This window comes from Zalophus californianus, chromosome 10 (assembly GCF_009762305.2).
Source record: "Zalophus californianus isolate mZalCal1 chromosome 10, mZalCal1.pri.v2, whole genome shotgun sequence".
NCBI classification, from domain to species: Eukaryota; Metazoa; Chordata; class Mammalia; order Carnivora; family Otariidae; genus Zalophus; species Zalophus californianus.
In genome coordinates, this window is record NC_045604.1 from 47,744,000 (window position 1) to 47,876,637 (window position 132,638).

Sequence of the window (132,638 nt, forward strand, 5' to 3'; positions counted from 1 at the left end):
CTGGTAAAGCCAGAATGATCTTCCATATCTCTGATTTCCTACTACTGCTTCTGTAGGCAAAACTCAATGAAAACCAGCAAAGAACAATGGGAAATATGGTTTATATGCTCTAAATCTTAAGAGTACATAGCACCCTACAGATGTTTGGGTGGGGTGCTTGATGACATCAATGAAATAATCAACATAATCCACCACTGTCCATCACAATAACAGTAATGATAGTTCCACATAACAAGATCAAATTTGCCTTCCTATAATGAAGATGACTTTGTTTTCTTCTTCCTTTCTTGGAGTCAGAACTTCCAAGAGTCATCCTTTTGATATCTGGTGACGTTATTACCTTACTTACTTAGTCGCAATCCCACAGAGGTATTCTGTATCTTAAAAGCTAATCCATTCCCTTTCACAAAAGCATAAGGTCAAGGAAGAGAAAGGAGTTAAAAAAAATATGCAAATATATCTATAAAAATCAAAACGGAAAGTATACTGCCATAGTCTTCATGTAAGTTATTGATCATTAGACTGTGGTTGACATTATAATTTTTCTTCTACACACCATTATATGTTTCCTTCCTCTTCAGCCAGCATCTAAACTAGTCCAGGTCCTCTACCTGATGGGGTTAACCAAACTTCATTTCCAAATTGTCAGAATCCACAGCAACCTTATATTTAGTAGTTTGCTGATATCTTCTATTAACCTTTATTGATACACAGAGAAGCCTCAGAGAATTTTCTGCTTTCAAATATAATTTCCTTGCTCTCATCAGGTAGTAGTAAACAATAACCCTTTGGTAATTCAGTTTAATATCCCAGCCTGTGTACACAATCCACTCGTATGCCTGTTAGTTCAATGACATGAGAGGCCCAAGATAACAACAGAGTTACCATCAACTTCCAGTAAAGGGAAATATTGATTTGGTCCTGGTGAAAGTATTGTATCTTATGACCTACCTTCTAAACTAGCAGAGTACAAACTTATAAGCCTGGAGAAAGAAAATTATTAGTGGTTAAGCATCTTAACGGATGCCAATAAAGTGATAATCCAATACAATTCAAGACAAATAGTCAAAAAAGAAAATACAATAAACAAAATTCTTGCAAACACAAAAAGAAGGAAATTTCTTTAAGCAAACAAAACAGAGCTGTTGAGATACTATGCTGCCAATATGCTACAATCCCAATTTACTTGCAACAATGTTAACAGTGGTGATATTGTGATTTATAATAATATATATTTAGTCTTTGTCCCTACATCTGTCCCAGAGCTCTTAAAATGCTTGGAATTTCCTAAGTGTTGAGTGTGACAAAGTTATCTTTAGTTATGTTAATGAGGTAACTTTTAGAACACACCAAGGATAGGGTCTGGTTGCCAGAGGAAATAGCCCTAATCTTTAGAGATGGAACTTGCAGTTCCACACCACTCCCCCTGACCTCCAGGTAGGGGGAGGGGCTGGAGGTTGGCTCTATTGCCACTGATTTAAGCCTTACAAGAAATGATGAAAGGAGTTTCTCAAGTTAAAACAAAGTATCTTTCACAGTAACATGAAAACATAAAAATAACACACTGTAAGGTAAGTATAGTCAGATTCAAAGTACTCTGAAACTGTAATATGGTGGTATGTTAACCACTTAATTCTAAGATAAAGGCTGAAAGACAAAAGAAATAAAAATAGGTACAACTACAATCATTTAATGGATACAGAAAATAAAAAGAAGTAAACTGACATGAAAAACATATAATACGGGGGGGAAATAAACAGTAGAATTTTTATACACAATAGAAGCTGAATTGTCATTAGCATAAAGGAGTGTTATGTCTATAAGATGTCTGAAGCAGGCCTTATGGTAAGCACAAAGCAAAAACCCATAGTAGATATACAAAAGATAAAGAGAAGGGATTCAAAGGATACCAAGATGAAAAATCATCAATTCACAAAGGAAGACCATAAGAGAGGAAGAAAGGATTAAAGGAACCACAAAACAACCCAAAACAATTAATTAGTCCTTACCTATAAATAATTACTTTAACTCTAAATGGATTAACTCTCTAATCAAAAGGTATGGAGTGGCTGAACAGATGAAAAAAAAAACCAACAAAACCATAACTATATACTGCCTACAGGAGACCCACTTCAACTTTAAAATACACACAGAATCAAGGTGTAGGGATGGAAAAAAAATATTCTATGCAACTGAAATCCAAAAATAAGCAAGGGTATCTATACTTATATCAGATAATACAGACTTTAAGTCAAAAACACTACAAGCAACAAAACAGGTCGTCATATAATAAGAATGAGGTCAGCTCATCAAGAAGATATACAATAGCAAATAGATATGAACCCAACACTGTAGCACCCAAATATTTTAAGCATTACAAACAAACCTGAAGGGCAGTATATTCAATGTAATAATAGTAGGGAACATTAATAGTGCATTATCAACAATGGATAGATAATCCAGATTGAAAGTCAATAAGGAAACAATGGACCTAAACTACATTTTAGACCAGATGGAATTTATAAACAAACACGGAGCATTTTATCCAACAGCAGCAGAATACACATTCTTCTTAGCTCACATGCACATTCTACAGGAGAGGTCACAGGATAGAATGTAGGCTATTATTTATAATAAATCTAGAAACCTACTCACGGCCTTTCATCTGAATCTTTTTTATTTGTCTCTTATAGAGGGGGGTGGTATAAGTCTTTCAATCTTCCATATACCTTTTAAATCAGCTTATCAAGTTCCTTTTAATAACCTTGTTTATTTTTACTTGGAATTACCTTTAAACTTCATAGTTTATAAAAAAAAATTCATAGCTTTATAATGTTGTGCCTTCCTGTTCCTGAATAGTATAAAATATAAATGTATTCAGGTCTTTTTGAATGCCTCCTAATTGTCTTCTATTGTATACGTCGTGGAGGTTTTTAGTTTTTGTGAGCTCTGTCTCTTGTAGATAACATGGTTTGTTTGTTTTTTTGAGACTTTATTTACTTATTTGACACAGAGAGAGAGCACAAGCAGGAGGAGCAGCAGAGGGAGAGGGAGAAGCAGGCTCTCTGCTGAGCAGGGAGCCCAGTGCAGGGCTAGATCCCAGGACCATGGGATCATGACCTGAGCCAAAGGCAGACACTTAACCGACTGAGCCACCCAGGTGCCCCAATAACATGGTTATTATTTATTTCAGCTCGAAGAATGTTCTTCTTACCTTTGGTGATTTGAAACTTCACAAAACAATACTATATATTAGCTTAAAATTTGGAATGATCTTTATTGATGATCTTTGGCTTCCTTTGTGCTATTTTTAAATAATTTAATGTTAAGATTTTTTGAGCTTTACTGAAATGTAACAAATAACATTACATAAGTTTTCTTCTGAGAAATACCTTTTATATCAACAACTAATGTTTTTTTGGTGTTATAAGTTTATTGCTTTGTGTATGATATATAAACAACTCCTGTAGTACTATATTAAAATGGAGGTATGCCTGGGTAGCTCAGTTGGTTAAGCATCTGACTCTTGATCTCAGCTCAGGTCTTGATCTCAGGGTTGTGAGTTCAAGCCCTGTTTTGGGCTCCACAGTGGGTGTGGAGCCTACTTAAAAAAAATAAAATAAAATAAAGCATAGGTGATACTTTGGAGTATCATAAATATTACTTGTAAAAACTGATGCCCCAAAGTGTACATACAAGATGATCCCACCTTGATAAAACAAAAAAATATAAACACCTTCTAGGAATATATGCAGAGGCAAGCACAGTGTGTGTAGAAAAGCAAGGAAATAATGACCACGTGATCCTGGGTGGTGGTTACTCCAAGTGCTGGGGGGATAAGGTGATTCATGAGTCACCATAATAATCAGCTGTAGGGGTTTTTCTTGTAGGGGTTCTACCTTTCATTTTGGCTAGTTTGTTTAAGGGAGTTTACACATTATTAATAGTTATTAACTTATTTTTTTATTTTTATTGTTATGTTAATCACCATACATCACATCATTAGTTCTTGATGTAGTGTTCCATGATTCATTGTTTGTGCATAACACCCAGTGCTCCACACAGAACGTGCCCTCTTTAATACCCATCACCAGGCTAACCCATCCCCCCACCCCCTCCCCTCTAGAACCCTCAGTTTGTTTTTCAGAGTCCATCGTCTCTCATGGTTCGTCTCCCTCTCCGATTTACTCCCCTTCATTCTTCCCCTCCTGCTATCTTCTTCTTTTTTTTTCTTAACATATATTGCATTATTTTTAACTTCATATTTTTAAAGATTGGAAATCAGCCAAAGAAATGACAAAACATGATAAAAATGGTCATGAACCACAAATGACTAATCTCTGTGTAATTTTAATTTAAAACCCTGAGTTTTAATTTAAAAAAAAAGATATGGTTTTCTATTGCTATCAGATGGAGGACTAGGTGTCCTAAGAAATCTGCAATTGTGAAACACCTACCAACCAGGAAAAAAATAGTACTCATATTACTTTAAACATATAGTTGTTCTCAGAAGAAAGTAAAATCTCCAGATACCAAATATAAAAGGAAAGGTGAAAATTCTTGCCTCACATAGATTTACTCCTCATTAAAAGTTTTTCTGTGAAGGGCTGTGTGAGGCAGGGTTTGCTTTTCCTTCCCTTTCCAGGCTCTTGACTGCAACACCAAGGACAATATATTGCACGATAAAACCATGCTACTGAATACACTGAAGAGTTCTACCATGTGCATTGTTTTCTCCCTTGGCATCTAAACATAGGTGCAGCATAAATGTGCAGGGCATTTAGCTCAAAGGCCACTTTTAGAGAGTTCAGTAGTTCCTAGAAGATTCATTTTCAACTGAAATATCAGGTAAAGGTTTGTCCAAGTTTCACATTTCCCTTGCACATCTGCATATTCCCTCTCCTCTGCTATTTCTCTTGTCTAGGAATATCCTTTTAATGCCAATTCTAATACGGTCTAGGGGACTAGACTACTTAGGAATTAAGAGAAAAAGACAATCAAATGACACATCCACCCAGCTCCTCAGCAAGTACACTGACTCTAGAGCCCTCCCTATTGGTGAACTGGGGTACTTTTCATTGAAACACTGCACAGGAAGTTTTGTTGTGTTGCTGTGCATTGTTGTTGATAATGAAGGAAATTTCCCAAATATAGACTTAAATAACCTACAAAACCCAGTATGCAACAAATTATGAAAGGAATAATACACAGTGATGCATATTCTACTCATCCCTGGTATTTAATGAGGCACGACAAAGCTCATTAAATGTTTTATTTATAGTAACTTGGAAATAGAGGACTAGAAATAAAACAAAATGACAGATTTTTTAAAAACTATAATGAAGAATTTATAATTTTAATTCTAGAAATGATTTTAAATTTTCTTTTATTTTCAACATCTGCCAGTGATCTCAGAAAATGAATTAAAATCTGTTGGCATTACACTAGGAATTAAGAATATATTCTACTTTTTATTAAAAGAGATATGCTTATTACCCATAGCTAATTTTGTTAAAATATTAAACTGATGGTAACATTAATAATGTTTAGCAACTGTATTGAGATATAATTGAAATGTAGTAATATTTAAAATTACTATACATATTTAAAAATGTATGATTTATGAGGTTTGGCATGTAAATCCATAAAACCATCATCATACATGAGATTATGAGGCTATTCGTTGCTCCCCAAAGTTTCCTTGCATTATATATAAGAATCCTGGAAACATTTTGGAGTTACAACCTAGCTTTTTTGTGACATATTTTCTAGTTAAGTTTTCATGAACATACTTACATATCTCCATAATCCTTAAGTGGTCTTTCACACTGTAGAACTCAGAAAACAGAAAACATATTTTTTATTTTATACTTCGGTGAATATGTAATAATTTTTACATAAAGGTATTCTTTAGTACTAACGACACAGACTATTTCTACCAGTCAACTCAATCAAAAGTATACACATATGAAAGTAGATACATAAACGGGGATAAGCTGAGCATTCAGATCTGTTTCAACTTACCTTGTACTTGAGAACAAGAAACCCACAAGATGAGAATGACATTGATTAGTAATCACATGTCAGATATTCCCAATGGCATGTTAATACAATCTTCCAGTTGTGTTGTTTGGGGTTGCAAATCTGCTTCATTGGCAGTTATCAGGTGTGACCCTGAATTTAAGCGCATTACAATGAAGCTAGTGAATTGTTGCCATCCAGTAAATAACGAAGTTCAAAGAGCTTTGCAAAAACCCCTAAATAATTCCCGTCAGTGGTTTCACAATATCTCCTTGCATTTAATATTTGATATGTACATATTCAACTTGATGTAGAACCAGAAATAGACTGGCTCTGAAAATAATATAAAACACTGATTTTTAACAAGACAGTTCTGAAAAGTAGGTGAGGTTCTTCCCAGTCATCTGAATCATCTCTATGGTCATGGGCTTAGAAAAACAAATGATTTCTTTGAAATCACATAAGATCTTAATATCTAGTACAAAGGTTAAAGCAAAATTCTTGGTATTTATATATTCTGTAACTAATATGCTTTGGGCCACTTTTTATTTAGGGCCAAATTTATTCTGAAGCATATAATGGTTTCCCCTCTTAGGAAAAATATCATATAAATTTCTGCCTGGTTATATTTGTCAATTTTTAGGAAAACATCCTATGCTATGTTGGCAACTACACAGGTGGGTGTGGGCGACCCCAGGCCTAAAGGACTAGAGGGCCCCACTGGCAAGCTGACGGGGTGCATACTATCCATGGGTGCTCAGAGCAGATCAGTAATTGCTTGGGATGTGGAATAGACCAGGAAGAGCCAGTCACAGGCGCAGGATCAAGGGGGCACAAGGCATTTGCCTTGTTCAAAGCCCTAACCTACAAAGTGGGCATCATGTCTTCCGAAAGCAGGGCTCAAGGTCAGAGTATTGCCTTCACAGGACTGTGTTGAAAGGGCTGGCTAGGGTAGCATAAAGTCAGGGACACCTGGGTGACCTAATTTCTGGAAGTGATCAGACTTTTCAACTCCCACTTAAGGGACAGCTAGTCATGCAGGACAAAGTAGCGGTCCATTAGGAGACACCTGGGAGTCCTGGTTCCCCGTTCAGCCTGTGAGCCCATCAGGCTGCAGTTCCACATGGAGTCTGACTATCTCCCATTTGGAGCAGGCCTCTCAAAGGGATTTGGGGAAGGAGGTCTCCATCTACACCTTCAGATCTGTGGGTGGCTGCGGCAGGGCCAGAGCTCCACAGGCTCGAAGGGATGGGTCTGCCCTTGCCCAGCTTTCTGGTGTGTTCCCTGTTACTCTACCCATGCCAGCAGTGCAGATCAAGGTAGCCAAGGACCTGGCCAGGGAAAGGGTGCAGAGAGGCCAGGTCATGGGAGCGGGTTCTTGGGCTTACAGGCATCTATCTGCTTGATCCCAAGCCTTAACCTAGACAAAGGGACCTATTCCTCCTGAGGCCCGATTGGAATCATCGGACTGCCTTATGAGGGCCAGGTTAAGCAAGCTGACTGTGGCAGCCTCTGGCGGATAAGGGAAACCTGGAAGCCTCACTGGCCTGACCACTGGTACCTGGGAACCCAACCAATGGTAAGTGTACATGAGCGCTGACTGCGGCCAGTTAAGGGCTGACGTTCTAGAAGGACTTTCCCAGGGAAGGGTTCTCTCCACCCTGAGGCCAATCGAGTGCCTGGAGTGCCCCCAGCTGACCTGGGGTGGACTGGGCATGTGCCAGCCTAGCGGGTAAGGGGAGCTGGAGCCTGGGGGATGTTCAGTGGGCCTGCCTACCATTGTGGTATACGACCCCAAAGGAAGTGCTATTTTCAACCCCTATTTGAGGGATGGACAGCTGGCCAGTTGGGCAGGACAGGGTATCCCTTCAACAGCAGACACCTAGGAATCCTGGGGCCTTGTTCAGCCCAGGACCCCATCAGGCAACAAGTGTACGTGGGGACTGATGGCCACCCCCTGATAGCTGCCACCTCAGAGCAAATTTTCCACAGGTGGGCTAACTCCACACCTGGGGATGTGCAGGTAGTTCGGGCCTGGCAGGAGTTTCCCAGGCTTGGATGGCCAGGCTGCCCAAGACGGGCTTACAGGGTACCTACTGGGCATGTGCAGGCTGCAAGTTCATGGGAGCCAGGGATCTGGAACAAGGCAAGTGTCTGAGAGGCAGGGTCATGGGAGCAGACTCTTAGGGTTATGAGGCATCTGTCTAATTTCAAGGCTTAATCTACACCATGGGTATATTCCCAATTGAAGGAATCAGGTCTGCCTTGCGTAGGGGGCCCAGTAGGATGGCTGGGGTCCCCTCCAATGACATGTGGAAGCCTTGAGTACTAAAGAAGCTCCACGCTTCATCTGGCAGCCATTCCAAATGGATACAGAATTTCAACAGATTAAAGCTGCCCTTTCAGAAAGATATTGGGGGGGGTGGGGGGGGTAGGCTCCTTTCACCCTGAGGGTCTTCTGGTGGTTTGAATCTAGTAAGAGTTCCACAGGCCTGGAGTGCTCCCTGTAGGCCAAGGCCAGCTGACAGGGTATGGACTGGGCATGAGCAGGCCCTGCGGGTCAAGGTCACCAAGGACCTGGGACAGAGAAATGTCGGGCAAGGCTGATCACAGGAATGGTTTAATGGAGGTATCTGGCATCTGCCTCATTCTAAGACTTAACCTACACTAATGTGTGTATTTCCCCCTTAAGGTAGATTGAGTAATCTGGACTGCTTTGCCTGGGAGGAGGAGGAAGAAGACAGAAGGAATGGCTGAGGTTTCCTACAATAACAGACACAAAGAAGCCTTCCTTACCAGAGACTGAACACCCATCAGGCAGACCACTGCCCGTTTAAAGCAGCCTTATCAGAAAGATTTTCAGGGTGTGGGCTCTCTCCACCCTGGAGGCTAGCAGGTGTTTGGGGACAGGCTTGAGCTGCATTAGGCCTAGAGGGCCCTACTAGCCAAGGGCTGGCAGACAGCGTGTAGACCATGCATGAACGGGCCACACAGATCAAGGCAGTCAGGGACCTGGGGCGGGTGGGGACATGTAGGTAAGGCCAGGTCACAAGAGAACATTAATAGGGGTACCCGATATGTGCCTAATTCGGAGGCCTAACCTATTCAATATTTAGCCTAGCATAATACAAGGTGATTGTGATTGGAGAAATATTGGCAATAACAGCCATAATAATTACAGAATTCCTTGAGCGACAAGAACGAGAATTAGAAGTTTATAGGACACTACCTTATATTGCAGGCATGAATCCACTATGCATCTTTTATCCTATCAGTATTTCTGCTAGGTCAGGGCAGCATTTTGCCTATTGCTCACGACTGAATCCCATACTCATTGCAGCTATGGATACTCTTCTGACAGCAAAGTCAAATTAACTGCAGGAATTAAAAAGAGAATGACAACATGCATCCCTAAAATAAGACAACCTTGAATCCTTATGTTACAGTGGTCAAACACATGCTTGATAGGGCTATGCAAGCTTGTACCCCTCGGAGCTTGATAAAAATGATCTCTACTTAGAAACATAATTTGTCAAGGAAGTTTAACTGAGGGGTTTAAGAAGGTTTGATTTGATTGAATGTTCATGCTTAGATAGAAAGTGATGTAGAATCAAGGAGTAAATTATTTTTGTGAACCTAGATCTGTGCTGGGCATTAGGTCTAAGGACCTAATTAGTGTGGGAGTGATTTGAAATTACACAGTTGATTGTTTTGCATTGGTTTCAAATCCACTCAAAGATAAAAGAAAAAAAAAGTTGTTTTAATATAAGAATGAACTAAGTTGGGGCTCCTGGGTGGCTCAGTCGTTAAGCGTCTGCCTTCATCTCAAGTCATGATCCCGGGGTCCTGGGATCAAGCCCCACATCGGGCTCCCTGCTCAGCGGGAAGCCTGCTTCTCCTTCTCCCACTCCCCCTGCTTGTGTTCCTGCTCTCGCTGTCTCTCTGTCAAGTAAATAAATAAAATCTTAAAAAAAAAAAAAAAAAGAATGAATTAAGTTGTGTCAGGACATCATCATCTCCTCTGTTCTCACCCGTAAGAACTCAGTAGCTCAGCTCGTGAGGGGCCCTCCTGGGGGCTTACTAACAAAACCATATGAAGAAGCAGCTCTAGCAAGGGGCTATTTAGACTACATAGACAGACAATGCTGAGACTATATATATGATCCAAGAGTGCTGGGTCTGGGCAAGGCTACACTTCGCTGATCTAAGATAGCTCTCTGAGTCCCTGGGGCAATTAGCCTCTGCAGCCTGCAGCAGTAATGGTGACTCTTACATCTAGCAGAGAAAGCTATCCAGTCAACCCTCTCAAACATCTCCTGTCCATAAACACCGGCACCATCGTTCCCTTCCAACGTGCTCTAGAACACAGAACTCTTACCTTTGCATTAGCAGCCAGACTTCAGTTCTCAGTTGGCTAAACCATGTCTCCCAAATACCAACTCATATAGAAGTACACATTAACTACATTTGGGGTTTATTCCTTCTAGCTTCCCTGGCCTGTGACTAACCTAAGATTATTCTGGAGCATGTCATTTCTTTATTGGCTAATTAAAAGACATTATATGCTAATGGCTTATGAAATTCTCACAGTGAACCAATGTAAATACATCGTTGGCCTAGACAAATCAGTCTATGAATATTATTGCCTTCCAAAACACAACAGCCTTCAGGGAAATATGTGCACTTGCGTAGGTTGGGGCTTGGAACTAGGCTGACTTCAGGTACCCCCACTAGCCTGCTTCTGTGACCTGGCCTTGCCCAACATTTGCCCTCTTCTAGGTCCCTGAGCTGCACCACCTGCCATGAGCAGTCCACACTCTGTCAGCCACCCTTAGCCAGAGGGGATCCTCCAGGCTTGTGAAGCTAGGGCTCATCCCCAACCCTTGGCATTGTGTCAAATGTGGAGAGAGCCCACCCCTAAAAATCGTTGTGAGGCAGCCATTAAATGGGTATCAGTCCATCCCCATGTGTACTCCCCATTTGCTGGGGTCCCAGGGTCCTGTAGTAATGGAGGCCCCCAGGTGTCCCTTCTTGGAGGGTACCAAAGCCAGCCTGCCCAATCCAACCCCAGTGAGGCAGTCCAGATTCCTTCAGCATTGCCTTGAAAGGGAATATGCTTACTTGTGTAGTCAGGGCTTAGAATTAGGCAGATGCCAGGCACCCCCAACAGCCTCCCACCATGACTGGCCTCCCTGGACATTGCCCTGTCCCAGGTCCCTGGCTCCCCTGACCATTAATGCCCATGCACGTCTAGTCTGCACTTTGTCAGTTGGCCTTTGGCTGCAGGCCTGTGGAGGTTAAGGCCATTCCCAACTACCTGTTTACGCTACAGGTTAAAGAAACCACCCTCCCCCAATATCTTTGAGGCAGCAGCTTTATAATGGCAACTCTCAGCCCCCATTTGGACTGCTGCCTGATGGGATCTGCTCTCCCGGGGGTCTGCTATTGGAGATAACCTGACCAGCACCCCGGGCCCTTCCCCAGCAAGGCAGTTTGGATTTCTCCAACTCTGCTGCAGCAGGAATATGTGCACTTGTGCCAATTAATGCTTGGAAGTAGAAGGATGCCCAGTACTCCCAGTAGAATGGTCCTGTGACCCAGCCTCATCTGACATTGCCCTGCTCCAGGTCCCTGGCTACCCTAATCTGTGAAGTAAACTTGGCCCGATTATTTACATAAGTGCAGCAAAGTAGCGATTGATCCTATAGGCCTCTTTAAAGCACTGTGCACTCTGCCCCATGTCAGCTGGTCTTGAGCCTCAGGGTTGAAGTCCAGAACTTCTCAAAAATCAAGGTCCGAGGTGTCTGTGATTGGAGGATACCCCAGCCAGCCCACCTGGTCCCCTCCTGGCAAAGCAACCCAGAATCCTCCAGCTTTACCTTCAGGGGAATATGTGTATTTATGTAGGTTAGGGCTTGGAATGAAGCAGCTACCATGAACCCCCAAGAGCCCATTCCTGGACCCACCCTCTCCCATTACTTGCCCTTTTCCAGGCATCTGCTTAGCCTGACCTGCATCGCCTGCATGTGCCCATATGCCCCTGGTTTGCTGGCCTTTGACAGCTGGGGCCCTCAGAACCTGCGGAACCCAGGCCTGTCTATATACACCTGCATACATGTCAGGCTTGAAGCATCTTTTTTTTAAGATTTTATTTATTTGTTTGACAGAGAGAGAGAGTACGAGCAGGGGGAGCAGCAGGCAGAGGGGAGAAGCAGGCTCCCAGCTAAGCAGAGAGCCCAACACCGGACCCGATCCCAAGACTTTGTGAGCACTTTGTGTGCTATGGCAGGTGATGTTTTTTCCTCTCTTCACTTGAAGTTTGACCTTCGTTTGAGGGCCTTAGTTGACTTCCAAAAGGAAGCCTTGGTTGGGGCACAGATGTCAATCAAGAATCAGGGAAGACTTAGGGATTCTGCTCATAGAAGTTCTCTTGTTTCTTGGATTCTTGCTAATATGCATCTACTTTTGCTGTCGTATAGGGTAATACCTTGTTTAAGATAAAGAAAGTAAAAGCCTAGGCATGTGTCATACTAATTTGATCCCTTCATGCAGGCCTTTGGGATGTATACTTAAAAACTGGGCAACTTTTAGTCGTGACCCCATGAAAAAGATGATGATATTTTTCTGAAATACTACTCAGCCACAGTAGTCTTTAGACTCTGGAGGAAAATGGCCTAAAGATGGATCCTCGAGTCAGACTTAGAATCTTGCAACGAGATTTGTTTTGTAAACAGGATGGGATGAAATACCTTTTTCAGTTTTTTTGTGTTGTTGCATCAGAATAAGGCTGTGCAAAAGAAATATAAAATTTTAGTTCAACAAGAGGGGTGGGTGAAGGAACCTGTTTTACCTGACTCTAATGAAAAGGACTATTTATTGTTGATTCATGCACACACCCAATGCACCTCCACTTCCTCAGCTCCAGCCGCAGCCTTGGGCCCAGCTCCCCACGTTCCCCAGGGTCAAAACTAGGAATGGTCTCTCCCTCCCACATCCAGCAGTGTACTCAATAAATGAGGAAGTCATCCCATCTCAGGTAGGGTGATTTGCTTTAAGGCAAGTCCTTATAGGAAGTGTGGACATTGCTGGGCAATCAGCCGGCTTTGATTTGGCTCTACTCTCCCTTTTCATCCTTGGATTTGTTTAACTGGAAAAGATACCAGTTTACTGAGATGGAGAATTTTTTCAAGATTTTATGTATTTATTTGAGAGAGAGAAGGAGCAGGGGGGAGGAGCAGAAGGAGAGGGAGAAGCAGACTTTCCACTGAGCAGAGAACCTGATGCAGGACTCGATACCAGGACCGTGAGATCATGACCTGAGCCGAAGGCAGATGCTTAACCAACTGAGCCACCCAGACGCCCCTAGAATGGAGAACTTTTTTGCCTTTATTTTTGCTACCCATAATCCAATTTGGGCATATATTCAAGCCCTCCCAACCTCCTCACATCAGAGGAAGGTACCGTGATCTCTTAAAAGGCTCATGCTGAAGCTGATAAGATGCTTGAGGAAGCCCCTAATAATCCACTGAGAGCCACCGCAGCCTTTGCCATGCCAACAACCGACTCTAGATGGAGCCCTTAAGACGTGGGAGATAGAAACGAGCTCGACCATTGAAAGATTGCTTATTTAAAGGACTAAAGGAGGGAGTCCCAAAACAAAGAAGCATAAATAGGGTTCAGGAGATAAAGCAAAAACCTAATGAACATCTTTCAAAATTTTTGGAAGTTGTTTTTAAGGCAATACACGGACATAGACCCAGAGGCCCCTCAGAATTTAAAAATGATAAATATGACCTTTATTGGTCCAAGTGCCCCAAATATTCAAAAGAAACTACAAAAAGTAGAGAGAGCCCTAGGCATGTCTGGGTCTCATCTGGTTGAAATTGCCTTTAAAGTTTTCAAGGGCCGAGATCAAGTTCAACAAAGAAAAGGACAGAAGATGAAACAACAAGCTGTTTTGGCTGGTGGCTGTTCCTGCCCCAGGACCACCTCACTCTCCACCACAAGGAAGAGTTCCGTCTAAGGTAGGCTGTCTGGGCCCCAAGCCCCAAACCTTAGGGGACACCCCACAGTGGCACCCCACCAATGTGCCTATTGCAAACAGGAAGGACACTGGAGAAAAGAACACCCTAGCCTAAACCAAGCCCCAGGAAAAGGCAGCAACCAGCCATTCACCAGATGCCAGAGATCACTGTAGGGATCAGGAGTGAGGAAGCCCAGGAGCTCCTTTAGACCTCATTAACCCAGTCAAGATTCCCTACACAGAGCCCCACGTGCCCATGTCAGTGGGAATTAAACTCCTGGACTTTTTTTTTTTTTTTTTTTTTTTTAGAGAGAGGGTGTTGGAGGCAGAGAAAGAGGGAGATGGAGAGAGAGAATATTACGCAGGCTCCACGCCCAGCACGGAGCCCAACACAGGGCTTGATCTCATAACCCTGAGATCACAATCTGAGCCAATATCAAGAGTCAGATGCCTAACCGACTGAGCATCCCAGGCACCCCGAACTCCTGGACTTTTTGATTGATTCTGGGGCTAGCTATTTGGTACTCAACACTCAGCTTTCCAAATTGTCTGAACAGACAGTGTTAGTGACTGGAGTTTGGGGGAAAACCTTGAAAAAGTCATTTCTCCAACTCCTAGACTGTCAAATGGGAAAAATACATCTGAAACACCGTTGTTGTTTGGTTGGTTGGTTTTTTTTTTTTTTTTGTATTTGCCTCAAAGTCCTGTTCCACTGCTGGGGCAAGATTTACTGACCAGATTAAGTGCTAGAGTCACTCTTGCACCCAAATGGCTATCAAAGTTTTACCTGATCAGGCTTACGCCCTCCAAGTAGTACTGTTGCAACAGACTACAGAGACTCTGGTTGAGATCCCAGAAGAGATTCTGTGAGAGGCGTGGGCAGATGGTAGGCTGCCATGGGCAAAGACAGCAGTACTTACACATATTAAAGTCTATTCTGAGTCAAAGGTTTCAGACTTAAAACAGTACCCACTAAAGAAGCAAACTGTTACACAAGGTATTCAACCCTTGTTGGCTGTGTTCCTTGACTATGACCTCATCGGTCCTTGCTGTTCTCCACATAACACACCAGTTTTGCCAGTGCGAAAGCCAGGCACACAAGAATATTGCTTTGTCCAAGATTAAAGGGCAATTAATCAGATTGTAGAAGACATCCATCGGATGGTGCCCAATCCTTACACCCTGCTTACTACTCTGTCCAGAGATAGATTTTAGTTGGTTCACAGTTTTAGAACTTAAAGTTGCATTCTTTTTTTGCAATCCTACGAGCCCTGATCCCCAAGATTTGTTCATTTTTGAATGGGAAGACCCCAATACCAGAGTCAAGGAACAATACTGCTGGATTGTTCTTCCCCCAGGGCTTCAAGAACTCCCCCACCATCTTTGGCAAAAGTCTGGCCAAGAATTTGAGAGACCTTCAGTTGGAAGAAGGAGCTCTTCTCTAAGACGTAGGTGACATTCTGATAGCCACTAAGACTAAAGAAACTTCAGATCAAAACACAATCTTAACTCTAAACCTTCTAGCCAAGCAAGGCTACAAGGTCTCAAAAAAAAAAAAAAAATGCCCAAATCTCCCAACCATCCATCAAATAGTTGGGTTTTAACTGGTCACAGAGGCAAAGGAGTCTACTCTCTGACAGAAGGGAAGTACGAGTGTGGGTAGCAGGCCCACCACCAGAAGACAGTTACATGGATTCTTGGGCATCTGCCATATCTGGATCTCCAGCTCTGGATTAATAACCAAACCCCTTTATGAGGCTCTCAAAGGAGGAGACAGTGAATCCCTCAATTGGACTGGTGATCAAAGAAAAGTTAGTCCCGGCTCCTGCTCTGGGTCTTCTAGATATTAGGAAACCATTTGATTTGTTTCTTCATGAGAGACAAGGAATTTGTCTTGGGGTTTTAACCCAGAATCTGGACTCCACCAGGAGACCAGTTGCCTCCTTTTCAAACCAGTTGAAATACAGTGCTAAGGGATGGCCCATCTACTTGAAAGCTGGGGCTGTCACCTGTGATCTGAACTGCCAGAAAAAAGAGAAGTTCACACTGGGGTGGTCTCCCAAAGTGTGCAAACCCCACTTTGTGCTTCCCCTCTGAGAACAGAAAAGGGGTTCTTGGCTCACATCAAGAAGACTGGGCAAATATCAGGCCATCCTATTAGACAACCAAAATGTTACATTAAAGGCAGTTTCAGCTTTAGATCATGGCACATTGCTTCTAACCAGTACAGAGGAACCTATGCATGATGGTAACAAATAATTGAACAAGTTTATTCCAGCTGCCCTGACCTAACAGATGTGCTATTAGAACAGCCAGACCTCAAGTTTGTCATTGATGAGAGCAGCTTCATGGATCAAGGACAACGTAGGGCTGGATATGCCATAGTGACTCACCAAGAGATACTGGAAGCAGATGCCCTTCCACCATGTACCTCAGCACAGAAAACAAAATGTAACAAGGGCTCTTCATCGAGGTAGGAATAAAAGAGTGACTATTTTTACTGACTCCAAATACACTTGTTCAGTGTTCCATGCTCATGGGGCCGTCTGGAAAGAAAGAGGGCTATTAACTGCAGGGGCAAAGGAGATTAAACATGCCAAAGAAATCCTAGATTTGTTAGAAGCTGTTATGGAACCAAAAGAAGTGGTCATTGTCCACTGTCCCAGCTATCATTTTGCTTGGCCGCCCGAGGAAACAATCGTACAGATCAAGCCACAAATTGGCAGCTAGAACAAAGTTGCCTAAATCTCCAATGATGGCTTTAATCCCACATATAAACTTGACCAAATATCACCCAAAATATTCCCCTGATGATTTAGAAAGAGCCAATGAATGGGAATTTTGTTGGAGTCGTAATTGTTCTCAGGATGCTAATTATAAGTATACCCCAAAAGGGTGGATTTATAATAAGCAGGGAAAAGTCCTCATCCCTGAACATCTTATGGAACATGTCAAAAGTCACATTTACCAGGGCACCCATTTCAGGAGAGAGGCTACTCTCCAGTGGATTCAAAAATTCATCATAGGACCAAACATGCACAGGACTATTCAAAAGGTAATTTTAAAATATATGATATGTCCTAAAAACAACCCAAAGATGGGACCACCTTAAATTATGAAAGGGGTCTGATCTAGAGGCACTGGACCAGGAGAAGGCTGGCAGATTGACTTCAGGAGGATGCCAAGAGCAACTGGAAACTTCAGGTATTTATTAGTGTTTATAGACACTTCTACTGGCTGGGTAGAAAACTTTCCTTGCTGATCTCAAAAAGCTTCTGAAAGGAAATATTTCCCAGCTTTGGGCTACCCATGTCTATTCAAAGCGATAATAGAGGACCTCAGAGAGAAAAAAATAACCCAAAAATGTCAGGTGCCTTGAATATTCATTGGAAACTACACGCTTCTTGGTGACCAAAGCCTACTGGCAAGACAGAAAAAAATGAATCATACTCTTAAAAATACATTAGCTAAAATTTGTCAGGAAACTAATTTAATTGAGATAAGATCTTGCTAACTGTCCTGCTCTAAGGATGGCCCCTAAAAGCAGGCTCCAACTGAGCCCCTATGAATTGTTATATGAGAGGCCCTTCCCATACTTTGAGCACCATAAAGTATATAGTCTTTGAGAGCTACTCAAACTACTATACATGAGTTTGCTTCTAGCAGGTTATTATATCCTACAGATGTTCCTCTCCACCACTTGTTTCCTGGAAATCGGGTCCTATTAAAGTCCTAAAGAAACAAGCACCTAGAAGATTAACTCCACCCCCACTGCACGGGACCATATGAGGTCCGACTGGTGATGAACTCTTCTGTTGAGCTAAAAGGTGTCAAGCCATGGATCCATCACTCTTAAATAAAGCTGGTTTCTTGAGAATCGTCAGACCCACCATGCCCCATCTGTCAGAATGCCATTGGGAATGGAAACCATGCCATAGAAGAACATAACAACCCAGATCATCCCAATCTGGGTTTGTTTTGTACCCCAGACACTGATTTCTCCAAGTGGACCAATGAGGCTTTGACAGACCTCTAACTACTGTTTAAAAGGAGGGTCCCAATGGACCAAAAATATAAGTAATGAATAATATGCATGCTATCATTCTCATTACTTTGATTTAATTACTTTGGGTGTTCGTATTTAAGTACAAACATATGGCTCTTTTTCTTCTTTATCACATTTCCTTGCTGGTTCCAACTCCTTAAGCCTGGAAAAATAATTCTGTGATTAGGATTTCCCAGATTTTAGCTAATTCGGGAAATCTCTCTAGATGTTGAATTTGTCACCCAAAACCTTGTTGGTGCATTATCATAGTGACCCCATGCTAATGCCAATGGCCAAATTTTCAAATTTTCCCAACTTTACCATGACATATAACCAAAAAAGTCTATGCTAGATGCTGGGGAATGATGTAAAAGCAAAAGCAGTTAGATTCATAAAAGTTAATTTGCTGATGGGCAAAAGAAACTCATTTGTTTACTAAGATTTGGGTTATCTATATTTTGCATTTCGTTAATTGGGTACGTAATAATCAAACGTGTTTTCTGATGCTGCTCCAAAACAATCAAAGAAAGAATATTTTGGTCATGCAGAATGTACATGTTAAGGTAAGTACTGGAAAGTATTTCCAACAAAGTGCAAAGTTGTTTCATTCCTCAAGCCCCTTTCCAGCAGGTAGTAGGCAGAGCAACTGTCACCCCAATCCCTCAAAATTGAGGAATGATCAAATGATGGGAGGGACTGAAACTAACATGCCGAGTTAACAAATAGTGTTTGATTGTTTTACCTAAGAAAACTCAGGTTAATCTAATCGATTTATGAGCTTGTTTTGTAGAAGCTGACTGACCACCTATAAGCAAAGACTAGAGCAAACGAGGAAGAATTCTTGCAGTTGCACACCAAAGGGATCAAGAATGCACAAAAGTGATCTCTGTGAGGACACACCCAGAGATCTCCCTCAACTTATTATACTTACACCGCCATTTTATGAATGGCGTTCCATGAAGAGACGATTCCTCAATAGTGTGCTCAGAAAGGACACCTCCCCTTTTCCCAACATCCAATCAGCATATTCCATTCAACCTACGTACTTTGTGATATCCTTAAATGCACCCAACCCCAGCCCTTTGGGGAGGTGGATTTGAGAAATTTTTCTGCCATCTCCTTGCTTGGTGCCCTACAATTAAACCTTTTTTCTGTCACAAAACTGGTGTCAGTGTCTGGCTTTCTGCACATCAGGCAATGGAAACTTGTCTGGTAACATCTTCATACTACAATCTTTCAATAAAGCACAAAACGTGTTTACTGACAGACACAAATTTTAGCCTAAGTTTCTCTGTAATAGGGAAACCAAAAGTGGGTAAACCTATATGTTTAGTAATTAATATTTCATTATTTTATTTGGAAATGATCTAGATATTCAATGAATTTAACTCATCAACTTGGCAAAAACTTTAAAGTTCAGGATATCAAAAAAATTTGGAGGGATTTTTTTAAGTACATATACCATAAAATATAATTGTTGTTAAAAGTTTATCTACAAACTTTTATTCTACTTATATCTATCTAAAACATTTGCTCCCAACAATTATGTTTAGATCACCCACAAAAACTTTATGAGACATGAGACAAAATCAGTTACATTCTAAGTTAGTTTTGTTGACAAATTTTGTAACAGAGATAACATGAAGTTATTTAACTAGTAAGCCCCAGTAGGAGAAAAAAGTGTTATATTTAATTCTGATAACTCTAAAGACATGTCTATTTTAAACAAAGAACCTTAAATTGGCTAATGGATTATTTTTCCCATATCCTGTAAACCTGAAATATATTTAGATTAAGTTTCTTTTTTATTTTAGAGAATTTTTATGAATACTAAATGTATGTAAGCACTTAATTTTCTTTAAGCCAATGAAATAGAGCTCTTTTATAATTATGGCGATACCATCTGGAGGTAGAAAAAACCGTATCTCTAATATACATACATACAAATACAACAGATAAGCACAGAGATCTTATAGTTTCTGTTTTAAAACAATATAAAATTCGCTAGTCAGTAAATAACAGTCTGAATAAATTAAGTTTACTAGCTCAGATGGCTAAAGTCTTTTAGGGGTGCCTGGGTGGCTCAGCAGGTTAAGTGTCTGCCTTCAGCTCAGGTCATGATCTCAGGGTCCTGGCATCCGAGCCCCACATCCGGCTCCCTGCTCAGCAAGGTGTCTGCTTCTCCCTCTCCCTTTGCCCCTCCCCCCTGCTCGTGCTCTCTTTCAAAAATAAATAAATAAAATCTTTTTTTTTTTTTAATGAAGTCTTTTGGAGCACCTGGTGCCCCAAAAAAGCCTGCTTCCTTTTTTTTTTATGATTTTATTTATTTATTTGACAGAGAGAGACACACAGAGAGCAGGAACACAAGCAGGGGGAGTGGGAGAGGGAGAAGCAGGCTTCGGGGAGCCCGATGCGGGGCTCGATCCCAGGACCTGGGATCATGACCTGAGCCAAAGGCAGAGGCTTAACGACTGAGCCACCCAGGTGCCCTGGGAAGCCTGCTTCTCCCTCTCCCACTCCACCTGCTCGTGTTCCCTCTCTCGCTGTCTCTCTCTCTCTCTCAAATAAATAAATAAAATCTTTTAAAAAAAATAAAGTCTTTTACTATTTCTAGAGCAGACTTTTAAGAAATTTTATTTGCCCTTGGAAGTAATGTTAAAGAGGCTGTGCTAGAGTTTGGGCACAAGAGCCCTTTTAGCTGTTTGTATTTTAAAAAGTCCTCTTTCTTTTTTTTGTGTTCTTCAGTCTCAGGTGATTGTGGGCTGTGTTTACATTTCAAAGGTATGAAATTTATAACTTTAAGAGACAGAGAAAGAATGAAAACTTTGTTTGTTTAGTTTTGGGGTAATTATTTTTTACCTCTTTTAAGTACAAGGCCATTTGTTCTAATATCCTGGTGTTTTCTAATATCTACAAATATTTTGAGAGGAATAGGCAAGGTTTGGGGATTGGTAAAGATAGGTGGGTTTTGACTTGTTTCTAGAGTTATATTTCTGGTTTTGTAGAGATCTTCAAGACAAAAACAATAGTTTCTAATTCCCCCAGAGAACTGGATTAAAGCTTGGATATTAAGGAAATGACCTGCCTTTTTTTTTAAATTTATTTTATTTATGAAAGAGAGAGAGAGAACTTTTGTTCGAGTCATTTCTTGGCTTTCAACATTTACATGAGTAACCCGTATACTTTGAACCCAGAGACTGGGTCAGAGTGCTTTTTTAAGTCAGGATGGCTAAAGGGAAGTTAAAATAAGCAGATGGGGCCAGATTTTAAGAAGGGGAACTTACATAGGATGTGGACAGTAATATTTGTCTGAAGTCTAATTTCTGTTCTTTCCTCTTCTCGAGAGTCCCTAAGGCCAGCTGTTACACTAATAAGACAATTGAGAATGCTCTATAAAGAGTGGGGTTTGGGGGCGCCTTGGTGGCTTAGTCAGTAAGCGTCTGCCTTCACCTCGGGTCCTGATCTCAGGGTCCTGGGATTGAGCCCCACATCGGCTCCCTGCTCAGCGGAGAATCTGCTCCTCCCTCTCTCTCTGACCCTCTTCCCCACTTGTGCTCTCTCTCTCTCAGATAAAAAATTAAAAAAAAAAAAAAAGTGTTTTTTTTTTCTTTCAAATACAGCCAATTTAAAGGAGCCATCATCTGGCCATGATGAGTAGGATCATATTGATCTCAATAGTGACTCAAGCCAATAAGCCTTTTTATGGAACAACCCAGAGGCAACTTTCCAGGCTTAGCCCTTGGGTGTAGGAGGCATCCCAGGAGAGGGCCTAGATGATGCGGCCCCCATGATTCACAAGTTTACTCCCCAAAAATAGCCTAAGAAAACAAAGGCCTTTATTGTACAGGTAGTAAAAATGGGATAGTGAAAACAATGTCTCTGGTCTCCCACAAAAATGTGAGATGTCTCCAGTCAGTCGTGCTGATCTATGACACGAGGCAGGCACTCCTGCAATGGGACTTTTCCAGCACTAACAAACAATAAAGTTTAAGACCACAAAGTTCCCTTATTGGCAAGGGACCTCTTACGACTAACTCCTCAGAGAGCTGGCTGGCACAGCCAAAGGGAGCGCTGCTTATAACTGTGTGTCTCTGAACCCCAGTCTATTTGACTACCCACCAAGTTGTGCCCAGGTTAAGTCACCCTCCAGATGGCGGAGACCAGAGAGAATAGTCTCACTAGTCTCAAAGTAAAGGTTTCAGACATAAAACAAGACAAAAGGAAAACCCTCATCTGGATTTTACAGAGGGGCCCCCCGCAAATTTTGTCTAAACAGACACCGGTCCGATGAGAACCATGAGTGCACCAGTCTGTGAGGCTGGTTCGAACGGCAGGCTGATAAGGCCTATGCCTGTGTTCCTTCTCTACCATAATTCCTTTCATGACAAATGACACAGAAGACAAAAACAAACAGTGACCCTCTGTTGGAGAAAATGTGTCAAACAAAGAGCACTTTACCAAATTTACCAGAGATGCTAAGCCCAAGTAACGAATTCCACGAATATTGTCTCCTGCTAATCTACGTTTAGAAAGAGATAAAAAGGGCCCCCTTCATTCTCATTCCATTAGACCCTGCACTTAGAGAGCCAAGTAAGGACTCTTACTTTATATCGGCTGTTTGCTACCTGTCCCAGGATCTCAGCTGCAGTGGTGTCCAGCCAGGGAAGTCCATCCTGCTGACTATGCCAGCCGTTGGGGAGGAAAAATATTTTTCCATCCTTCAAGATTCTTCTAGCTGGTCTAAGAATTAAATTGACATGAGAGAGATTAACGGAAGGAAAAAAAGTTTAGTTAACTGTGCATAGAGGCCCAACATTAAAACTGAGACCCAAAGGAATGACCAAGGCAGCCAGCTTTTATGCTTTTTAGGCAAAGAAACAATAAACCAGTGAGTAATAGTTAAAAGAAAACTTATGTTTGATGGCGTCAGTCAGTAAGGAATTCTAAAAAGAATTTGATCTGAGGTAGTAAATTATTAAAAGTAACAAGGTTTATTTATACAGAATTCCCTCTCTCTGGTGATAAGGATGTCTCTTCACATCCTGGTACAGGGAAAGGTGTCCCAACCTTTCACATGGGCAGCTTATTTCCTGTGTTCAGGAGATACAGTGGAGGGAGAGGGTATCTGTGTGTTCTCCTTGCGCTGGCTATTTCTTATGTAACTTTATCTCAAAATAATATCCCAAAGGGGCATATTTGGGGGCAGACTGCCATTGGCCCCCACATGCACATTTGTGTAGGTTAGGCCTTGGAATAAGGCAGATACCATGGACCCCCAAGAGATCACTTGTGAGAACTGGGTTCTCCAGATGTGGCTCAGTTCAGGTCCCTGATTTTCCAGATCTTCAGTGGCCCACGAATGTGCAGAACCTACCTGTCAGCCAGACTTGGGCTACCTGGGTACTCCAGGGCCGTGCAGCTCAGATGCAACCCCAACCAAAGGCATAGTCTCCAATGTGGAGGGAGCCCAACCCCAAAAAACCCGTGTGAGGTGGCAGCTTTAAACTGATATGGGGTTTACCAGTAATCAAGGTTTCCAGGTATCTGTTAGTAAAAGCTACACCAGCCAACCACCCAAACCAGCCCTGGCAAGGCAAACCAGATCCCTCCAGCTCTGCTCTCAGTGGGGAATAGGTGCATTTGTGGAGATGAATGCTTGGAATTAGATGCCAAGTATTCCCAAGAGCCCCACGTTCTATGACCCAGCCTCACCCAACATTGCCCTGCTGCAGGTCCCTGGCTACCCAGACTTGCATGGTTCACGTGTGTCAAGTACGGACCCACAAGCCAGTCTTGGGAAGTCCCAGCCCTCCAAGCCTGAAGAACTCGAGTCACCCTCCAACATAATCTCAGCACAATCTCTGACATCTCCATGTCAGAGCCCACCTTCTGAAAATTGCTCCAATGTGACAGCTGCAGGTGGGCAACGGTCCTCATGTGGACTTGATCCTTGTTGGGGTTCCAGGTTTCTTCCAGAACCAGTACCCCCAGGCGTCTTCTAACAAAGGATACTTTGTCCTGCTGCCCAATCCTTCCCTGGCAGGGCAGTTGAAAAACCTCTAACAATGCCTCGAGGGGAATATTCCACAACGGATCAGTAGACCTTGAGATTAGGCCAATGTTTTACTCTCCTAAGAGCCCACTCTTGTGAACCAACCTCTCCAGACACTTACCCTGGTCTAGGTCCCCAGCTACTCTGTACATGCACAGTCCACACTCCAGCAGCTGCCCTGGGGCAGCCAGAGCCCTTCAGGCCTGTGGAGCTGAGACCCATCCCTAACCTAACGCTTTGCCTCAGCGTGGAGGAAGCCAACACCCCAAAAATCACTCTGAGGCATTGCTGAAATGCCTCAACGGCATTATCTTGCCACAACGGCAAGACAACCCAGATTCCTCCAGCTCTGCCTTTAGGGGGAATATGCACATCTATGTAGGTTTAGGCTAAGCATTAGGCAGATGCCAGGCATCACCAATAGGCCGCTCCTATGACTGGGTTTCTCCTGACACAATTTCAGTTTCCTGGCTAGTCTGACCTGCCCCAGCAGCAAACAGGCAGTCACAGGGCACACCCTGTCAGCTGGCCTTTTACTGCTGGAGCTGCCAAGCTTGTGGAGCTCAGGCAGGTCCTCAAACACCAGCATAGTCCTGTGAAAGATTTCAAAATGAGATAAGCATTGCTAAGAGAGTCATTCAAAATGGAGTCAGTAGGATATTGAGGAGGCAGAGCGTTTGCACTCTCCTGTTGCAATCCTTGGAACACCATGAACTTTTGACTTTTGTCAGTTGCAACTGGACCACTTCCCCCAACATGCTCTGTGCATAAAGCATATATTTTTGTGGATATGTTCACCAGTCTTGGGCCTATGAATGTCCTGACAGTTGGAGAGGCCTTGGTGGCACATGTTTTGGGGGGGCATTTAACATCTTTTACTATTCTCAAAATGGCTTCCTAAATCTCACTCAAGAAGAAAAAGAGCCTCATCCATAGTCGATGAGGACCCTTCTGAATATGAAGACAACAGTTGTGGCCATAGCTAAGGCTGTGACCTTCTTGTCAGATATTTCAGAGATCAGATACCGAGTCATAGGTCCGTGGCTTGGAGTAGGCACAGCAGACTTGGAAGTTATGATGAGAAGTATTACCAGAACTGTTAACAGAGTAGCTTGAACCACCCCCAGAGCCATCGGAGCCCAGAAAAGATCTTTAGGTTCCCTCGCTTGGGTAGTCCTTCACAACAGGATGGCTTTAGATTATTTACTTGCAGCCCCAGGAGGAGTCTGTGCCATACCTAATACCTCTTGCTGTACTTGGGTAAACACCTCACAACAAGTAATATGGGAAACCACTCCATTGCTCAAACTATTACCACAGGAGGTGTAATTTTAAGTTTTGTGGTATTTTTAGCTGGATTATTTTAATTTGTCCTATATGCTATTTTCAAATTTCTTGTACTGCATATTTCCTATTGCTGTACCTACTCAAAATGTCAATGATAGTTGCTCAAAGACTTGAAACCATTCATCAGATCTACCCTTTGACTAAAGGAAATGAGAAACTGATTGATGGCTAGACCTTATTTCCTCAAACCTCCTTGTTACTCAAATGTGGCCATAAGACTCTCACCTAGCACCTTGTTGAATATACTAAATATCAATCAGCTATGAAATAGCCCCCTTCCTGAGAGATATGATGGACCAAGCGGAGGCTGCCAACCACTCCAGCGATGAAATGAAACTCCACCATCATGAAATTGATCACTGATGCTTTCCTGTCTGAAAGATCTTGATCAAAAGGGGGAAATGTGAAAAAAAAAAAAAATTCCAACATGAAGTAAGCATTGTGAAGAGAGTCATCCAAACTAGAGTCTGGAAGATACCGAGAAAGCAGAGCCAATGCCCATCTCTCCTGTTCATAGGAACACCATGAACTTTTGACTTTTGTCAATTGCAACTAGATCACTTCCCAGAATGTGGCTTCTACTTTGGGCTGAAATGGAGATAATGTAACATCTGCCAGCTAAATAGCTAACCCTGTATCAGTCCGTTGAACTCCACCAGCACCATTCATAATTCTTTCAAAACAAGTTATGTAACCTTGTGGTTTCTGCCTTTATAAGGCTGCACTCCTGGGCTCACAATTTATAATTCAAATGCTGGTCAACTCTATGTCTCCCAAGATTGCAATCCCTAAGGCCCCAAATAAACACTTTGGGCTTTACAGCCTTGTGGTCTTCTTGGTCCACAGCCTTCAGGGTGGAGAGAGCCCACCCACCTAAAATCTTTCCAAGGCTTCTTAAATTGGCCATTTTCAGTTGCCATTTGGACTGACTGCCTGATAGAATCCCAAGCTTTTCCAGCAATCAATGCTCCTGAGTATTGCTTAAGAGATAGTACCCCAGTAATCTCACCCACCACTGCCCTGGCAAAGCAGGCCAGATTTCTGCATCTCTGCCTTGGGGGGAATATGTGTATTTGTGCAGGTTAAGGCTTAGAATTAGAAAGATGCCAGGTACCTCCAGGAGCTCCCTCCTGTGACCAGTCTCAGCTGACATTGTCTTTTCTCAGGACCCTGGCTGCCCTGACCTGTCTTCCCCCCACCCCCCAACCCATGCATGCGCAGTCCAGACCCTATTAGCAGGGCTTGGGCTCCAAGGAGCTCTTCAGGACCAATGAGTTTGGGCAGGACCCCAATCACCAGAATGGCATCAGGGTGTAGAGAGCCCACGCCACGAAAATATTTCTGAGTCTCCACTTGAAACTGGGGATTGCCGATCCCTAGTTGGACTGGCTGTCTGATGGTGTCCCAGGCTTCTCCAGCCATGGAGGCTTCCAAATGTCTCTTATTGGAGGGTACCCTGACCATCCTGTGTGGCCCACCCTGGCTAGACAGTTCCAGGTTCCTCCAGCTCTGCCCTCAGGGAGAATATGCGCATTTGTGTGGGATTAGTTTGGCTGCTGGAACATTTCAGGACTTTGGGGCTCAGACTGGTCCCCAACACCTGCATAGCCTCCAGGGTAGAGAGTGCCCACTCCCCCAAAAATCTTTCTGAGGTATCAGCATTAAACTGCCATTAGTCCCCAATGGACAGGCTCCCTGGTGAGATCCCAAGCTTCTCCAGCAAGCAAGACTTCCATTTGTCTGTTATAAACGGTATTTTTGAGACAGGGGAAACGGGAAGGACCCCATGAAAGAAAACCTGTTTTTTTTCCCCTTTGCTTTTTTTTTTTTTCCTGCTTCTATTCTTACTAAGACCTGCACCCCCACCCTACACATGCTTCAGTGCAAGTCTTCCTTGTATGGAACAAAGAGTTAATGATATCATTGGAGTCTTCCAGCACAATAGATAATTTCTAAGCACTGGCGCTAGACTTCTTGACGCCAAGACCCCTGGCTTCAAGGAATAAGTGACGTATGATAGACACGGGGATCTTGTCCTTGTCCAAACCACTTCCTGGATGCCTGAGAGGACACGTACACCAGACCTGAAACACAGATGAGACTCATGCTCGGGCTCCTTTCCGAGTCTCCTGGACGGGGGTCTGTATCTGCCCGCTCCATATCTTCAGTAAACTCTGCTTGCACCTCCTGCTGGCTCATGTTTGACTTCCCCCCCCCAACCAGGTCCTTGGACCCGGCCTGCTGGCATCATTTTGACCATCCCACACTTCCCACACTGGTAATGTAGTTTTCTATAGCTCTGTCTTTGGGGGAATATGCTCATTTGTGTAGGTAAGACTTGGAACTAGGCAGATTCCAGGTACCCACCCAGAGCCCTTTTTTTGTGAACTGACCTGGCCCAACATTGCCCTATCCCAGGTCCCTGGCTAGCCTGAGCTATGCAGCCTGCTTATGCGCAATATGCACCAATCAACTGGCCTCGGGCAGACCCAGTCCTCTAAACCCATATAGCGCAGGCCAGGCGCCCTGCGTAGCCTTTGGCAACTAGGGATCCCATCTCCTGAAAACTGCTCTGAGGCAGCAGCTGCAGAGAGTGACAATCAGCCCCCATGAGAACAGAACGCCTGATGGGCCTCTGCCACAATCAAGGCTCTCAGGTGTGTCTTGTAGAGGGCGACCCTGGCTAGGCCTCCCATCCAGCCCTGGCAAGGCAGTCCAGATTCTTCCTCTTTGCCTTCCACGGGAATATGGACATTTGTGGGGGCGCCTGAGTGGCTTAGATGGCTAAGCGTCTGCTTTTGGCTCAGCTCAAGATCCTGGGGTCCGGGGATCAAGCCCCGCATCGGACTGCCTTCTCAGTGGAGTTTGCTTCTCCCGCTCCCTCTGCCCCTCCCCCTCCCCCAGTTCATGCACACAAGGGCACTCTCTCTTCTCTCAAATAAATATAAATAAATAAATCTTTAAAATATATAGATGCACATTTGTGTCGGTTAAGGCTTGGAATTCAATACCAGGAAGCCCCAATCGCTCACTCCCGTAAGCTCACCTCCCCAGACACTTGCCATGCTCCAGGTTCCTGGCTCCCCTGAGGGGCATGGCTCACGCATGTGTGGTATGTATCCCATCAGCTGCCTTTGAGCAGTCGTGGGGCCCCCCAGGCCTGTGGAAGTTGGGTCTATCCCCAACCACCTTCACTGCCTGAAGAATGGAGAGAGCCCACCCATTGGCAATTGTTCTGTGTCATCAGCTGAAATGGGCAACAGACAGTCCCCAGTGGACCTAGCCCTAACCCTAACCTGATGGGGTCCTGGGCCTTCTGGTAAAATCAAGGCTCCCAGGTGTTTCTTACCGGATGATACCACAACCAGCTTGCCCAGTTTAGCCCTATCCGTAAACCAACCATTATCCTCTAATCTTTAATCCATAAAAATATGTTAGTCGATGCCTTTCCTTCCGGTATTACCTGCAGTGTCTATTTTAGCTTGTTTTGATGTCTTTAAAAATCCATAGGTCGGCTCCTGTACTGGAGATGATCTCCCACTTTCTTCTCTTTGAGGATCATAAACTAAACTTACCCTTAGCCAAGGAGCATTTACCTGAACTAAAGAGCACATTTTGCATTTGAGAAGCGGTGGCCTGAGTCACATCACAATAGGGTAGAGTTGGCAAGAAGATGTAATGCTTGCCACCATTGGTCCAGAACAATTGCAGCCTTCCCTCTCCCTGCCCCAAACTCAGCCCCGTCATTATCAACACAAAGCTCCCAGCAGCTGTTGCAGTGGATCAGATTAGAAGCGATTTAAATTTATTTCCCATCCCTGTCATAAAAGAAACAGCACGCTGATTTCCAAACACAGGCGCATTTTGCTTTTTTTCTACTTAAAAAACAAATGGGCTTTGCCAATATTAATGTCACATTTCTTGGCAGTCCCTCTTCTTCCTTATGCAACCGTGATTGCTTTTGTATGTGTTTCTTTTTTTGAGATTTTTTTTTTCTGGTGGTTTATTTTGTATCATTATATTTACAACAATTACAATGTTTAAAACATGGTAGGTACTTAAATGTTTACTTGAACATGAACTATGACTATTATTTAAATCCTCTAATGACCATTGACTATTATTTAAAACGACCTATCAAATAAACAAACACCTGCACACACATATGCATTGAATGCATATACTTTGCTACCGGCACTCACCACGACCACAGGTGGGTGCTTTTAAGAAAACCAATAAATTGTATTTGTTTCTTATGGATATTGAAGAATGTGCCTTATTCCAATTGGTTGTCTTGTTTTACCAAAAAGAAATCTTTTTCATTTTTCTCAGTCGACTGAGTCTTGATTAGTTCCAAAAAGAGCAAGTTTATAGAAGTCGCATGTGTCATTAAGGATGGGACAGGAAACTGCCCTCCTTTAGCAATAAGTCCAAGAACCAAAGAATCCTGCGAGGGTCAGGTGACACCTCTGGCCATCAGTGGAGTGACGCAGCACAGTCTCCAGGCCTGGAACCTGCTGCGCCCTCGTTCACCATTCTCTGTGTGCTCGTCCTCATTCACGAGGCTTTCTTGAATCGGAGGGAGAGACGGAGGTTGTAAGTCGGGCCCCAGGAATTGCTCCCAACCTGGGGTGTGCTGGCTGGGAATGTGTTAATCGTTAAGTGTGGACATCATTCAGTTGTGTGTCTGGATTGGGAGGGGCCGGAGTGTCTTCAGACTTTCTGCCTTAGAATGTTGTCCAACCAGAATTAACGAGCAGAATTGCCCTCGGTGCCCCCCACCCACCCTTCTCCCAGCTTTCCGGCCGCACTGTCTACACCCAACTAACAACATCGATCCGTTGACATCTTTTGTAGAATAGTTTTCTACCAAATCTGAATTCGATTTTGAAAATCCCAAAGATGCACTCCTGCAGTTTAGAAAAACAGGAACTCTCAGGAGTCAGCGTGTCTTAACATTAGAGCTTTCATTGAAATGGGCTACCGAGGATGCAATTAAAGGGGCAGTTAAGTCATTCCCGACCTCTGCAGGTGTGCGCCAACGTGATTTTTTTAACACATAAACTCACCACTAGAGGATGTTACATACTTCTCCAAATACATTGGAACAGACTGAGGCTCCATACTGTGAAAACCGATTGAGGAGGACAAAGAGGGGCTAGGAATTATTTACGTACTTTGGGAATTGTCATTTTAAGTAGTATGTAATAAAGAGGATGTCAAGTCGGAAGTTGCAATCTGGGTCGTGGAATGGTTGATACAGAAGCTGACAAAGATTCTTGACCAAACTTTAGTCAGGCTCTGCAACTTTCTCGTAGGTCCATCTATGCACTTACTTATAAAATACAGCTTGACCAAGAACCTGCTAAGTCAGTTTAACCCTAACCCCACCCCACCCCCAATATCTGATCTGGTTCCTCATCCTCCAGTGTCCCCCAGGGGATGTCTAATCCCCACAGCCTGTCTCCAGCAAGAATCCCGTTGGGTGGGTTTATCCAGAAGCCCCCTCATCCCCAATGTGTCCCTGTCCTTGCCTAAGCCCAACCTCCCTCCCCCACTGTAAAATCCCACAGCAGTGGTCCCTATGCCTAGCAGGAGGGTTCCCAATAAGGTCCACCTTACCATCCTTAACAGGTGTCACTGACGTTTTATTCTTTAACAACGTAGCTTCATCAAGCTACACAAAGAAAGGATATTAGCTACTGAGTGACCCTTAGCTACTTTGTGAAGAGGAAAGAGAGTGGGCAGATCCGGTTTTGTAGAGGTGCAGGGCACTCCTTACTGAGAAATCCTCCTACACGGTATATGATTTTTGGGGCCTGCAGAGGCCCCTATACCCACAAACACTAAAAATGAGACACTTAGATGGTCTTTTTTTTAACTTGTAGCCTGACACTTTCTAGGATCCCTAATTTTCTTTTTTTAGGACCCCTAATTTTCTAATATCAGTACAAATCAGTATTTGAGATGAGCCATCCATTCCGTAATGTCTGTTATTACCATGTTCCCTGAGATGCCATCGTAAGTTCTCGCATTAACATCCCTCTGTCATTCCAAACACATAACAATAATAGATAAAATATTTCAAGGGGATTTTAAAAACACAGAACCAGGCTCAAAAACAAAAGAAGCACCTTTGGGGCCCCTGGGTGGCTCATTCGGTTAAGCATCCTCCTCTTGGTTTCAGCTCCGGGCTGAGGTGGGGCTCTGTGCTCTGCAGGGAGTCTGCGGGAGATTCTCTCCCTCTCCCTCTGCCCTCTCCCTCGCTCCTGCGAGTCCACACACGCGCACTCTCTTTCTCTCAAATAAACAAATAAATCTTTAAAAAAAAAAAGAAGAAGAAGAAGGATTGCCTGGGTGGCTCAGTCGGTTAAGCGTCTGCCTTCCGCTCAGGTCATGATCTCAGGGTCCTGGGATTGAGCCCCGCATTGGGCTCCCTGCTCGGTGGGGAGCCTGCTTCTCCCTCTCCCTCTGCTCCTCCCCCTGCTTGTGCTCTCTGGCTCTCTCTCTGTCAAATAAATAAATAAAATCTTAAAAAAAAAAAAGAAGAAGCATCTTTGAGGATCAGAAACAGAATAAAAACAAAGTGGCAAAGCCACATGGACGCTGCATCCAGTCAGGCAGGGGCTCCTGGGCACTTGGAACAAGACTGCCCCAGGTGAGGCATGGAGTTTGGTTACATAAGCAAGATGGCTTGTTGGCAAGCCCTGCCGACTTGGTATTGTTACCTGCAAACACTCAGTAATTACTTGTTTCCAGCAGCCTTTAAAAAAAAATCTGGTTTGAAAGCCTCCGGTAAGTATGCTACAAGCCAGTTTCATAATTTCTTTCTTTTTTTTAAGATTTTGTTTATTTACCTGACAGAGAGAGGGAACACAAGCAGGAGGAGTGGGAGAGGGAGAGGCAGGCTTCCCGCGGAGCGGGAAGTGCGATGCGGGGCTCGATCCCAGGACCCTGGGATCATGGCCTGAGCCGAAGGCAGACGCTTAACGACTGAGCCACCCACGCGCCCGCAGTTTCATAATTTCTTATACTCATGTAGTTTGTCTTTGGCTGAACAAGGTGATTATGAACCTGAGCCACTATCTTTCTGCTTATAGACATAATTTTGTTACATGATGTGGGGCTATAATTACTCACCAGACACATTACTAAGCAGTGTGAACACACGTCATATGCTTCTAGTTACTAAATCCCCATGTTGGCTCTATTGTCAGGGATAATTGCATGCCACTTTGTCAATTTTCCATTCTCTATATTTCTTCAATCACATTTTCAACATATTGCTTCCTGACTAAGAGCCAGAAATTTCTCAGAAAGCAAGAAAAACAGAAGTATAGATGAATTCATGTATCTACCATGCTGTCAAAACCATTAATGGTGGTTTTCAAATGTCCCTTTGTACATGATACTGAATATTATTTAACCATGGAAGTTAGCATTTATATTGCACTTCTTTCAGACTGGGTTCTTTATTATATCTGATTCATAGATGCGCTTATATATAATTTTGGAATTATTCCCTTCCCATGAAATTTTGACATCCTATTTTTAATGCATCCTTACAAGCTGTGAAGAATTTCTAGTAGGACTCTTTTTCAAAAAATGCATGGCCTAAATGAAAATAAATATCTAAAAATTAAATGTGGTTTTAAATAATAGTACCCCAAATAATCATAGGAAGATTAGGATTAGGGTATCCAATCTCTTATCTGCTTTGTTTTATTTACCTTTTTTTCAGCTTTATCAAGATATAATTGACAAAACTGTATATATTTTAGGTGTATGAGGTGACAATTTGATATATGTATATTGTGAAAGGATTACCACAATCAAGCTAATTAACACATTCATCACCTTCCCTAGTTACCTTCTTTTTGTGGTGAGAACACTTAAGATCTACACTCAGCAAATTTCAAGTATGCAGTACAATGTTATTAACTCTAATCAATGCCCTACATTAAATCCCCAGAACTTACTCATCTTATAACTGAAAGTGTGTGCCCTTTGACCTACATCTCATTATTACTTATTTTAATAAGTGGTGCTTGTCTCAAAAAGAATATAATGATATTTTCCAAAAAAATCTCTCTTAAGATCCATATCGACTATCAATTTGATTCCCTATTAAGTGTTTTCAAGTACACAGTAATTTTTTGTACATTGAATTAGCAACTTTCATCATCACAACTTGTAACATTTTACTCTTGTGATACTAATTATTTATTAGATTAAATGATAGACTTTCAAATCTATCGCATAAAGTGATTTTCATTCCAAGGTACACTATAGATTTAGTTTATATATTTGAAAGTGAATATTCAGATTTAACAAAAAGTCTGAATTTCAAGCTTCATTTGAATTTCTGTCACTGTTCAAACGTCATTTACTGAGAGTCTATCTCTTCCCCGCTGGTTTTAAATGTCACTTTGTGACATACTCATTTCCCATATGTATTTGTGCCTATTTCTGAATTTTCTCTTTGATCCATGGATCTGGCCATCAGGCATAAGTACCATACAGTTTAAATTATTGTAGCTTTAACATATGGTGGTGGCTCAGTTTATTTTCATAATTTTCGTAGCACTATTACTTCTTCAAACAAACTTTAAAATCACCTTGTCTAAAAAAGATTAGTATTTTTCATATGGGTTGCATTAAAATTTCTTAAAAGATTTATTTATTTATTTTAGAAAGAGAAAGAGTGAGAGCACAAGTGGAGGGAGAAGCAGAAGGAGAGGGAGAATCTCAAGCAGACTCCCCACTGAGTGTGGAGCCCAACGCAGGCTTCGGTCCCACGACTTGAGGTCATGACCTGAGCCGAAATCAAGAGTTGGATGCTTAACTGACTGAGCCAGCCAGGTGCCCCGCATTAAAAATTTTAAAGATCTCATGGGAAATCAGAATCTTTATGATAATTATTGCATATCCAAGAACCAAACAAACTGTTTAGTTTGGGTAGCCTTGTTTTTGTGATTATACTGTAGCTAGATGATACTAGAAAAATGTTTTGTTTCTCAAATCCCAAAACCCACATCTGGTGAAGTTCTAACTTTTGTACTATAAAAACACCTAATTTTTGTACAGAAATATCAAAGATAATAGTGGGTTCTCTGTCTCTCTCTCCCTCTCTCTCTCTCTTCTCTCTCCCTGTCTCCAACAGTGGGAAAGTTCCTTCCATTACCTGGAAGGGAGGAATCTTTACTCATCTTTGGAATCACTCAATTCACTAAGGATCCTCACAGAGAAAAATATTGCCTGCAATGCTACATAACTGCCATGGTTCTCTGTGACAGGAAGCTCCTCTCTCCTTGAAATTCTGATTATTTTGCAAATAATGATGAGTGGTAGAAGCTCTATGAAAATATGTATTCCTAGGCAAGGAGTATGAACACCCTCTCACCAAAGCCAAGTATCCCCAATCCTGTCTTCTGACTCTGTTTTCTGTAATCTTAGGCATGAGGCAGCACACTCAACTCCATGACTATTTCCTGAATGCCCACCACATGCCAACAACTGAACTGAACACTGGAAACTGAATGACAATAGAAAAATAAAAACCTTCACATGGGTTGGGAGAATATTTCCTTCCATCACAAAGTTTGTAATCTTGAAGAAAATCTTTCCCTTCTACCTGTAGGAAATACAACTAAGAATATGTATGTTTGGCAGAATGGCCTTTTTGCTGACAGATACCCATAAACAATGTGCTGGCCAGAGCCTGAGAGCAGGAGGTCGACATTTTGGCACTTAATGACAGCATGCTTTCAAGAGGTTACAGAATGAGTAACTGAGTAACTAGCCCTGCATTAGAAACGATTGACCCCAGGGGCATCTGGGTGGCACAGTCAATTGAACATCTGACTCTTGGTTTCTGCTTGGGTCGTGGTCTTGGGCTCATGGGATCGAGCCCCACATCCTCTGCATATCTACCCCCATCTCTGGTTGAATTTCATTCTCTCTTCACTGCGCATAAATCACCTTTATTCATGGTTTCCTGCCCCTAGTGACCCAGAACTCACCTGCTATGGACTGAATGCCCATATCCCCATGAAACTCATGTGTTGATATTCTCACCCCCAATGTGATGGTTTTAGAGGGTAGGGCTTTTGGGAGGCAATTAGGTCATGAGGGTGGTGCCTTTGTGAATGGGATAGTTTCTTTATAAACAGACTCTGGAGAGCTCTCTTGTCCCTTCCACCATGTGAGGACACAACGAGGAGATGGCTGCCTATGAACGGGAAAGCAGGCTCCCACCAGACACCAAATCTGCTGGTTTCTTGACCTTGGACTTCCCAGTCTCTACAACTGTGAGAAATAAATGTTGTTGGGGGCAGAGCAAGATGGCGGAGGAGTAGGAGACCTGGATTTCTTCTGGTCTCAGGAATTCAGCTGAATAGGGATCAAACCATTCTGAACACATACGAACTCAACAGGCGATCAAAGAAGAGAGTAGCAACAACTCTCTGAATCCGAGGCGATATTCGGGAGGATAGACGGCGGGGGAGGGGGCCTCCTCTGCTTCTGGCAAGTGATAGAGCCGCGGAGCACAAAATCGGAACTTTTAGAAGTCGGCTCCGCTGAGGGACGTCGCTCCAGTGGCTAAGCAGGGGGGATCCCTCGCAGGACAGTGTGGTCTCAGGACCCTCGGGGTCACAGAAAGCCCAGGGGTGCCTGAGTGTGGCAGAGCTCCCAGGTATCGGAGCGGGGAAGCCGGCTGCAGAGACGGAGCCGAGGTGCGGGCTCTCAGCTCGGGGTTGCCATAAACTGTGATACGCGGCCTGGTCGGGCCACTGCTCCTCCAGCAGGGACCCAACAAGCTGCAGATCCAAGGAGACTCTCCCCCCTCCCCCGGGAGGAGCGGCGCGGGAGCACACCGCAGAGATCTGCTGGGTTTGGAGACTCCACACGGGGTCGGGTGCCAGAGATAGAAATGCTCGGTCACGGGCCGGGTGAGCATGGAGTGCGGCCGGAGACCGGGGAGACGGGAGTGACTGCTTTTCTCTGGGGGCACACTGAGGAGCAGGGCCCCGAGTTCTCGGCTCCTCTTGGTGGAGATTGGGAGGCCACCATTTTCACCCTGGTCCTCCAAAGCTATACCAAGAGCTTGCAGGGAACAAAAGCTCCTGAGAGCAAACCCGAGCAGCTTGCTTAGCCTGGACTCACAAGGGTGGGGCAATTCCGCCTCTGGCAAAGACATTTGTGAACCACGGCAACAGGCCCCTCCCCCAGAAGATCAGCATGAACAGCCAGCAAGCCAAGACCAAGTTTACCGATCAAGGAGAATGGGAGAACTCCAGCGCTAGGGGAATACTGCACATAGAATTCATGGCTTTTTTACCGAGATTCATTAGTTTTTCAAAGTTAATTTTTTTAACTGTTTTTTTTTAATTTTTCTTTTTCCCTTTTTCAACCAACATCTTATCAATTCCTTTAAAAAAAAACATTTTTTATTTTTCATTTTTAGAGTCATATTTTATCCCTTCATAGTAGTTACCCTTATTTTTGGCATATATATATAAGTTGTTCTCTCCTTAAAATTTTGAGATACAGTTTCTTCTAACAGATCAAAATATACGCTAAATCACTAGTATATGGCTTTGTTCTAGTCTCCTGCCTGATCACATTCTCTCCCTTTTTTTTTCTTTTTTATATTTTTTAAATCTTCTTTCTTTTTTCAAACAACTTATCAATTCCTTTTATAAAATCTTTTATAATTTTCATCTTTACAGTCATCTTCCATCCCTTCATTGTATCAACCCTTATTTTGAACATATATAACTCTTTCTTCCTTTAAAATTTTAGGAGGCACTTTCTTCTAACAGACCAAAATACGCCCAAAATCTAGTGTGTGGCACTGACCTATACACTAGCCTGATCATATTTGATCATATTCTGGTTTTTTTTGTTTTGTTCTGTTTTTGTTTGTTTTTATCTTTTTCTTTTTCCTTTTTTTTTTCTTTTTTTCTCTTTCTTTTTCCTTTCTTTCCCATTCTTGTCCCCTGGTTTCAAGTCTTTTCTGATTTGTATGAGAGTATATTTGCTGGGGACATTGTTAACCTGTTAGCATTCTGTTCTCTCATTCATCTATTCTAGTCTGGACAAAACGACAAGACGAAAAAATCACCTCAGCAAAAAGAACAAGAGGTAGTACCGTCTGCCAGGGACCTACTCAATACGGACATTAGAGAAACCCTTTCTGGAGAAATAAAAGAACTAAAATCTAACCAAGTCGAAATCAAAAAGGCTATTAATGAGGTGCAATAAAAAATGGGGGCACTAACTGCTAGGTTAAATGAGGCAGAAGAGAGAATCAGTGATATAGAAGACCAAATGACAGAAAATAAAGAGGCTGAGAAAAAGAGAGATAAACAACTACAGGATCACAAGGGCAGAATTCGAGAGATAAGCAATACGATAAGATGAAACAACATTAGAATAACTGGGATCCCAGAAGAAGAAGAAAGAGAGAGAGGGGCAGAAGGTCTATTGGAGCAAATAATAGCAGAGAACTTCCCTAATGTGGGGAAGGAAACAGGCATCAAAATCCAGGAGGCACAGAGAACCCCTCTCAAAATCAATAAAAATAGGTCAACACCCCAACATCTAATAGTAAAACTTACCAGTCTCAGAGACAAAGAGAAAATCCTGAAAGCAGCTCGGGAGAAGAGATATGTAACCTACAATGGCAGAAACATTAGATTGGCAACAGACCTATCCACAGAGACCTGGCAGGCCAGAAAGGACTGGCATGATATCTTCAGAGCACTAAACGAGAAAAATATGCAGCCAAGAATACTATATCCAGCTAGGCTGTCACTGAAAATAGAAAGAGAGATAAAAAGCTTCCAGGACAAACAAAAACTAAAGGAATTTGCAAACACAAAACCAGCCCTCCAAGAAATATTGAAAGGGTCCTCTAAGCAAAGAGAGAGCCTAAAAGCAGCATAGATCAGAAAGGAACACAGACAATATACAGTAACAGTCACCTTATAGGCAATACAATGGCACTAAATTTATACCTTTCAATAGTTACCCTGAATGTAAATGGGCTCAATGCCCCAATCAAAAGACACAGGCTATCAGATTGGATTAAAAAACAAGACCCATCGATATGCTGTCTGCAAGAGACTCATTTAAGACCCCAAAACACCCCCACATTGAAAGTGAGGGGGTGGAAAACCATCTACCATGCTAATGGACAACAAAAGAAAGCTGGGGTGGCAATCCTTATATCAGACAAATTAGATTTTAAAACAAAGACAGTAATAAGAGATGAAGAAGGACACTATATCCTACTTAAAGGGTCTATCCAACAACAAGATCTAACAATTGTAAATATCTATGACCCTAACATGGGAGCAGCCAATTATATAAGGCAATTAATAACAAAAGCAAAGAAACACATTGACAACAATACAATAATAGTGGGGGACTTTAACACCCCCCTGACTGAAATGGACAGATCATCTAAGCAAAAGGTCAATACGGAAATAAAGACTTTAAATGAAACACTGGACAAATGCACTTTACAGACATATTCAGAACATTCCATCCCAAAGCAATGGAATACACATTCTTCTCTAGTGCCCATGGAACATTCTCCAGAATTGATCACATCCTAGGTCACAAATCATGGCTCAACCGGTACCAAAAGATTGGGATCATTCCTGCATATTTTCAGACTTTGAAATATATTCAGTGCTTTGAAACTAGAACTCAATCACAAGAGGAAAGTCAGAAGGAACTCAAATACATGGAGGCTAAAGAGCATCCTACTAAAGAATGAATGGGTCAACCAGGAAATTAAAGAAGAATTTAAAAAATTCATGGAAACCAATGAAAATGAACACACAACTGTTCAAAATCTTTGGGATACAGCAAAGGCAGTCCTGAGAGGAAAGTATACAGCAATACAAGCCTTTCTCAAGAAACAAGAAAGGTCTCAAATACACAACCTAACCCTACACCTAAAGGGGCTAGAGAAAAAACAGCAAATAAAGCCTAAACCCAGCAGGAGAACAGAAATAATAAAGATCAGAGCAGAAATCAATGAACTAGAAACCAAAAGAACAGTAGAACAGATCAACGAAACTAGGAGCTGGTTCTTTGAAAGAATTAACAAGATTGATAAAACCCTGGCCAGACTTATCACAAAGAAAAGAGAAATGACCCAAATCAACAAAATCATGAATGAAAGAGGAGCGATCACAACCAACACCAAAGAAATACAAACAATTATAAGAACATATTATGAGCAACTCTATGCCAGCAAATTAGATAACCTGGAAGAAATGGGTGCATTCCTAGAGATGTATCAACTACCAAAATTGAAACAGGAAGAAATAGAAAACCTGAACAGACCTATAGCCACTAAGGAAATCGAAGCAGTCATCAAAAATCTCCCAAGAAACAAAAGCCCAGGGCCAGACGGCTTCCCAGGGGAATTCTATCAGACATTTAAAGAAGAATTAATACCTATTCTCCTGAAACTATTCCAAAAAATACAAATGGAAGGAAAACTTCCAAATTCATTTTATGAGGCCACCATTACCCTGATCCCAAAACCAGACAAAGACCCCATCGAAAAGGAGAATTACAGACCAATATCCTTGATGAACATGGATGCAAACATTCTCACCAAAATACTAGCCAATAGGATCCAACAGTACATTAAAAGGATTCTTCACCATGACCAAGTGGGATTGATCCCTGGGCTGCAAGGTTGGTTCAACATCCTCAAATCAATCAACGTGATACAATACATTAACAAAAGAAAGAACGAGAACCATATGATCCTCTCAATAGATGCAGAAAAAGCATGTGACAAAGTACAGCATCCTTTCTTGATCGAAACTCTTCAGAGTATAGGGATAGAGGGTACATACCTCAATATCATAAAGCCATCTCTGAAAAACCTACAGCGAATATCATTCTCAATGGGGAAAAGCTGAGAGCTTTTCCCCTAAGGTCAGGAATGAGGCAGGGATGTCCACTCTCACCACTGCTATTCTACATCGTATTAGAAGTCCTAGCCACAGCAATCAGACAACAAAAAGAAATCAAAGGCATCCAAATCGGCAAAGAGGAAGTCAAACTCTCACTCTTTGCAGATGATATGATACTGTATGTGGAAAACCCAAAAGACTCCACCCCTGCTAGAACTCATACAGGAATTCAGTAAAGTGGCAGGATATAAAATCAATGCACAGAAATCAGTGGCATTCCTATACACCTACAACAAGACAGAAGAGAGACAAATTAAGGAGTCAATCCCATTTACAACTGCACCCAAAACCATAAGATACCTAGGAATAAGTTTAACCAAAGAGACAAAGGATCTGTACTCAGAAAACTATAAAATACTCATGAAAGAAATTGAGGAAGACACAAAGAAATGGAAAAACATGCCATGCTCATGGATTGGAAGAACAAACACTGTGAAGATGTCAATGCTACCTAGAGCAAGCTACACATTCAGTGCAATCCCCATCAAAATACCATCCACTTTTTTCAAAGAAATGGAACAAATAATCCTAAAATTTGTATGGAACCAGAAGAGACCCCGAATAGCCAGAGGAATGTTGAAAAAGAAAAGCAAAGCTGGCGGCATCACAATTCCGGACTTCCAGCTCTATTACAAAGCTGTCATCATCAAGACAGTATGGTACTGGCACAAAAACAGACACATAGATCAATGGAACAGAACAGAGAGCCCAGAAATGGACCCTCAACTCTGTGGTCAACTCATCTTTGACAAAGCAGAAAAGAATATCCAATGGCAAAAAGACAGTCTCTTCAACAAATGGTGTTGGGAAAATTGGACAGCCACATGCCAAAGAATGAAACTGGACCATTTCCTTACACCACACACAAAAATAGACTCCAAATGGTTGACAGACCTAAACGTGAGACAGGAGTCCATCAAAATCCTAAAGGAGAACACAGGCAGCAACCTCTTCGACCTCAGCTGCAGCAACTTCTTCCTAGAAACATCACCAAAGGCAAGGGAAGCAAGGGCAAAAATGAACTATTGGGATTTCATCAAGATAAAAAGCTTTTGCACAGCAAAAGAAACAGTCCACAAAACCAAAAGACAACCGACAGAATGGGAGAAAATATTTGCAAATGACATAGCAGATAAAGGGCTAGTATCCAAAATCTATAAAGAACTTATCAAACTCAACACCCAGAGAACAAATAATCCAATCAGGAAATGGGCAGAAGACATGAACAGACATTTCTCCAAAGAAGACATCCAAATGGCCAAGAGACACATGAAAAATTGCTCAACGTCGCTCGACATCAGGGAAATCCAGATCAAAACCTCAATGAGATACCACCTCACACCAGTCAGAATGGCTAAAATTAACAAGTCAGGAAATGACAGATGCTGGCGGGGATGTGGCTAACAGGGAACACTCCTACACTGTTGGTGGGAATGCAAGCTGGTGCAACCAGTCTGGAAAACAGTATGGAGGTTCCTCAAAAAGTTGAAAATAGAGCTACCATACAATCTAGCCATTGCACTACTGGGTTTTTACCAGAAAGATACAAATGTAGGGATCCGAATGGGTACGTGCACCCCAATGTTTATAGCAGCAATGTCCACAATAGCCAAACTGTGGAAAGAGCCTAGATGTCCATCGACAGATGAATGGATAAAGAAGAAGTGGTATATATACACAATGGAATATTATGCAGCCATCAAAAGGAATGAGATCTTGCCAGTTGCAACGACGTGGATGGAACTGGAGGGTGTTATGCTGAGTGAAATAAGTCAATCAGAGAAAGACATGTATCATATGACCTCACTGATATGAGGAATTCTTAATCTCAGGAAACAAACTGAGGGTTGCTGGAGTGGTGGGGGGTGGGAGGGAGGGGGTGGCTGGGTGATAGATATTGGGAAAGGTATGTGCTATGGTGAGCGCTGTGAATTGTGTAAGACTGTTGAATCACAGATCTGTACTGCTGAAACAAATAATGCAACATATGTTAAGAAAAAAAAAGGAGAAGAAGATAGCAGGAGGGGAAGAATGAAGTGGAGTAAGATGTAATGTATGGTGATAAACATAACAATAAAAAAATTTAAAAAAATAAATAAATGTTTTTGTTGAAGCCAGAGGCCTATGGTTATTTGTTACAGTGTCTGAACGGACTTAGACGCCCTTCTTGGCAATCTCTCTGTCTCTCTCTCTCTAAGCTGAGGACCGAATCTGACAGGAAAGAAGTGCTGAGGCTAGGATCAACTTCCTAAGGTAATTATGCCACACCTGGCAGGCTGAGGGACCCATCGTCTCTGCTCCTGCTGCTCTGAGGACACCAGACTTTCGTATTTTAGTCCAGGGCAAGCAGATACCTGGACAGATTCCACCTTTGGAAATGTGTGTTCATTTTCTGTCCCAGAGTATAAATCCCTTGCGGGCAGGTGTGCGCTTTTCATTTATAGTTCCCTAACACCTGCTTAGCACCTGGTGCAGAGTTCCCAGCAAATGTTAGTTGACTGAACAGTTCTGCCTATATTAGCCCTACTCTCTAATTTGTGTTTTCAAAATCTGTGCACTCTTGGCCTTCCTGTGTATCTCAACTCACACACACTTGATTCACCCTTGGAGTAGGAGTTGGATTGAATGGTTGAAGCTGTGGACTCAGCCACAGAGGGAACCGAGGGAGTGATCGTTGCAGGCCACTTAACTGACTATGTAACTTTATTTCCACACCCAGATCCCTGAAAGTTACACCCAAGTCAGATTTCTGGCAATTGAGTTATTTTGTCTTTACTGGAATGTTCTGACTTCATTGGAATGGACTTGGTGTCAATTCCCAAGCATCTTGGGAGCTTCCCGGGTGTAATCTGAAACCCGCCCCTGTAGGCAGAGGGCAGGGAGAGACCAAAGAAAGAGGCAGCCATGTAGACTGGCAGGCAGCAGGTGTAATAAGCAGAGAATTTACAAATGAGGCTTGTTTTGGGGTGGGGGAGGGGAGGATGGCAGCAAGACCAGTAGAATCCTGCACACCTTAAAAGTGTATACAGAGCCCTTAACTGAGTTCAGTCACGTATACCATCCAGAGGGTCTCAACACAACATCACCATCTCAAGGCTCTGTCCTTGGGGAACAGCCTCTGGGATCTGGAAAGACAAGCCAAACCCACATTCCAAGGACAGGGTACAGGGTGAGGAGCCTCCAAGTGCCAGGGTCCAGCTCATGGCACTCGGATGACCTCCCCAACGCTTGAACAACCAATAGGCTCTTTACACTTTGGCTTTAAGTTTCTTTGCCTGGAAGCCTCTAAGTCAAGAAGTTGTAGGGAAAGGAAGGCATGAAATACTAAAATAAAATGGTCCCCGTGGTCATATAGCCAAAACCCCTCATTTTATAGATGGGGAAACTGAGGAACTCAGTGACCATCTAAGGCCATGTGGTTGTCACCGCAAAACTGAGACGAGACCCAAGATCCCGAGCCCTAGTCCGCTGTTGAACTAGAGAAGCAAGTGAACTAGAGAAACACAGTATTTAAAAGAACCTACTGTGATAGCAAAACATAGACCGGGGGGGGGGGAGGGGGCGGGCAGGAGGAGGGTAAAAATGTAGAGATTTACATCCAAACTTAAATTGTCATCAACTTTGACAAGGTAAAACTTCAAGTTATAAGATGAACAAGTCACGGGGATCAGCATGGTAACAATACTGTGGAAAGTCGCTAAGGGAGTAGATCTCAAAAGGCTCATCACGATACAGCAACAACAAAGTTATACCTATATGTGGTGGTGGATATTAACTAAACTTACTGTGGTGATCATTTTGCAATATATACAGATACAAATCGTTATGTCGTACAGCTAAAACTAATATAACACTCTAGGTCACTTATATCTCAATATTTTAAAGTTGAATAAATAAGTAAAAGAAACTACTGTTGAACTATCCTATGATATGAAAGATTGCTGTTTGCCCCAATCGGTGGCTTTATCAGCACTCTGGACTTGTTTCACAGAGTCCAGCCCCGTGCACACCCGGGTGTGTAAGCATTTGTCATGCTTACTCTCTAAAGCCCTGAGACCATGGGACCAGCAGCCCAGCGGGGCACTTGGAGAAGGGGCTAAAGGAGACCCTGGAAGGGAAGCCTCACTCAGGTGTTCACTCGGTCCTTCTACCCATGTGATTCACAGGTCCTGTCCCCCTCCCTCACGAGCTCAGTCTTCTGCTGCCCACGTCCCAAGAGCCAAATCAGCCCTCCAGGCGACGGCCAATCCGGGCACTACCAGGGGTGTGGGCAGCAAGTAGGGCAGCTTTGGTGCTACCAGACAGGCCTGAGGGCCTCTATGGGGTGAGGAGCAGATGAGGCAGGCTGAGCAGAGCTTCCAGGCAGGGAAGGCCTAGGAGCAGAGCCTGATGTGGAGCTAGAGAAGGAGGGGTGCTCCCTGCAGTCTCTGGGAGGTAGGCTGGAACAGTGTCTAGACATGGGTCCCAGTTTGCACACATGCGTGCTTGGTTCCCATGCTCCCACTTAAAGGACAGAGCTACTCTTGCTACTGCTGTACCAGGAGGAGACTGTCCTCACCGTGCCAAGTCCTGGGAAATAGCCATGGCTTTATGTGTTTGCAGCCTTGCCCAGCCAGCTCAGAGAGCTTTGAGCAGCAACAGTGGTCCTGTTTCAAAGCCAAGGCCTTTGAGAGGCACCACAGGGGTAGACACCACTCTACCCGGTCAGTCTGGGACTCCTGAAAAATGTGCATCCAAGAAAAGCCGAGCCTTGGAGTGGCAGATCGGTGCCATTAGATTCCCACTGTCTCCCAGCTGGGTATGGAAGCAAGAGGCGTGGCGGGGTGGTTTTGCATGAGTTGATCTGGGGGAGCTTCACACTGGAAGAACCACTAAATAACCAGCTAATTTTGTTAGGGTTGGTACTGGTTGCTGAGCAAATTCCAAAAGAGATGGAGCTTAGCAAGGAGGTGATAGAGAAACCGGAAAACTCAGATGTTACGGAAGGAGTCTGGCTTTGAATGGTCTGAACTTCGTGCTCCGGATCAGCTCTGAGAGCTGTCCCAGGTATGCTCCCCTTCGGGCAGCCTAGGACCTTACTCAGATGCCCGTTACCCACTCCGTTGCAACTGGCCACGGAACCATTCTCTCCAGGGGTTCAGACTACAGCCTCATTACGTCTCTGTCATAGTCATGCGCTTCAGTATAAATAAAGCCCTGTATTTCATCTTCTCAAATGTTGTAACCTAAAGCCGCTTCAAATACATGCATAAAGGGAACAAAGGGGCATTCTTTTCTCCCTGCACTCAAATTTTTCTAGTCCACTTGTATTTATGGTATTGTTCTAGTTCTTTCTCTCTCCTTCTGAATACACCTGTCTTTTTTTAAATATTAAGAATGGCCTAATGAAAGGGGAAAATGCATCGTCCTTCCTTTATTAGACTTTGGCCGACTGCAAACCATGTGCTGAGCACTGTGCTGGGTGCTGGGGCTCATGCAGTGATGAATCCAGCCCTCCACGAACATTCTGTCTACCGAGGAGATAAAGGGCCCACCAAGTATCAGCGCTCCAACCTAGAATGCCACAGGGAGGTAGAGATAGGATGTTTGGGTTAACCAGAAAAAGGGAGAGTTTACTGCAAGGGTTGGCAGAGGAGTAAAACGTTGAATCGTGGAAAAGGTTTGAAGGACAGGCAAAATTTGCACTGGTGGAGATGGGTGTGTGTGGTGGAAGTTGTAATTGAAAAGTCATTCCAGGTGAGAAAATTCCTGGTGTTGTTGTTTTACCTTTTTTTGGTGGGGGCAGCAGGGATCCCCCTTTTTTGTGTGGAAAAAGAGAAAGAGAGCACTCCTGTGTGTTTTGTGGGGGAGTGGTGTGCGCGCAGAAGGAGAAGGAAAAACGAAAGAGAGAATCCCAAGCAGGCTTTCCTGCTGAGCATGAGCCTGCTGAGCATGAGCCAGCTGAGGGGCTCGATCTCACGACCCTGAGATCACGACCTGAGCCAAAATCAAGAGTTCGATGCTTAACCTACTGAGCCACCCAGGCGCCCTTGCAGGAATCGTTTTTGGATGTCTGATGCACACACATTTACATTGAATCCCAGGGGGCTCATAAACCCCGTGTGCATTCAAACAGATCAGTTTGGTTGAGTCCCTGGGGGGTGGAGCCTGGCGATACTAGTGTGAGCCTGGTTTGCTCACCTTCCCCACCCCCTCTCCCTCCCCTCTCTGTGGCCAGTGCTCCACCTGCTGTGGCAGGGTGAGAACCATGAAGGGACAGGTGGCTGCTCAGCGGAGCAGGCCCCGAGCAGCAAGGTCGGCTGCCCAGAAGGCTACGGGGCCTGCCCTCGTGCCCTCCCAGCTGGTTCATTCTCTCCACTGTCCAAATCTTAAAATATGCTGCCCGCCCAGGCCTCCCCCCACATTTCCCCCAAGATAGGCTGGCAAAGTTGCATTCCAACACACTTACCTTTGGAGTTTCCTTGAAGACAGCTTTTGTTTAGGAAAGTCCATCGTGGGAGAAGGAAAGTGAGGATCGCTCAACACCCTGCCTTCCTACTGGTTTGCTAAGCCCTCAGCTTCTGGCTGGACAGGGAGCCAGGCCCTCCCTGAAAGCTTGGTTTTCATTCAAAGATAAAACATAGCTGTTAAAAATAATTCAAACATGAATGGTCACAGAGGTTCTGTTTGGGGCTTTGGACACAGTGGTGATGGAGGCACAAGCTTGTGAATGTAATTAATGCCACTGAGTCATACACCTCAAAATGGTGAAAATTACAAATGTTCTGTTATGTATATATTTTACCACAACAAAAAAAATTGCAAAAAAAATTATACGATATGAACCTCTGCTGGCTGACATTGCTTTCCCTCTGGTCTTCCAGCCATTGACCTGATGGGGAGAGAATTGCTCCACACCTGTAGTGGAGAAGGCCCTTTGCCAGGGGAGGGTCCCTGGAGGGCCCACGCCGCTGCATGTGACTACCCAGCATGCACTATTCTCAGGCACAGTGTTAGTATACTCTGACTCAGAAAAAAAAATCTTTTCAAGATGTAGAGTCACAAAACGCACAATAATATAACCAGGCACACACTGAAGTTTTATTTCTGCCCTCATCTCATTGATTCCCCACTCCTTCCCAAAAGGAAAGCATTTTTATTAGTTTTTTTTTTTTTTTTTTTTTATGTACCTTCCAATGTCTAGCTCAGGCACATCTTATATTACCATTTTTTGCCCTTATTTAAAATTCTCGATTCTTGATTTTTCTCTTTTGAGTTCCTCCTCATTTATGGTCACTAGCTCCTGACTCTGAGCTGGGGGGTAGTCTGGAGGGTGCTGTGTGCTGGGCACCCTGAGACACACTGTGAAGGGATGCCCAGAAGCCTGGTGCAGGAGTGTATATTAAGAGCTTGTGTGCTACTGGGTTCTCCACAGAGGGAAATGCTAGCCAGTGGAGAGGGGATGGTTACTGGAGCTGGGGGGCTCAGGTGGAGAAGGTAGCCGAACAGGGAGGAGAGAGGAGGAGCGTGGACCAGGCTAAGGAGGGAAGGAGGGGTGCTAGCTGTCCTTGTCACTGTTGTCTGGGACGTGCTTAAGTCAGTGCCCGAAGTTCAAGGATTGTGGACCATTTCCATTGTGAGTGTAGGGCTGGGGGGAGCTCCTGGTTATGCTTTGTCTTGTTGCTGTGCTGTCAGGAGCCCTCGGCCTTAGATACTGATGGTTTGGCCCTCTTTTTTGGAAAACGATCAGTGACCTCTGAGCAGCACTTGTAAACCTGAGTCTAGAAAATGGGATGGAAACAGCTTTTCTCTGAAGCCCCTGGAGAAACCTCAGGGACAGGGTAAGGTTTTGAAGATCTGTATTGGCATGATGCAGCTCATGGGGCTGATGGTGTCAAGGGTACCAAGGGCTGTGTTGGTTAGAGAAGCCCATGGGATTTGGGGTGATGGGCCTGTGATCTTGATCACTGCTCCTGTCTTCCCTTCCCTACCCATTTGGGCATGGAAGGTGCAGTAAGACCTGAGGCCTGGGGCTGAGCTGAAGGTGCTCAGGTGTTACCCAGGAGAAGAATGGGGGCAGGGCTGTGACCCCCACCCATCGCCTGGGGCTGCAGAAAGATATGGGGGCAGCCCCACCTCACAGAGATGCCGGGTGAGAGGTTGGGGGTGGAGTGGGCCTGAGCCACTTCGCAGGGGAGGGGATGGCTTGAGGTTGGGGTGTGTATGGTGATGACAGAGATCAGCTTCAGGGTTTCTGTTCCCAGCAGACAACCAGTGACAGAACTGTGGCCAAGGGCCACCAGGGCTGAGGGTGAAGTTGTGCCCTGTGGGACTCCCAGAAGGCCTACAGGGGCAGAGCTGCCCACTGCCCACCCAGCTGTAATCAGGGCTCACAGTGGCCCTGAGATGGGCAGAGGGTGTCTCTGTCTCTCTCAGACCCACGCATGGGCCCACACACAGATCCACCCTCATCCTCATCTCCCCTGGATGCTCCCTTTCACACATACATTCCCTTCCTCTCCTGGTCTGGCAGAGAGGATCTGGTCCCCAAACTCCTCTTCTGTCCCCTCCCAACATGCAAGGGCTGGCTGTGTAACGCTCTGCTCAGGTCTCCTCGGGCTTCAGAGGGTTGGTGATTTAACCCAGAACTACAGGTGGGGCTACCACAGGCCTGGATGGTGAGGGGGGCAGGGAGCAGGGCTGAAGCCTGGGCTGCTCCCCAGTGAGGCTCCCTGCAGGGGGCTGGGCCACTTCACCTCAGGGGCGGCAGCAACTACACTTCACGTCCCCTTTCCCAACAAACAACCCATCTTCCCTGGGCGTGAGCTCTGATGGAGGCAACATGGCGGATGGGACCTGTTAGTGTGGAAGCAGGAGGGGAGAAGAAGCTGGTAGATTTTGGTGGTGACAGTGGACATTCTGGGAAATAAAAAGGAGCATTCGCTCTTAAAACCATGCCTGGCTGCCCCCTCCTCGGGTGAATAACAGAGGATTCTGTGGGATTTCTACTTCAAATTCCTCATTTATTTGGACATTCACTTGGTTGTGACTCCAAGTTATCAAAGATGCAGGATGGGAAATCTGTAGCAAGAGCGGTGACGTGGAGGTGGAGACAAGATGGCAGACAGGAAAGTGTTCCCAGCTTCTTCTCCTTCTCTTCCTGTTAGGGTACGATTTGAAAAGTGTCCAGACAGTGTCCCATGGGACAGACTCCACAGAGACGAAGTGTGCGGCGCAGTTGAATGGGTGAGCTTCCTCTTCTGTAGGTAAGGCCCTCCCCGTGACAGGGGGATGGACAGGCAATCCGGAGACTGTGCCCTGCACGCTGTGGGGGGTGTGTAGGGGAGAGCCGTGGCCCATCACCTCTCCAGTGTCCCCAAGCCCAGATTTCAATGTGTTGACAAGATCTAGGCTGGGAAAGCTACAGGATGACAGGGGACTGTTTAAGATGCTTTTCATTCAGGGACCTCAATAGATCAGAGCCAGAAGCAGGTGATAGCCGACAGGGCTGTCTTGATTTCGCCAAAGGCAAGAGGAACAATGTCATTATGTTTTGGTGAGGAGCCACCACCCTTGCTGTGGCTGATCAGCTGTGGAATTCCTGGGCAGCAAGGCACAAGGGCTGGTCGTCAGGAGGCCAAAACAGCTGTCAGACCCAGCAGCTCGTGGCAAGGGGGGTGCGCTTGGCCCAATAAGGACGGGCAATGGGATGGCGCATGTTAAAGTTGCTGTCCCACACCGGTGCCTCTGGACTGGGAGGCAGATCTCATGACACCCTGCTTAGAGCTGCCTCCTGCTATAAGGACCTGTTACTGTCTGAGATGCCCCAGGAGGAGAATCAGACAAACGTGTTTGCTTTTCACCGAACAATTAAAATTGTTTTGCCTGCTAAACCTGTATTTCACGGTGGTGGCTCAGTCCTCAACACACATCCACGTGCACTGGATCAGGCCATTGGCAAGTGCATCTAGCCCCTGCCAGGACTCGGGCAAGGAAAAGCAGTGTGGCCGGCAGATCTTTTCAGGAAGTCCTGGCTGTTTCTTAGGGACCGTCTGGGCAGGTCTCCTTTTCCTGGAGAATATGGGGTCTCAGAGAAGATAAATGACTGGTCCTAGAGCTAACGAGTGACTTCAGTGTGACCAGACCCCAGGTCCCCTGATTCTTCACCGGGTGTGCCCTAATTACAGCTGAGATGCAAGGTGACAAGTGCTCAGACAAAGTGAAACAGGAGGTGTGGTGAATCCTCTCCTCCCCTCCCCTCTCCCAGATGCACCTGGCCCTTTCTCAAATGCAAAATCACGCTTTCCGCAAAGGGGCTAGCACTTTCCCTGCCCCACCCTCTGCGGCATGCGGTGACTCAGAAGTGCTGGGGGTTATGTATGTCCTTAGAAGGGGGAGCGGCCACCCCCTTAGTGTAGAGGCAACTGGAAAACTCATCAGGTGCACTTCCTCAAATGGCATTGGGCCACAGCGGAGTTCTACGTGGGAAGGGAGGGCTGGGCTCGGGCAAGTAACAGGCCCTCACTGGAGACTGGGGGGCTGGGGGGGTACAGCGGAGGGAGGGCGGCAAGCATGGAATCCAGGAGTGGGGGCCGCTGTCCCCGGTGCAGTGAAGTCGTCCAGCTCTATGATGATGCTGCTGGAGGCCCAAGTAGAAGGCTGGGCCTCTAAAGGGGGTACATGGCTTCAATGCTGCAGCATTGTCCCCCGGAGACAGCAGGCTCCCCCTGCACCAGCCAGCTGCTTGCTAGGGGACTAGCTACCTTAATCATCTTCCACTCATGCTGTCTGAGGGTCAGATTTCCCTTTCTAGTCCGTACATCAGAGCCCCTTCCACTCTGCAGCTCCCAGAGACCGCAAAGCCCCTGGTGTGTGACGTGTGCGGGTGGTGACAGGTGTGTGCCCACCTGAGAACACACGCACCCTCACAGCACTGCTCCCCCATGCAGCGCTCAGGGTGGCAGACCGGGGCCCCAGAGACCATCAGCAAGAAGGTCTCATCCGCCAAGCTGCTCAGACTCCGTAACAAAACTTCAACAAGGTTCTCCAGCAGGGGCAGCTGGTTCCAGAGGCAGAGAAAGAGGATTTGGGGGGAGACAAGGTTAGGCTTCCCTTTTCGGTGCATTCCCCACAAATAACCTTAGGCCACGGCCTTCCGAGTCCACTCAGTGTGTCCCACGAGGAAGGGGAACGTAGCGGGTTCCAGAATCAATATCCATATTGGAGCAGCGACAGGGACTGCAGTCCCCATGATCATCACATACAAAAAAACTAGCTTGTGAACTGGGTCTCGGATTCGGATTCGTTTTAGCAAGCAGGTCCCGAAGAGGGGGAACACCTTCCCCTCCCTTCTCAGATTCGCAGTGCCTTATCTCTCACCTCTCCCTGCGCCCTCAGTCCCCTTTCTCCTTCCATCGCCCAAGGAGGCCCCCCACAAGAAGGCCTTTGCTTAGCTTTCCCTGCTGTTCTTCCGCTCAGAGTCCAGCAAAGCTGGGGGGAGCGAGGTAAGCAAGAGGGGTGGTGGCAGGGCTGGAGCTGGGGGAGGAACGTTCCAGCACAGACAGAGGCACGGCTGCCCACACATCCAGCCAGCCCCCACCTCTGGGCCTGCCCTGGTTCTCAATGACTCGGCAGCTTGAATCCACTGTGGAGCAAGAAAAGCCAAAAAACAAAAACAAAAACAAATACAAAAACAAAACAAACAAAACAAACAAAAGAAAACCACTGAGATTGTCCTTGTGGGCTGTTGGAGGGGTCCCCTGCTGCCCCCCCCCCGGTTGTTCCTGCCGGGACAGCAGCGTCGGTATGTGGAGGGGTCAGGGGGGAAGGGGGTTACACGTCTGTACTAATAGCCCTTGGATTGGTGAAGACCTCGCGCCCAGAGCCTGGCCACGTCACCGGGTAACTCTGGGGCACTGCCAACTTGAGGGGTGGGGGTCCCCCTTCCTTGTAGTATGTAGGAGCGAAGGAGAGCCTCTCGCCTCCGCCCCCATTGGGCACCATGTCAGCCGTCCGTATGTAAAAGGGGGAGCTGTATGGGGAGCAGGTGGTGCAGTGGCCGGCCACCACCCCACATGGCTGGCCGCAGGGCTCGCTGGTGAGAGGCGCCAGGCCACCTCGGCCGTCCAGGCCTTGGGAGCTGCAGGCATTACAGCTGGGGCCTCTGGGGTGTGGGGGCAGGTCGTGCTCCTCCTCCTCGTCGTCTGCATCTTCGGCTCTGCTCTTCTTGCAGCAATAATACTGAGGGGAGAGGGGGGGAGGGATGCCTGAGGGCCAGATGCTCCCCTTCGGGTGTACAAAGGCACCGTGCCCCTTGCGCACCGAAGACCCTGCGCAGAGAGCTTTTTGGTGTTGGGACTGAAACTCAACACCAGACACCCACGTTCCACCAGTATGTATATTCCCAGCCTTGCCAGACCAATGCCTTCCCTTCTCCTTCCCCTACTTCCGAGGGCGTTAACTCCAGGCTGTGGTTGAGAGAGGCAGGACCTCCGTGCCACATTGAGGACAGGGCTGGGGTCGCTGGGAGCAGCTTTCTCCTAGCCTCTCCAGAGGGGTGCCCCTTCCCAGCACTCCTAAAATCTCAGCTGTGCCAGAGACACAACACAATGACCCGATATCTCCCCGGCACGGCCTCTTTGGGGGACCCCAAAGTGTACAGAATGTGAGAGACGCATGGCTCCCTTCTGGCCACCCCCGATTCCCAGCCCCCCACGCCTCATGGCTTTGAGCTTTGTCACCTCGAAGTGGGCCTCCAGTTCCAGTTTTTGCCCCGAGATTGGGGACATGGTCTGCTGGTGGCCCCTGGGGACTGACCTGGAGCCTACAGTAACACAGGACGGCAATGATGCAGAGGAGGATGACCGTAGCTAGGATTCCGCCAGTGATCACAACTGTTCCCGCTGTCATCCGCCCGACGCCCCATCAAACTCTGCAAAGACGTGTGCGGAGAGGTGAGGGGCAGCCACACCGGGCGTGGGGCGGGGAGGTCCTCCTGGAACTTTCTACACAGTTGGAGGCAGGGGGGGGAGCCTGAGGGCAGCTGGAACAGGAGGGCTGCGAGCACTGAGACGCCAGGGGCTTCCTGAAGACCGAGCGAGGCTGCAGCCTGGGCCCGCCTAAGCCGGGGGGGGGGGGGGGGGCCACCACCGCGAGAGGGAAGAGGGGAAGCAGAGCGCTAACGGACAGCATCATTCTGCTCTCAGCTTCTGCTCAGTTTCAAAGGTTCTTGCTGTGCCTTTCTCTCATTCTCCTTCTCTTCACATCCTGCTCAGCAACCCCCCCGCCCTCACCCTTGAGGCTCCATCCGAGACACAAAGACAACAGCTTCCTTTCCTGGGGGCTTAGTCTGTGGCACTGCCCTAAGCTCTCCCTGCTTGTCTCAGGTAATCCTCAACATACCTTTCAGGATGGTTATTAATTATCCCTGTATCACACATGATGAACTGTGGCTTCGACTGGTTTGGCTGAGATTCTACCCAGCCTGGCTCACCCCAAAGGCCATGCTCTTAATCACTGTCCTCTAGGGCACACACAGCAATGGACTCATTGAGCCCTGGACTCAGGTGCAGGGGACAGGGTCCGAACCTCCAAAGTTCCACCTGGTTCTGCCCTGGCTCAAACCCACACTCCTTTTGGGAGCATCTCTGTTCTCTTTCCAACTCTTGTGGAAGACGAGGGCAAGGTGAGCCCAGAAGGTGCGGGCAACAGGCAGCATTCTGGCTCCTGGATGGTGGTGGCGAGTCTAGAGAATGGTCCTGCTAATGGGGGTAAAGCTCTGGCCTGGGGCAAACTCCCTCTTGGGCACTGAATGGGGACTTCCCAGCCCCCCCCCCCCCCAGGCACATGGGGACGAAGACTGGCCGTGCCCATGGAGCAGGAGGGTGGGAGGAGCCTGGGCATCTTGAAGGAAGAATGACCGTGAGCACTTACGTTCAGTAAAGGGAACAGTGACCTGCAAGACAATAAAAGGGACAGAGCTATTGGAAGAAGAATGTTACCCCTGAAAAAGGCCCCAGGGGTTAGATTAGTCCCTAAGCCCCCTCTTCCCACCCCCACTCTGCCCTCTTCACTGGGAGCTCTGTCACCGACAAGCCCACAACCTCCCAAGTCAGCCTCCGGCTGTGCCTCCCACTGCTGCTTGACGGACATGTCACTCAGGTGTCCCTGTGGGATGTCAAACTCTGGCGTCTGGTGTGATAGCCTAAGTCATCACCCTCTTTCCAAATGGATGCCCCCCCCCATTAGCGCTTCCACCAGAGTAGGCTGTTCATTACTCAAAGGGCAAGCGGGGCTGGATCGCAAGCGGCAGTCCACTCAGGAAACTGTAGGCCCTGCTGTGTTCACCTGGCGGAAGGGGCACCTTGTTCTTCAGCCAGATACGTCTGCCCCTCACTGTCACCGTGCACCTTTGCCCTGCCCCACTGCCTGCATGCTCACCACCACCTTATCTCCCCTCTTCACCTCCCACTCTCCCCCTCCATGAAGCCTCTGTCCACCAGGCAGACCCAATTCTTAAGAAGCTCAGAGCCTAGTGATGAAAAGACACTTAACATACCTTATGATAAGGCCTAAGACACACAGAGCAGGAGCTGTGGGGACACAGAGGAGGGAGCGACTACTACTTGGGGAAAGTTCCCTGGAAGAGGTTATGCTTGAGTTGGGTGCTACAAGCTGAGTGGGAGCTTGCCCAGTAGACAAGGGGAGAGGGCAGGCTGAGCAGTCCAGGTGTGTGAGATACCCTGATGGCCTCCAGGAACCGTAAGGAATCTGGAAAGGCCGGGTAGGGTAGGCACCAAGTGGGAGAGGCTATAAGCCAGGCAAGGATTGGCATTCAACTCTCTCGGAGGCCACAGGGGTTCCTGAAGGGCTGCATGAGCCTGCTTTCTCCAGCTGTTTAGATCCTGCCCACCCTCCAGCGCTCTGAGAGACCCCCCCGGCTCCCCCATCGTGGCGCTCTCTCTCTGGATTCCCACAGCAAAGCCTTTCCATGGACCACTTTCCAAACCCTCTCTTGGTAGGATGCTTGTCTGCTTTCACGTGGGAACATCGTGACTCCTCCAGTACATGAGAAGTCCGATGCGATCAGGAGCTGTGTCCTATAGAGCTTTCTACCCCTGCAGCATTGTACCCAGCGCGGGCTGAACGTGTTTGCTAATCCCTCTGGCCTGGCCGCACAGCACGTCCACCGGCCTGACAGTGATGACTCTGATCCACCACCAGGGGGCAGCAAGGTGCACCGCTCAGCTCCCATCCCGTCTTGCAGACCTGAGCATCGCTGTTCGAGTCCAATTTGACTGACTTTGCCCAGATGCATGGCGGGCCGTGCTTCAGGGATTCGCTGGGCATTTGTGGGGGGATGGGGTGGGTGGGAGACGAACTTCAGCCTTGGGAGAATGTGTGTGCCTTCATTACAACATGCCGTCACTCTCCCCTGCTTGCCCTGCATGCTCACGACGGAGGGCCATGTGAGAGACAGAGAGGCCCTTGGAGTGACCTGGAGTTGAAGGCAGCAGTGACTCACTCTACCTGCAAGGCTTGGCCTTGCCCCCTGAGATGCTAGCCTGTTTTAGGATACAGGGAATGAGGAAGCTATCTAAGAACAGAGCCCTCCCTCCTTCTGACCTCCATGCCTGGCCTCCCCTTTTTGGGTACCATGCAGCGGTTCCACAGAAGTGGCCTGGAAAATAGGGGGGAGGCATGGCAGAGGCGCACATCTGAAGGCCCATCTGAGGCCCAGCTGTGCCATTTAGCAGCCACCCCATCTTGGAGACTGACCTCCTTTCTCACTTGTAAAAGAAAGCTTAACAAAAAACTCAGCTTACCAGTACGATTGTGAGGGAAAAAGCGAGATTCGCATATGCAAGAGCCCCTTGGGAACTCTAAGAGATCCTTCAAATGCAGTTATTTGCGGGGAAAGGACGGCCCAGACATTTTAGATGTCGGCTTCAATCTGGCCTTACAGTCAGAAACCCAGAAGGCGCTCGTAAAGGGCATGTGGGCAATGCCCAAGTCCCCACCACCTTCCCTACAGACCCCGTACTCATGGTACAATCTAGCATTTAAATTCCTATATCCAAAGGCTCCTATTATTGCAGGTGGGTTCATTTTCTCTTTGCAACTAGACGCAAATGATCACAATAGCTGCCTGAATCTAAAGAGCACTCTACAGTCTACAACGTGCTTCCATTTCCATCCCCTCCTGGGACGGGCAGGTTCCAAGATGGCCCCAAATGAGCCCTGCCTCTTGGAAGTCATGCCTCGTGTGCTCCCCTTCCCTTGTGGGGGGTGCCATCTGCGACTTACTTCTAACCAACAGAACACAGCAAAGGTGAGGGGATGTCACCTCTGTGAATAGATTATATAACATTCTGAGCACTTTTTTGCTAGCCAACTCCTTCCCTTGCTGGTTTGGCTGCAGCAAGTTGCCGCGTTGGGAGGCCCATGTGCCCAGGGACAGGGGGTGGCCTCTGGCCCTCAGTCCAGTGACCTAAATGGAACTGGACAATCAACAGAAGTGAGAGCGGAAGCAGGTACTTCCCCAGTCAAGCTTCGAGATGAAACTGAAGCCCCAAGACACCTTGAAGGCAGCTGATGACAGACCCTGAGACAGTGGACCCAGTGGACCATGCCTGGATTCCTGACCCACAGACACTGCGAGCTGGTCAGCGTGCGTTGTGTCAATCTGCTAAGTTTGTGGGAGTTTACCATGCAGCAAAAGATAATGGATACGCCTCTGAACCACGCAAAAACCCCACATGCAGGAGAGAAAGTCGGACCTTTAAGTGACTTGCCTCAAGTCATGAGATAGCAAGTGTCTGAGTCAGGACCCAAGGGCCAGTGCCGTGGAGTTTCCATCCTCCAAAGCTGCCTTCTGCTGAGCTTCCTAAGGACAGGAGCAAAAGGTTCCCTCCCAGGGCCTGGCAGATGGGCTCCGTGGTGGCCAAGCCAGGGACCAAGGGCAGCCAGAGAGGACAAACCCATTGCCAACTAAAGACTCCTGGGGCCTGCCCTCTGTGACCACAACTTTCTGGACCTCACTCCCCACCAACATCCCTCCCCACCCACCAGACACCTTCTCCTGGGGGGAGAGGGTCAGCCTGCACCTCACACGTACGTGAAACAGCTGGGACAGCGACGGCTTGGTCACGCAGGCTGCGCCTGAGCAGATAGAGGTTGGGGGTGCGTCATGGCCAAGGGCATCAGTTCCTGCCAGAGAAGAGAGGGGAAGATCAGTGAGAGCTGGAGGGGGAGGCCGAGAGGATGGACAGACCCCGAGACTGAGTGGATGCCCCCCAAAGGGCCTTGTTTGTTGGCTTCCATGGCTGCCTCAGTCTCTGAGGCCCCCAGCCTAGGAACGCGAGGACAGGCCCTATACGACCACATCCCATCCCGTTCTTGTTTCCTTCGCTCAGTGCCATTGTCCGGAACCCACAGCCCAACATGGTAGCAGGACGCTGGGCGCGAGCCTCTGCCCATTCTGGGAAGTGAGGCTCAATGCAGGGAAGGGGGGTCGAGCTACCTCTTTCACACGCCCCTGGAGAATTCTGGTCTATCCCCTGGCAAACGTGTCCTTGTTGCCTGTGCGGCTTTTTCTCTCTTTTTTCTCTGGCCCCACGCACCTCTTTCCCATTCCCTTCTGCAGCCTTCCCTGGGCCCGTCCATATTCCCAGCGCCCACAGCCGCATATTCCTGGCCCTCACTCCAAAGTCCCGACCTCCCTCAGGACAACATGCCAACAGGACAGTCGGATGAGCACATTCACGCTGGTGTGCTGATGGAGGAGGGGGCAGCAGGGTCCTACCAGGACATTCAGGAATTCAGTGGAGGCTAATTCCTGGGAGTCCCTTCAAATGAAAATTCTTTAAATATCCACTCAACCTGATCTACAGGAGAGTCTGGGCCTTATACTGGGAGTAGGAGAGTGAGGAGAGCTCTCTGGTGAGGTTTCGCTCTGCTCATTGTCCTGAGGCGAGAAGGCCCTGCTGGGTGTCTTTGTAGTGGGGAGGGAACCCAACTGATAACTGGATCCACAGAGCCACCTTCCACAGGGATGGGCTCTCTGCGGCAGCCGGAAGCTGGAGGTCAAAGGGCACACTAATGTCTCAAGGCCTGGCACTTGTCAGTGTTCAGCAGGTCCCAGGAGCAGAACTCTGGGAGAAGCTGAAAAAGCAGATGTTCACCTACAGAGTTGGCCCATCCCCGCCTTCACCTCCCCTCTAGATCTATGCCTAAATGCCTGGGATAGGTCTGGAATGTTCTGGGCACTTGGGCTTTCTTTTCTCAAAGATGTTCTTACTCTCGTTAAAATGGAAGTCATAGATAGCTGGATGTCCGAGGAGACTCTTCCTATCTAAGTTTTGATTCAGATGCCAATTGATAGAAACCAGAAGACTAATGTGCAAGTTTGGGACAGGTCCCTCTTCCCCAGCCACGTGCAGAGGAATATGCATGGGAATGTCGAAAAGTCTGTTTCAGGATCCAGGAACCTTTCTCCCACTTTGTAAAATACAGATGGGTCACAAATTTGGTGAAGATCTGGTGCGGAAGATTTCCCTCAGCAAGTTGTTGCTGAGCCATGAATCCCCCCACCCCCAAAGGGAGGAGGGCCGTGGGTCTGGCAGAAAATGACTGGCTGTCCTGAGTCTGTCCAGGAGGGCCAGCCAGAGGCGTGAGAAGAGCCTAGTCCACTAGGCTGGAGCTGGACATCCAGATGCCCAGGGGCTGAGCAAGGAGTTGCAGGAGCTGCCTGGGACAGGGTCGATGTGTTTGCCTGGGGTAAGGGAGCTGCAGGAGAGAGGGGCCCAGCTGGGAACCTCAAAAAAGCCCACAAAAAAATATCCACAAAAGCAAGAGCCCCTCTGAAGCTTCCCCTGCTCTCTAACCGGTAAGAATTCCCCATTTCAATCTGGCAGCTCGTGAAACAGAGCTCTTGGGGGTGGTGGGAGGAAGGGAGGAGTTGGGGAGTAGAGACAGCAGAGGGACACAGCACACCGCCCCAGCAGCTTCCAGCCCGAAGCAGATCCAAGCTGGCACGGAGAAGAATCACACAGTGTCAATTATTCAATGACTCCGACTTCTCAGTTGAGACTGTAGCTACAGCTGAAAGGTACCACAGACTCTCACCTCAGAGTGGGTGACACGCAATGGGACTGGCCCAAGTTTTTATCTAGGGGCAGGGGAAGGTTTCTTCCATGGAATACATTCTAAAGTAAAGGGATGCTCAAAGAGAGAAAAAAAAAAAATCAAAGTTGTTCGTTGAGCACAAATCATGCAACATGCTTGTTCAACCTACCAGTTACTTTGAAAAAAATGATCCGTGGAAATGGAAGGACTCTGAGAGATCTGGCCCAGGATCTCTTTTCTAGATGAAGAAACCAAGTTCAGAGAGGACACGTGACTGGCTTAACCACACACACCAAGACAGAGACAGAGCAGCAGAGCACTGGGAGTGGGGCCCCCCGGCCCCAGTCCCTGCCCTGCCATTAGGCTGTGGTCTCTCCCATACTTACTTCACCAGGTGCTAAGGTGTCCCCTGAAGCAGGGTCTTCCAAATTATCTTGACAGTAACAATCACCCAAGTCAGGTGTTAAAAAACAGAGATTCCAGACCTACCAAGGCAGCATCTCCAGAGAAGGGGCCCGAGAATCTGAGTCTCACCATCTGGCCCCTTTTAGGAAATGACGTAGGAATGAAAGTCTTTGGGAGGATCTCAGGCTGTAGGCAGCAGGGGAGGTAGGTGACCTCGCAGAGGCTGGGGCATCATCTGCTGCCCAGAACGTTGGCTCTGGATTCTGTGTCCTTGGGGCAAGCAGACCAGGAGGAAGGAGGAAGAGGGGAGTGCAGGAGAACTGTAGGGACGTGGCAACCCTGCATGGGGGGTGGGGTGGGTAAAGAGGTCAGGGATGGGGAATCTTAAAGGCCATTCTTCCCCGAGAGGCTGCGGGGAATGAAAGGCCACCCGGATAGGATGTATTGGGAAGCAAGGGCCCCACTGCCCCCGAGGCCAGGGGTCCGTGACTTCAGCTCACTGAGGCGGGGCCACCTTCTCCCTGCCTGCAGGTTGCTGGCAGGCAAGACAGCCACGGCTGGCAGCAGAACGAAGAATTAACGACTGGCTGGCCCCTTGCTCCCTGCGCAGCCCCCTGAGGAGCACAGGTTAATTGAGTGAGGCCTAAGCACCACTGATCTCAATTTCTTCCCAGGCAAGTAAGCCTCCTCCAACCATTTATGAACTCATGAAATTGACACAGCTGGTTAGCAGCGGGGGAGACCCAGAACAGGTCTTCTTGTCTGTTACCAGTCTTCCTAGCCTGCAATCCTCAGACCAGGTCGGCAGAGGAGAGGGGAGGAAGGGGTGCCTTGGACTTCGACTGTGCCCGTGGCCCTCCCCAAGCCCATATCCCCGGGAGGAGGGTGTGAAGAACGGCAGCCAGATGGGCTCCTCTGTCCCCCGTGGGCAGCCACGGCAGCAGAGACGCACGCACCGGTTGAAAAGCGGTCTCTTCGGGGACGTACAAGGAATCCTTGCAAATCGGCAAGGGAAAGAAGGGACACTTGTCGTAAGGGGCAATGAGGCTACCAGGAAAGTGAAGAGACGCCCAAACTCACGGCTAATCTGAGGAATACGAACTGACAACACAGTAGGCTCTCACTTTACGCCGGAAGGACCGGCAAAAATTAGAAAGCTGGCTCATGCCCAGGGTCGGAGCCACCCTAGGAATTTAGGGGCAGCGCTGGTGGGGGCGAAGCCAGAGCAGCCCCTGAGGGAGAGATCCGTGTCCATAGTCATGTTAAGTCCGCACATACCCCCACGAGAAGCAATTCTGCTCCCGAGTCTAGGTCCCCAAACTTCTCAACGCATCCGTGAGGGGTCATGTGTGAAAGATGTGCATTGCTGTGTTGTTTATGGTGCAGGGAACTGGAAGCAAGCTCCGTGATCATCATGGGGGAGTGGAGAAGCAAAGTCAGGTAGATGCCATCTCACAGGATAATGCGACTGTCGAAAGCACTGGACCAGAGAAACAGCAGTAAATCTCAGCACCGCGCTAAGTAAAAAACAAATAAACAAAAAGCCAAAAACAGAGCGAGCTGCCTAATACTGCCTACATAAATTTAAAATGCAAGCGTACAGATCAATAATTCACATTTTCAAGAACACATACTAAAAAATGGGTCACATTAAATGTTAGAATGGGTGCCTATGGAAGAAGGATGGCATGGAGAGGAGCAAAGAAAAAAGCATATAAAGCAAGAGAAGGGCCTGGCACAGGCCCAGGATGAGCGATAATGTATGGAATATGATTAACTTCACCTTCTGCACCTGAGGTCCAACGTGAACAAAGAGAAAAGAAAGCAAGGGGCTGTTACCACCTCCAGGAAGCGTCCCGTGATGTACTTAATGCCGCACATTTTTGTTGAGCCTCCCTCTCTGTCCCCAGGTAACTATTTGTTCATACACTGCTGCCCTTTGGGTGTACTCTGCCTCCTTCATTCGATTACAGACCATCTGAGGGCACAGACTTGGAATCCTGTGTCTTCGTAAAACTCCACTCCAGCTGCCTTGGTGTTCTGCACATTCTAGACACAGGAATGACCAGCTCTAATGGGGAAGTCGTTTTGTATGCAGGGTGCAATCCCAACACACAGCCTTGCATTCTGGGCTCATCTGCTGTGGACAGTGCAAGGAGCACTAGGGTTAGAAGTACCAAGACTTGGGCTTCGGTTCTCTCTTCTATACTCCCTTGGGTGCCTTTGGACAAATAATGACCTCCTTGAGGTTCACCTGCAAAATGAAGGTAAACGACACACCTTTCCTTGCATGGGGAGGATGATGGGAAGGGTGATGTTATTTTATTTATTTTATTTTATTTTTATTTTTTTATTGTTATGTTAGTCACCATACATTCCATCATTAGTTTTGGATGCAGTGTTCCACGATTCATTGTTTGCGTATAACACCCAGTGCTCCACGCAGAACGTGCCCTCCTTAATACCCGTCACCAGGCTAGCCCCTCCCCCAGCCCCCTCCCCTCTAGAAGGGTGATGTTATTTTAAATTATGCCGTCTTCTGGAGAGAATGGGTGTTGTTCCAAGGACTTAGGGTCCCTGTGGTCCTCTGTGCCACCAACAGAAGGGATAGCCCTTCATTCTCACTTGTCCCTTGATGACTTGACCATGCCAAGGTTTGGGAGTAGATGTGGTAAGAGCTGGACCACTCGACACAACAGAATGAGAAGAATGTATTGAGGTGGTAACAGGTGTATGGTAACAGGTGGACCAAAGAGGGTGGGATAAGGAAGAAAAGGGATCCAGAAAAATTGGCTGAGACTGGGGGGGGCGAGGCAGGGGCTCTGTTGAGTCTCTTGGCCAGTTAAAAATCCCAGCAGTTAGTGCAAACGGCTTTTAAGATCTGGGCGGTCTCTATGTTTTTTGTGTTGTCCTCTCAAATTGCTGGTGATTCCTAAATGTGAATGATCTTTTTCTCATTTGTGGCAATCAGATGAAGGGGCTGAGCTCAGACCTGGGTGCACATCGGTGGAATGCAGATGACACAATAAGGACTAATTCAGCAGACGAGGGTTTGAGCAGGTCCTATCTAGATCCTTAGAACACATGACCCCAGCTCCGATATGAGTTATGCCTCAGGTAACTCATGTGAAGATAGTTTGTCTTTCTCTTCCGTTCTGGCCTTGACCTGCCTCTCAGATACAACATGTCCCTACGATCCCTGATCATGACCTTGACTAGCATTCCTGCTGGGATCTTTGTGTCTCAACATGATACTCATGGAAAACCTATGTCATTCCCCTTGCTTATTCTTTACCTACTAGTTATTGAGCACAGAGCCTGGCATTGAGCCCCACCTCGGGAGCACAAAGGTGATGAGGCTGAGCACCCTCAAGAAGCTTACAGGGAGTGGGTGAAGAGTAAACAGTAGGGAACATGGTCCCAGGACCCTCAGATGGAGGGCCTGCGGTCATACTGCAGTCCTTATCAGAGCCTGCAAACTCCCTGGAGCAGGCAGAGCTGCTTGTTCAGTGTTTGGGGTCATCAGTAAACATTTGCCACAGATAAATAGCCAAGATGGGGGGCCCTGCTCCTCTCAGCCCAGGGCCGACCCAACGGTGTCACCTGCATCCTCGATGCCTCTCTCAGAGGCGAGGCTGAGCCCACCTCTTCCCTGTCTGGGGACGCACAAAGATGGACCCCTTTGCACGGTCCCTCGGTTAAAACTGCGCTGGTCCCAGAAGAGCAGTGGGCGCAGAAGGGGCCCCACCTGTCCCAGCTCACAGCCTTCCCTGAGCTCGCCTCCTGCAAACCCCAGCTGCGCTCATAGTCTATAGACACTGTGGGACTTAATTGTGAGTCATTTTCGATGGGCGGAGGCTATTTTGTACAGGTGACCCTTGTCTCTGCAGCTCTTGGAATCAGGATCCCTGACCATATAGATGTCCCCTCCCTGCTTCAGAGAGACCAGAGCAGAGGCCGGTACACTTCTTAAGGGTGTGGTTCACCCTGGACTTGGCTTTGTTTCCCTTGCTGCCTTCAAAACAATGTTCCTTACCGCTTCCAGAATTTTCCTGGGTTTCATCTTGTCTGATCTCCAGGCATGGCCTTTTTTGATTTCTTTTCCCGAAAACATGAAGTTCAGGAAAGCCATCCACACAGCTAATTCAGGGAGAGTGGGAGCACCCTGCCTGCATCATTCTTCCACGAACGATGTGGCTCCTGAACACGCACGGTGGCCCATCACTGTGCCCCCCTCTTCTACCCCCCCCATTCCATGCTCTTGCCCAGCCTGACCACTTGCAGGAGGGAAGGCGGCACCATGACCTGTGTCATGGGAAGGGATTGGCTTTTCCTTTCCGTGAGGGGCATTGTTCCGCACCAAGGGCTTGGATTTCTCTCCTTCTGTATTCGATGTCTACTGCTGTTGGGAAGGTGTTCTGAGGCCACCAGGCAGCAGGCCTCCAGCCCGATGACGGCTAAGCTGGCTTGTTAGGGAAGGCAGATGCATCTGTAGGGTTTGTTCCTCCTCTCTAGCAAGATGTCAGCGGGCTGGAAGAGATCCCCGTAGGAGCACAGGCCACGCAAGGGATGGGGAGCTTGGTTTTTGAGGCCAGACGGTGATGAGGAGGGCATGGCATTAGGACTGGAAAGGCAGCCGGAGGGAGCTAGCCTATACAGGACTGGTCATGGACCGAGGCGTCAGAGCAGGGCAGGAGGAAGTGGGAGGTTTGCTCAAGGCTTTCCAAGGGGGCCAGGAGTTGAAGTAGGGATAAGATTATACCAAGGGAAATTCAGACCAAATCCAAGATAAATCTCACAGGACATAAGCAAGTGTAACAGAGATGGGGAAGTGTTGACCCCTGTCCCACAGGGACGCTTGGGAGCATTACAGAGCGGGTGGCCTCTCCTGCCGTCCAGTCCAGGGGACCAGGCCTCTTCCTACACCAGCTGAGGCTGATGGGGCCAGACTGAGGGCAGGAGGATGGTGGGACATCTGGGGAGGAACGAGGCGGCTTCTAGGTTTAGAGACCTTTAAAAAAGGCAGCAGAGTGTACTCAGAATCCTTCATCATTTCAGAGAAAACATTCTAAAATGGGCAAGAGAGGCCCAAGGAGGACTCTCAGAAGTCCAGGAGCAAGGCGATCAGGTAAGGGAGGTCGCAGGCCTTTGCCGGTGTGCTGGGCGTGCGGCATGCCAGGGGGACCCATGGGAGCCCAAACCAAGGGCTTCAGTGAGGACTCCGGGCAGGACCCCATGGGCAAGCCCAGCCCAGAGGGCCGGCAGAATCCACAAGGAAGGCACGCGACTGGATCAGAACAATACCATCCCCTCGGCCACACGGACTGGAGCTCCCCCCTCCAACCCCGACTCAGTGAGCAGGGATGGGGAGTTCACGTCCAGACGTGTCTCATCCTCAAGTCCACGGCACACCACAATATATATGGTTCCTGCTCCACGTTCTGGGTCTAGTACTTCTCAACTAATTCTTTGGGTGTCTTTGTGAAGGGCCAAGTTAAACTCCTCTAGAAACTGACCTGCTTAACTATCAGAGTCAATATTGTAGAGGGAGTAAAACTAAGGAACCAGCATCTCAATGAATCGTATTTCTGTCTGAATGACGTGCTCAGATTTCTCTGGTAGTGGTGGTCTTGTGGTGCTTCTTTCAGCTGAATCTTTATCCCTTTGTACCTTGTAGATGAGGTCAAGGAAGCTTTCATAGATTCTACACTGCAGCTCTTAACTCTTCCCCCAGAAACAGAGATTAAGGACAGGAGCCCAATTTCATCCCCTGGCACCCAAGGGCTGAGGCATGGGTGGGGTGGGGACTGCATGTGGCCACCTTACCCATCGGGGGAGCTTCCAGAACAGGCCGATCCAGATCAGCCAGAAAACAGGTTAGGAAGATTAGGAAGAGCACCTTTACACTTTTTTGTGTGTAATAGGAAAACATGTTAAGGTAGAATGTTCGTAGGTTCTCTCCTCTGCTTTCTGCTAAACTGTGTCTACCAGCTCATCTCCTGGAGTGGGCAGATTTGGGGTAAAAGAGAGGCTGGGAGGTCCCATGCTGTTTGAGTTTATGTGAGCTAGAAAGGTCAGAGTGCCGACCTGAATACACTTGGACAATGAGAGGAGAGGAGGAGAAAATCCAAGAGCCAGCATGAAAGGCATTTGAAAAGCATTCTGGAAGGACAGAGAGAAGAGGTGGCCACCATGTGTGTGAGATCCTGGGAGAGACGAAGATGGGGGAAAGAGGATATTTTGAAGTTTTTTATATATTATGAATATAATTTCTCCCATGGGGATCTTCCCAAAATGAGCAATCAAGATTTAAACTGCTTTCCAAATATGTTTTTTTTTTTTTTTTTTTGCATATTGGATTGGAATTTCCTGGGATGAGACTCGTTGAAGGGACTGAGACTATGGGGTAAATTTTTCTTTTCTTTTGTGGGTTATAATCATAAAGGAAGATGATTTGTCTAAAGAAAAATGATCAGTAGCAATTTCGTTAAATCAGTTCCACTTTTGATAAAGTCGAAAAGCATTTACAAACTTCCAAAATGTTAAGCTTGTGTGTGTGTGTATATGTGTGTGTATGTGTGTATGTGTGTGTATATGTGTATATGTGTGTATGTATGCGTGTATATGTGTATGTGTGTATATGTGTGTGTGCGTATGTGTGTATGTGCGTGCATGTGTGTGTGAGTGTGTGTGTACACGTGCTTGCTTCTGGAGGGGCACTATGGAGCTTTCCTCAGGTATCAGAGAGCTCTGTAACCAGAGAGGTTAAGGACCACCGAGTGAGATGATGTATAGAAAAGACTATAAAAGAGGAACGGGATGGCTAAGAAGACAGCAGCTCACTAAAAATAAAAATAAAAATAGAAAGGAAAGAAGAAAAGGAAGAAGGGATGGGAGGAGGGAGGGAGGCAGACTCCTGTCTTGGGACCTACAGGTAGAGGAAGGAAGAATCATTAAATTTAAATCAGCTATGCGTGGTCAAGACAGGATGTCATTTCCACAAGCAAAAATAAGCCAAACAGAGGGAAGAAAGTAAAAAGACACAAAGAAGTCAGGGATTTGGTAGGAAACAAGAATGCTAAACAGCTCCTCAAAATGTTCCCAGCAGGTGCCCCCTCTGGGATGAGCTGACCGTCCCCACTGACCTGTGGCCAAGACAACAGCACACATCTGGGTCTCTGACATTTTTTAACCCCCAAAGGGGATATTTTAAAAAGACCTCCTCCTATGTGAGTGATCACTTCTTAATTTCATACATTTTCCTACTTGTTATTTTGTGCTTTTTAAAATCAATTTCTTTGAAAATTACCAATTAAGCAAATCATAATACTTATGGTGTCATAAATACTATAGATATTTGTCCTACTATGGACTCCTTTGCCATGCAAAAGTTTAAAATTTTTAGGGAGTTAAATCTATCACTTTTTCTTTCCTACTTTGCTTAGGAAGTTTTCTTGCACACAAGTTTATGTCAGGGATTTCTCATTTTTTAAATGTAATTGTTCATCCAGCATGGGTCTGGTTTTATACTCTAAAGGTTTCAGTTCTAGTATTTTTTTTAGACAGGGAATCAATTCTTCCAGTTGAACCTAATTTTCTTAGAACTAAATTATCATCTTTACGCACATATTACATACATATTAATTTTAGATTTATTTATATACAGATCTATGTGTGAATCTGCTATTCAGTTCTACTTACCTATCCACCTACAATTATTAATAAACCCTACTGTCTTTATTAAGTTGCCTCATAATAAATTTTAATAGCTGGTAAGACTATATTTTAACTTTTTATTGAAATGCAACATACAGAAGGTGCACAAGTCATAAAAAAGCACCTTGATGAATCTTCCCACATTGAACACACCCATGTAAGCTGCACCCTTGAGGCCTCCCCTGGAGCTCAAGCTTATAGGTCTGCTTGAACCCCAGCAGAACTCTGCCAGATGGCATGTGAGTACAGACTTTCCCAAGGCCTCTAGCTCCTTTGTTGCTGGCTCTTGGGCTACAGCTTCTTACAGGATGGCTTAGGGCTTCGGAACAGGAAGTCAAGGTAGGGAAGATTGTCGTGGAGGGACTATGATGAGAAAAGAGATGGGGGCTCTGTTCTAGGGCTTTTCTACCAGAGGAGCACTGAACTGTGTCATCTGTAAATAAGCAAAAGGGAAAATCTGAAGCCTGTACCCTCACTGTTTCTTATCAACAGCAGGAAGAGCTGGTCCATTCCCCTTTCAAACTCTGGTATCCAGGCCAGTGTGATGGGGAGGATGTGGGACATAGTCCCCTTGAGAGAGTGAGGGGCCGTGGGTGAGGGCCAGGGGGGCTGCTTGCTTCCCCCTTACAGAAAGCCACCAGGGGAGGACACCCAGTCCCAAATCAGAGCTGCTCTGGGTAATATTGTAAAACGGGATTGTTTTGTAGACAGGGGAATTTTTATGGGTGATGCCGTGTTTAGGAAAATATTTTTCTTTCTTAATTTGAGTATAGACTGAACTGTCTCTGAGAACGATGTGACCTTGGGTATGTGGTATGAATGTGTGTGTGTGTGTGCGCATGCACACGTTTGAACCAACACTAACCCTCTGGAGAACTGCGGTAGGCATCTCTGCACATGGTGTTGCCTGAGAGAGACAGAGAGAGAGCCAGACAGATATGGAATGCCAAAACCCAACTATGACTGCTCTGTCCCAAATGCCTGATGGAATTCAACACCGACTCGCTCAGACTCTGTGAAATAAACTGCTGGCATACTGTGTCCTTGCATTGCCACAGAGGAAAAGGGAACAGACCTGAAGGAACGACCACACTCTCTGAGTCACGGATTGAAGAATGGTCCCCTCCGAGAAAGAGAGACAGAAGAGGAAGAATGGAGAAATAGCTTGCTTTCTGTCCCTTTGGATTACAGTATTGAACTGGCCAGACTCAATATCCACTTAAACTTCCTCCTCCCTGCAGAAGCCTCCCCTCTAATTATTTCCAACCTGCCTATCAAATGTGTTACACACTCGAGCCTTGGGGGCGGGGTGGTCAGAGGGATGAGCCACGAACGGTAAGGGTGCATTCGTTCTCCACCCCACTATTGCATGGAGGCTAATGTAGCAGAGGCAGCACAGCATGAGAAGGCCAGCGACCCCAGAGTCCGGGGAGAAGAGCCACTGAAATGGAGCAGCTGAGAATAGCAGGGAGAGGAAGAGCAGCAGCGTACCATGAGGAGATGCTGAGGCTAGTGGCGGCCTTGTGATCGGATGTGGCCAGCTTCTGTATTTATTAAATTTTCTGGAGGAGGTGGGTGGAGAGGGGAGAGGAAGAAAGACAACATTTGGGTAACAGATAAAAGAAGATGAGCTGAAAGTTGCCTGTCTATAACTGTCACTTGTTCCAGCTGGTTTACCCCCAAGGGTCATTTATGACAGATTTCTCTCTCTTCAAAAGACAGCTTTTTCAACATCTCAAGACAGACAGCATCGCGTCAAGGCCCTTCATGTTCTGCTAGCTGCTGGGGCAGAGAAATCTCCAAATCTGGGACCTGGGCCTTGCACATGGTAATGTAGGGACTCAGGGTCCTCCCATGTAGTGACTCTGCCTGTCACCATCAGCCATCCAGACAGAGGAAGAATGGGCGATCACTGCAGGAAGGGTTTGGTGGGCCAGACCGGGAAGGGGGGGGGGCATGTCACTCCCACTCACATGCCATTGACCGGCCATGCCCAACCACATGGGAGGCCGGGAGGCATAAAGGGGCTACGTGCCCAGGAGGAAGGAGGAGCACAGTCCCTAACTTCTGATCTACCTTTTTTCCTTGGCATTACCTCTTTGCACTTTTGCTCCAAGAATACCGAAAATGTATGTCGTTTCCTAGGTAAGCCATTCTCTCTCCTATCTCTCCATCCTTATACATACTGTTCCATCTTCCTAGGCCACCTTCTCCACCCTGATTTATTTGGCAAATTTCTATTACTCCTTTAGGAATCAGCTCAAGAACCCCCTCCTTGACTCCTCTAGGCAGATTGTAAGCCCTTCTTATTCTCTATCTTATGGAAACCTCCTTTGCAGCACTGGCATGATTTATAATTCATAATTTATCATTGTTATTAATTGTCAAAAAATCTGCCTCCTTTGCTAAACTGCCAGCCCAAGTGCAAGCAGGAATGTTGTTTTCACCTTTGTACCTGCTTCGCAGAGTGCCTAGAACAAAGAGGACTCAGTAAACACTCACTGATTGAATGAACGAAAGAATATCTCCCCCAGTTTTCTTTTTTCTTCAGGCTAAATGTTTTCATTTCCTTCTACTTTTCCCCAAGCGGCATGGCTACCAGTTTTTCACCATCCTTGTCTCCATCTTCAGAATGAGCTCCAATTTGTCTACATCCTTCAGAAGATGCAGAGCCAAGGATCTGAACAGGACACTCTGGGTTTGAACTGATTGGTGCTGATTCACTGGGCTGACTTTGCCCCTTTGCTTCACAGTAAATCCACAGCAGGTGGGGGACCGGGCCTCAGCTATGGTCATAGATCCTTCTTTCCCCTTGGAATACTTCCCCCTAACCACGCACATCTACTATTTCACCCAGTAATCATCCATTCTAATAGACTATTTTAAAGACCTTAGAGGAGGGATGTTAAGTTTAGATGTGTGAGGTATTGCTGGGTTATGTGAGACTCTGAAAGTTATGCCTGATGCTTGTCTGTCCATAGATTGGGGTGGTCACTTCACAGCAGATTTTCTTTCCTAGTGGGGAAATCACTTAAATAGCCTCTTTTTGTCACATAAATACAAATGGCTGGTGTGGTAGATGGGGTGCAACATCTATTCTATCCTCCTTCTTGCCCATCTTATTGCAAGGCCAAGGCTGGAATGCTAAAAGTGACATTTTCCAGACTCCCTCGTATCTAGGGTTCTGGACATGATGTAAGTGTAGCCAATCAGATGCACTCACATGAGATTTGGGAAGTGGAAGTAAAGCAGAAGCTGCTTTTCTGCTGCTCTGCTGGCAAGTGGGCTTATTAGACATGGAGTTTTCTGGAGCAGGGTTATCAGAGGTCTCAGTGTCTCTCAAGAGGCAGGGCTAGTGGTGTCTATTTTTTGCAGCGGTGGATCCAGCAGGATCTGTGTGGCCCGGAAGCCAACAGTTGTGGTGGCAGCTTCCTGATCTCTGGATTACAGCTAAGGCCATGTACAGCTATGGCCAGCAGCTACCATCTCAGCCTCATGATCCCTCAGCTTCCTGACATGGTGCTGTCATCCCAGGAGTCACCTGTAGGGGCTCAGCCTAGATCCTGCCCCTTAGATCTTCCAGTGATTTGTAAGCACCTAATCCCCTGTATTAAATACACCTCTCTGGAAACAGCTGAAATGAAATAAACCAAAATAAAGACAACTAGAAAAAGAAAAATAATTTTAAAAGATAGAGTGGGACGCCAGGGTGGCTCAGACGGTTAAGCGTCTGCCTTCAGCTCAGGTCCTGATCCTGGGGTTCTGGGATTGAGCCCTATGTCAGGCTCTCTACTCAGCGGGGAATCTGCTTCTCCCTCTCACTGTCCCTCTGTGCTCTCTCTCTCTCAAAAATAAAACCTTCAATAAAATAGGTAGAGTGGCTTCTGTTTTTTGCAACCCAACCAAATGAATAGGCATCCACTGACCTCCAGGAAAGGTAACCCAAACCTTTTGCAGTTTGATGAAAACTGTACCTCCTTTCATGAGGCCACAGCTGAAAACTTAAGATATGAATTTGCCTAAGTGTCCCAAGATTCTTCTGAGAAGGCAGAAACCAAGACTTTATCTCCTTCTCCCCAAGATTTGAAGTTAAGGAATCCTGTGGAGTGGCCCTGACCAAGGTCTGCTGGAAGTAAAGAACTGCAGGGGTGGGGACGGGGCGGGGGCAGTGGGTATCTGTGAAGGATTCAGGCTTAACACAACAGCTTAACAGTTGTGGGGAAATTGCTCGTCCTGAAATGTCACCTGGCTCAGGCCAGAAGCCTCTCCTTATCCAGCTGCCTTAGCATAGTATGGGGCTTTGGGGGACAATGGCTGGATGGGAACCAAGAGATATTTAAATTGGTACCATGACCTGTTCACCACATCAGCAGGGAGGACTTTGCCACAGCCGTGGACATACATGTCCAATGGACAACGCAGAGCTAGCATTCAGTATTACATCATGTAACATCAATCAATGCAAGAAGACTCACCAGAATTTCTTGTTTCTTTCTTGATCTTATACCTAGAAACAGGAGTAGCCTCCTCGGGGCTGAGTAAGACCCTTAAGGCTTGAGGGAGGAAGGCAAGAGAGGTCTCAAGAAGGAGATATGGAACTTTCAGCCAATAAGAACATTTGAGGGTTGAGCAGTTAATTAGAGAAATAAGAGTAATGAACTCACTTGTATCCCAAACTGGTGAAGTGGGTCATCCAAGTTATAGGCAAGAAGAAAAACCTGACTACATTCAAAATTCACACTTATGTATGAAAGAACTCAGAATAAAAATTGATGAAAAGATAAATAATAAATTGGGAAAGTAACTACAGTAAATATGAGAGCATATTTTGATGATAAAAGAATATATTAAGATCAAATAGGTAAATGACCAAAGCACAGAAATGGAAGTTTACAAAGGATAAAGTAAATTAATAACCATATGTAGAAATATCCAATTTCACTACTAGTCAAAGAAGTGCAAAGGGAGACATATTTCTTCCTTCTACTAAATTAGGGGAAATTATAATACCTAGTGCTGATTAGATTGGGGTTTAATACTCTATATTGCTGGATGAAAATTTGTAAAACTCCATGGGGAAAATACGCGGCAATATTTCTTTTAGAAATGTACATAACAAAGGCTTCTAGCTCTAAACAGCTAAGCAAAAGTCTGTATCTTTCCTACCTCCCAACGTCTCATTGAAATAATAGAAGACATATGAAAAAATAACCTTAATAGCAGCACTGGGAAACCAGAATGGTGTGACTCCAATTGCGAATTTCTGGATAAGATGAAGCTGATGGGAGCAGATTGATGGTGAGCCCCAACAACCCATGACCCCCTAACAGATGGCAAAGAGGACATCCAAACCAAGTGGTTTTCCTACCAGAGCTCTGGCATAATCCCAATATCAGAGGCACTGGACCTTGGGAAAGAAGATAGCTTTAGCCCTCAAACTTGGGCCTTCAGACAAACTAGCTGAGCCGACCTCTCCCCCTACTGCCTGGGCTGATGGCTTGGGCACTTGCCTGTGGGATAAACCTTAAGTTTAAGGCTCTCCGAAGGCGGAATTTCACCTCAGGAAACTCCCAGAACAGACACTAAAGTTAGATAAACAAAGGAGTACCCCAGTGATCAGGAGAGACGGACAGCCACTAAACCCAAAAGTCAATGACTTATTGTTCATCTTCCTAGTAATCAGGAAATGTAAATTGAAACAATAATGAAGTAGCATTATTTGCCCATCTGATTGCCTAATATGTGAAAGGCTTGATAATATGTAGTGTTGTTGAAGGTAGGGGGGTACAGGCCCTCACATGCACTTGTTGGTGGGGTATAAACTAGCAGAGCCAATTTGAGGGCAATTTGATAATATGTGCCAAAATTTGAAAGGCACATACACTTTGCCCCAGCCAATTCTACTTCTAAAGAACCCATCCAGAGATTTCTATGTGCACAGAATACAGGTACAAGTACATTCCTTGTATTATTTGTAACCGCAAAAACTTGATAAATAGCCATCAGTAGAGCAAAAGTTAAATGAATTAAAGTTCTCCCATGGAGTTGTTAAAGAGAATGAGGTAGAGTAAGATTCTATTTGCATTAAAAGTTGGTGTATGAGGGCACCTGGGTGGCTCAGTTGGTTAAGCATCTGCCTTCTGCTCAGGTTATAATCCCAGCATCCTGGGATCAAGCCCCAAGTCAGGCTCCCTGCTCAGTAAGGAGTCTGCTTCTCCCTCTGCCCCTCTCCCTGCTTGTGCTCTCTCTCTTTCTCTCTCACTCACTCCCTCTCTCTCAAATAAATAAATAAAATCTTTTTTTAAAAAGTTGGTGTATGAGATTAACACTAAAAATGTTCATATCGTTTGATGCAATATTCCCGTTTCTGGAAATATATCCAGAAGGAAATGATCCAAAATAAGGAAAAAGCTAGAATCAGAGAAAAAGTTAACTTGTAGTGTTATTTATAATTGAGAAAAAAACTGGAAACAAGCTAAATATCTAGTGATAAGGAAGTTATTTGTTTATGCATAACAGTCAATGAAACATTGTGTAGTTATTGAGTTATAATTATGAACACTTTATCCTAACATGGAAAAACATTTAAGAGGATAGGCTTGGACATAAATTCATGTAAAATATAATCACCATCAGGCAAAACATAGAATATAAATGAAGAAAAGAATAGACTATATGGCATTGAGCTGGGGGTAGAAATGATGTATAAGGACTGTAGATGATTTTTTCCTTTACTTTTATCACTTTCTCTAATGCTGTTTTATAATAAAGTCTTATAAATTCTTTTTGTTGTTCTATAAATCCTCTTTAGATGAATTCTTATTTGCTTTTCAGTAATTCTAGTTACTCTGATGTCCCTCCTCCATGCCCCTTTCCTACTACTCTCATGTGCACGCTTCTCTTAGAGGGTGCAGGATGATGTCTATGGTTACATGTTTCTGTGCTGAGTTTGTGGGTAAGAAGCCCATGCCTTGGTGCTAGAGGGCCCAGGTTCGGTTTCTGCTCAGTGGAACTTTAGGTAAGTCACTCAGCCCCTCTGAATTCCCACTTTCCATTTCCTTATGGCAATGCTTTTCCTACTTACTTGGTTACACTGTCCTGTAAATATCCCCCTTTGGCATTTCTTTGTTACCCTGAGTTCACCTTCATGTAATATCTGTCTGAATTCCTTTCCAGACATAAACTCCTCTGATGCAGGGACCTGTCTTATTTATCTTGTATCTCCCACAGCATCTAGCAAAGGGCTCTGTACATCATGGGTACTCGTATTTGTTAAATCAAAGTCTCACATAGAGACTTTGTGAACCATATAAGCCCTTCACAAAAGCAAGGAATTGCTGTTTTTTAATTAGTTAAATTCTTTGCAAAATATGCTTTTTGTTACAAATTATTCAATTTATTTAAATTAAAAATTTTTTTCACCCATTTCTGCCACCCCCCATCACCCACCTCTGGCAACTACTAATCTGTTTTCCATATCTACATGCTTGTTTTGGAGGGTTTATTTGTTTGTTAAGATATCACATATAAGACAGATCATACAGTATTTGTCTTTCTGTCTTATTTCACTTAGCATCATATCCTCAAGGTCCATGTTGTTGCAAATGATAAGATTTCACTTTTTTAATATGTTTATATATTTACATATCTAAATAATATTTCCTTAAATATGTATACCACAATTTCTTCATGCATTCATCCATCAATGGACAATGAGGTTGTTTCCATATCTTGGCTATTGTAAATATTCTGCAGTGAACATGGGAGTGCTGACATCTTTTCAAGTTAGTGTTTTCATTTTCATCAGATAAACACCCAGAAGTGGAATTGCTGGATCACATGGTATTTCTATATTTAACATTTTGAGGATCCACTACACTGTTTTCCACAGTGACTGCACCAATTTACACTCCCACCAACAGTGCACAAGGGTTCTCTCTTCTCCACATCCTCACCAGCACTTGTTATTTCTTGTCTTTTTGATAATAGCCATTCTAATAGGTGTGAGGTGATATCTCATTGTGGTTTTGATTCACATTTCCCTGATAATTAATGATATCGAGCATATCTTGATTTTTTTAATATGACATCAAGAGCACAATCACTAATTAATTTCTAGTTTCATACCATATACCATGATGCTTTTAATGTTTTATTGAATTTGGGTTGCTAATATTTTGTTGGGAATTTTTACAGCTATGTTCATCAGGGATATCAGCCTGTAATCTTTTTCTCAGGGCATCCTTGTCTGATTTTGGTATCAGGGTAATCTGTCCCATTAAATGAGTTAGGAAGAGCTCCCTCCTCTTCTGTTTTTTGGAAATTTGAAAGGAATTGGTCTTAAGTCTTCTTTGAATGTTTGGTAGAATTTACCAGTGAAGTTATCTGGCCCTAGACTTTTGTTTTTTGGGAAATGTTGATTATTGATTCAATCTCCTTACTAGTAATCAGTCTGTTTAGATTTTCAATTCCATCATGATGAATCATGAATCATAATCTTAGCAGATTATAGTTTTCTAGGAATTTATCCGTTTCTTGTTGGTTGTCCAATTTTTTGGTATATAATTGTTCATAGTAGTCTCTTATGATCCTTTGTATTTCTGTGGTATCAGTTGTAGTATCTCTTTCATTTCTGATTTTTTTTGAGTTCCCTTTTTTTCTTGGGTGAATCTAGCTAAAAGTTTGTCAGTTTCATTTATTTTCTCAAAGAATTAGCTATAGTTTCATTGATCTTTTGTATTGTCTTTTTAGTCTCTGTTTCATTTATTTCTGCTGTAATCTTTATTCCTTCTCCTAACTTTGGGCTTCGTTTGTTCTTCTTTTTCTCATTCTTTGAGGTATAAAGTTAGGTTGTTTATTTGAGACTTTTCTTGTTTCTTGAGGTAGGCATTTATCATTATGAACTTTTCCCTTACAACTCCTTTTGCTACATCCCAAAGATTTTGGCACGTTACGCTTCAGTTTTCATTTGTATCAAGGTATTTTTTATTTTTCTTTGATTTCTACTTTGACCTGTTGGTTGTTCAGTAGCATGTTGTTTAATCTCTAAATGTTTGTGAATTTTCCAGTTTTATTTGTGTAATTAATTTCTAGTTTCATATCATTGTGATTGGAAAAGATGCTTGATACTTCAATCCTCCTAAATTTATTAAGACTTGTTTTTTGGCCTAATGTATGATCTGAGAAGATGTTCCATTTGCACTGGAGAAAAGTGTGTATTCTATTGCTTTTAGATGGAAAGTTCTGTATTTATGTACTAAGTCCATCTACTTTAATGTGTTATTTAAGGCCAATGTTTCCTTATTGATTTTCTGTCTGGGTGATCTATCCATTGATGTAAGTGGGCTATTAAAGTCCCCTACTAATATTGTATTGCTGCCTAATTCTCTCTTTAGATCTGTTAATATTTGCTTTATATATTTAGGTGCTCCTATGTTGGATGCATAAACATTTGCAAATGTTATATCCTCTTGCTGGATTGATGCTTTATCATTATGTCATGTCCTTCTTTGTCTCTTACTACAGTCTTCATTTTAAAGTCTAGTTTGTTTGATATAAGTATAGCTACTCCAGCTTTCTTTTGGCTTCCAGTAACATGGAATATCTTTTTCCATCCCTTCAGTTTCATTGTGTGTCCTTATTTTAATCTAAACTAAGTCTTTTATAGGCAGCATATAGATGGGTCTTGTTTTTTTAAATACATTCAGCCTCTCTATGTCTTTTGATTGGAGAATTTAGTCCATTTACATTTAAAGTAATTATTGATAGGTATGTTTTTATTGACATATTGTTAATTGCCTTCTGGTGTTTTTGTAGTTCCTCTCTATTTTTTTTTTAAATTAGAATTATTATTAATGATTTTTGGTCTACTAAGTTTTACCTCACTGTTAGAACTTCTTAAAGCATGCCCATACGCCACCTGCAACAGAAATGCCCAGTGTGCTAGTTTAAAATCCAGATTCCTAAGAACCCCTAAACCTAGTAAACCAGATTCTGTGGATGGGGCCTGGCAATATGAATTTTAAGTAGGGTAATATACAATTTCTTGCCCAAACTGTGACATTTTTGAGTAAAAGAGGGCACTGTTAATAATTATGTTGGAATTGTCATAAAACAGGACAGTCATCCTCATTTCAAGTATTTTATTTTACCGTGAAGTGTGAGAACCCCTGACCAAGGGTTCTAATCCTTTCACGGTGGGAACCAGGTGTCTTCCCTCCTTTAATTCTCTCACAGATCACAACAAGGAAAAAGCCCTGAGCTGATGAGATGGGTCATCACCTACAGTGCTGCCATTGGGCTGAGCAGAAGCAGAAGTTGGCCATGAGTGTGCGAGCAAGGACAGCTGATGTCCTAGGTATGACCTGGCCCACAATGGCCTCCTGCTCCCTTGAGAAATGCTGACTGTGGCCACCACAGATAAAGCTGTCAGGACTGGTCCTGGTGTCCCTTTGAGGGACCAGGCTCCTTTTCACCCAAAGATGGGACTTTAAGGTGACTGCAGTCACACAAATTATGCCCCATATAAAAGAGTGAGAAAGGACACCTGTGTTAAGTCGGAAAGCCCAGGGCCAACAATAGCCACCTAGTGTGTGGTGGGGCTCTGCCATTTGCCAGATGTCCAGTATGGCACTGTGGCCTCCAGCTCCTATGGCTGGGCTGTTGTTTCCTTCCAGGGAACTTTTCCTTATGTTCATTTTACCTTTCCTTTTAATTTACGATCATGGAAAAGTACCCAGTTCCATCAAAGCCAGTTCTGAGAACTTTGAGCCTAAGAGAGCTATGAAATTATACCTGAAATACTAGTCTCTGACCTAGCTCACCAGAATCCTTTGAGATTTAATAAGACATCATCTAGAGCCGATGTTTTCATTGTCCCCTAATAGAACTAAGCCAGGAGCCCACAGAATCTCTGTGTGAGCATCTACACGTTCTTTTTCTCTTTTCTATGCCCATACTTTCTTCACACACATACTTTTTCTGCGTCATGAGACAAGCCCATACATCACTATGTGAATGCATGATGAGCCTTCCAATTTGTAGTGTAGTTTATGGACTCTTGGAATTTTACAAATAAAGCATAAACAGCTTTTTTTAAAAGGTTTTAATTATGCCATCACTAACAAAGTGGCTATGGTAATGTACATGATATATGTAGACCTTTGACTATCTCCTGTCATTGAGGCATATAGAGAATGGACCCTGCCCAGGGAGGGGCTGGGGAGACTCACAGCCAATCAGGTGAGCAATCAATTTTGTTGAGTCTACCTAAAGAAGATGTTGGATAAAGAATGGGAGGGGAGGCTATGATCACTTCTGTCTGATAGCTGAAGACCTGTCACTTGAAAGAAGGATTTGTTATATTCTGTATTTCTTTTCCTTAAAACTGTGTGACTCCATGCTTTCTTTTTCATGCTATTCCCTTCCCCAGGGCCTCCACCTCGCTCAGGTTCCACTTCCTCTATAAATCCTTCCTGAGACAAAGTCAGTCGTCCCTCCTTCAAGCTGCCAGCACCTATCCCACTGTAGCCTTTTAAAAAAATGTTATCTCTTTGTCTCATCCACTGGAGTCTGAACACACTTTTGTATTCCAGCACCTAATACAGGGTAGACCTTTCATGCATGTTTACATGAATAAATGAGCAAATGATGTTTCAGTAGGAGTTTTTCATATAAGAGCTCTGTGAGGTGATGAGGATCATCACCTCCATTTTACTGAGGAAGTAACTGAGGCTCCGAGAAAACAGGTGACTTGTCTAAGATCACACAACTTGAAAGTGGTGTTGCAGACTGGTTCTCAAGTCTTGCTGTGTCAAATGTTAACGTCTTTCTGCCATAGAGGAAAAAGTATGAAAGCACCCAAGAAACAATAAGCAAGCCACTATTTATTGGCACTAATTATGTCCCTCCTCACTGGGACTGGACCTTCTATTTACAACATCAGTAATGAAAAATTTCTTCTCAGAGATACAGAGAAAAGATTGGTGGTTGCCAGCAGGCTGATAGGGTGATAGGAAGTGGGCAAAATGGGTGAAGGGAGTCAAAAGCTACAAACTTCTAGTTATAAGATAAATAAGTCACAGGGGTGTAACATACAGCATGGTGACTGTAGTTAAAAATGTATTGCATATTTGAAAATTGCTAAGAGAGTAGATTTTAAGTTCTCATCCCAAGAAAAAACTTTTTCTGCAGTAATGTTTTCAGGGGAATCATGGCCAAGCTTTGATGGAGTTGTATCTGTAAAACCCCACATAGGGGCACCCGGGTGGCTCAGTCAGTTAGGCATCCAACTCTTGATTTGGCTCAGGGCTGTGAGATGGAGCCCCATGTTGAGCTCAGTGCTGGGCGTTGAGCCTGCTTAAGATTCTCTGCCTCTCCCTCCACAGCCCCTCCACCACACTCTCACTCTCTCTAAAAAAGTAAATAAAAACCCTAAACAATAACATTAAAGTCATTGTTATTTATTTTAAAAAAATTTCTAACGATGTATAGTGACAGGTGTTAACCAGATTTATTGTGGTGATTGCATATATATCCATTTCATGATATTTGCAAATATCAAATCATTATGTTGTACACCTGAAACTAATACAATGTTACACGTTAATTATGCCTCAATTTAAAAAAGAATGAATAATGTCAACCATAGCTATTTATTACTCACAAAAAAAAAATGCTTAGAAGTGGAACTTATTATTTCCATTTTACAGGTGAGGAAACTGAAGGTCAAAGAGATTAAGAAACTTGCCCAAAGTCATACATCTAGTAAGTGGGAGAGTCAGGACTTGAACCCTGGTCCTCAGGAGCCCAAGGGCATGAACGTCTTCATTCTATTGCTCAATTCCATATTCAGTTATTTCTATTAAGTACTATTTTGGGAACAGGAAGACCAAATTTGACTCAAAATAAAGGGGCACTTTTTAACGGTGAGAAACTGCAGAGACAAAGGGGAGGAGGATTCAGGAGGAGACAGTGAGGCCGGCATCAATCACAATTGGAGGTTTTTAACCATTTGGCGGGATGGATGGAGAGGATGACTTCCATTTATCCAAGGTCTTGTTCCTAACATTCGTTGGGCCCATGACAAATGGAGGCTGCAGACCATATGACTAAATATTTAAAAGTTAAAACTCAAGCTAGCACCTGTGAAACAAAAAATGTTCTACCTTCCTATCTTGATAAATATACTTTTTTAACATCTGGATGGATGACTAGGTTCCATTTTAGAATTCCAAGACTCCTTGGAGCTCCACGTTGAAACGTGACAGCATGGTGATGGCTGGCCCAGCTGCCCACCCCCTCCTCTTTCCACCACAGACTTGGTCCTGTACCCATGAGTGTGTGTGGACACTCCAGTCTGACTGCCCAGGCTCCACCCACTGTCTCCAAAGAGCTGCCTCTTGGCCACCCTACACAGGAGTATGCATACCCCTGGAAGAACAGATCAGGAAGAGGCCTGTACAGGCCCTGGGAGCAGCTCGAGGCTGCATGGTCTAAAAAGGTGGGCACAGATACGTCCTTGACCCCACAGACCTGTCCTCACATGTGAGCGCCATGGCCTGAGGAGAGCAGGGCAGGGGCCTCTCTTGCCTGGGTCTAAGAGCTACTTCCAACATGGAAGTTCCATGATGTTAAGTTCCTTGGGTCTTTCCTTTCTTTTGAATGTTTACATTATCCGAGTTTAAGAACAAAATCCTCTGTGTGGGACAAAAACAACTAGGCTGGATGATTCTGAGCTGGGCTCAGGGCAGCTTTGCTGGGCTGTTGGACTTTGGGTGCAGGGGCCTAAAAAGGAATATTGCTGCAGAAACCCAGACAAAATGACTGATGGGGACTCTAATTCATTTCCTTGTGTTTTCTGCTCATCTTCCTGGCCAGCTGCCCACACAACATCGTTTACTTAAGAATGTTCTGGGATTTGGGGAATTTTTGTCCTTTTTCCCACAACTTTCTTCCCCTCATCTCTCTCCTCATTCTCTGATGTTCCAAAGGCCACCATCTTTCCAGGTCTGCCCAGATTCTGAGCTGGAGTTGCCTTCTCCCACCCCTACAGTAAGCCTTTTCTCGAGCCAATATCTTACACCAGAAATCCCAATCTCACTGAGGACTGATTGCTACCTACCCAGATCACTGGAAGGGTGAATTTGGTCTCTTAAGGGTTACAGGAGCTGCAGAAGCCAGGTCTGCCTTGCTCATTCAAGCAACTCTTCCTTTATCCCAGCTTGCTTCTGCAGGTGGGTTGGAAGGGCTCTCAGAGCTGGGTGGAGTCTGAGAGCCAGACCTCGGTTGAAATGTTGGCTCCACTGCTTCTTACCTTTGAAAATCTTGGATAAGTCATGTAAATCACTTTGGGCCTCAGTTTTCCATTTCTAAAATCTCCAAAATGGGGATAATAATAGTAGCTATGTTACAGGGCCATTAGGGAGAAGTTAACGAGAAAATTCACAGAACGCTCTTAACTTGGCAGTAGCTAGCACGTACCAGCTCCTCAGAAAACTGTCAGCTGTTATGCTTCACACTGCCTACTTCTGCTGCTGGTATTCCTTCCACTTGAAGGGTTGGAACCGTGGTACTCTCTCTGACACCCTTTCCTTGTCTCCTGCATTTTCTTAATCATCTGTCTCTTCCTTTCTGCTACTGCCTACTGCTACCATCTGAGTTAAGGGTCATATTTCAAATGGTTTGTCTCTTTCCTGCCAATCTCTTCTCCTTTCCATATTTTCTGTCTGCTGCTGTATTTACCTTCCTACATCATTCTTAGGACATGTGCCTTCCCTCTAAAATACCCTGGGGTTCACCATCACCCACCACATAAAACACAGCCTTGTCAGCTCAGCCCTCCAGAATGTGGTCTGTGTGCTACCGTTCCACCATTATTCCCTACCATCCAAAACATGAGTCTTCATCTCACGCCAGACTGGTCTATTTGTGGACCCTGGCAGTCAGATGTGCTGGATTCAAATCCAGTTATGTGCCATTTATTGGTGTATGATCCTGGACAGGGCCCTTAACCACATTTGAGTCTGTGTTTGCATCCTGCAAAATGGGCTTGGCGACACGACTTTATTATCGCATGGCTTTACCTCTCTCCTCGGGTGGTTGTGTGGCCCAACTAAAATGATGTGACAGCACTCTGTAAACTTAAATCACCCTGCAAATATTGAGTTTTTAGTCACTGACAGTCTCGTCCGGGATGCTCTTTGTCACTGTCATTCTCTTTCAAGGGACACCTCAAGGCAAACTTACTCCTGGTTGGATGATCAGATTCAGGACTTAACAATGCGCTAAAATGAGAAAAAGGAAGAGAAAGACGCAAGAGGATTGTAGAAGAGAAGAGAGAAGAGCCTGACCTCCTCTCCTGGGAACGCATGTGAAGATTTTGAGATGAAGTCACCAGAAATTTTCAATTATTTCAAATTGATGTGATGACCAACCACAGCCATCTTGGGGCTCACAGAAGGGGGTCTGGGACAGTCCTGTCCACAAGGAGACCATGCTCTCTTTGTCAGTGGGAGGCTGGAGGCTGACGTGTGCTGAGGAGGCTGTTTTTGGGAACAGGGGACGACGGTAGCAAGGGCTGTGCCCTACCAGAGTGCCCAGAGAGGGGCAGTTCCTTGTGCCATGTGTATAACCACCTGATAAGTGAAGCGAGCTAGAGGGTCGAGCCTTGCTTGAGAACAGTCATAGAGTCCAAAAGTGCTTGTTTGCAGACTTCCTGAGCCTTTTCACTTTGGGTGACATTGCTCCTCCCAAAAGATTGCAACTCCGCAATTCAGTATTCTTGCACAGCGTCATACCCGATACATAGCATGAGTCAATTCCTTTCAATCTCGCAAGATCTCTGGGATGTAGGTCTTATTTTTCCCTTTCCAGGGATGGTGAAACTGAGGCTCAGAAATTTAAATTACTTGTCCAAATCCATACAACCCGTCAGGGGCAGGGCCGGCATCTCCACCCAAGTCTGTAGGCACCAAAGCCCCACACACCCTACATCGATTTTGTCTAGGCTCAGCCCATTAGAGTTCTGGAAGGTTCCTCACAGGCTTTGGCGTGTGCAAGACGGCAATAGGGCCAGTTTTTGATGACTGGGTCTGGGCCAGCGTAGGCTTTCTCTATGAGGCTTGTGACAAGGAAGCCTCCGTAGGAGAAGGAAAATGGGCTCTGAATGGTGAACCAGTACAGTCTGGCAGTCACGGTCTTATTTAAAACCAGAGGAATATCATTTGGATTTACCAAACACAGGAAACAGGTGAGTGGGCAGTGGGAAAGAAGGAGGATTATTCCCTTTCAAAATGGTGCCCTTTTTGTTTCCCTTGACTGGAGAAAAATCCTTTTTTGCCTTGACTGGTTGGAGGCTGGAGGAGCAAGGAAACAGAGGCAGAAGCGCCTCTGAGCCTGAAGGTCAGACCTGCTGCTGATTACACACCGAGAGGAATGGTCAACGTGGTGTTTAGCAAAATTACCTTTGCGGAGAAAATCCTGAGAAACATCATCACTCATATCTGCGTAGCGTTTTAGCTTACAAAGCTATCTATTAACTCATCGTCTCCCAGAATCTCTGAGCCGGAAGACACATGGGCCCAAGCCCACAGCCACTCATCTGAGGAGCTTCGTTACCATGCGGGGCCCCAGATCCCACCCCTACCAACGAATCACAATCTCCGCAGGTGGGAAGCCGGCTGGTTAAATGCCCCTCCCCCAGGGCTCCCCATGGGGCGCTGGATTTGGGCACCACCGCTCTCAGCCAGGCCAACTGGCACCGCCTCCCATGGTCTGTGACTCGGCCCTGCCAGGGGCTCCTTGTTGGGCCCCCATCCTCAGTCCTTCCCCACTGGGTCCCTTCTCCACTCTGCCACCAGACTCAGTTCCCTGAAACGCCGCTGACCAGGTCCCTCCTTAACTCCCTCCGGCTGCTGCCTGGCACTCTGGAATAGCTGGGGACGGCATGTCTACACCCTGCTCTCATCTCCGACCTCACTCCTCGTGCAAAGCTCCTCTGTGGGGTGAGTGGTTCCCAGTTTCACCCCAAGCCTGTAGCAGGTGCTGTGTATCTTCTATTTGCACCACTCTCAGGGTTATGCGGGGTTTTTTTATTACAGACCCATTTAACCACACAAGACTGTGGGGGAGGAAGCCTTCAGGGCAGGCTCTGTGTCTTGTTGATTCCTGTATCCCTCCTACCTGGTCAAGGGCCAGCACAAGGTATGGGCTCTACAAATAACAACAGAACGAGTGAGTGAGTGAACGCACGCACACACGCAGGTACCTGAGCTGCCCGTTGTTTACTTTCCATCGAGCAAGTCCCAAGAATAGACGTGTTTAGGGTGAGCTCTCCTCGCTCAAAGGGCTAACAGCATAGCTAAACAGCTTACTGTATTTACTCTAAATTAAGAGGAGCCTTGGGCGAAAGAGATTGTTTAGGAGCTAGAAGACAGCTTTGGGTTTGATATCACTGGTTCCATGACCACTTAATGTTTTTTAAATAACCTCATTTCAAACATTATTAATAATACTGCTTTGTAAGTCAAAGGATGTCAGGGTTCGCCTAATGGACTTTATCTAATTCACGTTCCCACATCCCTGATGCTTGGGGAGGTCTTGCTCCCTTTGGCTGGCAGCAAGCCTGATGCGGGCGGGATGCAGGCAGGGCCCAGGCACCCTGTTGTCCCAGCCAGCCCGTCCCACCACGGGACCCTTGAGAAAGGGCCCTGCGCCTGGGTTCTGAGACTCACACAGTGCATAAGGACAAGGACAGAGATGGTGGGCTCAAATGCCAGGGGCCAGATATGTCATAGGACACACTGGAAATGCTCTGTATTTGGGGTGTGAAGTCTGAATTTAAATCCTGGTTCTCCTTGTGACCTTGAGAATGTCACTCAGTCTCTGAACTTGGATATTTTCCTTTGTAAATGGGAACAATACTTATCTTCCTTACTGGGTTTTCTTGAGGATTAAATGACCCAATTATGTCAAAGGGTTTAGAAGGCAGTGAGGAGCTGCACGCAGGTGGCCGGGGAGACAGGGCCCCGGAGATCCCGCTTTGCTGCTCAGCCGAAGGCTTTGGTGGGGAAGCAGAAGAGCCCAGCCCTGCACCTGAGCCCACATTCTAGCTTAGCCTCCTGTTCACATTCGCATTTCCTTGTGCCCATGACCTCTGGGGCCTGAGGCTGAGCATGGCTAATCAGGACAGGGAACCTTCAGCCAACTTGCACCTGGCTCTGGATCCACCCTGGGGGAAACTGGAACCCCAGAGCTGTCTCTGCCACCCTCCTGAGGGGAAGGATCTGAGAAGGGCCTATCCGAAGCAGGCAGGGGTAAGCCCACTTCAGGGTAGACTCCTGGTGGTTCTGGGAGCCTTCTGTGACATGTTAGGAGGTGTTACGTGACCGTTTAGACTAAAACAACATGATGTCCATTTTTTTTAATCCAACAAACCAGTCAATATTTAAAACTGTGTATTGATGAGTCCATTTTTGACCAGGGTGTGGGGGAATGTCCACAAGCAGACACCAGTGAAGTGTACATAGGTTTAACCTTTCCAGAAGGCAATCTGGCTACACGTACTGCTTGTAAAAATCAAGGGTCCAGAAATTCCACTTCACATATTTACCCCAGAGAAGTAATTATGGCTCTGTGCAAACTTTAAGTCAATAATGTTCACTGCAGCATTATATATGAGAGACAGTCTGGAAGCAATTGGAATGCTGAACAGCAGGGGAAAGTTACATACATTATGGTACACACAGAATACCATAAAAAATTCACATAAATACTGCTGAGCTAGCAGGCTACAAACCAGTATTACTGAATGACACCCTTTAAATATGGTTTTGTAAAGAAAAACAAATATGTATGCACACAGCCTGGGTGGGGGGAAAGAAAAGCCTGGAATAATCTCTACTACAATGTTAATATACATATTTTTTAAGGAATGGGATTGAAGATTATTATTTCCCCCGTGTGCTTTTCAGTGTTTTCCAAGTGTTTTACCTTGAGCTCATACACCTTTTAGACACTGCGAAGCAATCATTGTTATGAGGAAAAACAAAACAAAACCCAGAGTCTGGGTTGGGGGTACATAAGAGGCACACAGTCCCACCCGGAGTCTGGGTAGGGGTCTATGTAAGGCACATAAGTCCCACCAGAGCCTTAGAATTCCCTAGTCCATTCCATATGGCAGGCTGCACAATGAAAACCCAGGGAATGCCTTTTTGAGCCCTGGCTGGCTGTTCTCTCATTTTATCCCAGGAAAACCTCTGCTTGGAAGACGTGGGTGTGGTGGAGAGAATGCGCTGCAGATTTGCACTCACAGTTTAGGAACGCCTGTATTTATAGCCTGTGCAGTGACCTTTCTCGTGGACCGCAATTTATGGTTTCTTAATTGGTTTTCTTGAAACAAGCAGCGGTAAGTTATATGCCTGGCAAGGGAGGAACAAATCCCATCAGAGGCCAGGAGGGTGAGGACTGGGGGTTTGGGGGGTGAGGGAGGGGATGTGGAGGGGGGCGAGGGGGGTGGGGGGGCGAGGGGCAGAGCTTGGACCTGTTCTATTCCCAACCTCCCTGACACACTGAATTACAGTGCCTTTAATTGATCTGGTGCATCACAGCGAGGAGATGTTGGAGAAGCTGGGCTCTAAGTGAATAATCTCTTGATGTTCTATATTTATTTGTCCTCCCGCAGTGACGTCCGTGGCCAGTTTCTAAGGATGGGCAGCTTTTTTTTTCCACATTTGGGACCACCTGCCTGGTAGCCAAGCAACAGAAGAGTCCAGCTTACCTCACAGAATTGAAGGGACAGGAATGGGGAGGATTCAATTCACTCGTTAAGTCAGTACATAAAATCATCACAAGGCAGGGGCCTGGAAGGAATGCCCTAAAGCCCCAGCATCGAGCTTTTATGCACCGTGATGGGTCTCAATTCTGGGCTATCTTCTACATGCAAGAAATGAGATGCAGGATCTTTTTTCTTTCTCTAGCACAAAACAGGAATTCAGCAAATGTGAGTGTATTTTTTTTCTAATTTTGTGCTTCTACACACGCAGGCTTTTTTGCCTTCACAAGATGATAAGCCCCTCAAAGGCTGATACCAGGTCATGTTTTCTCTGGGTCTGGGGATCCAGGGATTTGGAGCAATGCTGGACACAGAGTAGGAAGAGAATTCTAGAAGGTTACACCAGAGGGACATCTTTGATGTGCCAGGCACTGAGTTAACTGCAAATTTAGTTCATCCTCACAACAAATTCTATAATGCAGAATTGTCTTCATTTTCAGATGAAACAAGAGTTTCTGAGAAACTGGAGGTAACTTGCCTGCAGCAGCCCCTAGGAAGCAACAGAGCTGGGATATGAATGTAAGCAGGGTGGATTTCCTGGCCCAAGGCAGGGACAGGGATATGTGTAGCTGTGGCCAGGTCATTCTTGGAGAGCACAGAAGGTTCTGGAAGGCCCGGGGTTCTGGTGGGTATAGCAAAGTCTTGTCTTCAAACAGAACCAACCACTGAACTGCCCTCCCAGCAATCCTCCAGCCTGGTCAGCGCAGACCAGAGCCAGCCTCTGGCTCTGACACAGATGGGCCAGAGGAGGTAGGAAGTTCACTTACTTGCCCATTGGGCAAAGTTGGGACTTCGATTCCAACCAAATATGTCTCCAAGAGCGAAGATGGCCAGTGTTTGAGCGAACTCTGGAGCCAGGAGGTATAATCAGGGAAATGGTCTTTACAGCCACCCAGCCTAGCCCAGCAGGAAGTACAATGAGGTTTTTTATATGCTCAATTGTAGGCGGTTGGAAATGGGAAGTATAAAAACATGCTAAGCACGTAACGATCCCACATAGTGGCTGAGACTTAGGATCAGATTCTAGATTTGCTACCTAATATCTATGGGACCTTTTGAAACCTTTCCATGCCCTGCTTTTCTCATATTTAAAATTGGATTATCTTTTCCTATGTCTTCTACTATTTCAATGGAATGTTTGGGGATGGGGAAGATACACAGAGGGAGGCGTGGATTGCCACCCTGTCACCTCCTCTAAAGTGCCGGGTGGTCTCAGACAAGTTCCTAAATTTCTCTAGAGAACATTTGGCTCCCCTGCAAAAGGAAGGTGTAGACTCGGGACCCTTCAAGATGGCTCGACACTAGTGTTCTTCACTCTCCAGCCACGGGGTGGGCCTAGAACCACCTGTTCTAGAAAGGGGAGGAGACAGGCCTCACTGTGTCCCTGCTGACCAAGGACCCCTCCTGGGCCCCTTCACCACCCCCACCACCCCTCTGTCCCCGCATCCCCCACGTTAGGGCCCTCCTTCTCCCCTCCACGGTTGCTAATTCAATGAGTCCGGGTCTGTCGAATTAAGCCCACTGCTGCCCTTGCCAGAGCTTCTAACAGCCCTAATTGGAAAAACAGCCCCAGCCTCTGCCCATCAAAGCTGATTACATCTGCGAGCAGAGGGGCCTGGTCCCTGTCTGGGATGCTCGCCCCACCCAGGCCCGTGAGCTCATCCCGCCCGGTTCCCTGGGGCTGTCTGCAGCCGGCAGGAGTCAGCCCGGAGAGGAGCCCCTCTGCTTGGAGGAGAGCAGCGGGCCTCTGCAGCTTCGCCTATGCCAGCATAAACAACTGTGTGCTCATCACAGCGAACTGGAGACAAGGCACTCTCAAAGCAAAAAGTCATTTTATCTAGCCCGCCTTCACTTTGCCCCTCCACAATCCCAGTGGGATCTCCGGACTGGAGGTGAGGATTTATGCCAAGAAAAGGTACACTTGCCTCAGGGAGCCCTCCTGAGGGACCACAGTCCAGCCTCCGGAGTTCCCAGGGGACTGCTCAATGGAACCCCTTCCTCGGGGGTCAGAACTGTCAATCACCCAGCAACTGATTTTGAGCATCGGTTACATGCCCCACTCTGGGCTGCAGCTCCATGTGGGAGGAGGGGAAATAAAGAGCAGTGTAATTACTTCTCCCCATGAAATCACTGGCCTTTAAAAACATTTTTTGAGATAAAAGTCACATAACATAAAATTCAAAATTTACCCATTGTAAAGCGCGCGGTTCAGCGGTGTTCGAGAATACCCACAGTGTTGTGCACCCATCACTCCTGATTCCAAAACATTTTCATTGTCCCCAAAAGAAACCCTAGACCCATTAGGCAGTCACTGCCCATCCTCCCCTCCCCCCAGGGCCCTGGAAAACCACTAATCTACTTTCTATCTCGATTAAATCACTGGGCTTAAGACTCATCATGCATACCTGCTTTCCCTGCTTTCTATCTCTGCATGTTGTCATGACTGGGTACCGAGGGACTTAGCAATCTCACGCATTTGGCTTTGTCTATACATCACTTCTTCAAGCTAACTGATTAAGCTGAAGTCTTGTCTTGATCACAGCCATTGTACTTTCATAAGTATGTGGGGGTTTTTTTTCTTAAGATTTTGTTTATTTATTTGAAGAAAGAGAGCGCACAAGCAGGCGGAACGGCAGGCCGAGGCAGAGGGAGAAGCAGGCTCCCCACTGAGCAGGGAGCCCGACCCGGGGCCCATGACCCGAGCCAAAGGCAGACGCTTAACCCGCTAAGCCACCCAGGCGCCCCACCATAAGTATGTTTTATGTCCAAAATTTTCCATTACACACTAGGGAGCCCAGATCAGAAATCCTTAATGTGCTTGCAAAGGGCATCAGCAAATAGTAAATAATTTACCCATTACATCAACACACACTTGCATAGTCCTGGGCTCTGTGGGCCCATCATCTATAGGGCTCTCCTTTGAACATGTGTGTCATGGCTTGTATCATAATAGCCACATGAACCTGCTTGGCCCTAGCTCGCCATGTGCTTTGCTCCAGAGATGGGGCCGAGACCAGACTTTGAGTTATGGCCAGGCATTCTTCAGGGCATGCACTCTTTGCAAAAACAACCATACCTCTTCCATAAAGAAATAGTAATTTTTATAACAGTAAACACTCCCACACTTATATATGGCTCTATATAGTTTATATAGTATTTTTACATCATCTAATATAAAGAACAAAGAGATGCTATGACATAAGATGGGATGGCATTATTATTTTATTTAACCCATAAGTCAACTGAGATTCGGTTTACTGAGGTGATTTTCCCAAGATCCCCCAGTCAGTGGGGAAGCCAGGCCTCTAACCAAGGCCATGGACCCATATCAGCACTTTACCATTCACGTGGATTCCCAGAGTTAAAACCCCATCTGTCGAGATGGAAGTCTTGGGACTTCCACCTGAAAACAACATAAATCTATGTGTATTTATAGAATAGCAAAAACCAATGGGTGCAGATAAGCAGAAAATGTGACTGCATATTAGCATCCAGTTTTTAGTCTCAAATGAGGCAAATGCAAGACCATGTTTTCTGGAACATCTCAGTCTATTCATTTAGCTGAAACATCATCTTGTCACTGCCTGGGCTCCATCTCTGAGACCACTAACCAAGTCCCACTGGGGTTTTTAAAGCCTTTGGGAGGAAGCAACTCTCTGTCTTAGCTAAGAGCCACTCACAGTCCCCAATCTCATTAGTTCTCATTAAAGTACCAGAGGATCAGGAACAATGATGGGCTGGGGAGGCACTTGGGCTCTTCAGGGGCTGCTTTACCACAAAGTAAAGTGTGACCCTGACTCTGACCATTCCAGCCCATCTATCCACCCATCCATCCATCCATCCACCCACCCATCCAACCACCCACCCATCCACCCACCCACCCACCCATCCATCCACCCATCCATCCATCCGTCCATCCACCCATCCATCCATCCGTCCATCCACCCACCCATCCATCCGTCCATCCACCCACCCATCCATCCATCCATCCACCCACCCACCCATCCATCCATCCATCCACCCACCCACCCACCCATCCATCCATCCGTCCATCCACCCATCCATCCATCCGTCCATCCACCCACCCATCCATCCGTCCATCCACCCACCCATCCATCCATCCATCCACCCACCCATCCATCCATCCATCCATCCACCCACCCACCCACCCATCCATCCATCCGTCCATCCATCAGTTCTCTCTCTCCCTCCCCTCTCCCCCCATCTCCCTCTGTCCGTAGGCTACTTCCCTCTTCAAAATGTTTAAATCCAACCCCTTTTATCTACTCCTGCTACCAATACCCTGGTTCAGAGCTTTGTGACCCCTTGCAGACTATTGCCAGTATAAAATATTTTAAATGTTTATTTTGATATAACTTTTATTAATTCCTTTTCTAGTAATATAAACATTAGTAAAGATTTTTAAAAAGTATAAGGGAATATAAAAACCACCTAGATTCCTAATACCTAGGATAATCCCTGTTAATATTTTATATCATTCTTCAATATGTGAATAGCTGTTGATAGCATTCAGTTTTGAAGGCTACTTTCTAAAATACAACTACGTTGCTCTCCTGCCTAAAACTTGTAAAGGCTCTTCCCACCTCTGGTAAACAATTGCTCCCCTCCTGGGTCAGTCTTAAATCTCCTTTTGAACCTCATTCCCAGGCCCGGGGACTCTAGCTCAGAGCCTGAGATGCACAGCCATCAAGCATGCACCTGGCTAGCTGGTCTGTTATACCCCCACAGTGTTTGAAAGGAAAGTGTTGCCAGGTGGGGTTGGTGGTGCCTGGCCCCGAGCACCTTATACACACACATACACACATATGCAGCCTTATACACATATGTTAACTGCATACCCCTGCAGGCCTTTGAGTTTACAGCTTGTGAGTCTAGCTACACTGATCTGTGTACCTTCCCCTACATCTGTCTATAAGTCTTTGCGCAAGCCATTTCCCCTGCCTGGAATGCTATTATCCTTCCTACCACTTGTCAGAAAACCCAGATCATATCTTCATTTTTTTCAGGTCCCATGGTCAGAAAAATCTCTTCCTCCCCTTAACCACTGTCTTTTATGTACATACTGTCTCGCCCTCTGGAATTCCGCGTGGCCCAAGATCATCCTCAGGTTGTCTTTTATTCCATAAATGCTGTTCACAGGTGCAGACAGTCAGTTGAAGTGAAGCTGATAATGAATATATAAGGCCTTGGGACCACCCACCTTCACCTGCTCTGTCCTGGGCACTGTCTCCCTTCTGGAACGCAGGCCAGCGGTGTGTGAGGAGGCTGCTCTGACTGACTCATGACCTTACCTGGGCAGACTGGGATTCTGTACTCAGAGTTCACACCGAAAGGCCGCGTACACTCAAGACTGCCAAGATGAGAGAACGATTCTTTATATGTTACCCCAACCCAAAAAGAATTTTAGGTGCTTCAGAAATACAGATCATTCAGTAGGGTAAAAATTAAGTAGATAAGGACAGCAAGGAGGGTCTCTTAGCAACATGTGCCCAGCTGTAAGCTGGTATTCAGAACTGCGGGATAAGGGCTGCAAAGTTAACTCTGAGCTTCCTAGCCACCAACGCCAAAAGGAACATAGGGTCAGTTACAACAAATCCCAGTTTAAGAGGAGCTTAGTTTTTCATTCCACTAAGCCTTGAGAGGAATCCTCTTAAAGGGGGAGGCTGAGAGCTACAGGAGAAAGTTGTCACTACATCGTCACATATATTTTATTTATTTTTTTAAAGATTTTTATTTATTTATTTGACAGAGAGAGAGACAGTGAGAGAGGAAACACAAGCAGGGAGAGTGGGGGAGGGAGAAGAAGACTCCGCCGAGCCGGGAGCCCGATGCGGGGCTCGAACCCAGGACCCCAGGATCATGACCTGAGCCGAAGGCAGACGCTTAGAGACTGAGCCACCCAGGCGCCCCCGTCACATATATTTTAAAAAGCAGCTTCTTATTGAATCTCCCAGGATAGTCTGAGGGCCTAAGACCCAAGACCAATCTCTGAAAGAAAGCGTACCTGGAGGTGGTAGTGTTCAAATCTTCAGCCCTGCCAGGCAAGCCTGACCTGGAGCTTAGGGCATTTTGAGAACAGGGGTTCTGACAGCTGCTGCCCAGAGCCTGGGAGATCTGGGGAGCCGCCTCACATCTTCGGGGGCAGATGGGGGTGGGGGGCGGTGTGTAGAGGCTGACCACACAGCGCTTCTGGCCTCCTCCGCCGCCTCACCCAAAGCACTTCTGCTTCTCTGTTTTCTATCTTAGAGTTTGGGGTCAGCTGTTTGACAAAAGGGCTTTGCATCAAAAAACCTGAAGTTTAAGAACCTGTCATGAGTAATATTTCTCCTCGCTGAGCTTCTGATGGGCTTTTGCCAGCAGAATTTAAATTCATGGTTAAATTCTGGGGCAAAAACTTGGAGGTTTCCATTACTAGGTGTACACCCAGAAGAATGAAAAGCAGGTAGTCACACAAATACATATGCATGCACATTCTCAGCATCACTATTCACAGTAGCCAAAAGGTGAGGGCAGCCCAAATGTTCATCAGTGGATGACTGGATAAAAAATTCTGGTATATACATGTAATGGAATACTATTCAGCCATAAAAAGAAATGACATTCTGATACATGCTACAACAGGGATAAACCTCAAAAACATTATGTTAAGTGAAAAAAAAGGCCAGACACAAAAGTTCACATACTGCATGACTCCACTGATACGAAATTTCCAGACTAGGCAAATCCATAGACACAGGACGCTGATTGGGGAGAAACTGCTTAACAGGTCTGGGGCTTTACTTTTTTTTTTTTTTTTAAGATTTTATTTACTTATTTGAGAGACAGAGAGAGAGAGAGAGAACGAGCAGTGGAGAGGGGCAGAGTAAGAGAGAGAGAGAGAGAGAGAGAAGCAGACTCCCCACTGAGCAGGGAGCCCGACGTGGGCTTCGATCCCAGGACCTGGAGGTCATGACCTGAGCCAAAGGCAGATGCTTAACTGAGCCACCCAGGCGCCCCTGGGGCTTTACTTTGGAGTGATGGAAACTAAACAGAAGTGATTGCACAACACTGAATGTACAAAATGCCACTGAATTTCACACTTTCAAGTGGCTATTTTATGTTATGTGAATTTCACTTCAATAAAGAAAACAGAAACCCTTGGAGGTTAGATCACAAAAGGCCATTTTACCATGTGGCAATCGAGGGAACAGAGTGTAAGGCTGACATCCTCGGGGCCGAGGGAACAGAGTGTAGGGCTGACATCCTCGGGGCCGAGGGAACACAGTGTAGGGCTGACATCCTCGGGGCCGAGGGAACAGAGTGTAAGGCTGACATCCTCGGGGCCGAGGGAACAGAGTGTAGGGCTGACACCCTCGGGGCGGCAGAAAGCTTGGTCGGGCCCACATGCATATACTCCCTCCCATAGGAGAGCTGAGGGGCGTGCAGCCATAAAAGAAAGTTAGGGTCATTGTAGGTCATTTCTCTTTCCTGTGATTCCTACCTGGGGTTTACACTGCCTTTATCTCTTCAGCCCACAGGGCTCCTAACATGCGGACTGGTTGACTAGACCACAAGTTAAGTGTCGGCCTCTGTATTTTGAATCCATCACTCACTGAACCTCGCACGTGACTATTTCCCTAATGTCCCCCACCCCCGACCCCCATCAAGTCATTCAGCCTCATCTGCTTCTGAATTTATAGCAAAGAGTTATGAGAATAAATCTTGCCTGTCCAGGACCCCACAGGGTATACGTTGTGGGTAGAATTAGGATTAATCTCCAGAGGGGTCCTTCACAAAGTCAGGTGCATCTTTATCCTATTCTTTCCCACTGGATTATAGGTCAGCTGCAGCTATTTTTCTGAGGGCCCTCAAACTATTCCTCGGGTGTCGTGCCCTCACCCAGAAGACAACACACTCTTTTATATGTGTATCCATCCAACAGCTGAATTAGTATTTATTAACTATTGAGCATGTCTCCGGTGCCAGGCACTGGGCCAGGAGAGCAGTGGGCTGCAGTGTGGACAGGACAGGCAGCACTCCCTGCACAGGGAAACAGAGGCACCAGCACAATTACAAGTGTGCTGGGGCTCTGATGGGGGAGCACAGGGGGCTACAGGAACACACGGGTCTAGGGGCTCAGGGAAGGTCTCCCTGAGCTTGAGGGCAGGCGTCATTAAGGAGAAGGGCTCCTCCAGGACCTGAGGGTGGAAACAGGCTTTCCTGGCGGTGACTTCTGCCGGGACTGAGAGCAGGTCAGGCCATCTCACTGCACAGAGTACTGGGGGGCAGGCAGGGAATCAGTGTTGCTTCTACCAGCTCAGCCTACAGGCCACAGCGAAGTGCTTTCTCTCAGGCTTTTCCAGTCTGGCTACTTCTCTGCTCTACCTGGCCCTTACCTACACCTCCCTTACCACGCCTCCTCCAAATCTCTCTCTCTGTTATGTCATTGGGTATCAGTCTCAGCTTTTAGGGGTGTATGGATCCCTTTGAGAATCTGACGTAAGCCAAGGACACTCTCCTTGAAGAAAAAAAGCACATACAGAATTCTGCCTACAAGTTCAGTGAATTCATGGAACCCCCAAGGCCCACCGCTGAACCCCCCCTGCCCCGTGAGTCCATGGGTTCAAGAGACCCAGGAGGCGTGGCAGCCAGCAGCGCCCCCAGCGGGCAGCCCCTGCCCCACAACGCACTTGTCCCTCAGGGCCGTTGCTGTGCCAGGTGGGCTGCCCCCTTCTCCGTCCATGCTGGCTCTGCCTGACTCTCCCCCTCACTCCCCAGGTCTGTGCCTGCACCCCTTTATTCTTTCTCCAGATGCCCGCCCCCCTCTCTCTTCACCATCCTTCTGCCACCGAGGCACCCCTCCCTGGAGGGCGGCCCTCCGGGTCCTGGGCCCTCCTTCCCCAGCCCACCTCAGCACCTCCCTTGACGCCTTGTGGGGCAGCTCAGAAAGCTGCTAGGAAATGCCTCTGGGCAGGATTCTGGTTGAGCAGAAGCTCCTGGCAGGCGGTTTAATTCCTTCCTATGGGGCCACAGTCAAGTTCAGCAGAGCCGCCCAGGGGTGAGGAAGCAGCTGGTGCTGGGCAGTGCCTTAAGGAAGGAGCCCCAGAAGATGCCGGAAGATGACAAGACAGAGTTCTTTAAAGTTACGTTAGAATGTGTCCAGTGTGTCTCCCCCCACTGCGGTCCCTACAGCAACATATGGGTGGAAATAGCCCCTCTCTGCCCACGGCCCCTTTCCTTTAGAAAAGGCCGTTCTCACTCTCCTTCTTCACATTCATTGCATTTTCATGTGGCACCACTCCTAAGAATCTTGGTGCTTTCCCAGAATGGAAACTTCTGGAGGGTAGAAAAATCTGTTTCGTGGGCTCTATTCAGGACGCTATAGGTGAAGAGGTAAATGCTTCACGAATACTGTTTACACCTGTGGGGCCTTCCCTCTAGAGGCAAACACTGACCTGGTAAAGGCGTTCAGGATAAACAATCTCAAAATATGCCACTCTGGTATATTGATTATTTTGAGCCAAAGGCACTTGGAAAACAGCAAGCAAACACGGAGGAGCTTTCCCTGAACTCCCCTTACCTGCCTCAAGACAGACCATCCAACAGGAACTCGACGATCGTAAATCCTCTTCCAGAGAGCTTCCTCAACCAGGAAAGACAGACTCATCACAGGACCGGAAACTAAAAGTCCACACCACATGTAGACGAACTCTGTCACAAACTCCCACACCTTCTACTCTTCTAAGGGCCCATTCGTCTTTCCTCAAAATCATTTACTCTCCCCTAAGTTCCCCATTCCTCTTCCCCTTTCCCATTAAGACCGTATATAAGCTCTTAAATCTCACTGCCTTTTGGAGTATTCACTTGTTTTTCCTTGTGATGTCCCCACGCACATAATATTAAAAATTAATAAATTTGTATGCCTTTTCTCTTGTTAATCTGCTTGTTATCAATTTACTTCATAGACCCAGTTACTGAACCAAGGACTACAGAAGAAGAGTCCTTCTGATGCTCAACATCACTCATCATCAGGGAAACACAAATCAAATCCACGATGAGATACCACGTCACACCTGTACAGATACACGTGACCACCACCACAGTCAGGATACAGAACGGCTCCGTGACAAGGATCCCTGGAGCTACCCTCTGACAGCCCGTATCATCTCCCTCTCTCCCCAACTCCTGGCCACCGTGAATCTGTTATCCATTTCTGTAAGTTTGCCATTTCGGGGATGTTACAAAAACGGAATCATATGGGATATAATCTTTTGAGGGAACCTCAATGTTCAGCTGGACATTCTGCCACCCAGAACAAAACCTGCATTTCCCAGCTTCCCTCGAATCTCGTGTGGCTCTATGAACATATTCTGACCAGCCAGACTTAAGTGGAAGAGTTATTTGGGTCTCGTGGGAAGGTTGCTTAAAGCTTGGAAGCCGACTGGGCTGGAAGAGTCCTTTCGGCTCTTCTGCTGTTCCTCCTGGTCTGTATTAGGATGTGTAATATTGTGATTTATGACAAGAAATGTAAATTTGATCTTCATCCAGTTCCTGGCACAGAGCTCCTAAACTCTTGAGATTTCTTAAATCTTGAAAGCAATAAAGGTGTCTTTTGTTATGTTCATAGGGTAACTTCTGGAAAGCCCCTAGGTAACCGAAGGATGGGGGCTGGCTGCCAGGGGAATTAACCCTGGGATTAGATGACTGGAACTTTCATTCCAGCTTCCTGGGAGAGGGGTTCTGAGGGCTTTCAGACCAATGAGCCTGTGGAGATTGGGGAGAGTGGTGGGTTCAGAGGGGCCAGGGAAGCTCTGAGCCCTTCCCCCCACACCTTGCCTAGGTATCTCTTCATCTGGCTGGCAATTCATACCCTTCGATATCCTTTATAATAAACCAGTCATCTAGTGAGTAAAATATTTTTCTGAAATCTGTGAGCTGCTCTAGCAAATTGACTGAACCCAAGGAGGAGGTTGACAGAACCTCCAATCTACAAAAGCACAGGTGATAACATGGACTTGCAACTGGTATCTGAAGTTGGGGGGAGGACAGTCTTGTAGGACTAAGCCCTTAACCTGTGGGGTCTGATGCTATCTGTGGGAAGATGTGATAGCTGGAGCACTAGCAGGCGTCTTGAATCATGAGGAAGATTGATGACGAGAGGGTCATGTTCCAGGAGCAAAACAGAAAGCTAGGAAGCTGGGTGTTCTTGATGACACCATGGAGTTGCTACAGCAGCTCTGCACAGCCCATGGCCAGACTTCCTTTGGGTGAGAAATTGATTTCTATCTTGTTCAAGCCACTTTTTCAGTTGTTACCTCCAGCCGAAACCAATCCTAAGTAAACGAAGTGTTTTAGGTTTTTAAGCAGAGGAGAAACTTGTTTAGTGGTGGGTTTTAGGGCAGAGCTTTTCCAACTTTAGTATATAACAGAACCTCCCCGCACAGACTGCTGGGCTCTAGCCAGAGTTCCCGAACCAGCAGGTCTAGAATGAAGCCTGAGAGTATGCATTCCCAGGTGACACTGAAGCTGTTTAGTCCAGACCACACCTTGAGAACCTCAAGCGTGAACAGTGGATTGGAAGCATAAAGACTGGAAATAGGATCTAGGGCAGGAGAGAGGAGAACAGGTGGCTTCTGCTAAGCAAAGGACCGGTGAGAGGAACTCAGAGGAGAGGGATGGGGGAACCTCAGGGACAGTGGAAGTGATGGGACTTACAAACTGACAGAGGTGAGCCACAGAAGATGCCGCAGATGGGAGGGCGCAGAGAATGGCAGTAACGGGACCAGAAAAAGAAACTCTGGAGGAGTTGCCATTCGGAGGGGAGTAGTGGAGTTTGGCCTTATTTGGCAAAGCTGAAATGCTAACTAAGAGCAAGAGAGATGGTTGACGTGGAGACCCGGGAGCCCTCTGCCACCGAGAGGCGTCTTCTGGAGCAGCTGCACAGACGGTGCGCGCAGAGGACGGAGTCTCAACCAAATTTGCTTTCGGAGGCTGGGAAGGTGGGGCCGTGCCAGCAGATGAGTCAGAAAGTGTGGACAAGGATGGAAGGCAAGGCTGACGCGGAGCCAGGGAGCCTGAAGAGAGCATCCGAGAGAAGAGGATGTGATCAGCCTCCAGGAGGCACAGAGGTCAAGGAGACTCCTGAGGATCTGGGACTCGGTGGTATACATGGGTGGCTGTGGGGACGGTGCTGAGGCTCTAGGGAGAGGGGAGTGAATGGAGAGCTGATGACGCGGGCAGAGGGGAGACTATTCTGCATTTTTATGGAGCAGGGCTGGGTGACAGGATCTATGGGAAGGAATGAGCGATGGATGACTGAACATGTACATAAGTGAAAAAACATATTTACTTCCTACTGTGGCCAAACAGACATCATTAGGAAGCCGGGGACAGGAGACAGGATGGTCTGGCGGAGAAGCTCCCCGGGTCCAAGCAGGAAGGCCTGAGCCCAGGGCCTGCATTGCTGCAGTAGAGAAAGTTGAGCCCTTCGTGCCTCTGGCCACCCCGCCATGGGCTCCACGCGGATGCCACCCCCACAGCCTGCAAGGCTTTCTGTGTGTTTGATTTCACCTAGCCCAGAGGCGGTGGTACTTTATTTTCTATCACATATCATTGATCGTGGCCCCAACTGCTCCTACTTCAGCAATAATCTGCTAAGTTCCTGGGGAGTGGACAAGTGTGGCCCTATCCAAATGTAAGATTTTTTTTTAATTTTGAAGATGAAAAACTTTTTATTATAGAAAACTGAAAACCTATACAAAAGTAGAGAGAGTGGTAATAATGAGCCCCAGCCTTGGTTCATCCAAATCTCCCACTGATTATTTTGAAGCATATCCTAGATCCCATACGTTTAATTTCATAAACATTGTGGTATGCATTTTTAAGAGTAGCTCTTTTTAAAACCTATAACACAATATCATTTGCATACCTAAACAAATTAGTAATAGTTGCATCATTTGATTTAAAAAAAATCCAGCATCCATACACACAGAGCATCTGACCATACCAAAGCCAAACCTGGGTGTTCTCACAGGCATGCAGACATCAAGACCTGGCTGCATGTCATCACGTGCCTCTGTGGCCTGTCGGATCCTTGGAGGGCCTGCCCTTGTACACCCAGGTTGGACCAGAGCCCCCCACATGCTGATGCCGGGACCCGGGAGACAACATAAAATCCTGAGCAAACGCACATCTGAACGGCTGTGTGGTCTCAGACAAGTCACTCTATGTGGGTGACTAGTTGCAAATTAAGGGGTTAAAAAAATGGAGGAAGCAGCCCAAATGTCCGTGGGCAGATGAATGAATAAAGAACAAGCAGTGTGTGCATGCACGCATGCACACGCACTGGAATATTATGCAGCCTTAAAAAAAGGAAAAGTTTCACATACCACAACATGGATGAACCTCGAGGACATTATGCAAAGTGAAATAAGCCAGCTGCAAAAGGGCAGATACTGCATGATTCCATTCATGTAAGGATCTAACAGTAGTCAAAAATCATAAAAAGTAGAAAGGTGGTTGCCGAGGGCTGGGGGAAGGGAGGAGGCGACTTGGTGTTGAGTGGGTATAGAATATAAGTGCTGCCAGATGAGAAAAATCTAGAGATCGGTTGCACACCGATGTGAATACGCTGAACCCTACTGAACTGCGTACTCAACAATGATTAGGAGAGTGAAGGTTATGTTATGTCTTTCACCACAATTAAAAACACACAAAAAATTTCTGGAGTCCATCGTAGCTGTAGGAGTTGGGGGGACATCATAAATTCTGAGACCTCACTCTGCTCGTTCTGGGAGGCACCTCAGAACACCATTCGCTCCTTCAGAGAGTGAAGTGGGAGGGAAGCCGTGTTTGGAACCTCCCCTACTTTTGCCTAACACCCACCCCCCCCACCCCCCCCCACCCCCCCCACCCCCCCCACCCCGAAACAGGAGGCTGCATTCCCAACAGCTGCAGGCAGGGGCAAGGGGCGGGGCGGCTGGGCAGGCTCTGTAAGGTACTTGTACTAGGCAAGGGGTGGGTGGGGGTTTGCCAAGTCAGAGAAACAAAGGAAAGTGAAAGCCTTTATCCGGGGCTGGGCTGTCCTCCGGGAACATTCTGGGAAGAAAGGAGAAAGCCCAGTTGGCCGGGAGCAGCCATGCAGGGGGATCCGAAGTGACAGATACAAATGTGTAGTACACTGGGCAGACATGGGGGAGATTAGAAGTGCGTGGATGCTGACAGCGGGCGTGGGGAGAGGGGTGCGGGAGGGAGGCAGGGAGCTGGCAATACTGAGTCCCCGAACCTCTTCCCAGGGCACCCGGGTCTGCAGAGTGCTTTTAGTGCACATTAGCATAAAGCTATTTTTCAGATTGGCGCAAGCCTGGCCTAAGGGAATCCAGGCGGCAGGAGGCAGAACTGGAGGGCCAGCAGCATGTCTCCTACATCTCCTGGGAAGGCTCCCCGTGAATCAGTGCAGGCCGGAGAGCAGAGACCAGATTCCCCGCACTGGACCGTAACATCATCTTGGTGCCCGCCACGGGTGTCTGAGTGTCTGAGGGAAAACTGCCGAGAGAGCGGACGGCACAGAGGACTCTGTGCAAGGCTGTGAAAAAGGAATAACCGTGTCTCAGATGTGAGGGCGCACCAGTCATGCTCTCGGGGGTACTCAGATTATTTGGGAGACTTGGGTCCATCCATCGCAATGGGAGGCCTAAGGGCCAGGTGGCTCGTACAGGTCAGGGTCTAGGTGGCTAAGGAAGTATTAGCGCCTCCACCCTCCCCCCCCGCCGCCCCCCGCAAGGAATGTCATGCGGGGGCTTGTCGGCTGGGGGACTGGAGGCCCGGCTTCGTATGGGGCCTTGGGGCTCTTCAGGCAGTTCTGAAGTCACTTTCCACAGTCACCCTCCAGCCGGCCACAATCTCCACGTGTGACTTCTGGGCACGGGTGGGGCACCACACCCCTTTGTCTACCGTTCCAGACAGCAAATCCAGGGACACAAGTGAGAACGAGAGGATTAAAGCTCTAAGTGTTGAACCAGCTCTGGTATTTAAAGTAAGCAAAAAATGATTCCCAACGCGCATTTCCTTAACCAGTGCTTTAACTACCTGCGACTACTCGTCCCTACAGATGTGCACACCCGCTTGGGGGTTGGGCGCCCTGCTGGCTTCCCCACTCGCGAGGGGCTCTCCTCTCACACGCGCTGAGCTCATCTAAGCAACTCCGCCCCCCCGCCCACCCCAGCGTACTAATGCTCTAATCATAGGAACTTCTCATGGGCATGAATTCCACAGGCTTTTGCTCGCCTCACCCAGGCTGACACACAGCGTGGCCTTGCTCTCACGGCGCGGGGCCCGGGCCAGCAGCTTCACCCCTGAGCTCGTGACAGATGCAGGATCTCGGGCCTGATGAATCAGAATCCACACTGAACAAGATTTAACAAGATCCCCCGGTGATGGGTGTGCACGGTCAGGTCTGAGGGTGACTGCACCGAGATATCACACCCCACCTCCCCTGGCACCAGGCAGAGAAGTAGAGCAGCATCCACTCCAAGGCCCGATCGAAACAGCCTCCACCAGCTGCAGCCGTCCCCATGGTCGGGGGGAGAGGTGGGAGGGGGCGGGGGACACAGAAGGAGTTGCCACAGTGGGAAAGTGCATTTAAATTTGGGGATACTGAGGGACTCCTGAGTGACTCAGTCATTTAAGCGTCTGCCTTCGGCTCAGGTCGTGATCCTGGGGTCCTGGGTTGGAGTCCTGCATCAGACTCCTTGCTCAGCAGGGAGACTGATTCTCCCTCTGCCTGCCGTTCCCCCTGCTTGTGCGTGCTCTCTCTCTCTCTCTCTCTCTCTGATAAATACATAAATCTTTAAAAAGATAAAAGGAAATAAATAAATAAATTTGGGGACACAGAGATGAACTCTAAGAAGGCATCTCATCATCTCTGAGATCTATTTATTAACAGGCAGACACTGGCAGAATGATGACTGTAGCTAACATTTGCTGAACACTTACTATGAGACAGGCACTGTTTTAAAATCAATATGATATCTATAATTTCACATAGCAACCTCTTGAGGCAGAGGTTATCATTATCCCCATTTTACAGATAAGGCCACTGAGGCACAGAGAGGTCAAGTGATTTGCTTCACAGCTGGCATGGACGATTGCCAGGTGAGACCCCCTCCAGAAGGGAGCTGGGGAAACACTCTCCCCACCCCAGGAGTTTCCCCTGAAGCAATGACATGCTTTCAGCGTAATCACCTGTCTTGGTTTGCCCACGACTGAGAGGGCTTCCTGGATGTGAGAGCTTCAGCGCTAAAACTGGGAGCATCTTGGGCAAGTTGGTTACCTTAGAGTACCCAAGGCCCATACCTCACCTCCCACAGAGGAATGACCAAAGAGAAATAAAAGGAAAGGAAAAGTGATAGGAAATCCTCGAGATTCTAGAATTTGAGCGCTGGAGCTCTGAATCAGAGTCTGGGCAAACTGTTTCTATGTGGGGAACCCCAAAGCCTATCCATATGACTCTATACAGGGCACAGTCTGCATCTATGGCTTGGTCTCCCTACTCCTCCAATGGGTATACTCTTTGCTTTGCTGCCTTCCCCATCCCTTCTGCCCCGGTGTCAGGAGATGAAACAGAGCCTGTTGCTGGCGCGTGGGACAGCATCAGTGTCCTAAGGAAAGAAAGGCAGATAAAAATACTGCTTTGTGTCTCCCTTGTCAAGGTCACCCCACACCCACATGGGCATCTCTCCATCAGCTCTATTTTCTGCCATACTGCCAGCCAGTTCTGTGAATCTTGTTTCTTTTGAGCCCCTGGGAAAGTTGTTTGATTGGTTCAGGTTTCATTTAGCCTGAGAGCCATTTATGATTTCCAATATAAAATACAAAGAGCTCACTCAGCGTGTGTGTGTGTGTGTGTGTGTGTGTGCACGTGTGTGTGATCTTTTAGAAATAATTTTTCAAAGTGGTTCCCCAACCCAAACTGGATGGGGCTGGCGAGGAAGCACCAGAGGCAAAGTCTGAGTGAGGCTCAGAGAGAGAGGAATGCAGACTCCTCCGCACACCTGCCTGAGGCCTTTGTGAAAGCACCTCTTCTCAGTCAAGGGAAGGCAGCTGTCTTGCATCCTTTGCAGAGGTCCATGCACTGGGACTCCCCTGCCTTTTGGGGGAGGGTAGGAGAAGGGGTTGGTCTGGCTCTCAGTTTCCACATCTGTAAAATGGGACTTGCCCCAGCCTACAACCAGAGATCTCCTCTGGGGCTGAGATGCAGGTCTCTGCTCTCCCTAAGAAGTCAGTGCCTACGGGTCTTCGTTGATTAACCTTATCAGGCTTGGACTGGAGAATCGCACGTTCTTAGAGCAGAAGAAGAGGAAAAAAGCAGAATCCATCCCAATGGCCTCGTTTCTCAGAAGTAGAAACTAGCCAGCCCTGTGTCCTGTAGCCCCTTCGCTCTCAGATTTTCGTAATTCAGTGGCATTGCTCTGGAATCTTAGAGGCGCTGTGTATTCTCTTTTCAAGGAAACTGAGCTCCTGGAAGATAAAGACCAACATGTTGCCCAAAGCATTTCTCTTCTCGGCCCCCACAGCAGTGTGGACACCTTGGCCTTCACTCCTTTGCTGGCTGCCGAATGCAGAGCCGGAACAAGGAATATGTGAGCTTTTTCTCTGCACAGCAACGAAAATGAATAAGGAGAGAAGAGAGGTGAATCACAGCTTTCCTCCTCAATCTCTCCTTGCTGAGCCAATAACCAATCCCTGAGCAGCACACGTGGAGAAGAACAGCTCTTCATGTGAGCCCAGGGAAGGCTGTCCGTTTGCTACAACCTTGAAAAAATAAAATAAAATAAAGCATTTCTCTCACAAATAGCCCAGGAAGGCTCGCTGTTTGGGCCTCCTTGCTCCTCGGTCCATGAGAATAGATCAGGGGCCGGCAAAGTGCTAGGTCACAGGAGGACCTTGGTAACCAATGTGCAAACATCTAGCTTCGTCCAAGGGAACTCGACCAGGCTAGCACCTCTCCTCCCCCCAACTGTGACAGCCCTGCCTGTCCCACGTGCCCAGCATGATCCCAGTTCTCTCCAGCCCTCGATAAATGACTCTCCTGAGGTTTACTCCCATTACAGCCATTTCTCATAACTCTTAGGGAAGCAACAGAAAGTACTACTGAATCCTGGCCACATTCATTTGTAGCAACTATCTATGCCATAGGTTTCTAAAGCGATTACGTCTCTCTGTCTTTATGTGATTATACGGCCTTTCAAAAATCATTCTCTCTTTTGTTCATCCATCCATCCATCCATCCATCCATCCATCCATCCATCCATCCATCCAACAAGAGCATTTGGCATCTACTCAATGCTAAGTAACTTCTAAGCCAAAGTCAATGGGACATTTTCCAAACTTAAAATTCCCTGCCTTTAAGCAGTATCCGTCGAGCAGGGAGGTGTAGGCTGGGGTGGGGTTCAGTGAAAAAAAAAAAAAAACCAGCTATGTTAAAACCTAAGCTGTCATTAACTAGTTATTTATTCCCTCTGAGCCTATTTCAACAGTTCCAAACAGGGACTGTTGGAAGAATTGTCCTGAAGTTTAAAGGGGGGAAAGTGTATATAGTAACAGACTCCGTGCTTGGCACGGAAAACGTATTTGATAACTGTTACATTAAAGAAAGTGACCCGAGAATCTAGCACATTCCTCCCATACTCTGTTCTCCTAACACCTCACCGACCCCCGTCAATATCCTTTCGGGTTTATTTTGCTTCCTAGGACGGTGTGCTTTTGGTTTTAATCCTCTCATGAGCCAGCCCTGTCTTTATTCTGACTGATGGGCTGCACCATTTTGAGAATATGATCTGTATCAAAGTCAGCTGGGAAGCTCCTGGAGCTTGCAGAGGATGGATACATAAAGTCCTGTTAATAAATAAACACACAGACATCAAGGCTACCGGCTGGGCTGTCGGCTGGCTGTGTAGTAACAAGACTTTATGCCTTCCTGGCTCCTGTCATCTTCAGGACTGAAAGCACTTAATGAATTCGTCTTGCTTGCAGTCCTCCTGGAGAAAGATACTGTCTCCAAAGAGCAGTCAGGGTCACCAGCTAGAGGTCAATGACTCTTGGGAACACTGCCAACCAGACCCCTAGAGCAGCTTTGTACGTTGTGTCTCATCATGAAAGTCCTAACTGCGTATTAGTAAATTTTAAAAATAGGTAAGTTAAAATCCTGTGACTCCATCCACTGGGAGATAAGCGCTGGTAACACTTTGTCACCCCACCCCCACCCCCCCACACACATACCCACGTGCGCGTGCACACACACACATGCTCACTGGGGTCTCAGATTCATGCCATTTTATAATTTAGCAATAGATCATGAATATCTTTTCATGTAAAATGTTTCTACATCATTTTATGTGGCTGCTGGTTTGCTGGAGAAATCCCTCCTTATTTGAAACAGTTCAATTGGTATGAATTGCTTTCACTGTGAGAACCATCGAGGGTTCTCTCTGTTTCGGATTTCCGTTCAGGATTTAGGGAGCAGCGCGAGTAAGGCAGGGTGGAGGGTGGCAGTCCGGGAAAGTGCTTGTCCCTTGGTGCCCAGAGGTGGAGGGGGATGAGGACACCCAGGAGCATTGTGTGGAACCTCGGGGGACACACAAGAGGAGGGGAACACACAGAGGCCTTCAGCACTTCTAGGCTTTGAAAGGACCCTCTGGTAGCAAGAGGGGAGGGGATGCCCTGCAGGAGACGAGACCACACCTCCATCCGCTCCTGTGTTCACCTGTCATTTGCCCCTTGAGACCCAAAGGTTGCATTTGCTGTCATGGTCTGGCCCGTGCCAGTCCCTCCAGCCTCCTCTCCCACCTGTCTCTGCCCTGCCGTGCTGTGTGCACGCTCTGGGTCTCTGCTCGGTTGTGCTAGGCCTGGCATGCCCATTCTCCTCCACAGCACTGGAGAACTGTGCTGGGAACTGATTTTTTGATCACTCGGTTGAGGTGTCCCTTCCTCCAGTTTTTCCTGACCCTCCCCCTCTCCCAGGCCGGATTAGCTCCCCTCCACAACACTTCTTGGGCAGACAGTGGGCACCCAATAAATGTTACTGAAGAAGGTAAAGGTGGTCCTAGTACCAGTGCTGCCAACCCTTGGGTATGACCAAAAACCCTTGGGTATGACCAGTACGGCCAACCCTTGGGTATGACCAAACCCTTGGGTATGACCAGTACCCATACTGCCAACCCTTGGGTATGACCATAGTATGTGAGACATCATGAATGAGGGGGGCAAACCTCAAATCCATCTGCATCTCCCTGTCCCCACCGCCAAGCTCTAGGCTACCCTCAGTCTCCTGGCCCATTTAGTTCTTTCCCAACTGGCTGCCACTTAGCAGACAGACGACCTGCCTCACACATCAATCTGTGCATGTCTCTTTCCTTCTTACAACATGGCACAGATATTTGGCTTACTCTTAAAACAGCACTGTTTACGAGGCCCTACATAAACCTAGCCCTACCTACTTTTCTAGTCTCAGCTTGTACTGCTTCTCCCTTTGGTCCCTCGTCCCCAGCCAACGAGCCCTCTTTCTGATCTTCAAATAGCCAAGGCCCTTTCTGGTGTCAGGATCGTCTCTTGCCAGGAATGTTCAGTCCGTCTTTCCTCATGTGACCGGCTCCTTCTCGTCCCACAGGCATCTGCTTTAGGGCTACTTCACCCAGGAAGCCTTGCTTCAGAACTGAACCTAAAATAAGTCTCCTTTCATTCTCTGGGATGGTACATGCTCACTTTTTCTTTTTTTAAGAGCAACTTTATATTTAGTAATCGTATTTTTATTTTTGTGATCAGTTGTTTGAGAATACTTTATATTCTCTCCGTGCGGGTGGGGGTATTTTGTCCCCCAGAGGGGACACTGGGCAATGTCTGCATATATCTTTGGCTGTCGCAGCTGGGGGAGGGTGCTGCTCACTAGCATCTAGTGCGTAGAAGCCAGGGACACCACTGAAGGCAGAACAAGACACAGAACAGCCTCCCACCGCAAAGGCCTGTCCACAGGGATTCGACTGAGAGATCCTGCTCAAGACTGCAGGTCCCACGAAGCCAGGGAGAGACCTCATCTGCCTTGTCCACCATTTTATCTCCAGCACCCGGCTCGGTGTCTGACACACAGTGAGCCTCCAGATAGAGCTGGATGGCAAAACAGAGAGATAGTGAAGGGGGGTCGCGAAAACTCTGGAACAACTGGCAGGGCACATGGGGACTAGTCAGAACTGATGCCCACCACAGCATGGGAGCCGGCAAGAGGCGGTGCCTGCCGTGCTGGGCATTATCCCTTTGGTGGCTGGACTCGGGGGGAGTCTGGGTGTCCTAAGGGAGGGGCTAGAGCAACCCCAGAGGTGGGGCACTCAAGGAACCCCACGAAGTGGCCACTTGCCATCTGAGAAGAAAGCATATTAACACCGTGACAACCTGCATGGCCCTAGCAAGTCATACCTCCTTAACGTTAGTCCTGGGGGGAGGGTTGGATGGGATGGATGTCCAGAAGACCAGGAACTCCAAGGCGGTGGCTTATGAGGTGAAGAGAGGAAAGGGGCAAGAAGGAACTATTTCTATTGTCTATGGAGACCCCGAATCTCTGTGCCCTTCACACTTACTCAAACTCACCAAGCGAGGGAAAGTGTGAGGCGGGGGAGAGCCTGAGCAGACATGCAGATGGTGCAGAGGGAAAGGCTGACAGGGTGGGAGGGGGGCATTAGCTTGTTTCCTCTTTCTGTTGTTCTTCTCTTAAACCACTAAAAGCTTGTTTCCAAGAAACTGCAGCTTTTTCTCCTCAAATATTGTAGTAAAATATTTTGATTTAGATTCTAAAGAATCCAGAAGATGGAGTTAGCCTGTGTCCGCCGGTAGGGAAGCATTTGGGGAGATGATCTGATTGAGGAAAGCTCTGAAATCCAAATAAGAATTCTCTCCCAGAGCGGATCGGCATGTTCTCTGAGACAGAAAGGGAACAAGAAGCTACAGGAACCATCATCAACCACTCGTAATACTGCCTCTCTGGTTCAACGCAGGCCACCCTGACTATTCCCTCGTAGACTGTCCCCTCTAGACCACTCCCCTCATAAACATGCAGTCTTTCCTGAGGTTCCATCCCTGCCTTCCATGCCTGCCTTAGGCCCTCACCTGTCCACGGACAATTCCCAGAGCTATGTTACTAGGTTGAACTCTCCTGGGTTTCTGACTTGCACCACCAAGTGGCTCCTAGCCACTGCATCCTTAGCTCTCCCACAGGAGTCTTTAATTCGAACGGTCTCAAACAGACCTCATCATTTTACCTGCTCTTTCCCCCACCAAAGTGCTTTTCCTCCTGCATTCCTCCTCCTAATTAATGGTACCACCATCCACCTAGTCCCTGAGCCCAGTAACTTGTGAGTCATTCCAGTCTCCTCTCTCCAGCTCTCCCCTCAAATCCACTCAACCACCAAATCTTAACCACTTCATCCCTTAAATGTTTTGAGGATCTATCCCTTCTCCATCCTTCTATTACCATTGTCTTTATTTGCCTCCTTATTACCTTTTTCCCCTTTGTTAAAACACTGACACTCAGTACACTCACATCAACAAGGGCAGCTAAATTCCACATCTACCTCCACCTAAATAAGGCTACAAACTCTCCACTCTCAAGTCCAGGCTCTTCACCACCCCTCCAAGTCTCTCCCCCGTTGTACATCCTGTCTCTCAGAATGGCACCACCGCTCCCCAGGCCTCCTTCCCCCAGTCAAAAATCTGAAGGTCTTTTTGGATTCCTTACTCTCTCTTTTCCAACACTCTCAACTCTTGACCAGACAGGTGCAATACGCCTGTCTGTACCCAGCCACCTACCCCTTAATAAAGCAGACAAGGCATTTACTGCCTCTTAACTGTTCCCGGTGTGCCAGTCTGGCTTTTCTATTTAGACTATGAGATTTTTGAGGGCATGGACCATGTCTGGTATTTTTTCTGATTCCTCCAATGTGCCCAGCACATCACTGGGTACAGAGTTTGCCCAACAGAGAAGAGAGTTGGCAATGAAACCCATCTGCCAGGAGAAGCCTGGTGCTGAACTATCAGTCCCCTAAGATGAATGGTGCTATTGGTTTAACTCCTTTGCCTCAGTGAGAGACATGCCTGGGATCAGCAAGACCTCAGCAAAGAGGTTAGAAATGATTCTCTGAGAGGTTTGGGAAAGAGACTCCACGAAGGACATCTTGGATCGTGCAGTCATCATGAGGACTCAGCCGATTTCTGAGGTCTTGAACCTGTGGACACCCATCTGTAATGCTGTCTGGTGTCCTCCAGTGGTACTCAGTGACCCAAGAGCTTGGAATTACATTCCACCTGTTTTGTGGTGGCCACTTCCCCTTGGAAATAAGCAACAGTTCAATCTTTTCAGGAGTCTCTTCTGTTTTCCAAAATTAGAGTCTAGATTTTTCATTTCTGTTACTTTGCAAGTATCCTTATTCCTCTGAGGTCCATGATATCTGATTATTCTTTACTCTAACCTTTACCCCATCACTGCCTCTCCTTCACTCATTGAGGACTCTAGCAATTGTTTCCCTTTCATCTGACATTCTGCCATCATCCTAGAAAGTTTCAATATACACAGATGGCCTCTCTAACACCCCAGCCTCGTATTTCCACGACTTCCGTAATGCCAGTGGCTTTTCGTTTCATTTCACTCATCTGCTAGCATGACCCTACCTTGGACCCATATCACTGAAATTGTCCTCGAGTCAAGCCTTGCCTAGACTATGACCACTGCCTCCTGACCAATGACTCTGCCGCTGTCCAAAAATCTACAGTGGTTCTACATCTCCTGCAGGTTCAATTCCAGGTCCTTAGGCCAGGAGGCAGAACGCCAGCCTGCCGTCCGGGGTCTCACCTCATCCCCATCACCTGATATTTCCTGTTCTGACATTACTGGACCAAATGCAGGTTCCATTCCCCCCACGATCTCCGGAGGCTCCTGGGCCTAACTGTGACTCAAAGGCCCAGAAGACTTCCTTTCTTGTCGGCAAAGATATTCCCTCCCTGTCTATTTCCCTTCTGGTCTACAAAGATGTTAAACTTCACGTTCCAGCTCAAACACTACCTCCTCTGGGAAGCCTTCCCTGCCTAGTCTGGACACATCTAGGGACTCTGTCTTCTGAGCTCCCCAGCACATGATGCTGTCATTACAACATTTATCTGGTCGAATTAATATCACAAGGGCAGGAACCATTCCTGTTCATCTCTGTATCTCAGCCCAGGGTGCAGGCCTAGTTCAAAGTTGGCTTCACCAGATGTTATAAAAGAAATGAAGGCGTGACTTCCATAGATGCCCTGTCCTCTGTAGATCAACGAGGTCAGAGGAGACCGGGCTCTTGAATTAATTGAACCTCTTCTCTCTTCACCCTGGCCCAGTGCCCTGCCCATATGCTTAACTCTCCTAATAGAATCTGCACTCGCTAAGGACCACATACAAATAAATCCCTCAGCATTAAGTAGCAAAAAAGCTTCCAACTGCTTAGAGAAGAAAGAGACAGGTGCTTCACAGACGGGAAGGGGGACAAGTGGCGTATGGAGAGACGTCTATCTGATTTTTAGGTACTGAATACCTGGGACTATTGATGACAATTTCATACTAAAACCAATGATGTGTTCGGCACTGTCCTAGCCACTGATGGTGAGAATAAAAGTTCAAACAACAGCATACACTTGTTGATCACTTTCTACATGCCAGGCACAACTCCATGGAATCAGCATCATGGTGATTATTGCCCTTTTACAGGTAAGAAAATGGCTCGATGTCACACAGCTAATAAATGCTCCAACAGTGTCATCTCTATTTTCTTCACTCTGTCTCTTCACTGTCCTCATCACTCCCTTCTAAAATAAACTTCTTCCCCCAACCTCTCTCCCCACTAGCCACCCTTCCTTCTCTGCATCAGACAGCAATATTCTCATCCTCTACCACCTCATACAAACTCACAGCTGCCCTCATTCTACCCTCCTTCTGTCCAGTTGTCCCAAAGAATGGCCCCTCTCCATCCTAAGGGCTATCCCTCCACCTGCACATTTGAGGGGGTCCACCCATGTTCTTAGGAACCTCACATTATGAATTATTCTTCCTTGAACCTATTACTTTTCCATTCGAATGGGTCTTTCCCATTGACATTTGAAGGTGCTCAACTGTCTCCCATTAAAACAGAACAAAACCACCCATCTCTTCAACTATCACAGCCAAACCTCTGGAATGTTCACTTATACAGTCAGTGTCCACTTGGTCCTCCACCAACTACAGTCTGACTTTTGCCCATCACATCCCTGACGCTCTTGTTTAAATCACCTGTGATCTGTGCGTTTCTGAAGCCAATGGACGTTTACTGGTCCTCATTGTCATGGACTTTTCAGCAGCCTCTATGCTTTCTCTTCTCCTATTCAGGAAACACTCTGCCCTTGGCTTTCATGACATTTCCCCCTCCTGGCTTTCCTCCCCTGGCTTCTTGACCTCTGCACTCAGATGGTTCAAAGGCTCCTCAAGTACAGCATGCTGAGATTGAACTTATGACGTTTGACTATTTCCTGTCTTGGGCAATGGTACCTCCATCCACTGCTACAAAGCTGGCAACCCTAGGGCTCATCCCCAGTACTTCCCTCTCACCTCTCACATCCAAACCATCATGTCCTGTCCATTTTACTTCTTTCTACCCCACAATAAATGTCCCAGCATAAACAACCATCTCCCGATAGATCCCTGGATCTTCCCTTGGCCACCTCAAATCTACTGTCCACACTCTATGGTCACTGTGATCCTTCTGAAATGGGAGATCTGGCTGTGTCACCCTCCTGCTTAAGTACTTCAGTGATTACCTGTTGCTTTAGAATCAACATCAGAGTCCCTACTGTGGCTTATAAAACTCCCTCCTGCCTCTCCTGCTCATCTCACATGTTTCTCCCTCTCCCTCTCTGCACCCCAGTCCACTGGCCTTGGGAACCTCAAATTGCCATGCCTCCTTTAGCCATGACCCTCCCCCATTCCTGGACTATCCTTTCTCAGCTCCCAAACTCCCCTCACCTCCTCCGCTCCTACTCAGTCTCCAGGTCCCAGCTGAACCATCATTTTCTGAGGATGAAAGGACGGATGAACCATCATTTTCTGAGAAAAAGGACATTTCTGAGGACTTCCCGGTCCTCCCTGAGTGGCCCGGACCTCCTATTAAATGCCCTTATCATGCCATGGCCTCTACTTTATTGCTCTTATAAGTGTCACTTGACACTCTGTGACAAATTTGTCTCCCCAAATGACTTCAAACTCCATGAAGGCTGGGGCTTTGACGGTTCTGGTTTCCCCTCCACACTGTAGCCCCCGTGACACTCAATAAATACTTGCTTGACATCATGAAAACGCGACCCAATTCTATCTAGCTTCTGGCCTCATTATTCTCCCGAAATTGCCCTTGCTAAAGTCATCAACAACCTTCAAACTGCCAAAACTGTGTGCCTGTGGATCCCTGGTGTTCTACCAGCTGGACCGAGGGTTTCCTGCACTAAAATAGAATCTTGGCAGTTTTTCCCCAATTCATAGAAAAAAAAATTAGCTGACAGACTTATCCTTGATTTAAAGCTTTTGTTTCATAAAGTTTTCTTTCTCAAAACTTGGTGTCCACTATTTTATGTCTGTGGTAGAATCTAGCGGAAGATGTTCTCTGATTTAGTTCAAAATTATATATTCAGCCATTTCAAAATGTTATGGTATTCTCCAGAAAACACCACAATTTCCATGGGTTTCACAACATCAGCAAGTGTTTGAGACCCACTGGCCAAATCCAAAGAAATATTTTTAGCCCTCTAATTTGTTCTCTTGATGGTATCTGGTACTGTTTATCAGGTTGCTTATTCGTTTTAGCAACCAGCATTTACTGAGCACATATTATGGTTTCCCACAGTCCTTCATAGCTATTTTTACTATGGCATTGATCACCTTCTCCTGTGATCTCTCCCATGTACTGCCAGCTCCTGGAGGCTTCAGGGACCATGGCTCTCTCTTTTCTCTCTCTCTCTCCCCAGCTAGGCCAGCACTTGGCTCAGGCACATGGATCATCTTTTTTGCATATAGGAATAAGTGAACGAGTGAATCCATGAGTGAATAAACAGACGAACAAAACGGTGGGGCAGAACTTGAATCCCCATTCCTAGTGCTCTGCTGACTCTCCACTGGGAAGCTCATGGTCATGCAGTGGTTGCATACAACAGAAATGTCAATTTCACATAGGTAAGCTACCATCCATTGTTATTTTAATAAGTAAAATAAATCTGATGTAAACATAATATAGTTTTATAGTCTTGCGCTCGGGGGAATCACTTCTACCATCTATCCATCACCAAGCCCTGTTGATTTTACCACCAAAAAAAAAAAAAATCATAGTGATTGTCTATCTTATGGGGATCTAAACAGTTTTACTCTGTAAGCACCTGAAAATGCCATGTATTATGTCTGTGGCAGAATTTGAGTAAATAATGGCATTACTGATATTAATGTATCTGTAAGCGGTCCATAGTCTATCGAAACCCATTCTCTTGGTCTCTTCAGCCCTTTCTCCTGAGCTTGTCTATCAAAGTTGCACTTAACCTTCAAGGCCCAGCTCAAAAATCACCTCCTCCAGAAAGACCTTAACAGTCTGCCGGGATTACAGGGGCCAGCCCCAGGTTCACTTTAGCCCCACTGCATATGACCGACCGCATGTCATTTGCAGCTCTACTTAGCACTTATTTCTTTATTCTGCAGGGTCCAGCTGCTGATGTGAATGGTCCTCCCCCACTGCCCGTGGGCAGCTCAAGCCCAGGGACCACACCTTGCTCATCTTTCTGTCTTCCCAGTGCCTGGAATGATACTCATTTTCCAAACTGAAGTGTGTTAGACTGATCATCCACTACTCTTTCACTATGCTACGTAAACACCACTTTTGTGTGTCATAAGGTGACTTTTTTTTCCTAAATAGTTGGGGCATCTGGCTTTCCCTCTCGTGGTGAGGTTCTAGCAGCCTTCACTGAGAGCCCCGTCCAGCTTCTAGCTCTCACCCCCATGAGCCATAGCAGGATATAGGAGAAGCAGCTGCCCTTGCTCTAGAATTCATTCGGGCAAAAATTCAAGCTGTTACCTTTTGAAGTGGAATGGGAGTCAGAGGTGAGCCCTAGCCAGTGAGCTGCGTGGGAGGAGAAAGTTTTGCTGTGAGCCAGGCCCCTGGCTCTCAGACTGGTTTTGCCAAACAGCAGACAGACCCCCAGCACAGACCTGGGCCTCGGGGGCCACCCTGCCCAGCTTCTTCCTTGGGAACAACACAGGGTCTCCCGAGCATCTCGATGCCACTAGCATCTGCAGCAAAGCAGAGATAATCCCTCCCTTTCCCCACTCTGTCCCTGCAGAAGATCACACTCACGGGCCACGGGACCCAGCCCTAAGGCACACGCTTCAGAGAGAGAGGCAGGAAAGCTGGAAATCCAACCCAAGAATGCTGACGGCTTTGTCCCTGAACTGTGCCTTGTACAAACCTCCCCAGGCTACAAAGAGTCCAGCTCATCCTTCAAAGTGTGTAATGCTCAGCCACATGCTGTTAGACCCAAGCTCCAGTCTCTGAGCACCTGTGATGCTCCTGCACCACTGCTGCAGGTCACTGTGCCCGGGAGGAAAGTCATCGGAGGAAGAGCAGAAAGGTGCTGCTTGATGGCAAAGATCCTGCGCTCTCACACGTACCTGATCGGGAGGTTAAATGAGATGATGTAGGCAGAGTAGCTGGAACTTAGCTCCTAAGGAAGTTTTCCCACATAACAGTGCTGGAAGTCTTGCCCCCCACGCCCTTCATGCATCTAGAAGCTTCCAGGGTGGGTGATGATCGGCAGAAGGGAATTCTTGGCGGGGGGGGGGGGAGGGGGGGCACGCTGCTGAGCCGGCCACCTGTGTTGATGGGAGGCACCCAAGGGGGAGTTCCGGGGCACACTGATGCCACCACAGCTGAATCAATAACCTTCCTTCCTCTTCCGGGACAATCCGGCCCTAGACCCCAGAATAATTTTCAAAACTTTTCTTTCAAGTGCATCTCTCTTCCTCTCCTTTCTGAAGCCTAACTGTAACACCAGAAATAGACCTACTGCCCTCACCGTCGTTGCAGCCACACTGTTCCTCCTGTTCCCTTCCCTAAGGCCGCTCAGGTACCCGCAGTGTCTCGGGGACCGGGGAGTATTAGGGCAATAAAGAGAAGGATGGTTTCTATCTCTTCATATTGTTTTCAAGGCTAGAGGGTTATATCTTGCCCGCCCCGCTCAGAAGGGTGTCTAAAGGCACCTCTCCCTCCAGCTGTCCAAGCACGACCTGCATACTTAAAAGAATTGTGAACGGCCCAGAGCAAAATGGAACCCCTCAAGCAACCTGAGAGCGGGGCTGTCACCCCACTGTTCAGCTGGAGAAGAGCTCAAGGGAAACTATCAGGCACAGGACAAGGAAAGAGGATATTTGTAATAGTTAATGTATTCATAGGGTTCAAAATTGAAAGGTACAGAAGGGTTTCTTGGTCCACGCTCCCTGAAGGCAACAGATCTTACTAGGGTTTTTGTATATAATTATGTACATACGAGCACATATCTTGGAATTCTCTGACTCCTCTTTCATAACAGAGGCATTAGCATATTATAAATCCTCTATGCATTTTTTCCACCTAGCCATGTATCTTAGAAATCATTCCCTATCAGTTATAGAGAAATTTCCTAAGTTTTTTTTCTTTCTTTTTTTTTTTTTTTGTTTTGTTTTATGAATGAATAGGACCGTATTCAACTACCTGGGAGGTACCACAAGATATTTAACAAGTCCGTCTTGGATGAGCACGTAAATTATTCTTTCGTAGCTCAAATGATGCTATACTGTGCATCTGTCTTTGTGCCCATGGGCCAATATAAGGGCAAGCTCAATTCCTAAAAATGGAATCACTGGGTCTGATGGCATGGACACTTCTAATTTTAGGAGATGTTTCTAAAACATCCTCCAAAGTCATTGTACCCATTTACTCTTCCAAGAGCAACGTACGAAAGGGACTGTTTTTCTAGGACTTCATCAGCAGCTTATCAAAAAGGTAAATTGCAGTTTGCACTTTACATATTAAAGAACCAATCCTTTGTGTATAATTAAACCCCTGAGTCCTGGAGGGAATGAAGAGCATGCAGTTTTTTACCAGGCTAGCACTTTCCCTAAAGTCTAACGGGATCACAACATCTCTTGGACCTACAAATACCAGTGTTTATTCACGATGGCTCTGGATGTCCAGCTTCCACACATGCATCTGTTCTTAACAGGAAGAGACTAGCACTGCGGTAGGAGCACCACCTTTGGAACTGGGAGACCTGGCTTCACACAGCAACTCTGCCACTGACTAGCTTGATGCTCTTAGCAAGTTATTTAACCTCTCCCCAACTCAGTCTCCTCACGTGAAATACAGGGATAATCATATTGATTTTGCAAAGCCTTGTCTAGCACAGAGAAGGGACACTTAATAAGTAGCAGCAGTTTTCATTAGTGTTAATGATCATCAGGCCGGATTCTAAACCTCGGGGCACTTTTCACAATTGACAAGACCTGGACTGGCCCAGCCAGGGCCATTCTGTTAAGAGGCCGCCCAGAAGGTTCCCAAGTTCGGCTCCGATCCACTCCAGCCTCCTTCCAAAGTCATCGGGAGACATCACTACAATCCCACCCTGGGCCTCTGGGTGAGGGTGGGCAGTTCCTGGGCCAGGACAGGCTCCCTTGTTGCCAGAGGATGTCTGCACTCAGCCCGAAGCCTCTCTGGACTAAGCAGAGCTCATTTCCAATTACAGATGGGCCCGCTGAAGACAAAACAGAGATCCTTGAGCAAAGTATGAGGGACTTGCTCTCATCAGCACTGGAGCCCATTCAGCTTTTCCTGAGCAATTTGATAAGGTCACTAAACGCAAATTTCTAGTTCTGGCAAGAATGCCAGGGATGCCCACCTCTAGGGTTTCTATCTATGCATGTGACACAGACACACTGCCTCCACCACACAGGACTTCAGAGGTTTTTCTCACTCATACATGGTCCTCACTCATTTCATGCCCCAGGTGGCAGAAATCATGGCCAAGCTCCTCATGGGGCAGGGGGGAGACTTTGAGGAGAGTGCTGCTGATTTGCCTAACACCCCAACTGATCCACCCTGGATGCTGACTGGACCCCCATCTCTATATGCTGGTTTAGATCCTCGCAGGCACTACAGCTGGAACCTCTGGAGAGAGGTCTGAGAAATTATCGTCGCTCTCAGAGAATACACCTTTGCTCTTTCTTCCCCTTGATCCACCTCTGTCAGCCTAAAGGAAGAGGCAAGAACTGCATGTACTCCCAAGTACTTCAGGAGTACAGAAAGGACGCTGTCTTCCACCCTCTGCCCCACCCCGCTCCAGAAAGACTCCAAATCCCAGCGAATCTGTGGCAAAGTACACTTGACAGACCTGAAGCTCCCCCCCCCATTGTTTGTCTCTCACGCGGTATAAAACGTGGGTCTGGCTCAGCCACCGAAGGACCCGACAGGGCACAGAGATCTGACCGCGTAGACGTCAACCCCTGCCAGTTACGCTGGACCCCCAGCTTTGCGGGTGAGAACCCCCAGCTCCAACCCAGGTCCTCCAGGCAGGCCATGAGTGTGGCCCCGGGCTGGAAGAGGGTCCGGGGCTGGGCAGACTGGAAAGAACGGGAGAAAGTGCCTCCACTGACTGCGGGGGGAGGGGGGCTGCCTGCCCCCCACCCCCCTCTCGCCGCGTCAAACTTGCTAGAAAGAGCAAACTTCCAGGGCCCCACAATTCCACCCAGAGAAAATGAATGGCCAAGCGTGACAGAAAAGCACGGGTGGTGTATGTAGCCCAAGGGCACCGACAGAGAAGACAGATCTCCACCCCTGCCCTCCCTGGCTGCCTTAGGCACCGCAGAGACCGGAGCAAGCCACCCAGGCAGGAGGTCTCCGGAGCGCCGCTCTGGGCACCCTCCCCGGGCCACCCCAGCCAGCCGGGGTGAAGGGGACGGGAGCAGCAGAACGCGGCGCTTAGCCCGACACTGTTTTCCGCTCAACCCTGCTCTATTGGGGCCAAACCCTCCTCCGGGCCGCTGAGCGAAGCTTCGACGTGGCCCGGCGCCCCCAGCCAAGCCCGCGGCGCACGGCCCTGGGGATAGGGGTGCGCGACGCCGGCTCCGGCCTCAGGAGCAAGCGGACAGCGGCCCGGGTGAGTCCGGTGTCTCGGTCCCTCAGGCAGACGTCGGCCCCGGCTGCCTTGAACCCGGACGTCGCGGCGGAGATGGCGACCCCGCGCCGCGAACGCACCTCCGCCCTCCTTCTGTGGTCAAACTTCAGCAAAATCCCCAGCAAACCGCGCCCAGGTTGCAAGGCTGGCGCAGAGGCGCCCGCGCGCTCGGAGGCCCCTGGACGCACAGACCGACGGTGCGGTGCCGCTGCCCGCTCGCCCCGCACCCGCCCGCCGCGGCGCTCAGCCCCGGGCCCCGCTCACTCACGCGCGCCGGGCGGTCCCGCCGAGTGTGCAGCGTCGCGGGCCCGGGCCGCCGCATGCTCCCGGGCGATCGTGGGCGCCGGGGCGCAGCAGCCGCGTCCGTGTGCGCTCCGGCCAGGGGAAGGCGCTCGCGGAGCAGGAGCGGGCGGCAGCGGCGCAGGCGGGGACAGGGGCCCGGCAAGTCCGGCCCCGAGGCGGGGACAGCGCGACCCGCGGCCTGGCCACGAGGCCGGAGACGTCCACCCCCACCCCCTCGGAGCGCGCGGCTCCTGCTACGGAGCCGGAGAGCCGAGCGCTGACCCAGACCCGGCCCGGCTCGGCCACGGTCAAGATAGGGGCGTGAGGGAAAGGCGGCCCCGGGGCTCAGTGCCCTCGGTGCTAAGGCGCCCTCGGAAGTACGCCCCGGCCCGGCACTTCCCCGCTTGGAGGCCGGCGGCCCGAGGAGTCCCCGGCCCAACCCCTGCTCCGCTCCCTCCCTCCTTTTCTTGCTTCGGGGAACGCCGGCTCGAGGAGCGCCCTAACCCGTTACCGCAGCTGAGCAGCTTCGCTCCGGCGGCCGCTCCCGCGTTCGGCTGGCACCGGGTTTGCGCGCGTCCTTCCGAGCGCCCGGGCCTGGGGCTGCCCACGTGAGGCTCCTCTGCGTTCCCCCGCGCTCCGAGCACTGGCCCCGCACGGAGCGGAGAACCTCATCGCCCCTCCAGGTGGCCGTGGCTGGGGGCAGGTACCGAGCCACCTGATTGGCGCTGGCCCCAGTCCTGGGAGAATCCCCCACCAGAGAGGCTGCTTGCACGAAGGCGAAGGGAAGGGACAACACGGCGCAGGCTGGTGCCTTCCAAAGAGCCTTCCCTTAGCTCCAGTGCCCTTTCGCCTAAGAAATATGAGCTTCGGAGTGGGCGCCCTAGGAACTTCGCGAGCCACAGCTCAAGTCCAGCATGGAAAATCCTGAGAGAATGATAGTTTTAAGGACTAGGGTGGGTCGCTGTCCCCTGGACTTGGCCTGGAGAGCCTCCCGAAAGGCTCATCTGTTTCCCTATTTCTGGCCAGCACTGGTCCCTGGAAGACCAGTCACATCTGGATGTCCCCGCCGTGGAGGGGCACCGCGTCCTTGCAGCGGGGCAGGGAGGGAGTAAATAAATGTGTAATTAGAATTGGGACGGAGAGATCTAGCAGGAAAAGGCAGCAAAGGAGACGCGCTGTCTTCTCCACATCCCCCCCCCAACACGAGGAGAAAACGTTAACGGTGCCCTCGATTTCTTCCCTGAAATTACCCTCCTTTAAAATGTTTTCAAACTCTACAAGTCGCTTATGTACTGTACCCCTAAACAATAAATTCTGACATCAATGTGCTTGGAGAACGTGGTGGGGCGAGATGGAAGGAAACCGTCACTTTTTCGCATCTCCAAAGCATCTCAATATGGAACTTATGCTTGTTCCGGTCTGCTCATTTTTCTCCTGACCCTGCTCTTAGGCTTGACTGAAGACATGGGGGGGGGGAGAGGGTCACCCAAATTAATGCTCAAGGAAGGGGGGTGTTCTCTACATCAAATATGTTTTCCTCTTCATACTCTGGACAATCTGGAGGATTCAAAGCAAACGTGAACATTGTATCTATTTCTAGAGGAGAGAGAAAAATATGGATCCTTCAGCCCAGGTCCAACTTGCAAAGGAAAGGAGTAGGAAATTTAGCAACCTTTATTATTCCTAAAGCACTCTTTAGAAAAAATATGCATATATCCAAAGGCAAGCTACCCACCCAATGGGTCCGGCAGGTTTACTGTTGCTTCCAACACTCCACTTTTTTCCTCTTTCTTTTCACAGATTTCAATTTTTTTTAAAGATTTTATTTATTTATTTGACAGAGAAAGACACAGAGAGAGAGGGAACACAGCAGGGGGAAAGGGTGAGGAAGAAGCAGGCTCCCTGCTCAGCAGGGAGCCTGACCCAGGGCTTGATCCCAGGACGCAGGGATCATGACCCTAACCAAAGGCAGATGTTTAACGACTGAGCCACCCAGGCGCCCCTCAAAATTTGATCTCAGAGCATCATGTGCTGCCTTTTCTCACACAGTCAGACCTCACACCTACATTCCTTCCTCAGTCTCATTTCTTCTCAAAACTGCAATATGAAGAGCTGTGTTATTTTGTTATGCACAATTACACAGAGAGAGAAGTGAAGCCTGGTGCAGCCTGACCAATCATCATAAACCAAACCTGTGCACTCAGCCAGGTCATTGACATCACCCTACAACTGCCCCCATTCCTTTTCCTAATCCCTTCCCTTCCCCCTAAAGCAAAAGCCATCCTGACTTTACAGTAATTACTTCCTCGTATATGCATGCCTAAACCCTGTTGTTTGGTTTGCTTGGTTTTGTACTTTCTGTAAATGGAATAATAGAGCATGAATTTTTGGTGTGTATCTGGCCTCCTCTTTCACTTGGTTATGTTTGTGAGGTCATCCATTTTGTTGTATATTGTTATAGTTGGGGCTGTAACAAATAATGCGGCTAACCACATTCTTATATATATCTCCTGGTGTCCAAATGCAAACTTCTCTTTAGAGTATATACGTTGCCGTGGAATTGCTGGGCCATAGGGTATGCCTATATTTAACTTTATTAGATAATACCAAGTTGTTTACCAAAGTGGTCATAAAATTTACACTCCCACCAAATATGTATAGTAGTTTCAGTTGCTCCACATCCTTGCCAAGACATATTATTAGACTTCTTAATTTTTGTCAATCTGGTGGATATGTAATGATATCAAAATTGTGATCTTCATTTCATATTCCTAATTACCAATAAGATGGTGCATACTTACATGTGTTTAGAGCCTATTTGAATTTTCTGTTTTGTGAAGTGCCTATTTAAATCTTTACCCATTTTTCTACTGAGTTATCAGATTTTTTTTTCTGTTGATCCATAAATGTTCTTTGTATATTCTAGCTATCTGCCTTTGTCACTTATAGATTGCAAGTATCTTCTCCCCCTCATTAATCTTCGTCTTTTGATCGGGAATAATTTTTTAAAGCAGAATTTTCATTTTGAGATCATTGTAAATTCATATACAGTTTCAAGAAATAATGCGGGGGTGTCAGGTACCCTTAACCCAGTTCCCCCATTGCTACTATCTTGCAAAACTATATCACAACCAGGAGATTGACATTGCCAGAGTCAGAACATTTCTATCAGCACAAGAATCCCTCAGATTTCCTTTTAATAGCCACACCCACTTCCCCTCCTCATCCCTAACCCCTAGAAACCACTTGTCTGTTTACCATTTCTAAAACTGTGTGACTTCAAGAATATTAAATAAATGAAATAATACGATACATAAACTTTTTTTCCCACTCAGCATAATTCTTTGGGGATTCATCTGGGTTTATTAATTGGATGATATAGATGTACCATGGCTTGTTTAATTCATTCACTCATTGAAAGACATCTGGGTTTTGTTTTTTTTTTCCAGTTTTGAGCTGTTATGAATCAAGCTGCTATAAACATTCATGTGCGGGTTTTGGTATGAACATAAGTTTTCATATCTCTGGGATAAATGCCCAGAAGTGCAATTCCTGGATCGTGTGGTAGTTGCACACATCCTTTATAAAAGAGATTTGCCAACCTGTTTTCCAGAGTTACTGTGCCTTTTTACATTGACACTGGCAGTGTATGAGTTAATCAGTTTCTCCACATCCTTGCCAGCATTTGGTGTCACTATTTTTTAAATTTTATCCATCTTGATAAATGCATAGTGCCATCTCCTTGTGGTTGTAATTTCCATTCCCCTAATGGGAAATAATGTTGAACATCTTTTCATGTATGAATTTAGCATCAGTATTTCCATCTATATGCTCTGTTTGGTGAAATATCTGTTTATGCCTTTTGGACACTTTCTAATCAGATTGTTCTTTTGAGTTATGATAATTATTTGCATATTCTAGATCCTAGGGGTTTTTTGTTTTTGTTTTGTTTGTTTGTTTGTTTGTTTGTTTTAGAAAGAAAGTGCAACCAGCAGGAGGAGGGGCAGAGGTAGAGAGCCTCCTAAGCAGGCTCCACACTCAGCCCACAGCCCCAGGCAGGGAGGCAGGGCTTGATGAGGGGCTTGAGCTCACGACCCTGAGATCATAACCTGACCCAAAATCAAGTGTCAGATGCTTAACCAACTGAGCCACCCAGGAGCTCCTAGATCCTAGTCTTTTTGTAGATACGTGGTTTGTAACTATTTTCTGCCAGTCTATAGATTATCTTTCATCCTCTTTACATGGATTTTGCAGAGGAATTTTTAAATTTTGATAAGGTCCAATTTTTCAGTTTTTCCTATTATGGGTCATGGAGTTTCTGTCAAGTGTAAGAACTCTTTGCCTAGCCTTACATCCCAAAGATTTTCTCCAATTTTTTTTCCTCTTTCATGTTTTACCTTTAAGTCTGTGACCCATTATGAGTTAATTTTTTATATAAGATGTGAGATTTTGGTTGAGGTTTTTTTCTTGCCCAAGTATGTCCAATTGTTTTAGCACCATTTGTTGAAAAGCTATCTATCCTTCATTGGATTGCCTTTGCACCTTTGTCAAGAACTTACTGAGCATATTTGTGTGGGTCTATTTCTGGATTCTCTATTCTGTTCCATTGATCTCTTCCTCCCCCAATACCACACAGGTTGAAATTGAGCAGACTGATTCTGCCCATGATATTCTTCCTATCCAGAATTGTTTTAGGTCTTCTAGTTCTTCTGCCTTTCCACTTATACTTTAGAATAATCTTCTCTATATCTACCAAGAACCTTGCCAGCATTTTGTTTTTTGTTTTGTTTTGTTTGTTTGTTTGTTTTTTAAAGATTTTTTTGTTTTTGTTTTTTTTTTTGACAGAGAGACAGCGAGAGAGGGAACACAAGCAGGGGGAGCAGGAGAGGGAGAAGCAGGCTTCCCTCTGAGCAGGGAGCCTGATGCGGGGCTCAATCCCAGGACCCTGGGACCATGACCTGAGCCCAAGGCAGACGCTTAACGCTTAACGACTGAGCCACCCAGGCACCCCTTGCCGGCATTTTGATATTAGGGAGAAATATTCAGCCTTTCATCATTGAGTATAAATTAAGCATAAATAGTAGGTATCAAGCTAACAAATTTTCCTTCTAACTGTAAGTATCAAGCTAACAAAATTTCCTTCTATTTCTATTTTTGTGAAAATTTTTGTGATAAATGGGTGTTGAATTTTGTTGAATGCTTTTACATTGGGTTATATAAGCATGTGATTTTTTTTTTTCTTTTTTAGCTTGTTGATATGGTGGATTATGTCCATTGCTTTTTGAAAATTAAACCAGCCTTGCATCCCTGGAATAAAGCCTACTTGGTCATGTTATATAATTCTTTTTATGTATTGCTAAATTCTATCTGGTAATATTTTGTTGAGCATTTCTTGCATCTATATTCATGAGAGATATTGGTCAGTGGTTTTGGTTATTTGTACTATCTTTGCCTGGTTTTGGTATCAGGGTAATACTAGCTTCATAAAATAAACTGGAACATGTTCCCTCCTCTACTACTTTCTGGAAGAGATTATGTAGATTTGATGTTAAGTCTTGTTTAAATGTTTGGTAGACTTCTCTGGTAAATCTGTCTGGGCCTGGGCCTTTTAGAAGATTTGAAATTATAAGTTTAATTTTCTTAACAGTTATGGGGTGATTAAAATTGTCTATTTCAGACTGGGTGAGAGGCGGTATTTTGTATTTTTCAAAGAACTGACATTTCACCTAAGTTGTCGGATTTGTGTGTGTAGAGTTATTTACTGGATTCCCTTTTTTCCTCTTTGATATCTGCCGAGTGTGTAATGATCCCGTTTCATTCCTGAAACATTGGTCATTTGTGTCGTCCCCTCCTTTTTGTCCTTTGCCAGTCTTGCGAAAGGCTCATTAATTTTATTGATCTTTTCAAAGAAACAATCTATTGTCAATTTTATCGATTTCTTCTTGTCTTAATTATATCCTTTCTTGTTGTTTTGGGTTTATTTTGCTCCTTTTTCCTTAGATTCTTGAGGTGGAAGCTTAGATTATTGATTAAAGACTTTCTTCTTTTCTAATATATGCATTTAGTGCTATAAATTTCCCTCTTGGGACTGCTTTAGCAGAGTCCCACCAATTTTGACATTTGTATTTTCATTTTCATTCATCTCAATATATTTTTTATTTCCCTTAAAACCTCCTTTTTGATCAATGGGTCATTTACAAGTGTGTTGTTTGGTTTCCAAGTGTTTGGAGATTTCCTGTTATCGTTCTGTTACTGATTTCTACTCTGATTCCACTGTGGTCGGCCTCCTTCTCTCCACTTTTCCTGTCCTGTCTAGAACCTTAAGTAGAAATTCTGAACTGCCGTGGAAAGAGCAGACATCCTTGTCTTGTCCTTGATCTTAGGGGGAAAGCATTCAGTCTTTCACCATTAAGTATAAGCTTAGCTGTGAGGTTTTTCATAAATGTCCTATATCAGGTTGAGGAAGATCCCTTCTGTTCCTACTTTGTTGAGTGTTTTGTAATAACAGGGTGTAGGATTTTGCCAAATGCTTTCTGCATCTGTTACTGTCATCAAGTGGTTTTGGCCTTTATTCCGTTCAAATAGTGTATTATATTCAATGATTTTTGGTTGTTAAAACAACCTTGAATTCCTAGGTTAAATCTCACATGGTCCTGGTGTATAATCCTTTCTAAATGTTGCTGATTTGTTAATATTTTGTTGAGAAGTTTGGCATCTATATTCATAAGGGATATTTGTTTATAGTTCTTTCTTCTTGTATGTCTATCGGGTTTTGGTATCAGGGTAATACTAGCCTCAGAGAATGAATTGGGAAGTATTCCTTCTACTGTTGTATGGAGGAGTTTGTGGAGGTTGGTATGAATTCATCTTTCAATGGTATAATTCATCAGCTCTCTGGATCTGGGCTTTACTTTAGGAGTAATGTTTTAATTACTAATTCAATGTCTTTCTGGAAATGTCTCCATTTCATTTAGGTCATCTGATTTGTTGGCGTACAACTGTTCATGGTATGCCTTTATCACCCTGTTACTTCTGTAAGGTCGGTAGTGACTACCTGTCATTCTTGAGTTTTCTTCTGTCCCTTCTTCTTGATCAGTCTCCTTACAGGGCTGTTAATTTTGTTGCCCTTTTCCAAGATGCAGTTTTAGTTCCATTGGCACCGTATTGTCTTTCTGTTTTCTACTGTATTTATTTCCACCCTAATCTTTATTAGTTCTTTTTTCCTCTTGCTTTGGGTTTAGCGTGCTTTTTTTCTCTAGTTTCCTAAGGTGGAAGTTCAGGCAATTGATTTGATATCCTTTTTCCTTTTTAACATAGATGTTTCCAGGTATCAATTTCTCCCTAATCATTGCTTTCATTGCATTCCATGAATTTGGGGTGCATTCTGTTTTTATTTCCACTCGTCTCATATTTTCTAGTTTTCCATGCGATTTCTTCCTGGAACCACTGGTTATGTGGGAGTGGCTATTTGATGTTTAATTTCTTCATATTTGTGAATAAAATTCTCAAATTTCTTTCTATTATTATCTAATTTTATTCCATTCTGATAAGAGAACATGTTCTCTATGATATCAAACCTGTTGTTGAGGCTTACTTTATGGCCTGATATATGGTCTATCCTAGAGAATATTTCATGTGCACTAGAGAAAAATGCTGTTGCTGGTGGAGTCTCTATAGACGTGTGTTATATCTAGTTGTTTTATAGTGCTTTTCAAGTATGCTATATCCTTGTAGATCTTCTGTCTAGTTGTTCTACTCATTATCAGAAGTGGTATATTGAAGTCTCCACCTTTTGGGGTGCCTGGCTGGCTCAGTTGGTAAAGCATGTGACTCTTGATCTCAGGGTTGTGAGTTCAAGCCCCATGTTGGGCATAGAGCTTACTTAAAATTTTTTTAAAAAGAAATTAAAGTCTCCAACTTTTGTTGTTAAATTGTCTATTTTTCCCTTCAATTCTGTCACTTTTTGCTTCATGTATTTTTGAGCTATAGTGACATTGTTCACATATGAATGTGTAAGCAAAACTTTTGAATTTTCACCACTAAGTATGGTATGGAGTCTTTGAGATCATCATGGTGTAAAGAAACCCAGGATAAAAGATCTTGTGGCAAAAGAGCATCACTTTGGCCACACACTACTCATTGGAAGTGAGTTACCAAATCCAACCCACATTCAAGTACAAGTGGTCCTCCACTTCCTATTCACCCGACCCTGGAGTGTAAGTCCTTTGGGCTCCCAACCTGAGGCAGGAGGTGGTTTCCCAGCATCCATACTTTGGGTGAACCATGGGCTCCAACATTTGATTACCAAATGCCCCCCAGTTGCTCCAAATGTAAGGCTCCTCAGTTTGAATTTTTATCCTCTCTTGAGACTTAAAGCTAGTAATTTTCCTTATGAACTTGTTGAATCTTTGATGATTTTAAGATGATTTTAAACATTTTCTCAAAACCTTTAGTTATCCTCAGCTTACTCTGCCTTTGTCAGAAGCTGAAGTGCTCCAGTTGCCTATGTGAATGTGTTGTTTTAATCTGGAAGGACTTATTTTGGGTAAAAAAAATACTGCCTTTTTGCTAAACATCAATAGGACTATATCAAAGAAAAAAGTAATTACCCATACCTTTTGTACTCTTAGATGTATTCTAGTAAAGTAATATTTTTCTACTGACTTTCATTATAAAATCAAAGGACCACTCAGACAGGGGCCACATCACTTAATTGGAGTGAGATAAAACCCTGTCCTCCCCCTAGTCTCCCAGGCCACTGGAAGCATCTCCTCCTGCCTTATGCCTCTCTTTCCAAAGCAGTTTTGGTGTTGTCAGTGTAACTGGGAAAAAACTGCTTTTTATCTAAACCCAGGTTCTTCTGGTGGAAGCTTCCTGAGATATCAAAAAGGGATATTACCTTAATTTTTTCTTTATGACCAACTCTGCCATCTGACCTTCAAACCACGTAGTAAATCAGAGCTAGGATTCAAGTTTTTCTTTTTAGAGATGTCAGCTATTGTTTAATCAGTAATTAAGATCACAGTTTTCTCTAAAGAGGGTAGCATTATAAAGCCCAGCTCAGTGGTTTTCTCTTGTATAGATCTACAATCCCTTATCCACAATTTGAAATTCACAAATCTCTGAAAGTCAGTTTAGAAAAGATCTCATTTGAGAGCAAAACCAGATCTGACCTGATCTGATGTGGGGGCAAAACTTAAACTCCAGTGAGGTTATTTAGTCTTTGTCTCATTTTCATGCCAATATTTATTCATTTTGCTGCAAAAACATTGATGTTTGCTGCTCCAGTCTCTACTTGGGGTGTGTTATGCTAATAGGAAATGCACCAAATTACCTTTCTAAATTTTGGGGGCCAGAGGGACTGATTTTCAAAAAAAAACTGTTACCCATGAGGCAAGGGGAAGATTTTGTTGCTCCTGGGATGTAAGGAATAAGGAGGAAGAGAAGAGGAAAGTGGACACGTGCATATACCTGAAGACTGAGTTTTACCACATCACCCCTTTCTGTGACCTTCTTCCCCCTAATCCTCAGCAAAGTTTCTACAGTGACAATACGTGTTTTTGTGAGTGAATTTGTAGGTGTGGGGAAAGAGGCGAAGATGGTTGGCTTTGTGCCTGTTTCAATGTAGGTCAGAAAAGAGACCGCACGTGTGGACATATGAGCACAGAGATGAGAGGAATATGAGGAAGTTCTGAGGACTCCCAGAAATGGTGAGGGTGGGGCAGGGGTCTTCTCTCACAAGGCCTTGGAATTGGGATTGTGGTAAAGGTATAATTAATTATCCAAGGGGAAAAAGGGGGGGCCCTCCTACCTCCGTGAAGGTCTGAATTTCATCTTGCATTTAAATGTACTCAAAACCGCATTTTCTCCTGTCTCTGGTTCCTGGGCTCCCTTATACAAGTGAAACATCTATCCTCTCTTGAGACAAAGTCTTTTATTTTCTAGTCATTTCATGGGAATCAGGAATTATTGAATTCCTCTCACCTGTTCCGGCGACCTGGCTGATGCATGAGATTCCATAACCACTTTACAGCTGCTTTCAAGATTGACCGCGGTCAACCTCTCCTCTTAGGAGGATACAAATATTACTCATTAAAACAACGTGCTGAAGAGCACTATAAGCATAGCAAGGTACTTTCTCATGATTGAATTAAAATAATTGGTTACAGAAAAATGGGAATTAAAAATGTGTGTTTGGCTGTATAGGGACAGAGTTCCAGTACCCACACCTGAAAAGTTCCACCAGCCCCAGAGAGCTGTGGGGCATCTGTGTTTCCATAGAAAGCAAAGTTGACATCCAATTTCCATGTTGGCATGGGCTACCAGAAGATATTTAAGGGTGAATCAGTTCTTTACTAGAAATTCACAAAAGAGGGGCACCTGGGTGGTTCAGATGGTTAAATGGCTGCCTTCGGCTCGGGTCATAATCCCGGGGTCCTGGGATCAAGCCCCATTTCAGGCTCCTGGTTCAGCGGGGAGCCTGCTTCTCCCTCTGCCTCTCCCCTGCTCGTGCTCTCTCTCTCTCTCTCTCTCTCTCTATCTCTGTGTCTCAAGTGAATAAATAAAATCTTAAAAAAAAAAAGAAATTCACAAAAGAGCTATGGGATAATTCAGTAAATGAACAAGGAGCAATTTCTTATTCAGATTTATAACCTCTATAATTGCTTCCTGCAACTTCTGCAAAATATTAAACTATAGGAGAATCATTTAAAGAAATGGAATTAGTTGGTGTTTGGTCTATTTTTAGCCACCTAAAACAAAGGCAAGATACTAGCTTGTTTATCTTTCCCAACACAATTATACATTTAGCAATTAATTCACATCTCTGGGAGCTTCTCCATGGCCCATGAGAACTGGGATTTTTAGTCCATTTTACACATGGGGAGAGAGCATATGAGTGACTTACTCAAGTTATACAAAAGATCTCAACAGACCTAGGAACTCATCGTTGGCACTAAGTCTCTCTTTGCCATCAAAGATGTGATATTGGTCTTGTTCCTGATCTTAGAGGAACTTAGAGTTTTTCACATTGAGTATGATGTTAGCTATGAGCTTGTCATATATTGCTTTATTATGTTGAGGTACATTTCTTCTATAACTAATTTGTTGAGAGTTTCGATCATGAAAGGATGTTGATTTTGTCAAATGATTTCTATTACAATGATCACATGATTTTTGTCTTTCATTTGTTAATGTGATGTTCGCATTTATTGCCTTGTGTATGTTGAACCATCCTTACATCCCACGGACCTATCCAAATTAATCATGGTGTATGATGCCTTTAATGTGCTGTTGAATTCTGCTTCTAGTATTTTCTTGAAGATTTCTGCAAGTATGTTCATCAGGGATATTGGCCTGTAGTTTTCTTTTCTTGTAGTGTCCTTATCTGGCTTTGATATCAGAATAATGCTGGTCTCAGGAACAAGAAAAGGTTGCCCACTCTCCCCCCTCCTATTCAGCACAGTTCTGGAAGTCCTAGCCAGAGTAATTAGACTACAAAAAGAAATAAAAGCATCCAAATTGGGAAGGAAGTAGTAAAACTGTTTCCATTTGCAGATGACATGATATTACATAGAAAAACCTAAAGACTCCATCAGAAAATTGATAGAACTAATAAATTTAGTAAAGTCGCAAGATACAAAATCAACATGCAAAAATCAGTTGCATTTCTATATATCAACAACAAACCATCAGAAAGAGAAGTCAAGAAAACAGTCCCAGTTACAACAGCATCAAAAACAAACAAACAAAAAATACTTAGAACTAAATTTAACAAGGAGGCAAAAGATCTGTACAATGAAAATCAACAAGACACTAAAGAAAGAAATTGAAGAGGATGCAAACAAATGGAAAGATATCCCATGTTTACTGATTGGAAGAATTAATATTATTAAAATGTCTATACTACCCAAAGTGATCTACAGATTCAATGCAATCTCTATTAAAATTCCAAGGGCATTTTCTACAGGAATCGAAAAAATATTAAATTCCAAAATTCATATGGAACCACAAGAAACCCCAATAAGCTAAAACAATCTGGAAAAAGAACAAACCTGGATGTATCACACAAACTATAATAATCAAAACAGTATGGTACTGGCATAAAAACAAAGACCTAGACCAAAATAACAAATTTTAGAGCCCAGAGATAAACCCATGCGTATATAATCTTTGAAAGGTCTCCAAGAACATGCAATAGGGGGAAAAGACTGTCTCTTTAATAAATGGTATTGGGAAAACTGTAAATCCGCATGCAAAAGAATGACACTGAACCCTATCTTACTCACAAAAATTAACCAGAAGTGGATTAAAAACTAAAAGGTCGGACCTGAAATTGTGAAACTTCTAGAAGAAACACTTAGGGAAAAATCTTCCTGACATTGGTCTTGGCAGTGATTTATTGGATATGTCACCAAAAGCACAAGCAACAAAAGCAAAAAATAAGTGGAACTACATGGAATTAAAATTTCTGCACTGCCAGGGAAACCATGAACAAAATGAAAAGGCAGCCTACAGAACGGCAGAAT

At 46.1% G+C, this 132,638-nt stretch overlaps 1 protein-coding gene across 2 annotated transcripts; it reads right to left on the reverse strand.

Moving 5' to 3' along the window:
* Nucleotides 1-49,515: 49,515 nt before the first annotated feature.
* On the reverse strand, nt 49,516-120,852 carry FAM163A (family with sequence similarity 163 member A). 2 transcript variants are annotated; one of them, XM_027612644.2, is made up of 5 exons: nt 120,623-120,852; nt 57,592-57,683; nt 54,408-54,429; nt 53,292-53,406; nt 49,516-52,715 (listed from the first exon to the last, which is right to left on the reverse strand). In XM_027612644.2, exons 4-5 carry the CDS (start codon nt 53,382-53,384, stop codon nt 52,308-52,310), a joined length of 501 nt encoding a protein of 166 aa, XP_027468445.1. In that variant the 5' UTR covers nt 53,385-53,406; nt 54,408-54,429; nt 57,592-57,683; nt 120,623-120,852; the 3' UTR covers nt 49,516-52,307. The 2 variants fall into 2 exon arrangements, with proteins under 2 accessions (XP_027468445.1, XP_027468446.1); XM_027612645.2 differs by lacking the exon at nt 120,623-120,852 and adding an exon at nt 120,098-120,215.
* Nucleotides 120,853-132,638: the final 11,786 nt, after the last annotated feature.

What these genes read in the sequence shown, in the direction of transcription:
- FAM163A (XM_027612644.2), bottom strand. Translation starts at nt 53,384, where the DNA reads ATGACAGCGGGAACAGTTGTGATCACTGGCGGAATCCTAGCTACGGTC. An exon ending in TGTGTTACTGTAGGCTCCAG is followed by an intron (nt 52,716 to 53,291) that starts GTCAGTCCCCAG and finishes CTCTCCCCTCAG; the next exon opens with TATTATTGCTGCAAGAAGAG.